The sequence below is a fragment of the Lycorma delicatula genome, chromosome 11, assembly GCF_047948215.1.
Source record: "Lycorma delicatula isolate Av1 chromosome 11, ASM4794821v1, whole genome shotgun sequence".
NCBI classification, from domain to species: Eukaryota; Metazoa; Arthropoda; class Insecta; order Hemiptera; family Fulgoridae; genus Lycorma; species Lycorma delicatula.
Window position 1 is genome coordinate 62368166 of NC_134465.1, and position 124223 is coordinate 62492388.

Below are 124223 nucleotides of genomic sequence, written 5' to 3' on the forward strand. Positions count from 1 at the left end.
TCCGTATTGAAATTTACGAAAGAAATCAATCAAATTTAGATATAGTAGACAAGGGATATAAAAAAACCACAACCAAGTTCGTTTTACCCGATCGATTAACTTTACAAAAACACACACATACACAAAGAATCGACTGGTTGTCTAGATTTCCGGCTGTCCTATACATATACATATACGTACTGATCGAACAATTTGTTGCCCGTAAAAGAGTTGGTATTGTAACCAACTGGCCGCACTGTTTTATAAACGTGCTACGCTGACCGCTTGCGGTCAACCGCAATTATTATCAGGGCTATAACTTCCGTACGCATTTTATTTTTAAGATTAACCGTTTAACACCACAGTTTATGAAGTTATACATCGTAGTAGATAATTAAATCAAATTTTACGAAATTAGACAATTCATTTCTAATAATAATAATAATAATAATAATAATAATAATAATAATAATAATAATAATAATAATAATAAATAATCATTTATTCTTTAATTATTAAATAATCTTCGTACAATTTTAAATGTATTTTAAAAACAATTTTTATAAAAATAAAAAAATAATATATATAAATACAGTGTTCAAAAAGTGATGCAACTGATGCAACCTTATGGAAGAATGTTTTCTTCTTTTGTTGTAAGTTTAATTGAAGAAAAATGGAAAGCAGAGAATATTCATTATCTCCCAATACATTAGATGTGCCAGTTATGGCCAGACCCAGAATGCCTTGACAGAAAAGTATGGTGAGGATGCACTAAACAAGTCCCCCAACTAGCGGATGCACGACAAGTTCAAAAAGATAGAGAATGTGGCAGATGCAGCCAAAAGTGGTCGACCGAAATTGCTACCACCAGAAAGATTGATCGACATGCAAGCTGCATATTCTGTAAATCCCAAGACGTCTCTATACGACGCCTACATAGCCAGTCCAGTCTACCTATATATTGAGTCTAGTCCAGCTATATTGAGTGCGCTTTAAAGAATGAATACAAGCGAGTACATAGTGACGCAAGTAGCCAGCTATCTATCCGAGAGACGGACTGAAATTAATACGGTGAATGGTGTGGTAAGTCATCAGATCGTCGGTGGAGTCCCGCAGGGGTCTGTACTCGGACCCCTACTTTGGAACATCTTCTATGATGAAATTTTTCGATTTCAATTCCCGCCGGGGGTGAATGTCGTAGGATACGTGGACGACATGTCGCTTCTAGTGGAGGCCAGTACCTTAGATGAAGTGGAGGATAAGGGGAATGTTACCTTAGAATTAGTGAATGAATGGCTCGTCAACAACAGTTTGGAAGTCTCTCCTTCCAAACGCAAGGGTATCCTCTTCACTGGTAGGAGGATACTCAGAAGATTAAATCTGCGCCTGAGAGGAGAGGCAATTTTCGAGGTGGAAAGTGCTAAATATCTAGGGGTGTTACTGGATAAACACCTCAAATACTCCAATCATGTGGCCATGATCTGCGACAGAGTGGAAACAACAATCCGTGCCTTGTGAGGTTTCTTTGCGGGACAAGGAATTCCACGTGCGTCGAAGAGACGACTTATCACCTCGGTGATAACGTCGTCTCTGTTGTACGCGGCCCCAGTATGGGCCGATGCGGATAATGTCCAGCGCAACAGAAGAAAATTAACTACCACTCATAGGAAGTCGCTTCTGGGCGTAGTTTTGGGGTACCGAACCTTATCGTATGATGCACTGTGCGTGCTTTCTTTGGTGCCCCCGATAGAATTGCAGATTAAAGGATGAAAACTAAGAGCGTCCGGTATACCCAAAAATGAGGCCAATTCTATTATACGAGAACAATGGAAGGTGGCATGGGCGGGTTCAGCAGTGGCCGCAGGGACCAGAAGAAGTATCCCGGACCTGAATGCTTGGCTAGATCGCTCTCATGGCGAATTAGATTAACACACAACGCAACTCATGTTGGGACATGGTGTGTTTCAACAATACCTGCATAGGTTTGGCGGAAGAGAGTCACCAATCTGTTGTTACTGCGATGCGGTTGACGATGCCGAGCACACTATTTTTGTGTGCAGACGATGGGAGGAACATCGTATAATTGCAGGACTGATGCATACCCGACCGAAGCAGCTCTCGGAGTGACTCTTGGCCGGAAACTGGCAAAATTTTGCAATATTTGCAAGAGCAGTTCTCAGAATAAAAGAAGATGAGGCAAGACGACTGGGATACTGAGGGTTGTAGTTTATAGCAGGGCTGGGCGGACAGCCCCGTTCCTGAGGGCTCACATGCCCTGGTGTGTGGGTTCCCGTGATGGAGCGGGGACTCCTGGGGTACGTTAGGAGTGAATGAATGATAAGACCGAGACCCGGCCGGCGGTGTGGGTTCCCGGATACGCCTTGACGGCTTCGGCTCCTACGCCGTCGGTTTGAAAGACTGAGACCCGGTCTCCGGCGGGAGGAGGGGCTGGGAACGGCATAGCCGGGCCTGGTTCTTCCGTTGGAGATTAGAAGCAGGCAATTAAAAGATCCGGAAAGGACACGTCCCCGAGTCGAGTATACTTAATTGGCTATCCGGCTCGGGGATGTAGGGGGAAAAAACGTAGAATTTGTGTTGTTCACTACTTGTTACCTGCAGACACTAGAAAACATGTAGCTTTTTTTTCAGCGGTTCATGTCATCAGTAATACCCAACGGGGAAGAACTCAATGATTGGTTTCGGTTCCACCGAAACCTGGTTCCACCTTGATGGATACCTGAACGCACAGAATTCACGCATTTTGTGTACGGAAATTCCACATCAGCTGCAGGAGTCTCCTCTATACTGACAAAAAGTATGTTTGGTATGTATGTCACATAAGCGAATCTTCATGACATTCTTTCATGGTACAGTGAGAGCTACACGTAAATGGTGTAAAAATTTGTAAACACTACCTGCAGACCGGCTAGAGCATATGTGGTTTCAGCAGGACGATGCTATGGTTCATACAGACAACAACACTATGATTTTCTTGGATCACTGATTTCATGGACAAGCGATTTCAAAGGGTTGGGGCCCCCTCGGTCTCTTGATTTATCTTCTCCTGATATCTTAAGGATGCCGCTTACAAAACTCATCCTCAAATCTTTCCCGAATTGCAGAGCGAAATTGAACGATATGCCGCTGCAATTCCTCAAAAAACGTTACATGTGTCTAAGAATGAGTAACGTCGTATTCAATTATGTGAATCGTATAATGGAGACTACTTTCAACAGCTACTGTAACTTACTCATTTTCTCATTAGGTTACGTCTCTTTTTGAACACTCGTAGAATAATAATAATAACAACATGCGATCCGTTTTCCCACATCCTATCATAAGCAACACCAGCCAGTAGACAGAATAAATAAGGCTGTTATTCATTTCAGATATTGAAACAAAACTTTTCATCCATAGAGAATAACCTGATGTGTCATATAAGTACTTCAGATCTCCTCTAAGAGTTTTTGTATAAAATTTTCATATTGTTGTTTAGATGGAATACATACTTGGTTAATACAGACGTCAAATACAGTATTAAAAATCGATTATTTCTCTCCTCTTAAATCGTTGATTTGTAATAAATGAACGAATCCGGATTTATTATATTTGTTTGCGTACCTCCAACACGATACAGTTTTGTTGCCAATCGACGAGCTTCTATTGAATTAATCGGCGAGTATAAGTGGGTGTGGAATTACAACAAAGGAAAATAAATTAAAAAAACTCAAAAAATACAGATTTTATTTTATTAATTTAACAATAAATTTGATACATTTTTGAGAGAATTAGAAAACACAGCAAAACTAATGAATCCATACTTATAAATTCAGGCGCATCTGTTGAAATGAATGGATGAAAATTAGCAAATTATATCATTTTAGTGAAAAATAGCATTTTATACATCGGGAACAATAAAATAAGTATTTATTTTTCGGAAACAACATGTTTCATTAGAATAGAATGTACTTAATAAATTAACAAGCAAATAAAGTAAGATGATCACTCACTCACCTGTAAGAATCCTGCCGCAAATGATAATGATAATGTTGATGTAAATTGTTGGTACTTTTAATGTAATTCGAATTATTTGATGAATCATCGTTTGCCCCTCCTCCTACGCCATCTAACTCTTCTCCATTTCCAACGGTATGTGACGTCACTCGAATAACTGGTACCTCTCGTGACGTCATTTTTCCTACCCGCATCCTATTAAAATTAAAAAAGTAAAATTAAGAAATGTCAAATAAATTTTTTTAAATGTTGACAAAGTATTGTATAACTTTCCTGGCTAATTATTTTTCTTTTTTTTTTAAATAATAATAATAATAAGAGTTACGAGCTAAAAAATAAAAGAAAAAATGTATTTATTTTTTTCATAAATGGGGAATAAATTTTAAGAGAGACTTTTCTAAAAGTATTAATAAGTAGTTTAAACTTAACAAATTTACTTAAGTAAAGTTTTCTCTAAATCTAGCATCCCCTTCAATAAAAGTTAAAATAAGAAAAACAAAATTTTCAAAACAAACTTTTCTGTATTTTAGGGCCGGGTCTATAATTTAAAAAAATTTAAATATCTATTGACAAAGTATAAACTTAAAAAATATATTTAAACCTAAACCAGACAGAACAAAAAACATAATTTCAATTTTTAAAGTTGTGGGATATTTTTCCTTGTACGAAGTAAAGAAAATATTATGATCGCAAAAAATTTAGGTTTCTAGATTTCAACGGAAATATCCATTTTGACCATCCCTGAATCCATTTTAACTAGTTTCGGCGTAACGTCTTTACGTACGTATATGTATCTTGTATAATTAAAAAACGATTAGCCGTAGGATGTTGAAATTTTTCGATTTAACACTATTGTAACATCTAATTGTGCAGCTTCCCTTTTCATTACAATCGACTGAACCAGAAGTGTCTAAAAAAAGCCCAAAATCCAAGAAAATTTTGATTTTGGACTTTTTCTTTACTCCCGTAATAAGCCCTCATTGAAAGCTTTTCAACGATATATCATAAGAGGTAATTACTTTCATTAGTTCTAGAGTTATAGCCAAATAAAATTTTAATTAATGAAATGTTTGGAACTTAAAAGGCACATCGGTTTGAATCCAGACTTCAACTCCATTTTTTTTAACTTGTTTTTTTATTTAAATATATTGATTTATTAATAATTATTAACCTCTGATTGTAAAAAAAGTTTTACGATAAATAATATTTCAATAATAACAATAAAAAAAGAAAAAGTATCATAAGATATTAATGAAATAAAATTTTATATACTTTTGATTTAAAAAAAAAAATGTGTATATGTAATTTAAAAGGCGTACAAGGAAGTTATGTGGAGTCCACATCAGATTTTTTAATAAAAACTTTGGTACTTTTTTATTTTCGCACTGCAACTTATTTTTATTTTATGCAGCTTCTTTGACAAAAAAAAACAACTTATTAATCTAATCGTATTTGAATAGTTATCGGTGAGTCAAACACAGTGTAGGAAATATGGGATTTTAAAATGTTTACTGGTGTTTTGTAATTGTTACTCTTCATTAAAAAATTTACTTTTTCCACCTTAAATAAACGTTGTTATTCATATTCTCAAGAATATCTAAAGAAGTTGCATAAAACAAGTAGCGGTCCGATAACAAACAAGTACCAAAATTCTTTTTTTGTTTGATAATTTAAATAAGCATTGAAAGTCACAAATTTTCTTTAAAAGATGTCTGAAAAAAATCGAAATTGGTTTTTTTTCGAAATATCCTCCTCACCCTTAACGAATTTTGAAAAAATCTAATATCAATGAAAATTATAAAAATATTAGAGCAAAATTTGAACAAAATCGGTTCGATAATACTGAAATATAAGGCCAAAAGCAGTGCGACATACCTGTTTTATTTTTGGTCTAGGTGAATTAGTAAGACGCAAAAACGTAAAGATTTGGAAAAAACCTGTTACCCTATTTTTAACATAACCACCATACTTTTTCCTTTACTTTAGATATTCTATTCGCCGAAAAAGTAAAAACAAAAGAAAAATATTAATGTACTGGTCGACAAAAATATAAAACAACTTCACCCTCTCAATATACAATTGAAATAAAGACATTTTAAAAACATTTCTTGAAATAGATATACTTAGATAATTTTCTTATCTGTTTACGCTAAAATATTTGAACAAATACGAAAACTTTACCATAATTTTTTTTTTTTAATAATTTAGATGACATAAAAGATATTTTATGAGAAAAAAATCCAGTCCCGTACCACACCCGAAAGGTCTTTGTTTAATCTTAAATAATATTTCTAAGAAGAAAACTTATTTCCACAATATTTCTAAATGAACACAATTGAGAGTTTGATAAAACATTAACAAAATGAACATTACGGAACTTCACAAAATTTAACCTTTCCCTTTTCCCATTTTCCCCATCATCTCTCACATGTTACCCCTTTCCTTCCTCCCTTTCTCTTTCGCTTATTTCCCTTTTCCCCCTTCATTTTTCTCCTTTTTCATTTCCATTTCCTTATACCCATTTTTCGATTTTTTAAATTTTTTCCCATTTTCCCCTTCTTCCCTTTAGTGATTTCTCCCTTTTTCCCTGCGCGTAAATCGGTCCAGTAGTTTTTTAGTCTATAGCAGGAACACATAACGGAAATATTGAAATGAAATCCTAAAATATTCTAAATATTTTACACGAATTCATTATTTCATAATAGTGTGTGTAGCTTTTACGTCCAACAGATAGCGCTGTTTTGAAAAAAAGCATGTTTTTACCTCTCACAGGTGTGGCATCTTAGATATATAAGTAGTAGGTATATAAAAACACGTATATAAAAACCTAAACCGACAACGATTGTTAACGTCTATATGCCTACAAGCGCCCATGATGATGATGAGGTAGAGTGTGTATACGAAGAGATTGATGAAGCAATTAAACACGTAAAAGGAGATGAAAATTTAATAATAGTTGGAGATTGGAATGCAAGCATTGGAAAAGGCAAGGAAGGAAATATAGTGGGTGAATACGGGCTGGGCAAAAGGAATGAAAGAGGGGACCGACTTATAGAGTTTTGCACGAAGTATAATTTAGTAATTGCCAACACCCGATTTAAAAATCATAATAGAAGAATATACACTTGGAAAAAGCCAGGCGATACTGCAAGGTATCAGATAGATTATATCATGGTTAAGCAAAGATTTAGAAATCAACTCGTTGACTGCAAAACTTACCCTGGAGCAGACATTGATAGCGACCATAATTTGGTGATAATGAAATGTAGATTGGGGTTTAAAAACCTGAAGAAAAGGTGTCAGATGAATCGGTGGAATTTAGAGAAGCTTGAGGAAGAGGAGGTAAAGAAGATTTTTGAGGAGGACATCGCCAGAGGTCTGAGTAAAAGATATAAGGTAGAAAATGTAGAAGAAGAATGGGAGAATGTTAAAAAGGAAATTCTTAAATCAGCAGAAGCAAACTTAGACGGAATAAAGAGAACTGGTAGAAAACCTTGGGTTTCAGACGATATATTGCAGCTGATGGATGAACGTAGAAAATATAAGAATGATAGTGATGAAGAAAGTAAAAGGAACTATCGGCAATTAAGAAATGCTATAAACAGGAAGTGCAAACTGGCGAAAGAAGAGTGGATTAAGGAAAAGTGTTCAGAAGTGGAAAGAGAAATGAACATTGGTAAAATAGACGAAGCATACAGGAAAGTTAAGGAAAATTTTGGGGTACATAAATTAAAATCTAATAATGTGTTAAACAAAGATGGTACACCAATATATAATACGAAAGGTAAAGTCGATAGATGGGTGGAATATATTGAAGAGTTATACGGAGGAAATGAATTACCAAATGGTGTTATAGAGGAAGAAGAGGAAGTTGAGGAGGATGAAATGGGAGAAACAATACTGAGATCTGAATTTAAGAGAGCATTAAAAGATTTAAATGACAGAAAGGCTCCTGGAATAGACGGAATACCTGTAGAATTACTGCGCAGTGCAGGTGAGGAAGCGATTGATAGATTATACAAACTGGTGTGTAATATTTATGAAAAAGGGGAATTTCCGTCAGACTTCAAAAAAAGTGTTATAGTCATGATACCAAAGAAAGCAGGGGCAGATAAATGTGAAGAATACAGAACAATTAGTTTAATTAGTCATGCATCAAAAATCGTAACTAGAATTCAATACAGAAGAATTGAGAGGAGAGTGGAAGAAGGGTTAGGAGAAGACCAATTTGGTTTCAGGAAAAGTATAGGGACAAGGGAAGCAATTTTAGGCCTCAGATTAATAGTAGAAGGAAGATTAAAGAAAAACAAATCAACATACTTGGCGTTTATAGACCTAGAAAAGGCATTCGATAACGTAGACTGGAATAAAATATTCAGCAATTTAAAAAAATTAGGGTTCAAATACAGAGACAATTGCTAACATGTACAGGAACCAAACAGCAACAGTAATAATAGAACATAAGAAAGAAGCCGTATTAAGAAAGGGAGTCCGACAAGGATGTTCCCTATCTCCGTTACTTTTTAATGTTTACATGGAACTAGCAGTTAATGATGTTAAAGAACAATTTAGATTCGGAGTAACAGTACAAGGTGAAAAGATAAAGATGCTACGATTTCCTGATGATATAGTAATTCTAGCCGAGAGTAAAAAGGATTTAGAAGAAACAATGAACGGCATAGATGAAGTCCTACGCAAGAACTATCGCATGAAAATAAACAAGAACAAAGTAAAAGTAAATGTAGCAGAAATAACAAAGATGGTCCACTGAATGTGAAAATAGGAGGAGAAAAGATTATGGAGGTAGAAGAATTTTGTTATTTGGAAAGTACAATTACTAAAGAGGACGAAGCAGGAGCGATATAAAATGCCGAATAGCACAAGCTAAACGAGCCTTCAGTAAGAAATATAATTTGTTTACATCAAAAATTAATTTAAATGTCAGGAAAAGATTTTAGAAAGTATATGTTTGGAGCGTCGCTTTATATGGAAGTGAAACTTGGACAATCGGAGTATCTGAGAAGAAAAGATTAGAAGCTTTTGAAATGCGGTGCTATAGGAGAATGTTAAAAATCAGATGGGTGGATAAAGTGACAAATGAAGAGGTATTGCGGCAAATAGATGAAGAAAGAAGCGTTTGGAAAAATATAGTTAACAGAAGAGACAGACTTATAGGCCACATACTAAGGCATCCTGGAATAGTCGCTTTAATATTGGAGGGACAGGTAGAGGGAAAAAATTGTGTAGGCAGCCCACGTTTGGAATATGTAAAACAAATTGTTAGGGATGTAGGATGTAGAGAGTATACTGAAATGAAACGACTAGCACTAGATAGGGAATCTTGGAGAGCTGCATCAAACCAGTCAAATGACTGAAGACAAAAAAAAAGAAATAAAAACACGCGCGTATTCGAATGCTACGTTGTCAAAATTTCAAAGTAACCGGTAAAGAACTTTCGGAAATTTAAGATTTTGAACAAACGAACATTTACATTTTTATTCATATAGATGAAACGCTGTAATAAAATTAAAACAATTTTTTAAATTAAATAATTATTTATACATGTGACGTAAATATATAAATATAATCAGCCAATTAGTTTTTTAGATCGAGATAATAAGATGAAAAATAAATAATAGAATATTATTATTTAAGTCATTTGTTTATTTTCTTCAATTAAAATAATATTATTGGCTATTAAATAGTTTAATAATTTGTACCAAAGCAGCAGTATATAATTATTTATAAATTATTAATTTTCCATTAATTATTAATTAAAAATTGTAATTGCCCTTACCGTCTACTTTTAGACTTTATGCATAAGATTCAGTCAAAATAATATAGTGCACAGTAAGAAAGACAAAAAACTGAAACGAATTTGTTTAAGAAAGTCCGGTAATTATAAAGATAATATAATAACAATAAAATATTTTGATAGTTTAAAAACTAAATTTCAAACATATATTGATTTATAAATTCAGCTAATAGAGCTTCAAACTGCATAATAAGCATAAAATATTATTAATATTAAAATGTAAATAGACGCGTTGAATGTGAAATTAATACAAAATATCTTAAAATAAACAGACGTTAAGAAGTTTTACCACCCAGTAAGCAAGCAATAAACAATATTCAAAATACTTAGAAACACACGCTATCTAACGGATACATACACTAACTAAATGAAAAAACTGTAATGTATAAAGCAGATTTTAAAATAAAAAACTTATTAACCGACAATATATTTAACTATAAACAGGTAACATTAATACAAATTTTAAAAAATCTGACGTGGACATCACATGACTTCCTTGTACGCCTATTAAATTATATATACCCATTTTTTTAAAATGAAACGTACATAAAATTTTATTTCATTAATAACCTCTGATATTTTTTCTTTTTTTTTGTTATTGAATTATTATTTCATCGTAAACGTTTTTTTTTTTTTTTTTTTTTTTTAAATCCGAGGTTAATAATTATTAATAAATAAATCAATATATTTAAATTAAAAAAAAAAAAAGGAGATGAAGTCTAATTCGAACCGATGTGCCTTACCTTATTTGAAGATTCAAATACTTCATTAATTAAATTTTATTTGGCTATAAATTTGGAACCAATGAAAATAAATACCATTATGATATATTGTTGAAAAGCTCTCAATGAGAGCTTATTACTGCAGTTAAGAAAAAGTCCAAAATCCAATTTTTTTTTTTTTTTATTTTTACCTTTTTTGGACACTTTTTGTTTAGTCGATTACAATCAAAAGGGAAGGTAAACAATTAGATGTTACAACAGTCCTAAATCCAAAATTTCAACATCGTAAGGCTAATCGTTTTTGAGTTATGCGAGATACATATGTCAGACGTTACGATGAAACTAGTCAAAATGGATTCAGGGATAGTTAAAATGGATATTTCCGTTGAAATCTGAAAACCGAAATTTTTCGCGATCACAATACTTCCTTTACTTGGTAAATGAAAGTAAAGAAAAAAAATTACGTAACATATATAACGTGACGTGTTAAAATTATAATACCAGCTAAAAAGAAACAAAATTACTGCTTAATACGTAAGGAACCTGTTTAATATTTTAGTACTGCCATAATCAACAATTATAAAACAGCTGTTTATAAAATGAGCTAAACGAAAGAACAAACAAGCAGCAGACATCTATCTCACATACACACACACACACACCCACACACGTACATAATACTCACAAAGTGTTGTAAATAGAGGGAACGACAGGTCATGAATCCGCTATGTATTGTTGATAGAAAGATTATGTTCACAAACCATAACAGTTCAATGTAACACCACTTAACGTTAATTAGAACGCATAAAACATTGTAATTTCTAGACAATAAATAATAGCAATAAGAAAAGCAAGAAGACATTGTTCGGTTTCGCCCGGGTGCTATAAAAAAAAACTCACTTTTTTATTTTTTATAAAAGATATAACTGTATAAAATTTACAATTTACATTATAATAATATTTAAAACAATAAATCAACCCTTTCCAGGTTTTTTACGGAGGCAACGCGCATAAAATAACTGAAATACAATAGGTATCATAGCAGTCAGTGTATTATCTCTGAACGTAATGATGTCGATTATTAAAACCAATCTTCTGTGTTGACCATGTAAAAGGAGTGAACTGAATATCTCCTGTATTTCACCGAGCTTGATATGCTAATATGGAACAGTATATTTGGCACAGCTAAAAAACACTTTTCATTTTCTCCAGATACTCTGGCATTGAGTACTTGTTTATTCCTACCAAGGTTATATTCTTGAAAAAAAAATGTATAAGCATAATAATTAAAGTTAGTAATATTTGTAATGATTTTTATCACTCTTCTGTTATGTATCAAGAAATGTTAATTATTAATATTTAATACTTTATACAGAGTGTTCAAAAAGTAACGCAATCTTATGGAAGTATATTTCCTTCTTTTGTTGCATGTTTGACTGAGGAAAATTGAAGAAAAATGAGTTATATACAATGCAGCAGAGAATATTCATTGTCTCCCAATACATTAAATGTGCCAGTTATGCCCAGACCCAGAATATCTTGACAAAAAAGTATAGTGTGCATGCACCAAACAAATCTTTCATCAAGCGGCCGTACGACAAGTTCCAAGAGACAGGGACTGTGGCGGTAGATGCGTCAAAGTGGTCGACCGAAAGTATGACACCAGAAAAGTTGATCGACGTTGCAAAGCTGCATATTCTTTATATCCCAAAACGTCTGTACGACACCCATTTAGCCAGTCTGATATCTCCGTCGGTAGTGCCCATACGACACTGTGAAAGTGTTTAAAAATGCATCCGGAGAGAAATCGTGTTGTTCACGAGTTGTTACGACACTGGGAAACGTGTGTGTTTCATGTCATCTGTAACGCCTGACGAGGAAGAACTTAATGATCGGTTTCGGTCAGACGAGGCATGGTTTCACCTTAATGGATACCTGAACGCACAGAATTCACGCACGGAAAATCCGCATCAATTGCACAAGTCTCCTATGCACGGACAAAAAGTGGACGTTTGGTGTGCAATTTCACGTAGGCGAATCTTCATGACATTCTTTCACGGCATAGTTAACAGTAAACGCTATATAGTGATAGTGCAACAATTAGTAAATACTATACCTACAGACCGGCTAGAGTAAACGTAGTTTCAACAGGACGACGTTACAGCTCATATAACCAACAACACTATGAATTACTTGGATCAGTCTTTTCATGGAAAAGTGGTTTCAAAGGGGTTGTGGCCCCCTTGGTTTCCTGATTTATCCCCTCCTGATGTTCTCTTGTGGGAATACCTTAAGGATACTGCTTACAAAACTCATCCTCACACCGTTCCCAAATTACAGAGCGAAATTGAACCATGTATCGCTGCAATTCCTCAACAAATGTTACAACATGTGTTTAAGAGCATGCAACGTCGTATTCAATTGTGTGAATTGCATACGGCAGCTAAAACTATAGTAACTTCCTCTTTTCCCATAAGGCAGCATCAGTTTTTGAACATTCTTTATTACTACTAATCCTTTAATAATGTTATCTATGAAAGTCAATCTCTTCGATACATTATTTCTGTTATTTCCTTAAATTTGGCATTTTGGATTTTGGAAACGTCACAGCGTTCCCGAAATACAGGCGCAATTGAAAAATGTGTCGCTGTAGTTCCTCAACAAACTTTACAACATGTGTTAAGAGCATGCAAGTAATATTTAATTATGTGAATCGCATAATGGAGTCCTCTTTCAACGACTATTGTAATTAACTCATTTTCTCAAAAGATTGTGTCATTTTTGAACATTCTGTATATCAACCTAGTGATTGAATGTACATACTATGGATGTTCAAACCACGCGCGTTCATACATGTCTGGATTTAGCCGGTTATTGATCATCAATTAAACGTCATCGTCCAGTTCTGTTTTTTTCTTTCCGTCATCTACCATGAATTTTATGCGTTTTGTTGAAAGCGTTACAATTGAAAATGATGCCGTTTTGTTTTTCCAAGAACACGCATTCTACACAATCCGCGTAATTGAGAATGGTGTAATTTTACGAATGGGTGGGCGGGACCGGTTGATGTGTCCCAATGAGGGTGTACAGAATTTAAACGGTAACGTCAAAATAGATTTCGCTCCCGTCTAAATTGCCATTTCGAAAAATAATATTCCTCATTTATACTAGACAAAGGGCCTAACATCAGTCAAATTTTGTGAGCACGAGTTAGAAATCGACCACAACATTTTTATGGACTTAAGTAACTATGTGAGCGAGGTTTGTGCTTAAAATATCATTAACAATCCATTGGTAATCGGCGGACCCGATATGATAGTTAAAATTGACGGAGTACGTTCACGCGACAAAATGTTTTCCGTATATTGACATTACACTTTCTTTTTCCTGTTCAGCCTCCGGTAATTACTTTTAGATAATACTTCAGAGGATGATATGTATCAGTGAAAATGAAGTGTAGTCTTATACAGTCTCAGTTCGACCATTCCTGAGATGTGTGATTAATTGAAAATCAGCCATCAAAAGAACACCGGTATCCACAACCAGGTATTCAAATCTGTATAAAAATAACTGATTTTACTAGGATTTGAACGCTGTAACTCTCGACTTCCAAATCAGCTGAATTGCGAAGACGCGTTCACCACTAGACCAACCCGGTGGACTATATTGCCATTACTGCCGAGAAAGTAAAGAACGTTTTTTTGAGCGCGGTACCAGACAGAAGCGCACATTCTTTAATACCTTTGATAACAAATATTACATAATCGATAATTACTTCGGACGAATAGAGGGCATATCGAGGAATTCAAAACCTACCGGTAAACTTTATTCACCAAACAATAATTATTAATCATTCACAAAATTTGTTTGACCCACAGACTCGAATCTGTACACAAATTATAGAAAATACATTGAAATTACCGAACCAACGTAAAAAAAAGCGGTTTGGTACAGATAGAGGAATAAAAGATTCATATCTTGTAAATTCATGTGATGTCATATAGATGCGATTTATTTCAGAAAATCCTCGCCGACTGGCCTTCTTAATAAACGAAAAATCAATATTTAAAATAATGCAATACTAAAAATAAAAGGATCAGTTAAAAAACCAAATTTAAAATACCGTAACACACAACGGTTAGTATACATAACGTAAAGTTAGCAATGTTCTATTTTAACTTAAAAAAAAAAATATAAATTTAATTCACGAAACCTTCAATTACTTACAGAACATTATTCTTTGAGCCATAATTTAACGTAGACAAGTTGGGAACTGAAATTAGTGTTTCATGATACGTAACGGAGGAGTGTCTGATGTTTTTCTAAAATCTAGTTTAAATTTTTCTCACTACTTATCTATAACGGGAATTTTTTTAAATATTTTCTCACATAAGATGCACTAAAATATGTACATATATGCACAAAAAAATAGAAGGACAATGATGTGAATATATTTTCCTCTTAATTTTAACCTAATTTTTTCCCTTCTTTATAAAACTTTAAATATAACAACATTGAAAATAGATTAAGATAGGAAAAATAATTTGTTTTCTTTGTATTTTTTTAATCAATAGAAATTTTTTAATATAATAATTTATAAATTTACTTCTAAATTACTGAAAATAAATTTATCAAAATATATTTAATCAGTTCAATTCTATTCGATTTCACATGTATATCAAATTTCACCCGACCTTTATATTCATAAGAAATAACGGAGAGAAATATAATTACCGGGAATTAATTTCTGATAATCATTCATCGATGCAAGATATGTACCATTAAAACCAATATGTTTCACACAGAATAATGTCCTGTACTGTATTAATACAGATAATTTAACGATATACGCTTGGTATAAACATAATTAACAACCAATATGTCATCTTATAAGTTATTACATTATATCGTTAATTATACACAGTGACAATTTCATACATATTACGTTTAATAAAATATAAATATCTTCCTTGTTTTATAATTTAAATAAAAAAGAATTAAAAACTAAATAAAATATATATCGTATAAATACTGTACAATCCTATTAATAAACCTGTATAGCTCTTTAAGACTGTTAAACGATGTGCGAAATTAACATCGAGAACAATTGTTACGATATGGTGTCGATACGCGCGAGTTGTAATAAAAACCAGATACCAAAACGGAAGTTTTTATCTCTATTCATAACAAACTGTACTGTATTCAAGAGTGAAGTTTTTAGCTCTTTTAAATTGTTATTATGTAACCTTTTTTTTTTAGTTTTATGTATGTTTTTATTATTCTCAGAATGCTATTTTTATTTGTTAAACCAGTAACAATTAAAACAAAAGAAAATAAAATAGAAACAATTAAAAGAAATAAAAAAATGTTATGTGGCACCACATGACTTCCTAGTACGCATATTAAATTACATATACACTTCTTTTTTTTTTTTAATGAAAAGTACACAAAATTTTATTTCATTATAATTTCTGATATATTTTTATATTATTTTTCTTTTTAAAAGCTTTTATTTAATTTGCTTTAGGAATAATCATATCTTGCAACTGCTATATCTTTTGATCAATCGTATGAAAATCAATGAAATTTGGTACACGTGTGTAACTTTGATGACAATAAAAGACTACGGTGTCGAAATTTGATATGACCCACCCCCACGCGCTATCCCTACGCTAAATTCATGCATTTAGTTGAAAATTTTCATTTCTCATGATCTATCGTATGAAAATGATTGAAATTTTGGTACACGTATATAACTTCGATGTGTATAAATAAATATTTTTACTTTTTAGTCTTAATAAACAAACTTGAACAAACAATAATATACAGATATAAGTATAAGAATTTTTTTTTTTGAATGTAAAAAGTTTATTGTTCATTAAGACTAAAAAATTTAAAAAAATATAAAAAAAGAAAAAAAATACAAAAATACATTTGATTACATATAAAAAATTATTTTTTAAAAAAGCTTTTATTTAACTAATATTAATATTAACATTAATAAAAAAAAGGAAACAAATTAGAAAAACCCTCTAAAAAGTAAAAATAAGAATTAATTCAAATTGAGAATTTTAAACAAAAAAATATAATATATTAACAAATATAAAAATGCACTGGAAAGTAAAAAATAAATTATATAAATATCTAATAAACAACCAATAAATAAATGTAATAATTATTCATTTTAAAATTAAAAGTAATGAAAATATTTAGTTAAATAAAACGTGGCGAAGTTTTTTTTAATAATTTATTTAAAACAACACAACATTTATTTTTACAACAATTAATCTTCATTTTCATTTTCAATTACGACGCGAGGAGGCGGAAAGGTCTGCTGGAACCTCTGCAGTTGAGACCGACTAGCTAAAAGTAACAATCTATAATGCACCTACTCGCTTTCTTTGTACGTTTTTTTTTTTTTTAATTACGTTTAAAATATGTACAATACTCTTATCCTTTTTACGAGGTGTTCTCTACGAAGGCATTTCTTCTTTTTTTTTTTGTTTTCTTAGGTGGAGGAAAAAGCTCTGCCAGCCGCCGTCAGGTCCGCACTGACGGCAATGCGGAGTACTCATCCATTAAAATCCTTCCCTCTTATTATGCATGGGCCGGATTTAAGCCATATGGTATGTACAGCCCCTGCATGATCACACAAGCACTCAACTATCCGAATCCGGATAACCGGAAGGCGTCTGCAGGGGGCGATCGACGAGCGTCGACTCCGAGGAACCCCGCCGCCCTCCCGTAGAAGCTGGCCCTTGATCACCCTTGAAGGCCCTCCCTTGATCACCCATCATCCATCTCCATGTCTTTATCGATCTGCTCAGCCTGTCGTCGCCTCTCTTCATTGGCCTTCTTTTTTATCATTGATGTGATCGTAGTCGAGATATATTCCCATTTGTAAGCATTCCCATATGTAGGCATTTAGGTATAGTGGTGATGATAAACCGTAAAAATAAATCGTTTTGAAATAGGAGCATCTCTTAAATTTTATTTCTCGATGTTCAACCGATAAAAAATTATTTATGAACATCCTATATATGATTTAATTAAAAACATATTTTAAAATATTAAAACTATAGAGAGATATATTTTTACCATTTCATACGCTGATAAAAAATTAAAAATAATCTAGTACCATTACAATCTGTCTGTAACATAAAATAATATAATAAAAAATATTATAAATATAATATTCAAGATCATAATTAGAAAAAAAATTATTTTCCCCACTGTAGCAATATATGTACCAACTGCAATAACGGGAAATTAAATACATCGGTAAGAAAAATTTATATTTTTTTAAGTTTTGTGCCTTCTTTTATCTTTTTCCTGTTTAGCCTCCGCTAATTATCTTTCAGATAATACTTCAATGGATGAAATGTATGAGTATAAATGAAGTGTGCAGTCTTGTACAGTCTCAGTTCGATCATTCCTGAGATGTGTAGTTAATTGAAACCCAACCACCAAAGAACATCGGTATCCACGATCTAGTATTCAAATCCGTTTAAAAATAACTAACTTTACTAGGACTTGAACGCTGGAACTCTCGACTTCCAAATCAGTTGATATGGAAAGACGGTGAATTCACCGCTAGACCAACCCGGTAGGTAAGTTTTGTACCTTAAGGAGACATTAAAAAAATTGTTCGACAAAAAAATAAATTGTAAATAATTATTTACAATGTATTATAATTATAATTCATAGATTATAATCTATGAAAAAAAATTTTCGATGATCCCATTGTATCCAGTGCTTCAATGAATGAAATTATCCGATGCTCGAACAGTTTAAATTGGGCGAAACAAGTGTCACACATTTTCATTGTAGACCTCTGGAAGTTTCCACTAACGCTTTGTAAAATAGCACGAATGACTTTATTCGCAAGGAGAGACGCATAAAAACTTGAGAAATTACTGAAATTTTTATGCGGTTATCAGCACTATCAAATCCATTATCCATCAGATGAATTACGGCAAAACTTGTAAAAAATGAATTCCCAGATTATTTCGAATAATATAAAAAATTTGAAAATTTTTATTTCAAATAATCAAATCATGGAAGATATAACGGGAGTTACATCGAAATAAAAATGTATTTAAAAAAAATGTAATCAAGAAGATTAAATTAATTCATACTGCAGCTACTACAATATTATCTAATGGTATCATATATATGTAGATAATTTCATATTGTATAGAGATAATAAAGAATAAATACTATTATTATTAGATAGAACAAAAAGAATACCTCATATATTATTCATAAACATGAATATCACGTGCGTAGCATGAATACACGCTATACAATCGAAAAGGTCAAACATTGATGAACAACTCTAAATACTGTAGACCACAGTAGGACCATGATTTTCAGAATATATTAGCATGAGAAATTCAAAAAATATGTTTTCGACTTTTTGAAAATTTATGGGTACATGCATCACAGTGTTTTTTAACGATTAAATTTTTACTTCCCGTACAAGGAGAAAGTATTGTAATCGCGAAAAATTTCGCGATTACATATTTGAACGGAAATACCCATTTTGACCATCCCTGAATCTATTTTGACTAATTTTCGGCGTGACGTCTGTATTTCGCATAACTCAAAAACGATTAGCCGTAGAATGTTGAAATTTTGGATTTAGGACTTTTGTGTACCTCCCCTTTTGATTGTAATCGACTGGACCAAAAGTGTCCAAAAAAGCCCAAAATCCAAAAAAACTGGATTTTTGACTTTTTCTTAATTGCAGTAATAAGTCCTCATTGAGAGCTTTTCAACGATATATGATAAATGGTACTTATTTTCATTGGTTCCAGAGTTACAGCCAAATAAAATTTTAATTAATGAAATGTTTGAATTTTAAAAGGCAAATCGGTTCGAAACCACCGGTTGGTCTAGTGGTGAACGCGTCTTCCCAATCAGATGATCTGGAAATCGAGAGTTCCAGCGTTCAAGCCTAGTAAAGGCAGTTATTTTTAATATACTATATATATTATATATGCTATATATATTATTATACTATATATATTTGATCTGGTATTCAATACCAGATCGTGGATATCAGTGTTCTTTGGTGGTTGGGTTTCAATTAACCACACATCTCAGGAATGGTTGAACTGAGAATGTACAAGACTACACTTCATTTACAATCATACATATCATCCTCTGAAGTATTATCTGAACGGTATTTACCGGAGGTTAAACAGGAAAAAAATAAATCGGTTGGAATCAGAATTCATCTCCTTTTTTTTAATTTTAATATATTCATTTATTAATAATTATTAACCTTTGTAAAAGTTTTACAATAAATAATTCGATATAAAAGAAAAAAATATGTATATACGTATAATAAAAAGTATATGTAATTTAATATGCGTACAAAGAAGTCACATAACATATGCGTACAAAGAATTGCATATTCTTTGTACATACTGTACAAAGAATTGTAATATGCGTACAAAGAAGTGTACATAACAATTTTTTTTTTTTTAAATTTAGATGCTATAATGTAGAAATATATACAAATTTAGATATTTTTTTTAATTAATTCATATAAAAAAGTAGTTTTTTTTAATTTTATAAAATGATAAATTTTATAAAATTAACTAAAAAAAAAAATGCGTTCGAAGAGAAAACTATAAAATTACAATTTATTGAAAACCTGTTAACACTATGTAAATCATACTACATTGAAAAAGGCATGATGTAGGAGGGAAAATGTAGAATTTAGCAGAGCCTCTGAGTAAGTAATAGGGTTAAAATTAAATAAAAAACGCGAAACAGTGAACCGCTGAAAAACACACTAGAAATAAAAGTGGACAATTGATCCACTTATAATGGTTGATGGAAATTGCTTCTATTCATAAACCACCGGTAGGTTTGTTAAGAGAAAACGTACGTTTTTTTTTCTTTCTCCCTCCGGTCGGATCCTGCAAAGTATTACACAGCCCAGGGGAGTGTCCTTTACTGTAATAGGTCTCCTCGTCTCGGCCCGCCGGTCGGATCTTACGTTGCGCCCGCCTCAAACCCCCAGAGTAGTATCCAACAGGCCCGGCTATACCGTCCCTGGTTCCCCACTCCGGGAGCCGGGACTCGATCTTTATGCCAATGCCTCTAACGGGGACACCCCCAGTGGAGCATCCCCGCCGGGACTCGGTCTTTTTCGCTATCTGGATCACAGCATGATAACCCAACGAGTTGGTCTAGTGATGAATTCATCATCGCAAACCAGCGGAAGTCGAGAGTTCTAACGTTCAAATCCTAGTAAAGACAGTTTTATACAGATTTGAACACTAAATCATGGATTCTAGTGTTCTTGGATTGTTGGGTTTCAATTAACCACACGTCTCAGGAACGGTCGACCTGACACTGTACAAGACTACACTTCATTTACATTCATATGTATCATCCTCATTCATCCTCTGAAGTAATACATTACAGTGGTTCCGGAGGCTAATGAGAAATGAAAGATCACAAAATGATAATTAAAAAAAAAACGTTACCGTCTCGGTTGTGGTGCGAACATTGAATATTTCCAATACTGCTCCAGGAAAAATTCGTGGTAGTCAACGTCCCAAATTTGAAATGGAAAATTTTATTTAAAAAAATGTTCAGATTGAGAAAATCCCCTTTCAGAGATCTGAAAAGCTGGAAGTAAAGGTGTCAGAAAAAAAAATTGAATAACCAATAATGAAGTCTCCGAAAGCGCAGAAGACTTTAAAGCAGTGTTTCTCAACCACCGGTCCGTAGGACCGGTGCCGGTCCGTGAGATAATGCTACCAAATTTGTTGGAAAGTAATTTATTTTCTTTTTTTTTTGGTAGTAATGTATTTTTTAGGTTAATCTTTTTTCTTATTTTTCTCAAATTTACTCATAATTACGTTTTAAGCTGATTAAAAACAAAACTAGTCAAAAAATAATCCATTAAACAATGAATGTTCCTAATTTTAACAAAAAAAAACCAATACTCATTGTTCAATGGATTATTTTTTATTATTACCCATCTACAAATTTAATATACATATATATTTGTACAGTGTGCCAAACAAGAATACAACCTCGGCTATGAAAAGCAGGCGCTTGTTTATGATACACATTTTACTATTCTTTCTATAACATTATACTTCTACATAAAGGTGTGTTTTTCATAAGAAAATGTTTTTATTAATAAATAAAAATATTTGAACAAATGAAGATAATTCTTTTTGTTAAGCTATTTATTATATAATCAGTAAAGAAGAAATGTTTTCTCAAGTTTACTGTAGATTTATTTTATTTATATATTTTTAAATATTTATTTTGAATACAGTAACCAAAAGAATTTATTTAAAAAGTTATCGGTGTAAATGCAATTTATATATTAGTGCGGTCTTATTATTTTCTTTAAATACTTTTCGGTTTACTGGTTTTTGTTTCTTGAAAGAAAATATAAATTAATATTATTCTGAGGGATACGTCCCACTCCTTCCTGCTACAACACACTTGGTATCTAATTCATTTGACAGGAAAGCCCCTACGTGTAAGTTCCAAATTGTGTAAATGCTACAGTATTTCATCGTATAAAGTATATAGGACACGCTCCCGTCTCGCTGCGCCTTGTGGTAATTTAGTGTAATCTTAAGGATTTATTAGTGAAATGTATTAATCTACGTGTACAAACCGGGCGAGGCGCGATCTTTCCTATCTTGTAGTATAAAGATATGAAGAGCATACCTTTTTTCCCTTCCCTCCCACCGTTTCCAAAGTGCACGCTTAAAATGATCAATTTCTGATCTAGATTAAAATCCCACCCGTCGACATGAATCTATATCGGTGTACATAGAAACGTGATTGATCTATCTACAGCAGAAATTTGAGTTAACGCGAGCCTATATACGTACACTTCATAAAAAGATAAGACATATAAAGCGTGAAAAATCCCCACCCGTCTTCACGAGACTAACTTGTTTGTGTTACGTTATTGACATAATAAAAGGATCTGAGGGGAGGTACCATCTGTAAAATCAATTTAAAATCCATTCCAAAGACAAAAATAGTTTAACATATGACATCTGTAACTCCTATTCGACAGATGAGAATTTATTAACGTTTCTATAGCAACAAATTTTTTTAATATTTTTTTTTACCTCCTGATCTACCGTTAAGCATTCTTCAGAGGATGAGATGAATGATTTGGTAGCGTGTGTGAAAATGCCATGCCTGACCGGGATTCGAACCCGGGACCTCCGGATAAAAGGCCGAAACGCTACCACTCGCGCCACAGAGGCCGGCAACAAAATTAATCTATTTTTATTTGATTTTTTTTATTGTTAAGAGATTATTTTATTTCGATTAGTTATATTAGAATTAGTCAGTACAGTATGTTCATCCAGCGGGTTGGTCTAGTGGTGAACGCGTCTTCCCAAATCAGCTGCTGATTTGGAAGTCGAAAGTTCCAGCGTTCAAGTCCTAGTAAAGCCAGCTATTTTTCCACGGACTTGAGTAACTAGATCGTGGATACCGGTGTTCTTTGGTGGTTGGGTTTCAATTAACCACACATCTCAGGAATAGTCGAACTGAGAATGTACAAGACTACACTTCATTTACACTCATACATATCATCCTCATTCATCCTCTGAAGTATTATCTAAACGGTAGTTACCGGAGGCTAAACAGGAAAAAGAAAGTACAGTATGTTCATTTCTCAAACCAAATCAGAATTAGCATTAACATTAATGATTTTTTAAATTTTATATATTTAAGTAAAAGTAAACAACCGCTATTCCCATAAATTTTAGAAGAGATGGCTTCTGTGAGTACGTGCATGCTCAGGTATATTTGTGTGTAAACACCTACATTCCTTCGCGCTCGCGCGCCCACACACACACACACACACACACACACACACACACACACACACACACACACACACACACACACACACACACATACATTAAGAATAACAAAATAATTTTTTTTTACTGCTTGGATTGCAAAAAAATTCACTCTTACCCAAACATATTTTCACATGGTTAATAGCATCGATAAAATTCTTTTTTTACGCTAAAAAATAACGAACAAATTTATCTGAAATCATTCTGAACAAGAAAATAAAAATGCAGTAGCACAATTCCATCAAAAATTATCGTGAATAAATAAATTTAGTTAATATTTAGTGTATTATAATAGTACTCGAACTGTTAGAAAGGCATAAAATAAATACTTACATATTCTTTCTTATGTTTCGTAGTTTTTATGAAATTTTATTTCTCATTTAATCGCTAAAGTGTATTTCAAAATGGTTGGGTTTTGCATTTATTATTATTAGAAATATTTTTGTTTTTCGCTTGTTATGGCAAAATTTGAATTCGTAATTAAGAATAAAATTTTGTAATCAAGCGCGTGAAATCGTCAATAATATTTATGAATTATAAAATTAAAGATACATAATTTATAAAGAATGGTAAAATGTAATTATAAACAATTCCAATAAGAAATATTCAGGTTATCTAAACTATTTTTTTTTTTAATCTAAAAATTTCCGACTTACCCGTGTGATTAAAACTGAAAATTATTATTACACTCAAAACTACTCGTCTATGTAGTAGGTTGTAAAACTAAAAATTAGAAAAACTTTATACCTTTTTTTTTTAGTTACGTTTCTATTTTCAAACTTTTACCATTATCCAACGGTATCTGTCATTATAAGTTACAAAACACGATTAAATAAATATTAATTTCTACTCTTTAAAAATGAAAGGCTCATTAAATAAATAAAAAATCATTTCCTCACGACCTTATCAGTTTTTATTTCATAAATTAACGATTTTCTCCCCCCTCCACTGAAATAAAAGCTAAGCAATATCGAATCTCGTAACAGTATTTTAACATTTCTTCACCAAATTAAAATAGTTTTTAATTATTTAATAATTTAGAAGGCAACGAATAACAAATAATTCGAATGGTATTTTATATATAGAGCAATAAAAAAATGTCCACAGTTTTTTTATTTATAGACCCTGGACCTAAAATGCAAGATAATTTTTTTTTAATTTTTATTCAAGTGGTATCAACTTAAGAAAAAAAATTACTTAAGCAAATTTTTTAAGCATAACCTGTATATGAATATTTAAACAATCTTTTTTGTTAAAATGTAATCCTCGCCGCTAAAAATTCTGTTTTTATTTTCTGCCCCTAACATTTTTAATTTTTATTTTTTATTTTGTAATGCTTTTATTTATAGTCGCATCAACAATTATAGTCATTAGCAACTACAGTAACACCATCATGTAGTACTACAGAGTGTCCCATATAAAACGCAACCCATCAATCATTCATCCATGAAATTTCAAAAGTCAAACTTACTCCCATACTCGTTACTGAAATGGACTCGTCCAACATCTGAACATCGCGGCGACGCAGTAGAACACTACCGATAGTAGCAACAATGCAATCATAACGTTCAGTGTACTGCTAGAGACAAGATGGTGTTTTCGCTAGATGACCGTGTTTTCATTGTTGAGTCGTACTTCAGTACGAAATCAGTGGTTGCAGTGCAAGATTTGTTTCGCTATAAGTACCCAGATAAACCGGCTCCTAACCAAACATCAGTATTAAGGTTTGTTACAAAATTTAGACAGACAGGTTCGGTTAATAACAAGGAACACAAAAGATCTGCGTCAGTGTTGAATACAGATACAGTCACTGAAATCAAAGACCGATTACTAGCCTCGTCAAATAAATCGATCAGACGTTTGTCTGCTGAAATTAATTTGTCTAAATCAACTGTTCATCGGGCGATCGAACAATTACAATTACGACCTTATCGCATTCAAACGGTTCATCAATTTCTTGAGCCCGACAAAGAAAAACGGCTACAATATTGTCAACGGTTCCGTCGATTTCTGCGTAAGGGAATTAATGTTACGGATTCGTTATTTTTCACAGATGAAGCACGGTTTCATTTGGATGGCTACGTAAACAGCCAAAACAATAGAATTTGGAGCGCTGAAAATCCCCACGTTTATCACGAAAAACAATTACACCCGCAGTAGTCGGGCGTGTGGTGGCGCGATATCGCGGAAGAAAATAATCGGTCCTATTTTTTTCGAGTACACCATTAATGCAGAACGATATCAGGATATTTTATATCAGTTCATCGCACTCTTGGGAAAGGAAGACAGACGGCTACAACGTGAAGGTGCGACATCGCACTACGCAGGTTCAACTTCTGATTTCGTCGAGGAATTCTTTGGTAATCGTATTATCGGTCGAGGCTTGTGGCCATCAAGATCTCCAGATTTGACTGCGGCGGATTTTTTTCTACGGGGTTACCTCAACGAAAAAGCCTACAGCAACAAACCACGAACACTTGAACGATTGAAAGTCAATATTGAATAAGCTGTATTAAATATCCAGCCACAAACTTTGAAAAAAGTTGCAAGAAACGCTGTAAAAAGAATTGAAGATTGTATTCAAGAAGATGGCGGCGGCCACTTCTAACATTTACTCTAAATGTAAGGTAATGGATGGTAATAATAAAAATTACATTTACATTTACACATGCCTTTTTATTATTTCAATACCTACCAATATAAGGATGGGTTGCGTTTTATATGGGACATACTGTATATAAAACAACAAAAATCATAAAGAAAAAATAAACAATAAATAACAAACATGGAAAAGTGACAACAATAAATTCAAAATAAAATACATAAATCAGACAAAAATCACTAAATCGTATTCTTCATTCCACTTTTTTCTTTTTCCTGTTTTTTAGCCTCCGGTAATTACCTTTCATATAATACTTCAGAGGATGAATGAGGATGATATTTATCAGTGTAAATGAAGTGCAGGTCTTGTACATGTTTAAAATTTTATTTGTTTTCTGTTGACATTATTTACATCAATCTTCTTATAATTAAATTCTCTACAATTTATGTTTAAAAAAATGTATGATTAATTGCCAATTTAACAACGTTATTGTACGTCAAACATAAAAAAATGTTTTTTTTTTGACCCTATTTTTGGCGTTTTACATAGGATATTATAGAAAATAAGAGATATACAGTTCTGGGACCTATTTTTTCGATTTCACAGCTCAAAAACCATAAGAAACAATTGAATTTGCCCCTTAATCGACCTTCCCAGAATTTCAGAAAGCCTTAATTTACCCGGAGGAACTGAAACTCGGGCGAAATCTTTCACTCTGTATAACTCGCTAACTAAGCGTTTTCGGACCTATGTTTATATGAACTTTTTTCTTATTTTTAGCCTCTAGAATGAGTTGTCAAAGTATTTCCCTATCCTCCTGAATCATCCTGTATATTTTTTCATTGTTATTATTGAATATTATTTATTGTAATTTTTTTTTTACAATCGGAGGTTAATAATTATTAATAAATCAATATATTTAAATTATAAAAAAAAAAGAAGAAGTCTGATTCGAATCGATGTACCTTCCCCTTGTAATAGTCAAATATTTCATTAATTAAAATTTCATTTGGCTATACCTCTGTAATTAATGAAAATAAGTCCAACATATGATATATCGTTTTAAGCTCTCAATGAGGCCTTATTAGTACAGTTAAAGAAAAATTTCAAAATCCAACCCTTTTGGGCTTTTTTGGTCCAGCAGATTGTAACAAAAGGGTAGGTTTACAACTAGATGTTACAAAAGTCCTAAATCTAAAATTTCAACATCCTACGGCTTCTCGTTTTAGAGTTATGCGAGATGCATACGTACAGACGTTATGCCGAAACTAGAAAAAATATTCAGGGATGGTCAAAATGGATATTTCCATTTAAATCTGAAAACCGAAATTTTTCACCATCGAAAAACTTCCTTAACTTTGTACAAGGAAGTAAAACTGATATTCTATTACGAATGATTTGTAGTCAAGTGAAAAACGTTTAATTATTAATTGATGTTAGAACAATTTGTCTAGCATTTAACATAATATAAGTTAAATAAAAAAACAATAAATAAATAACATCCGTTCCAATGTTTACAAACTAATAAACAACACGATAAGTGAAGGAAAAACAAACATAAAAATGCATTCAGTAAACACAGTCGTTAAAACAAATTGGTTATGTTAATTTGAGATTAATAGCCATAAAAGTTCAGTCACTCTAATTAATATTAATTAGGTACTAATTAAATTATTATATAACAAATTACGTTCATTTTAACTGTTCAATTATACTCAATTTTCAACATGACTGCTTCAGATAACAAAGAGCCATTGATTGATAACAAACTCCTACATTTGTATATATATGTTTGAGAAATACATATATAAAATTACAAAACGTAATTTATATAGTGAATAGATCACGTATTACACACACAGTCAATATACTACAAAAAATTATGCTAACAAGTTTTACTTTCAACATACTATTTAGAGTAAAGTGATAGTTGACTGGTTTTCCTCTTTTTTTTTTTTGCTGTTTAGCCTCCGGTAATTACCTTTCAGATAATACTCCAGAGGATGATATGTATGAGTGTAAATGAAGTTTAGTCTAATACAGTCTAAGATCGATCATTCCTGAGATGTGTGATTAATTGATACCCAACCACCAAAGAACACCGGTATCCACGATTTAGTATTCAAATCCGCGTAAAAATAACTAACTTTACTATGACTTGAACGCTGGAACTTTCGACTTCAAAATCAGTTGATTTGGGATAACGCGTTCACCATTAGACCAACCCGGTGGGTAAAGTCAATTCATCTGACTTGTTAGCAAGATAACGCTGCTGTTTTTTCTGAAGCAATTAAATTTATAGGTTTCACGCCTGTAATCAGCAAGACTGCCTCCCGTGTAATAGTACGGTAAGCTTCTGTTACCATTAATAATATAAGGCGTTGAGCTCTTAATAATGTATTCCGATGCTTTTAAATTTTACCCTACCCACCCAAACAGGCGCCGCATATAGCATAATTGCCTCGCACACGCCCTTATACATGATACTCATAGTCTTAAATTATTACCCCAATCAGGATTAACCATTCTACTTCAAAATGATAATTAATACTCTCGTACAGGAAAAGTTTACTTACGATCTATTTACCAGGATGCATTAAACGTAACATTAATGTGAAAAGTAAAATTTTATATATTATTTTATATATAAAAATATATAAATATATAATATATATATATTAATATATATATTATATTATATATATTAATATATATATAAAAAAAATATATATAAATATATATATATTTTATATAAACTCGTAATTTTAATTCCTATTTTATCTCATTTTTAGTTGTTTATTTATTTAATTTACTGATTTCAAATAATAAAAAAAAACAGTTAATTACATACAAAGAACACTTCGAATAAGAAAATTAAAAATATTTAATTGAGAGGAATAAAATTATAAAGTTTAAATTTAATTTATTTTAATTAATGATTAATTAATTAACAAAAAATAATTTCTTCAGGACTTAGAAGAATTTATTTCAAGGCCTTTATTATCGTAAAATTCCGTTATCCAATCAGATTACCAAACCAGTTTTCCGCGTTTAAAATAAACACTCAACGATACTATGAGAACTAGATACAACATAGCAATTTTTTTTTATCGTATCCAAATGATCATCTAAACCATTTATTTTCAAAGTGGGCGATAACGCCCCGTTGTGAGCGCTGGAGGCCTTCAGAGGAGCGGTATAAAGTCCACAGATATTGGGCTGCAGTAATTGGGAGCGTTCAGGCACTCTAGGAAGACGATAGCTTATTAAAAAAAAAAAAAAAAAAAAACAAGGCAAAAATTATGTTTTCCTGATATTTTAAACTAATATAATATCTACTACACTAGTACAAAAAAATTAAAGGGACATCTATTATTTTAAGATAAAAAAATGATTGTATTCAATCTATTTTAATTTTGCAACCAAGAGGCTTAGAGAGACAAATAAAAAAATAAAGCTTAATTAAATACTCTACATTTTGACAGTATACTTCATATTTCAAAAATCATCAAATTAAAAAAAAAAAATCAGCGAGAAGAAAAGTTTTAAAAAATGCGAAAGTTTTTCTTCGTGTTGACTTTAGCTTTCATTTTTTTATTTTTGTATGTCTCTCTAAGGTTTTTCTCAACCGAAATATTATTACACTTTAAAGAGAAAAGACCACTTTTGTCTTTAATGCTCCATTATCTCCCGATCTAAGCAACGTATTGATTTAAATAAATATGGAAATTAAAGGGTTTTGATCTAACTTTAATGACAAATTGTGAGGTTTTTAACGTAGAGTTGCAGTTTTTGACTTTTGTGCCGATTTATTGAAATCTTTAAAAATTGACACTGTAACTTGTATCACCCGCTCTCAGCTTAACCCAAGATCATGTTAGAGTCTCAATCATGAATTTATTCGTCTCTCCAAGCTATTTTTTATTTGTCTTTCTCAGCCTCTTGGTTGCAAAATTAAGGTAGTTTGAATACAATAATTTTTTTTATCATAAAATATATCGTGTCCCATATAAAACGCAACCCATCAATCACTCATCCATGAAATTTCAAAAGTCAAGCTTACTCCCCTACTCGTTACTGAAATGGACTCGTCCAACATCTGAACATCGCGGCGACGCAGTATAACACTACCGATAGTAACAACAATGCAATCGTAACGTTCAGTGTATTGCTAGAGACAAGATGGTGTTTTCGCTAGATGAACGTGTTTTCATTGTTGAGTCGTACTTCAGTACGAAATCAGCGGTTGCAGTGCAAGATTTGTTTCGCCATAAGTACCCAGATAAACCGGCTCCTAACAAAACATCAGTATTAAGGTTAGTCGCAAAATTTAGAGAGACCGGTTCTGTTAATAACAAGGAACACAAAAGATCTGCGTCAGTGTTGAATACAGATACAGTCACTGAAATTAAAGACCGATTACTCGCCTCGCCAAATAAATCGATCAGACGTTTGTCTGCTGAAATTAATTTGTCTAAATCAACTGTTCATCGGGCGATCGAACAATTACAATTACGACCTTATCGCATTCAAACGGTTCATCAACTTCTTGAGCCCGACAAAGAAAAACGGCTACAATATTATCAACGGTTCCGTCGATTTCTGCGCGAGGGAATTAATGTTATGGATTCGTTATTTTTCACAGATGAAGCACGGTTTCATTTGGATGGCTACGTAAACAGCCAAAACAGCAGAATTTGGAGCGCTGAAAATCCCCACGTTTATCACGAAAAACAATTACACCCGCAGTAGTCGGGCGTGTGGTGGCGCGATATCGCGGAAGAAAATAATCGGTCCTATTTTTTTCGAGTACACCATTAATGCAGAACGATATCAGGATATTTTATATCAGTTCATCGCACTCTTGGGAAAGGAAGACAGATACTGCCGGCTACAACGTGACGGTGCGACATCGCACTCCGCAGCAACAAACCACGAACACTTGAACGATTGAAAGTCAATATTGAATAAGCTGTATTAAATATCCAGGCACAAATTTTGAAAAAAAGTTGCAAGAAACGCTGTAAAAAGAATTGAAGCTTGCATTCAAGAAGATGGCGGCCACTTCCAACATTTACTCTAAATGTAAGGTAAAGGATGGATGGTAATAATAAAAATTACACTTAACATTTACACATGCCTTATTATTATTTCAATACCTACCAATATAAGGTTGGGTTGTGTTTTATATGGGACACTCTGTATAGGTGTCCCTTTAATTTTTTATACTAGTATAATAGGTGTTTAATTTCAGTTTGAAATATCAGGAAAACATAATTTTTGCCTTGTTTTTTTTAATCAGCCATCGCCTTCTTAGACCACCTGAACGCTTTCAAATTTTTGTGGGCCTTCTACCGCCTCCCTGAAGGATTCCAGCGCCCACAACGGGGCGTTATCGCCAACTTTGAGAGCGAATGATCTAAACGATTTGAACATGTTCGCGTGTCTGCGTGTGAGCAAGTGATTAATCTGAAAGTGAATAATAAAAGAATAATAAGTTATGATGAGTATTATCTATAAGTATTTGCAGTTATAGATATGACGTAAGTTAAAAGATGGGTGTAACTTGTTACGTCTGGTAAGTTTAGAAATGATAATCACGTATCAGCACTGCCTACCTAACGATTATTTCATTGTTCTAAAATTCTTTACATTCATATAATGATAAATAATATATATATAAAAGAAAATATCGTGAGTAATTCATTATCTTTAGTAGCAAGAACTGCTAAAGTTAATTGATTCAAATTTGTATATACTTTTAAAAATTCGAATTTAAGAGTTAAAATGGAGTAACAATTTTTTTTTAACAAATGAAGAAATCAGCAAAAGTTTTATTGAATGTAATATTTATGTGAATATCTGAAAATCAATTCATATATTTTTCGAAATTCGACCTTGAAAGAAGGTGAAAAAAGGTAAAAATATTTTGAACAATGATTGCGAATTTTCCCCATTTTCAACTACATTAAAAAAGATTTGTGTTTGAAAATACTCTTCGATGAATATTTAAAAGCCTTATCGGGTTTTTCGAATTGTGATTTTTTTTAAGGGTGCGATGGAAATCTAGGCTCGGTGGCTCAACTAACACAGGCGTACTATGTGTGTGCGACGCGACTCGCTACACCTGTCTCTGGTTACTTGACTAAAAACATCAAATAAAAAAAATAATAAAAAAACGCGACGGAAAACGCAATTAAACTGATACCGCGGGAGAAGCCGCGATGTGGATGCTAATATACATATATTTTAGAAAAAGGACGTCATCGCAGTATTTTTATACAATGAATACAACTAGTATCATTGTCCTATTTCCGCGTATTAATTACACTTTGTTTTCAGCAAAGGATATTTAATATATTAACTGATTCAATGAATTTGACCGACGAAATTTTATTAATAAAATAATAATTTTAAAAATGAACAGAAATAAAAAAAAAAAATTGTAAAAGATAATTGTTTAATAAAAAAGATAAATAAAAAAATAACGATTGAATATAAAAACCATCTACCGAAATATTAAAAAAGTTATTATTTAAATTATTATTATTATTTTTTCTGCCTCCGTGGCGCGACCTTTCATCCAGAGATCCCGGGATCGAATGCCGATCAGGCATACCATTTTCACAAACTAAAAAACTGTCAATTGATCTCATCCTCTGAAGCAATCCCTAACTGTGAACCCAGAGGCTTTCAAAAATAAAAAAAAATCATTAAGCAAATGAAACTAAAAGTTCATCCCTGTTTTTCAACAAAAACGAGACTTGGAAATTGGAAGTTCTTGTAACAACTTAAAAAATAACTTCTGTAAAAATAAATCTTATTCAGTTGTCTATTTTAAAACAAATTAAATAAAATTCTAAAATAATATTATAATTTTTTTTAATATATGTAAAGTTTATTTATCACATTTATAAAATCAGACGACCCAATTATCTTTGTATTAAACAGCACAATATTTCAACCTATGAGAAAGGACTTTATTATTACGAATCCTGTTATTTTTAATAATAAATTAATATTATCGAAATTATTTTTAGAACAATCTATTTAAAAAGTAAATTAATATATCTTTTTATAAAGAGTAATATAAGTCGATCTCCGTGACGGAGTGGTAATACCTCGGTCTTTCATCCAGAGGTCCCAGGTTCGAATACCTGGGATGGCATTTTTCATACGCTACAAATTTACATTAAAGGAACATTTTCATATTTCCACGTACAAGCTTCTTTGTAGGCTTCTGTTGTGAATTAATTCATCAGTTAAGAAAAAAAAAAAAATTGTCGTTACGTTTTAAGGCAAAAGCTTATTAGCTATTATTGTGAATACTTCGTTTATAATGTACTTACATATTTATCAATTACTTACTTCAAATTTTTTTCTACTAACGATTTTATTTCATTATTTACACATAATTGATATAACCTGGCTTAAGTACTTATTTTTAAAAATTCAAAATTCATAGACATTTGAAAAATAAGGTGCTTTCAGCATTCAACATATACGTCGTCAAATATTATAAATAAATATGTTAGAGAAAAACCAGAACTACGAAATTTTTATGAGATAAGTTAAAAAAGTAGTAAAATATTTATAAAAAAAAAATACTAGTTGCGCGCAAGAAGAGAGTAACTGGTTATCAGAAAATAAAATGCTTATAAGCTACAGAGATAATTTTCTAATCTTCTAATAGTTAACAACCAGTGGCAGCTCGCTTATAGGCACAGGGGAGCTGCAGCATCTCCTATTTCCATATTTCGATAAAATTTAATATAATGAGTCCTTTCTTCTTTAATTCTTTCTTCATAATTCTACAATATACAATCCTTAAGCTTACTGTTAGTAGCCATCCCCAGTTTATGAAAAAAATACAAAACTTTTGTATGGAACTGTGCGCTTCACAGTTCCAGCGACGTGGTGACTGGCTGCTGTGCGCATGCACACATAGAAAGCTACACGCGAGGCTGCGAGGGAGAAAGAGCACTGTCGCTCCAGCAGTGCCGACCCTGGCGTGCTGTTGGTAGGTAGTTTTTTTTTACTTCGCTCTCCGTTTTTTTAAGGAACGCTCCTTGTTCGTTCCCTGTTTTACTTTAGTCGGTGGAAGGAATATGAAAGCGGTTTAGTTGTTTTTTTAGTAGTGATCTGAAGATGGCGGAAAGCAAAGGCTGTTTGATTGCCAAATCTGTCCAAAAACACGCTGGAAGGGCGAAAGAGAAAGTAATTAGTAAAAATTAATCATATATTTGTTTCTGTGTACATAGAAATTTAAATTAAGCACCAGTGGACTGTAGTATTTTTAAGCGGACATTTTATTAAGTTATTTAATAATAATATTAAAATTTATTTATTTAACGTACGGCACCAAAACACAACACCAGTTACAATCAAAAATTACAAACAAAGATTTAACAAATTAATATATGCTACTGATTCTGGAGTCGCCATCAGGAAATCTTCAGGATTCCCTTCATAAGCTGTCCCAGGGCAAACTTTTGTGATGTGTTTAACAGTTTGATTTTCACCACACTCACAAAGTAAGTGTAATAATTTACCCGATAAATAAAGAACATAAAAAAACAAATAACTCCGTGGGAAGCTAGATCGATCATCACCATCAACTGGTAACAAACGAAATGCAGCTGGGGCACTGTTTTGGGAGGTGCAAACAATCGTCCGATTTTCAAAATTAAAACGGGCTATTTATTAGTAGTTGAAGGCTAACGTTTGCATGTAACAGTTACACTCTTGATCTAACAGATCACGGTTATTCGGAAGTGTTACCTAAAAATGAAAAATTATTTATTAAAACGTGTAAATAATAAATGATCCGTTACGGCGCTGCACATCACAATCGGGCGGCTAGGTGGTGAGCCGCTCCCAAGAAATTTTCAGTGGAAATATTTTCAATACCGGTCAATTGAAATTGAAGACAACATATCGTGATTGATTCATAATCAACGCCAAGCAAAATCTAATAAAGATAAATTGATAAAAATCTGTATACATGTTCAACTTACGGTGTAACTCCACAATAAGAAAGGAATTTTTGAAATTCCGAGTTTAAAAGTGGAAAATGAAATAACAATGAGATTTAGTATTTTTTTTTTATTTCTCGATAACAATTGAAGATATCAGCTGGATTTTTTTTGTGTAATCTTCATGTGAATATTTAAAAATCGATTTCTAACTTTTTTGAAATTCCGAGTTTCATGGGTAAAAATGGATTTTTGCATTTTTATTTTTTGAAACCCTGCTATATTTATTTTTAATTTCTCTATAACAAATAAAAATAATAACCTGATTTTTGTTGTGTAATCTTCATGTGAATAAACCAATTTGAGCATTGACCGCTACGGGAAACGTAAGTAACCAATAAAACCCGGACGAAGCTACGAAGGGGAACTGGTAAAGTAATAATTTTGTAAGTATATAGATCTTTACATGGAACTAGCAGTTAATGATGTTAAAGAACAATTTAGATTCGGAGTAACAATACAAGGTGAAAAGATAAAGATGCTACGATTTGCTGATGATATAGTAATTCTAGCCGAGAGTAAAAAGGATTTAGAAGAAACATTGAACGGCATAGATGAAGTCCTACGCAAGAACTATCGCATGAAAATAAACAAGAACAAAACAAAAGTAATAAAATGTAGAAATAACAAAGATGGACCACTGAATGTGAAAATAGGAAGAGAAAAGATTATGGAGGTAGAAGAATTTTGTTATTTGGGAAGTAGAATTACTAAAGATGGACGAAGCAGGAGCGATATAAAATGATGAATAGCACAAGCGAAACGAGCCTTCAGTAAGTAATATAATCTGTTTACATCAAAAATTAATTTAAATGCCAGGAAAAGATTTTTGAAAGTAAATGTTTGGAGTGTCGCTTTATATGGAAGTGAAACTTGGACAATCGAAGTATCTGAGAAGAAAAGATTAGAAGCTTTTGAAATGCGGTGCTATAGGAGAATGTTAAAAATCAGATGGGTGGATAAAGTGACAAATGAAGAGGTATTGCGGCAAATAGATGAAGAAAGAAGCATTTGGAAAAATATAGTTAAAAGAAGAGACAGACTTATAGGCCACATACTAAGGCATCCTGGAATAGTCGCTTTAATATTGGAAGGACAGGTAGAAGGAAAAAATCGTGTAGGCAGGCCACGTTTGGAATATTTAAAACAAATTGTTAGGGATGTAGGATGTAGAGGGTATACTGAAATGAAACGACTAGCACTAGATAGGGAATCTTGGAGAGCTGCATCAAACCAGTCAAATGACTGAAGACAAAAAAAAAAAATAGGTCTGATAAAAATAAGTATATAATTTCGGAAAAATACGAAACGTGTTCACCGTGTAGGGCCAGGGAAGCAGCCTCTATGACTAGAGTGTTCGGGCCTACTCACGCGCAAGAGTGGGTGGGTCGTAGCTTCCCGATGACGGCATAGCAGACTCTCAAAGTGTGCATGGGGGGACGCGTACTGTGAATGTCACGCTAGATACGTGTCTGGATCAGGTCGGATAGTGACGGGAAGGGTATCTCCCCTGCGGAGAAACATTCTAATAATCACCGGAAGAGGTGATTAGTATGTTTCCGAGGAGGCACGGGAGACCTCGATGGGATGTCCGAGTACGGACGAGCTAGGGAGGGCACACCATGAGCTGCCATGACACCCTGAGGCGACTGTGTTAGGCTTTTTAACGTGGGCTGGTCGTCTTGGGGGTGTTAAAAAAAAAGTATATAGATCCGAACCCACCGGGTTTGTCTAGTGGTGAAGGCGTCTTCCCAATTCAGCTGATTTGGAAGTCGAGAGTTCCAGCGTTCAAGTCCTAGTGAAGTCAGTTATTTTTACACGGATTTGAATGCTAGATCGTAGATAGTGGTGTTCTTTGGTGGTTGGGTTTCAATTAACCACACATCTCAGGAATGGGTCAAACTGAGACTGTACAAGATTACACTTCATTTTTACTCATACATATTATCTTCATTCATCCTCTGAAGTATTATCTGAACGGTAATTACCGGAGGCTAAACAGGAAAAAGAAAGAAATTATATAGATCCATCCTAGTTTCTACTTCCTAGTATCCCTTAGTTTTAAAATACGAAGCCGTTTCCGTACTTTAATATCACTCTGTATATGAAACAAACCTTTAAAACTACGGGAAATCATTCCACTATATAATCACAACCTACTAAAAACAATTTTTTATTATTATTATCTATAGATAAAAAGCTAAATTTATACAGTAATAATCATAACAATAAATTAATTAAATAATAATGATAATAATACAAAAAAATTGTATTATAATTATATTCTATTGTCAGCACGGCTGATCAAGAAAAACAATAACAGAAATATATATATATATATATATATATAGAATGAGTACATATAAATGTCCTTGTGTTTGTTTTTACGTTTGTGTAAATTTCAAGAACTGTTCAGCCAATCTAAATAATAATAATATTATTGTATTAACGGAGGTTTTTGAGAAATTTTATATATTAATTTAGCCAGATAAACTCACCATTCTACAAACACTTCGGTATAAAAATATATTAATTAGTATTACACAATAAGATTTTTCTTGTAATAATATTTTGAGCTGCTAACTAAATTAAATTATAAAATATAACAGTATAGTTCCTATGAATAAAATTAAGAAAATAAAACTGAATTTTATTTTAATAATCTATTTATTAATATTGAGAGAACTCCATTCACAAGATATAATAGAAAATTTTATTGTTTCAAATTTATATATAAATTAAAAAAAAAACATAAGTTTTCGTTATTAATTCGGTGCATAATTTAAGATCAATCGATTTTAACTTAATAGACAATTCATTTTTAATAAAATTTAAGGCAAAATATTTGTATTTTTTTCGTCATCGAATTCATTTTATCTTTACACAGTTTCTGCACGTCTGACATCTTAAACGTTGTGTTGCATCTCGCAACATGTCGTTTTACCTCTGACCAAACCATCTATATCGAATTTAAATCAGGATGGTAATGTGGAAACCGCAGAACTTCATGCCCATTTCTTTTTAACAATTCATCAAATCGGTATCGTTTTCTGTTACTTTTTTTTCAACTTAATTAGTTCAAACATTTGTGGTTTAAGCATTTGAGACAAAAATCGAATATTATTTTTTTGTAGCTAAACAGTTATGTCTTGTTTCTTGATTGATAACACTAGAAGTTTTTCAGAAAGGGTATTTTGATACAAAGCATTGTCAATATATACTACAGACTCAGGAGGAAGGAGGTTACGAATTAATTTTTCTACAACCCATATCAAATAACTTTTAGTATTCATGTTATCATGAATTATAACTAAATTATAATTAAACGTGAATTATAATTAAACGTTCACCTTTATCAATTGGTAAATAAAGTCCTGCACCGCTGTCATCAGCCCGTGATTTTGCCGTCAAATGATATTATAAAACATAGGATTCATCTAAGTATACGATCGCTCTGTTACATTTTCTAAAATCACAGATTGACTGCAAATATGAAATCGTCTTCTGTCTAATATCATGTTTTTCAACTAAAATAATCCTTTCGTTTTCTGTTTTGCGCCACTAAAAACCTAATTCTTTCAAATTCTTCTTATACTAGTTTCACTGCCGTGAGTGAAACGTTTGGTGTGAATTAACAAACTCTTTACAGAGTTTGTTAATTCACACCAAACCACACCTTTATAAAAATCATCTAATTCGGTAACCGGTTCAGAACGTTTCTTTTTTCTTTTTCAGAATGATAAAGGAACATTCTGACCTCTCGGATGGAAATAGTTCTACTACTTTTTTTCTTTTCTTAGGTATTGAACCAGATTCCTGAAAATGTCAGACGTAGCTGCAATTCTCTCTTTACAACTTCTGTATAGCGATTAAATGCTTGTCATTCTTTAATTTTCCAAGAGCTAAAGATTCTTTCTTCATGAAATCATATACGTTGTTTACAATTTTTTGCGCCTGTCTTCGAAGTTTTTTTACCTTTCACAATAGACATAAATTCCACCATAACTATTCGCACGTGAACGAACTGCTATAAAAAGTTGGAACAGTAAACCACGATAAAAAACTTTTACAAAATATCGTACGTTAAATGACTACGTAACAAAATACACGAAACACGCCAAAAGAATTGTACCGAAAGGCAGAACTGTAGAAATAAATTTTATAAACATGGAAAAGCAAAAAAAAAAAAAAAAAATGAAAATAATCGTTATTTTATACGAAACATTATGTCACTTTCTTAATATAGTAAACACATAAAAATACATTCCTTTGTAAACAACAGTTGCATCATGTTTATGCTACTAAGAAATAACTAATCGTGGTGTGCCAATTTTCGGAGAACAATAGTATAGCAGTGAGACGTGCAAGCTGATTATACAAGCTCTCCGTTACGTGACGGCTACTATACAGGGTTATCATAAAAGAATGGTGCGGTTTCAGTAATTCATAGGAAGATAGTAGGGAAATTTCTAGATGTTATATTGGTATCCCTGAAAGCCTCCAACCCAAAAGTTTGTTTATCAGCAGTTGTAACGACGTCAGTTCTTGTATTGTTGTTGCGATGAGTTTAGTGAGTTACTATGTTCTCGGATAAAGACAAAGCAAAGTGTGTTATATTGATGGTCGAATTAAAATCCGTAATTTTAGTTCAACGTGCGTTTCGATGTGAATTCGGACGAGATCCACCACACAAAAATAACATAACACGTCGGTTCAAACGATTCGAAGAAACCGGATCGGTTAAGAAACAGAAATCAACCGGCAGACCAAGTGTACCAGACGAAACTGTTGAATTAATTAGACAATCGGCAATTAGAACTCCTGGGAAGTCCATCCCCCGTCGAAGCGTTGAATTAGGTATTTGAAAATCAACAGTTCACAAAGTTTTACATAAAAAACTGAAATAAAATCCAGATACTGCAGGAATTGAAACCCGATGATGGTGTAAAACGTTACAATTTCGCTGTTGAAATGTCGACAGAATAATTGAAAACGAATCATTTTTAGACGATATAATTTTTACAGACGAAGCTACATTCCATGTGAATGGATGTGTTAACAGGCACAATTCACGAATACGGGGCTCTGAAAACCAACACGCAATTATTGAGAAACAACGCGATTCGCCTGAAGTTAATGTTTGGTGTGGTGTGATGAAAAATCGTGTAATAGGGCTGAAAAACAATTAATGGAGTTGTGTATCTTGACATGTTAACCAATTATTGCTTTCCTCAGCCGGATTAACTCGAAAACATTCATCAACTTCATTTCCAACAAGATGTCACGTCAATGCGTTGATCACGGACGCTTTGAACGAAAAATTTGGAGATCGATGAATAGGCCGGCAAGGACCCATACTTTGGCCTCCAAGGAGTCCAGACCTGACACCTTGCGATTTTTTCTTGTGGGGGTACATCAAAAGCGTTGTTTGTACAAAAAAATTCGCGACCTAAACCGCTTAAAAAACAGGATTAATGAAGCAATGACAACCATTAACGAAGAAATGTTAACTAATGTTTGGAGAGAAGTTGTGTATCGTTTGGAGATTTGTCGAGTGACTAAGAGCGCACGTATTGAAATTTATTAATTATGTAAAAAAATGTTTGAGACGACAAATTTGAAAAATAAAAAACATAAACTGTATGTAATTCTGTTTTAATTTAAACCATGTTCAAAACCGCACCATTCTTTTATAACCCTATACATATGTTTGTATATTGGCCTGTTTTTACGTTGATATCACCTCCAAACCACCGGGTTGGCCTAGTGGTGAACTCATCATTGCAAATCAGCTGATTTCGAAGTCGAGAATTCTAAAATTCAAATCCTAGTAAATGCAGTTATTTTTACACAGATTTGAATACTAGATCGTGGATACCGGTGTTCTTTGGTGGTTGGGTTTCAATTAACCACACATCTCAGGAATGGTCGACCTGAGACTGTAGAAACTACATTCCATTTACATTCATTCATCCTTTCATTCATTACATTCTCGTCATTCATCCTTTGAAGTAATACGGTGGTTCCGGAGGCTAAACAAAAAAATAAAAAGAAAACGTCGGGAGAAATATCTCCAGACGAGATGGACCCGAATGGATGAAATTTTTCACGATGATTTCTGCATATAGAACATTGATGCTATTTAATTTTGATCGCAACTGGCCAAGGGGGTTGGAATTAATCCCGTAACTCAATTTTTGTTTTCCCATATTATCTAAGCACATAGCTTTCTTTTTGAAGTGTTGTTTTGTACAGTTTCAGGAACGACCATTCCTGAGATGTGAGGTTAATTGAAACCCAACCACCAAAGAACACCAGTATCCATGATCTAGTACTCAAATCCGTATAAAAGTAACTGCCTTTACTAGGATTTGAACCTTAGAACTCTCGACTTCGAAATCAGCTGATTTGCGATGTTGAGTTTACCATAGGACCAAAAAAAAAAAAAAATAATATAATGTCACTTTTTGGAGAAGAGGTGAATATTAAATAAAAACTTTTGGTAATTTGGGATCTTGAAAAAAACTTCAATTTTGATAAGAAAATCCTTTTGCTATAGTTCCCCAATAAAGATTAGAAATCTTATTTTGGTCAAAATATCTCCATCCCTTTTTCTAAATTTAAAAAAAATTTAGTAAATTCTTTCCCATCGAAGGTAGTACATGTCTACCAAATTTAAAGAAAATCGATCAAAGGGGGTCCAGAGTTATAAGACCAAATATAAGCCAAAATATGTAAAAACGTCGAAAACAGACAAAAATAGAATTTTTGAACTTAGGAGCATTGGAATTAATTTTTTTCAAATATTATTACAACTTATTTAAATATACTTTTTTCGCTAATTTTTTTTTTTTTTTAATGTCTGCTTACGGCACAAAACTTAAGCCAAAACCAATTTTTTTAGATTTTTGTGACCGATCTACGTAATTTTCCGTTATAGGTATAGTTGCTATAGCAATATATATCGACACAGCCGGAAAAGAAAAAATAAATATAGATTTTTTGCTTAAAAAACTTTTACTTATTTGGGAAAAAGCTTAAATTAGAACCACTCGGCTCATGTCTCATTTTATGAATAGTACGCCGATCCCGACGGTAAAAAAATCCCTAATCGAAAGTCTACCACCTTCAATTTTTGGGGCTAGTAAAAATGTAATAAAATATTGTTTACGTAATAAAATATTGAAATAACATTTATAGGATTTTTTAAATATTAAAGATAGCTCCAAGAACACCAATTAATATCATTTACTTATTTGTATGTTTTTATTTTGAAATTTTTTTTTTTAATTGTGGCCTATATAATAAATTTAAGTGAGATATTTTTATTATTTACATACTTAAGGCTATTTATTTATTTGCTTTATTTATATAAATGACGTAAAACACGTCTTAACATCGCTAACTAACAACAAGAGCCAGGACGACCAGTACTATATAACAGTTTTATAATTACATTACACACACAAACGAATATGTGTTTACTGAGATGGTATTTAAACAGTACAGGAAAAATAAAAGAGAGTTAAAAATGTATTTGGAGACCGCTCTAAAGAAGACAAAGATGAAAATAGTTTATACAAAAATGTACTATCGCTGTGAGAGAGAGAGACAGAATGACAACAGCCGTTGTAATCCTCTCTTTCTAACAACGGCTGTTGGTCGCTAATGATGAGAATGATGGTGCTGAAGTACGGGGTAAGAGAGCGTAACAGTTATTTTGAGAATTTCGTCTCTCCTTGACAAAACAAAACTAAACTAACACGACTGCCCCGCACCACGACGCGTCTCATACGGCTAACTGTCGTATCACTTTTACTGTGGTATACAGTAATACGTACGAACACATAAACATTTTTTCTTTACACTTCTTTTCTTATAAAACACAAACATACACACGAATACAATGATTAAATATTCAGTAAAAAAAAGGGACAAATACTCCTCTACATTACTGTTTACTTAAGTACAAAATACAAACATTGATGTTATGTAATCCTTCTGTACATAATATACACATAAAAGTTTTAATTCTCTCAAGAGAAAATAAAAAAATTGTAAAAAGAAAAAACAAAGATATAAGAATACAACAGGATAAAAAATTTATTAATGAAATCTAAACAATATAAAAAAGAGAAGAAATATTTATTAATAAGATAACCGGAAAATATCTCTAATAAAATAATTACAAAATTAAATTTATCAAAAATAAAAAATTTCGTATTGTTTCATATTTTTTGAAAATTCTTTAATTACATAAAATTATGGCGACTGAAAAATATAGTAGGCATTAACAATAATAAAACGCAATTTTTATAGGTTTATACTGCATATCTGAAAGGAAATTTGGAAGCAGAGAAAAATGGGGTTCTAGACAGTTTAAAAAAATCTACATAATGATGGGTTTTAAATTCCTGTCCGCTATCTTAGATCCGCCATATTGAATAAAATGTAATCTTTTAGGTAGACTTCATAAGAAAGTTACCTATTGTAATGGGTATCATGATTCGGCTTACGAAAAATTACGATATATCTTCGGGTTTCACATCCCCCAGGCTCCAAAACCACCGTGAGTTCAAAAGTTTATTTATATATTTTTTTTTTCGAAAAAACTGAACTCTTGGCCATAGATCCTCTGGTAATAGAGTACATTACGGTAAACAATCAGAAAATTAAAATAGTAAAACAATTTAAAAATCTAGGGGAAATAATAACTTATAATTTAAATGAAAAAGTGACATGACAAAACAGGACAAATAAAATATTTAAATCCCAAAAATTAACTTGATCAACATATAACAAAAAATGCCTTTCGAATAAAACGAAACTTAAAGATTATAAAACTGTAGTTCAGCCAGAAGTTACCTACGGAAGCGAGACCCTTTTCAAAATCACTCAGAAAAACCGAATTGTTAATAGAGAGGAGAATTGTCAGAACGTGTATCAATAAAAAAACACCAAAAAAGGCCAATGGTGGATTGTGCCAAATGAGGTGGTGTATCGAGAAATAGAGCCTTTGGTCATCTCATAAGGACACCGGAAACAAGACTGGTCAAGAAATATCGCTGAAAAGCTCTGGTTCCAGAACCTAGAAGTAGGATGGATCAAAGAAATTAGAGAAGATATGAAAGAATTGGGAATTTCCCTGACCGACTTACAGAATAAAACTGGAAAAATTACAAAGCTAAAAGACAAAAACATTAGATTTAAGCAAAAGACAGACAAATGACAAAATACAACGAAGAGGGTGTTTACAGATGAAGAAAAGAAAGCAAGATCTGAACGGATTAAGAAATACTGGACAGCTCGGAAGAGTAAAATAACACGCTTTTCTCAGAAAAGATCTAACTAAAGTTGACTGAAGTGCTCCCATGTTGGCCGTAAAAGCATAATAATAATAATAATAATAATATATATATTTCACTTTCTTGTGGACACGATAACTGCCGTAATTTTGCGTCAATCCCTTTCAAATTGATGCATAAAATATAACGACCCAAAATCTCGGTCAAGCTCTTTAATGGGAAAAACCGGTCCATGGGGGGGGGGGTGAAAATAGGGGGGGGCTTTTTCGAAAAAAAAATATATCGCTGTAACTTTCTTAATAAGTAAAATATCGAATTCGTTTAAATTTCCTACTATTCTTTGGATAAGGGCCTAAAAATTATCTAAGTAAAGTTATTTACATCACCAACTATTGGCCCACGGGGTGGAAAAAATGAGGTTTCGAAGACAAAAAAAAAATCATACTTCCCTTTATAGGCACAGTATCGAATCGATTTAAAGTGGTCGTTAATCCTCAAAACATCGTCTGAAACAATTTTTGATATCCCTTACGGCAAGGGATGGTAAAAATGTTGCTGGAATTGTATGAAGATGGGACTTATATGCTAAACATGTGAAACATTTTTTCACATGCAACCACTGTCGTATTGAGTAAATTTGAAGTTTTTCTTAACTTTAAGGTGGAAATCTTTTTTATCCTCTACTCAGCACCGGTGAAATATACCTCCGCCTTCAGTCGTGCCAAAAGGGATTTTTTTTTTATAAGAACCATAAATTAACAGTAAAAAATTAAAAAAGATAAGCAAAGATTCTTGAAAATGGTGGGAAGGGATTTAAAAGAAAAAATGTTTTTTACGAAGTGATAAAATCAATGTGAAAGGGAAATTTATGCAGCCAAAAAGACAAAAGGGTGATCTATTATCTCCAAGATATTTGTATATTGATATATGTTAAACGGCAGAACACTCATTATTATTTAGATACTAAAACCATAGTTTCCATAGAAACAAATACTCATCACTATTTTAATAAATTTTATATTACAACTAACTAGAAGAATCCGTCACAAAAATATCAGTACGGATAGGCTCATAAGTTTTTATCATGCGTTGTACAAAATTCACGAATTTTTATTTTTTTAAAAGATGTTTATTATAACAACTTATTAAATTTCTTTTTTTTTGTGATTAGGAGCAATTTGGTACGACATGTAAAATGGGAAAACCAAGATAAATGAATCCACAAATTGAAATCCAAGATTAATTGGATAATATAATCTAAGGACAGGTTAGATATCACCAAATCCGATTGCTATCTTGGAATGGGCTATCAATATCGAATTTGACAAAAATACCAAATTAATGCCAAAGTGATCGAACTGAGCACGAACGCAAACCACACATTTCTTAGCAGTGCTCACTTTGAAGATACCAAGAGCAGGCTGAAAGATGTCCTACTGGTGTATCCTACTGCAGATGTTATTATTAATAACAGGGTTAAATTGGTTGAAGGTTGGACAGCACTTGAGATGCCTCAACCTAAATTAAATCATCAAAAAACTATTATAAAATTAGAAGAAAGAGAGAGAGAGAGAGCGAGAGAGAAACAAAATGTCGAAAGATGGTACAAATCTATTAAAAAATGGAAAAGATATATATTGAGTTCTTAAAATAGTATTTATCAGTATCTAATAACTATCTAACAATGGAAATGACCATGTAGTTTTAGAATTTTTCTTATAAACGGTTCAAAAGAGTTCTTTAACAATAGAACCGTTAATTAAAACTAAAATGAATAATTAAGGAATTTTTGCTTTCCCGGAGCTATAAAAAAGGGAAAAGTATGGTGATCAATGGTAATTATGATCAAAAATGGAGTATCTGGTTTTTTTTTGAAAATATTTATGTTTTAGGGTACAAGTTCTAAACAAAAAAAAAAAAAAAAACATAAGTACGAGGTTTCTTCAAAAAAAGACAGAATTTTTTAATTACGCGCCAACAGAGACATTTAGAGACGTGCCGTTGGCAGCATTTTGTTCCACATAACCTCCTTTGTAACTACATGTTCTTAGATTGTTGATATCTCGTTTAGTTTTCGTGTTACTGTTATTTGAGTGCAACATGTTTGTGTTAGTAGCGATTTTTGTAAGTGCAATTTTTTAATGATTGAACTTTTGTCCCAATGTCGTAAACTCAGCTTTCGTTTCCGATCATGATCGATTGCATGAATATTTCATCGTCATCATCTTGATCAAGCAGTCGCCGACAAACGTTCACTCGATGTTCTTTCTGCAGTTTGGTTATCAACCGAGGAACAAACTTTACTGCAACTCGATGCATATTCAATCTTTCAGTCAAAATGTCATGGTATGATCCAATCGAGATGCTACCTCTTTCTGTAAGTTCTTTGACAGTCAATGGGGGATGATTTGCATGCACCATTGATTTTCTGATCGTGTGTTTCATCAGTTGAAGTCGAAGGCTTTCTTAGTCGAGGTTTACCTTCAATCGACTGACGACCACTTTTAAATTGATGAAAACCATTCTCAGCAATGGGTACGACCCAGAGCATCATCTCCTTAAAACAACTTGAAGATTTCTGTGAAAGTTTTCCCTAGTTTCACGGAAAAATTTTACTTTGTATCTTTGCTACCGAAAAACGCACATTACAAAAATTATCATTTAAACATGTTACACTCAAATAATAATAATACGAGAACTAAACGAGATATTAACAATCCGAGAATACGTTGTTATAGAGGAGATTATACTGGACACAATGCTGTCAACTGCACGTCACTAAATATTTCCGTTAGCGCGAAATTGAAAAAGTTTGATCTTTTTTTTTTAATAAACCTCGTAATTATATACATATATGTGTCGCTCGGCTTTTGGCCTTTTATCCAGAGATTGATCGAACCGATTTTCTTCAAATTTGATTCAAACATTTCTATATACAGGTTATCATAAAAGAATGGTGCGGTTTCAGTAATTCATAGGAAGATTGTAGGTAAATTTCTAGATGTTATATTGGTATCCCTGAAAGCCACCAACCCAAAAGTTTGTTTATCAGTAGTTGTAACCATAACGTCAGTTCTTGTATTGGTGTTGCGGTGAGTTTAGTGAGTTACTATGTTCTCGGATAAAGACAAAGGAAAGATTGTTTTATTGATGGCCGAATTAAAATCCGTAATTTTAGTTCAACGTGCGTTTCGATGTGAATTCGGCAGAGATCCACCACACAAAAATAACATAACACGTTGGTTCAAACGATTCGAAGAAACCGGATCGGTTAAGAAACAGAAATCAACCGGCAGACCAGTGTACCAGACGAAACGGTTGAACTAATTAGACAATCGGCAATTAGAAGTCCTGGGAAGTCCATCCCCCGTCGAAGCGTCGAATTAGGTATTCCAAAATCAATAGTTCACATAGTTTTACATAAAAAACTGAAATTACACGCTTATAAAATCCAGATACTGCAGGAATTGAAACCCGACGATGATGGTGTAAAACGTTACAATTTCGCTGTTGAAATGTCGGACAGAATAAGTGAAAACGAATAATTTTTAACCGATATAATTTTTACAGGCGAAGCTACATTCCATGTGAATGGATGTGTTAACAGACACAATTCACGAATATGGGGCTCTGAAAACCCACATGCAATTATTGAGAAACAACGCGATTCGCCTAAATTTAATGTTTGGTGTGGTGTGATGAAAAATCGTGTAATAGGGCCTTTCTTCTTTGCTGAAAAAACAAATAATGGAGTCGTGTATCTTAACGTGTTAAACGATTATTGCTTTCCTCAGCCGGATGAACTCGAAAACATTCATCGACTTCATTTCCAACAAGATGGTGCTCCCCCGCACTTTTATGCATTGGTCACGGACGCTTTGAACGAAAAATTTGGAGATCGATGGATAGGCCGGCAAGGACCCGTACTTTGGCCTCTAAAGAGTCCAGACCTGACACCTTGCGATTTTTTCTTGTGGGGGAACATCAAAAGCGTTGTTTGTACAAAAAAATTCGCGACCTAAACCGCTTAAAAAACAGGATTAATGAAGCAATGACAACCATTAACAAAGAAATGTTAACTAATGTTTGGAGAGAAGTTGAGCATCGTTTGGACATTTGTCGAACGACTAAGGGCGTACATATTGAAATTTATTAATTATGTAAAAAAATGTTCGAGACGACAAATTTGAAAAATAAAAAAAATAAACTGTAAGTAATTCTGTTTTAATTTAAACCATGTTCAAAACCGCACCATTCTTTTATGATAACCCTGTATAAGGCATTGCTCATATTAATTTTTTTTTTCAAAATTCGTTCAGTAGGTGGAATATCGCAATAAAACCATATTTCGATTATCATCAGAGGCATTTTAGAGAAAATTTTATTAAACGAATTTGTTACCTACAATGCATATATAAATATTACAAAAAAAAATCAATTCTCCACCTGCTAAAAATAAAATATGTTTTTTATTATTTTGTTTTATCTCCCTTCGGATTAATATTTTTTCAAAAAAAATAAAGAATTGAAAATTTATACTTCTTATATAAAGCTCAAGATATGTTTACAATTTTTTTTGAATTACAGGTCCCGGATCTAAAATACAGAAAACGTTTTTGAAATATTCCTTTTTCTTATTTTAACTTTTATTGAAGGGAGTGTTAGATTTAGAAAAAAACTTTACTTAAGCAAATTTGTTAAATTTAACCAAGTTACAAAATGAAAACGTTTAGAAAAATCTTTTCTAAAATATATTTCCCCACCTCTGAAAACTATATATTCTACGTTTTTTCGTTTTGTTTTTTTGGTTCTATCTCAGTTAATTTTCATTATTAATAGCCGGGGAAGTAATACAATAGCTTTTCCATCTTTATAAATACATTTTTAATTTTTTCATAACAAAAGCAAAGTTGAAACCATTTATAGTTATAAAAAAAAAGGTAATGGGTACTAAAGAAAATAAATTTTATCTAAATAATAAATAAATATATTTGCAGTTCATTCTTTGTTACTGGATATAATTGGAGCCCTTATAAGTAATAGGCTACAATGTTATTTTTCTACGAAGTTATTAGTAGGAGTTTATGAAATACAGTATTGTCAGATCGAACAAAGTAGTTGTATAACAATTGTCCCATTAATAAGGAGTTAACCGTTACACCCACTTATCTTTTTATCTACCTACACATATAAGTATCCTGAGTGATTGACTCATCAACGCACAGCTCAAAACGCTTAACCTAAGTAGGTGAATATTGAAGGATACATTACTTATAAACACAAGCACCCACTAAAGAAGTATTTTGGAAAAATTCAATCTATAAGGGGGTTGAAAACGGGGTAAAAGTTTTTCGTGAAACTATATAAAACCGACATTATAGTCGTGTAAATTTATATTTAGACTTTTCTTTGAAAACCAAAATTCAAAAGTTTTACCATTTTTCGAAAATTAAATTTGGGTGTGAAAGAGGGTGGATTAAAATTTTGTATGAAAATAATAAATCTCCACAATAAGTAAAGTTCTTGGACGAACTTTCCGACCCTTTTGAAATCAAAACAAGAGCGAGACAGGAGATGGACTGTCTCCGGTCTTGTTCAATGGAATGCAAAGTTTGCGGGAGTTTCAGAAATCTTCCCTACAAATCGCAGAACCTGGACAGTGTCCCTTGCTGCTGGATGATTCTAGAATCGGGAAGTGTTTTTAAGGGTTTATTTTAAATGACGGGTCTAAATTTTAAGTTTTTATATTTTTAATTTTAAGGACGGATTTAATAGCATTCCAATCCGTTTTTACCAGAGTTCTCGAACCCATTTTATGGTCCGACCGCGGGAGGCTAGACTTTTGAAACCTGTTCTCCCGACGTGATTCCCCTTCAGACCGTCCACTGAAGTCCTTTCGGTGCTAACGCTTCATAAGCTAGCAGGAATACGCCACAACGGGGCACTAACTGTTTGGAGGGAGCAATGCACCCCCTTCTCCGGAGGGAGTCGCAATTGCTGGTATAATTTAATTGTTCAATTGTGCACTGGAAAAAGTGATCGGAAAATGAACCAAACAATTTGAGAAATAAACATCGCAAATATTCATTTATTACAAACAAAGTACACACTACTGCTAGCATTTGCAGTTGATATTCCTATCTCGTTAAAAACAATCAAGAAGCACAAACTAAAATTAAAAATTAGACGAATACGTAAATAAAATATGATTACATATATACTTTGAAAAAAACTCAACGGTTCACAAACGATAAAGAAAATCAAGATAGATGAAAATCAAGAAATCCAAAGAGTTCCAACATTTAAATGCCTATGTGAAATCATAAGCTCTAATGATTTAGAAAAAGAAGCAATAAGAGAAGGGATCACGAAAATGAATCTCGCCTTTAAAAACAAGAAACATCTACAATAAAAAATCACTACCTTATAGCACTAAACTAAAACACAGTCGTTTTACCCGAAGCCCTTTTCTTTTTCCTGTTTAGCCTCCGGTAACTACGGTTTAGATAATACTTCAGAGGATGAATGAGGATGATATGTATGAGGGTAAATGAAGTGTAGTCTTGTACATTCTCAGTTCGACCATTCATGAGGTGTGGGGTTAATTGCAACCCAACCATCAAAGAACACCGGTATCCACGATCTAGTATTCAAATCCGTGTAAAAATAGCTGGCTTTACTAGGACTTGAACGCTGGAACTTTCGACTTCCAAATCAGCTGATTTGGGAAGACGCGTTCACCACTAGTCCAATCCGGTTTTAACCGAAGCCCTATATGCAGCCGAATGCTTCCTAATCACAAAAAAAGATTTTCAAAGTGGAAAAAAGAATCCTAAGAAATATTTATTGCATAAATTTTAAATTCTGTTTGACTTTATGTATACATGGTCTCTAGAAGCGTAATCGAAAAAAGCTACAACCTTTCCGGAACAATTATTTTTATAATTGTTATGTTAATTTTACAAAAAATAAATAAAAATAAAAATGTTGATAATGTAGTAAATATTATCAATAGAAGCACAATTTTTTAAATTGGGATTTTATACGAAAATTTGACAATAGTGTAACAGGATAACTGCTTAAAAATAAAATTACATAGCAAATCAGCATATGACGCAACACTATAATTTAAAGATGGGAGAAGCTTCAATAAGAATAAAATGATCACAAGAGTCAATTTACGTAAACGGCAATTTTTTTTGAACCGTTGTCATGGTTACCCGGACAATTTAATTGGACAAAAGAAACATTGTACCCCCAACATTTTATTTTATATCTTGTAAATCAATGATTATCAAGACACGTAAAAAATATTATAGTAAATTCTAATAAATTACTAATATATATATATATTGTATACAGCAGATGATTTAATATTTCCTTATATTTTGTCACGATTTACTTTCTGTTTTTTCTTCTTTTTTTTTTTATGGGCACTTTAATAAAAATACGATGAGCTTATATTTTTACGTAATCAATTTTGAAAACCATTGACATCGTGATTAAATTGTTTAATATAACATCAAATATTTACCGCCATAAAAAAAAAAGTATATAAAAACACGATAGGAAGTAAAAACTTCAATTTTCATGTTAAATTTATATAGTGAATGAGACACAATATAATAAATAATAATTTTATTAAAAGATGCTTTCCATAATCACATTACATAATCGAATCTGTTCATCGTGATTTCCTTTTTATTTTTATTTTTTATTTTTTTATTCATCTATTTCTCATTTCTAGCTGTTTTTTAATGTAAAAAATATAAAGGAGTATGGGTGATAACATGAACTCCCTCTTTTTACACACACACACACACACACACACACCACACACAGAGAGAGAGAGAGAGAGAGAGACTGAGAGAGATGTATAAAAAAAAATTTGCCATTCAGACGTGTTTCATCCTTGGCCAATTTCTTCCTGGCAGGTTTTACAGGTGGTTAGCCATTGCCTTCCTATTGTGGTTAATTGAAATCCGACCACCAAAGAATACCGGTATCCACAATCTAGTATTCAAATCAATATAAAAGCATATAATCCATATAATAGACTCGAACCTTAGAACTTTCGACTTTGAAAATCTGTTGATTTTCCGATGATGAGTTTAATCACAAGACTAAACCGGCGGGTTAGTCTCTATAAATACATATCTATATATATAAAAATAAATGTTTGTCTGTCTGTATGTTTCTTACGCCTTCCTAAACCGTTCATCCGATAGCGATTAAACTTTGGGAAATGGTTGGACGCATGCCAGGGAAGGTTTCTGAATTAGTTTGGACCCGCTAGGTGGCGCTGGTATTGAGATATTTAGAAAAATTATATTTATGGACCGATTTGGTTCATATTCGGAATATGAATATTAGGTACGTGAAAAGAAATATTTTTTTTGCAAAAACTATACCCGCTAGGTAGCGCCGGTGTCGAGATATTTACGAAACAAACAATCAGACTTTTTTATTCTATATATATATTTATATATATATATATATATATATATATATATATATAAAAGGCATGTTCGTTGTGTCCGCTAAAGACCAAAAAAACTAATGGACCGATTTACGCGCGGGCAAAACGGAAAAGGGGGAAAATGGAAAACGGAGAAAAGGTGGAAAGAGAAAAAGGGAAAGGGTAAAAAGGAAACTGGGAGAGGGAGAAGTTGGAAAGGGAAAAGGGGAAGGAGAATAAGTGAAAGGTAAAATTTGTGAAGTGAAGTTTTTTAATTTTATCAAATTTTCAATTGTGTTCAACTGTCTCTCTCCCACTGTCTCTCTCACTCTCTCTCTCTCTCTCTCTCTCTATATATATATATATATATATATATACACACATACAGCAATAGCGAAGCATTGCCGGGTCTGCTAGTATATATATATCTCTGTGTCCTACAACTGTGGGTTGTATCTGATCCACGGCTTACAAACACAAAACTTAATTTACAATTTTATTTAAATATAATATTTCTTCGTTTTTTAATTCAATAATTCTAGCTAAAGCGCGCGCTCACGCATATCGCATTTAATTCCCGCGGTTGTGGCAATACTAGCAGCTACGGTCACCAATAACTAAACTAATTTAATTTCATAAATTACGTACCACAAATTTCGCTTGTACGTTCGACAACTGGTGTAGCCACAAGGCTTAACGCACCAGATACGAGTCAACCGGGCGATCGAGTTCAAGACCTAGCCAGATCGAGTTAATTTTTTACACTTTAAATATTATTAATTTATTTAATTCTACCGCTCACCAGTGACGCGTCACAACATAACAGACGACTATAACAGCATTTTTTGGGGTAGGGGTGCGATTTTGAAAAAAAAATTTTTTGCTTTTTATTATAAAGCAAAATTAATTGTTAAAAAATGCGCCTAAGAAAAATATGACCTTAATTAGGTGAAATCTCGAGATACTGAGCGTGACCTTGCTTTATAGCCTCATTCCGTTGACCTTTTAAGTTGAAAATTTAATGGCATCAATGCTCCATATATAGAAGTAACGATTTTGACCAAGTTTGGTCAAAATCGGTCCAGTAGTGCTGAAGAAGTAAGGTGATTTATAGGAAAAATCCGAACAAATACACACACATATCTCATCACAAACAAACATTAAAATCCGGAAAATTTCTATCCGTTTTTTTTTTCGTTCTTTAGGTCAAGATCCGGTGAAAACTGCAAATGCACAAACTGGGTCGATTACAATACTTTCCCTACTAGAGCTTATTTTATTTTTAATATTTAAAAACCCCTAAATCTTCTACGAACTTAAAAAACTTATTTTATTTCTCTTGATGCGTATCGCTTCACCTTCTTCTAGAACATTGATTCCCAAAGTGGTCCAGGTGGACCCCCAGGGGTCCACGGGAGACTCGACGGGGGTCTACGTTGGCGTGACAAAAAAAATGGGGGTTCATAATTCGTAAGCGGGGGTCCACGAAAATTCATCTGGTTTCGATAGTGAAGAACTAAAATGTTGGCTTGACTTTGCGTATCAATCTAGGCAGATAATGTTTTGAGAAGCTCAGCGACTGTTACTTATAAAAACTTGCATATTCCATATTCAGAATGCGATATTACAAGAGGAGCTATTCGAGCTTAGCACTAATGAGGAGCTGAAGGTGAAATTTAAAAGAGGGTATCAAACATTTTGGCTGCAGGCAGAAATACCAGCAAAATATCCTGGACTGTGGGGAATTCCGAGAAAGCTTTTGATAGCGTTTCCCTCGTCATATCTTGTCGAAAAAAATTTTAGTGTCGTTACAAACTTGTTATCAAAAAAAAGGAGCAGATTCAATATCACAGAACGGGGAGATTTGCGCTTATTCCTAACAAAACTGAATCCAAATATTGATAATTTGCTGTCAATCCATCAAGTACATCCCTCCCATTAAAATTGTAACTATTTTGTGATTGTCATTGTAGAAGTTACATTACGTTATTAATGTTTAATTTTAATTATATTACGACAATTTTATTATATTACATTGCAATATGATAACGATAATAATTAATAGTGTAATGATTACATATTTGAATAAATGCAACACAAAAAAATATACTATTTTTCTTTTGCTTTTTACCACTCTGAATGGGAAGTTTTCTAAATAAAATAAGTGAGAATTGATTGCTTTCTTGTGCTGCGAGTAGATGTCAAAAATGTAAAGTTGGATGGAAGCATTTTTTTTTTTGGCCAACTTTACTTTTTTGACATCCACTCACAGCACAGTCGATCAAAAATTAACCAATCAATTCTCACTTTTTTCGGAAGCTGTTAGTTCGTGGAACTCATCCGTAACGCAAATTTTCATAGTTAGATCTAATCTTCACATTTTCCGTCGACTGGAAATATGTTAGAAATGTAGCTGCATGGGGTCCACCGGAACCAGCAAAATTTTGAAAGTGGTCTATGAGAAAAATAAGTTTGGGAACCTCTGTTCTAGAGTGTTTTTAATAATACTTTCAAGATATATATTAAAAAAAGTAGGAAACAAACAGATAGCGGCCTTTGTCCTACTTTAGTAACTCAAACCGTTTATTTTGGACATCTTTTATTTTTGTAACTGTTTCTGAATCAAATGATAGTATAACCGAAATTTAGTTATAATATAACAAAGACGGATTACAGAACATGATTAATGCAATATTAATTTACTATTGTAAAATAATATATGATTTAGATTCATTAAATAATCTTATTTTATAAATAAAATAATTCTACGAGGGCTGATTTAAAACTAATACACTGCGCAAAAAAAAGGCAAGGAACGACTCAAGGTAATCAGCAATTTATAACCTGAAGTGTCACAAAACTGATTATATAAGTTATTCGGGGTTTATTAAATGCGTAATGATATTATTGCAGCCCAAAGACGAGGTACAAATAAACTCTGGTCACGCAACAAAATTCGAGTAACGCGCATACATAACAACCGAAAGTTTATGAGGCTACACTGTGCCAATATTTATCAATCGTTACGGGAAGTATATGATGATGATATTGTAGATCGCAATACCATAAAAAATTTAGAAAGTTAGAAGGAGTAAAATAACAGATCAGCCATGCTCTGGCCGACCATTTACTGCAAAAGACAACATAAGCATCGCTTCGTTGCCATGGTGATCGATGAAAACCGACTCATGAGAGTGAGAGAAATCGAATATGAATTCCAAATACACTACACCGCATTTAACGGAACATTTACATAAAAAAAAAAAAGGTTGCAGCCCAGTGAGGTATTACACCGTACACCGACTGAATGAACATAAAAACGTTACGCGTCTCGAAATTTCACGAGAACTTCTGATGCATAATAAAATAGAAGGCGACCAATTGTTGAATCAAATAATTGCTATTGATGACTGACACGTGGATACATGATTTTGAACCTGAACTGAACTCAGGTAATTTTTCTGTTTGAAAAATTCATAACTATTTAATGTTAATCGATTTTTTCATTCTCTTCTTACACTTTACAAAGGAAATCGGTGAAATTATTGATTGAAAGATAAATGTTTGCTCGACTAACGAAAATCATACAATTTATTTTGAACAACAAACAATAATACAGATTTAACGAACTTATTGCATCCATTTCAATATAGAGAATTCACCCTCCACTCGCATGATTAGGCACTTGGAGGAACGTTTCCGACAGCAGGATTCAGTAAGGGTTATACCAAAATTCAAATGACCACGTACAGCCCGAAGTGAAGAGAATACGAAGGTGGTCTTTTAAGTTTTTACAAACGACCACTAGATGTCACTACTGAGAGGTGGCATTATTATTGTAAAATTTGACGTTTTTTTATTGTTACAACAGTGGCATCTCAGAAATAGGTCGAGTAGTTTGTTTACAGTGAACGTTAAAAAAAAACCCGTTTTGTGAAAAAAATGGAAATTTCACATGAAGGGTGGATCATTTTTTACGATTTCAATAAGGGCCTAACTCAGTAATAATCTCTCGAATCGCTTGGTTTAACTTTTGGTAATGAATCACCATCAGAGAAGGCTATTTCAATTGGTTTGCAGAATTTCGTCGCGGTCGTGTTTCCACGAAATTCCAATTGGATTCGACGACGAAATTCATTCAATAGGATGAATTTCGCGAAGGTCGACAAAAAATCAGTTGTTCCAAAAAAACATCGATGCTGTTCTCAACATGATTTAAAAGGATCGTCCTGTGAGTTACCGTGAGATAAAGGCATCCTTAAGTGTATCGAAGACTACAGTACATTCGATTTTGTATGAACAATTAGCAGGGAAAAAGATCTTTTACTAATGAATTCCGCAATAGAATGAATTTCGTAAAAGTCGACAAAAATCGGTTGTTATTCCAAAAAACATCGATGCTGTTCGCAACATGATTTAAAAGGATCGGCCTGTGACTTACCATGAGAGAAAGGAACCCTTAGGCATATCGAAGATTACAGTACATTCGATTTTTCATGAACATTTAGCAAGGAAAAAGATCTGTTACCGATGGATTCCGCACATTTTGACCGAAGCACAAAAAAAGGCTCGTGTCCATCGGTGTAAAGAAACGCTCAAAAATTTCAACCGAATAAATGCAAAATCCGTAAACAACAATGTAACAGAAGACGAAACTTGGAGGAATTCGTACGAGCCGAATAAAAAGCAACAATCAGCTGTTCGGGTGTTCCAAGATGAACCAAATCCAACAAAAGTGGTTCGTTCGTGAAACACTTCCAAGAAAATTATCGCTTGTTTTTTCGGTTATACTGAACATATAGCAATCAATGGTTTAGAAAATGGAAGATTAACACTGGACTAAGGTTAACACTGAACGGTATACAACAATTTCTTTGCCAGAAGTTATCAATGAAATCAGGAAAAACAACCAAAAACGCCGCATCATTCTTCATCAAGACAATACCAGCTCTCAAACAACAATTTGACGGAGAAAAACATTGAATTGATGTCTCGTTGCCCGTATCCACTTCATTCATCGCCTAATGACTTCTTTTTGTTCCTGAATGTCAAACAAAAAATGCGTGGACAGCGATTTTCATCACTTCAAGAAACTGTTGGTTGAATCCATCCAAAACCATGTTTTTGAGATACCAACTTCAGATTGGAAAAAATGTTTCGAAAATTGATTCGAACGCATGCAAAAATGTATATATCTTAAAGGCGAATTTGGATAAACAATAAAAACTATTTATACCGAAAAAACATTTTCTTTAATTGTTTTTGTAAAAACTTAAAAGGAGGCCCTCGAATTTAACGAGTGTTGAGGAGAACCCAGTTTAATAAATTATAATTTATAATTCCTTATAAAAATAAATTAAAAAATTGTAAATTTGCTTTGTGTAAATTTCTAAAAAAAGGTTGCTTCTTTTGCTCATGTATATTCTATTATTTTATTTTTTTATTTTTACTTGAATATAAATGAAGACAACAATAATGCTTAGTTTTAAAAAAAATCATCCGCTTTAAAAATAATTAAATCAACTTAAAGGGAGATTCCCAGATAAATTTTAGAAAATAATTTAAGAAACAAGAGGAAGAAAAATTGTTTAATATAATTGATAAAAATATGGAAAATGTTGGCATTAATGAACTACAAAAACAGAGGAGTGAATCTACGAGATACTTCAGATCAATTTTTTCAATCAACTGCCTTCATTTGTCATCATTCAATTCTCTGTTTAATCAAGTCAATTACCAATCTATTATTTGCTTTTTAAATATTATATTTCAGCAAGGATTAGTAATAAAATGCTTTACTTACTTAATATTTAAACAGACGATTTATGTTAGAGATCATTAAGCAAAAGAGATTGATTTCACATAATTCTTTGTTTATTCAATTCAACTCTTATACAATTGGAGTAATTGACTTATCAAAAATTATTTAATCGAGATAAAAATACATTAAAACTCTAAATTTAAACAATAATTTTAATCATGAAAATGTAGTACAATTTATTTTAGAGGACGTAGTATTATTAAACTAATAACTAGGGCAACGTGAAGTTAAAAATTTATATTTTAATAAATGTTAACTCAAACTTTACAGAATTATTCTGTAGAAGTTATAAAGCTTGAAAATAATAAATAACAAGCAAACAAAAAAAAACTTATCCAATTCTTCTTTAAATTTAAATTTTACTCGTTGGAAACAACCTAAAAACAATTACCTAACTTTTAATTTGAAATCGATTTAAAAATATATATATAAAACTGTATCGAAACCTTATTACTGTTGACTTTAAAATACAGAGTGTACCACGAAATTTTCCACGGACTTTCATAACCTATCCTACTTGGGAAAATAACGGAAAAAATTCACGTAAATATACAATCTAGAATGCTTCGTTTGCGAGTTACACCTAGTGAAAGATTTCGTTCAGATTTCAGCTATCCTGGTGAAATGAAATCGTACTGAAATTTTTAGGTCATTTAAGGAACAGAAATAGTGATTTGTTATGGTTTTTGACACTGAAAAATGGAAAAAAATAGGTCCCAGAACCGTATCTGAAGTAGTTTTGAAGAAATTTGGGGTGAAAACTAATACATCGGGGTAAAAAAAACCCGTTTTTTATAACTCGCATATTCAGAATTTAATTCTGAGAAGAATGGCTGGAGTGACAACAATCGAAAGAGAGAAGGCTTTACGCTGCACAGCAGGTCGGTCGTACGAATTTGGCGCATGCGCAGTTCTTCTGTAGCAGCATTAGTCTCGTATTTAATAGCCAGCCATACCTCGTATGTACGTGAATGTATCGCACTGCTTTTGGACTTACCTCAGGATTTATCGAACCGATTTTTTTCAAATTTTGCTCAAAAGTTTTTATATATGGTTCACTCACTGATCATATTAATTTTTTTCAAAACTCGTTAAGGTGGTGGTGGGGATATCCCCTCCACCTCCTAAAAAGTTGGTAAAAAAACCAACTTCGATTTTCTTCGGTTCACAAGAAAATAGTATACTTTAGCAAATTTGTTACCTAACTTGCATATATAAATAATCCAAAAAAAGTTTTTTTTTTTTTAATTAACCACTCATTATCTCTTAAAAATTAAATACATGTTTCTTTTTTTTGTCCCTTTGATTTCAATATTTAAAAATATATTTTATACATCATGTATAGGGCAATTAAAAACTGTCTACAATTTTCAATATTATAAACGCGGACCTAAATCACAGAAAATTTTATACATACTTATAATAGACTTTATTGAACGGGATGTTAGACTTAGAAAAAAATCTTCTTCAGCAAATTTGTTAAGCTTAATCTATAAATGAATACTTTTAGAATTATTATATAAAATTATATATATAATTTAAAATTTTGTCATCAAGACGCTTACAAAATTTTAATGTGATTCGTCTATCCGAACTTGAGATATAAATTAGTATATAAAAATAACAAAATGGCGGACAGGAAGAGAACGAAGGAGAAATTGCCATTTTTTCTAAGGATATTTTTTGCTTAGTTTTACAAGTAGAATCCGAAAACGTATAGCCAGCCCACCATTTTAGAAACACTCTGTATATAACTGTTACATATATATATAAAATATGATAAATGAATACTTTAACAAATAAACAATACAAGGTTAAATTCAGGGGAGAAATATCTGATCCATTCGACATCAAAACAGGACTGAGACAAGGAGATGGACTGTCACCGCTTTTATTCAACTGTGCCCTTGAATTTATAATACGGGATTGGAAAAAATTAAATAAAGAGATATGACAATAGGAAAAGGTATCTCAGTAAATCGCCTAGGCTTTGCGGACGATTTAGCCCTACTAGCCCAAAATATATAAGAGGCCAGATACCAACTGTCAACACTGGAAGAGATTGCAAGAAAAATTGGTCTAAAAATTTCATACGAAAGAACCAAAATTATGGTGAGAGACCCACTATGCATAAGCAAAGTAAAAATAAACAATAATGACATAGAACTCGTAGAAAACGTTAAATATTTGGGGGAAAACATCACACACAACCTCCAAGAAAATCCAAACTGGAATGAAAGAATAAATAAACTCAGCAAAGCCACAATAAAAACACAAAACTTCTATAACAAAAAATGCATGTCCATAAACACAAAAATAAGACATTATAACTCAGTTATCCAACCGGAAATACTTTACGGATGCGAAACCATATTTGGACCGTACCAGACAAGGTTTACCGACAAACTGGAAACGATTGAAAGACAGATTCTACGACGATGCATCGGGAAAAACATTAAAAAAGACGGGATTTGAAGAATTATTCCAAACGAAGAGATTTACAAAACTATCATTCCGATAACTAATAAATTTAGAAAGAAGAGAATTTCCTTTCTAGGACATATTTTCAGAACGGAAGAGACCAGACTTATCAGACGGATAATCGAACTTTTCTGGAACAAGAAAAGCAGACCGAACTGGTTATACGAAGTACAGAAAGACATGGAGGAATTAGACGTAACCCGTGAAAACGTAAAAACGAAAACCGGAAACTATGAGAAATTAAAAAATAAAGAAACAAGATTCCTATCAAAACCCAAGAAAACAATAAGCCGGGTGTACTCTGAACAAGAAAGGGCAAGAAGATCTGAAACGCTTAGAAATTACTGGCAAAAAAAGAAAAGCTGAAAAACAACAAATCAGCAAGAAAATAAAGAACTTGGCAAAAAAAAAATGGACTAAAGTGATCAATTATGGTCTTAAAAGTAAACAAAAAAAAAAATAAGATAAACTGTTTAAATTATAACAGCCGAATCTGAAATGTCCTTTTGTGTGTGTGTGTGAACAAACATAAAAAATTATGTGTTATTTTTTCAATATTTTAAAACAATTCTTTATTAGATGTAATTTTTTTTTGTTGTTAAAAAAAACATCTTTATAAAAAAAAAGAATTTTACTAAATTGTCTCCACAGAATAAGGAAGCTCCCAAAAATCACAATTTTTTATTTATTTGAAATTTGGAAATTTTGATTCTCAAATATTATTTTGGTAATCATTGCAACCAATAAAAAAAGCCTCATTGATACGGAGCCCCAGAATTTTTAAAAATTCGGAAAATTTCTGTTACTTATATTTAAACGTCTATTATGAAATTAAAAATGGACCTTTCCAGCTTCATCGGAAAGGTTTTGTAATGAAAAAGCTGTGCAAACTATTATTGTATGACTTGACCAGCGTAGCCGAGAAAGTCATGCAATACTTTGCTAGCTTTTTTTTTATAAAATAGTTACTTACGAAATTTATAACAGTTGAATCTGAAGCATCTTCTTTCGTTTCTCAGACCTTAATGATTATTTTAACTTGAAGAAAAACAACGTACGTCGTGCAATAAAAAGAACATATTATATGGCTGTCTGTGTGTGTGTGTGTGTGTGTGTGTGTGTGTGTGTGTGTGTGTGTGTGTGTGTGTGTGTGTGTGTGTGTGTGTGTGTGTGTGTGTGTGTGTGTGTGTGTGTGTGTGTGTGTGTGTGTGTGTGTGTGTGTGTGTGTGTGTGTGTGTGTGTGTGTGTGTGTGTGTGTGTGTGTGTGTGTGTGTGTGTGTGTGTGTGTGTGTGTGTGTGTGTGTGTGTGTGTGTGTGTGTGTGTGTGTGTGTGTGTGTGTGTGTGTGTGTGTGTGTGTGTGTGTGTGTGTGTGTGTGTGTGTGTGTGTGTGTGTGTGTGAGTGAGTGAGAACACACATCGACAAAATACTGCAAAATAAAAAGGAAATCCTGTTTAGTAATTCGCCAGCTATTACACTGAAAGTCTGCATCAATTCATTGCAATAATACAAGAAAAAACAATAATGTTTAATCATCCTTAACAAACAATGCATAATGCATACACATTGATATGTTTATAACCTACTTAACAATATATGTTCGTATAAAAATTGTTCATAATTGAAAAAGTAATCTACTAATGTAACTCAAATACAACAGCTCGTTGCTTTTTAACATTATTGACACAACTATTTTTTCAATACAGTATATTAAATAAATTTATTTATTTTTATATATAAGATATATTTTTAAAATATTACAAATATAATCGATTTCTAATAATGTGAACTGATATTTAAAATAAGTTGGCAAATATTGCACAACTTTCCCGCTACGCCGATCAAAAAGTAGTATTGTAAAATAATAAAACATTTTTTCTTAAAATTTATTGCACAACTCTAAAAAATATTATGATTTTATGTTTGTTGGCTCTAAATCTTTTAATTTTCTATTAAAAATTTTTTTTTTATTCCTCATCCCTAAAAGGATTATTATAAGTAACTCTGACACCTATTATACTCAGGATCCAAAAAGAGAAACAATTTTTATTTCATTATTTTCATAAAAATCTTATTTTATTAAAATTATTTTTAAACAATCCTCTTCAACTTTTTTTTATTTTTGTTAGAGATCACATTTTTATAAATAAATTTTTCCTCGATTTTACCTACAGAATAAAAGGTAGGCCATAAAATAAAAAGAATAATTTTATCTGAATATGGGAATCTTGATGTTTAAATCTTATTTTGGAGCTGATAATGAATAATAAAATAATAAGTTTTAAAAATTCGGAAATTTGTTTTAGTTTTTTCGATCTAAACTTTTTTTTCTTTATTGTCTTCAGTCATTTGACTGGTTTGATGCAGCTCTCCAAGATTCCCTATCTACTGCTAGACGTTTCATTTCGGTATACCCCCAACATCCTACATCTGTAACAATTTGTTTTATAATTTCTAAACGTTGTTTGTCTGCACAACTTTTTCCTTCTATCTATCCCTCCAATATTAAAGCGACTATTCCAGGATACCTTAATATGTGGCCTAGGAGTCTGTCTCTTTTTTTAACTATATTTTTCCAAATGCTTCTTTCTTCATCTATTTGCCGCAATACCTCTTCATTTGTCACTTTATCTACCCATTTGATTTTTAACATTCTCCTATAGCATCACATTTCAAAAGCTTCTAATCTTTTCTTCTGAGATACTACGATTGTCCAAGTTTCACTTCCATATAAAGCGACACTCCAAACATACACTTTCAAAAATCTTTTCCTGACATTTAAATTAATTTTTGATGTAAACAAATTATATTTCTTACTGAAGGCTCGTTTCGCTTGTGCTATTCGGTATTTTATACCGCTCCTGCTTCGTCCATCTTTAGTAATTCTACTTCCCAAATAACAAAATTCTTCTACCTCCGTAATCTTTTCTCTTCCATTTTTACATTCAGTGGTCCATCTTCGTTATTTCTACTACATTTCATTACTTTCGTTTTGTTCTTGTTTATTTTCATGCGGTTGTTCTTGCGTAGGACTTCATCCATGCCGTTCATTGTTTCTTCTAAATCGGTTTTACTCTCAGCTAGAATTACTATATCATCAGCAAATCGTGGCATCTTTATCTTTTCACCTTGTACTGTTACTCCGGATCTAAATTGTTCTAAAAATCATTAACTGCTAGTTTTAGATTGAAAAGGAACGGTGATAAGGAACATTCTTATCTGACTCACTTCCTAAACGTAACTAATATTGGTGAATACTTTTGTTATTAAAGGAGCCTTTATAAACCGAAATATTGTGCAATATATGATTTTTTAAGGCTATTTTTTTTTTTGTAGAATTTTTTAAGATTTCTTTTTACAACTTTGTTTTACTATTTTTTTTTAAATTTGCAGAATATTTTACTTTAGATTTTTGAACCGATTTTACAATACTACTTCTTGAACTCCGTAGCTGCAGAAAGTCATGCCGTACTTTGTAAGTTTTTTTACACTGAATTTTTATTTCCTTGGGTTTCAAGTTGACATTCACATAAAAATAATATTATATGTCGGCCTCATTAAAAAAAATTAATAAATTGTACTGCAAAATGATATGGTGAAGCATTAATTGATTAGTAATTAAATATTAATAAATAAAATAAATTGAAACAAACCTTATTAAAACAAAATAATGAATAATACAATTTCAAACCAATGCACTAAATAATACTATGATCGCACACAACACAAGCAAAGAAAAAATGTATCATGAATTTTAAATCTATCAAAAATTCATGAATTCCCATTCAAACAACACGTAAGGGAAAACTAGAAACTCCAGAATATTAAATTAAAACACAAAGAAATAAATCTGTACACATAAGAAAAACAAAACTAATCCAATCAGAAAACTGCACTGAGACTAATTTCATGATAAAACTACCGTCTTGAACAGCGAGTAAAAAAAAAAGAAGGAAGAGGAGGGGTAATAGAAAGAGAGAAATAGATGGTGAAGATGAAATCCAGAGAGAGCTCATGCAAACAACTGAATTCAAGGTAGAAGGTGGTTGTAGAGCAACAAAAATGACCTTGAGTAAATCACTGCACTATATAAATATGACATCAACACAACCGGTTGCTAATAAAATGAGAGTGTGCGTATGCGCGCACACGTACACACACAAGTATTTTTCATAATGATGACCAATATACCTATTTATTTTATAACAAATAAAAAAGAAGTTGGCAAAGTGTTGCATGACTTGTTCGGCAACGATAACCAAAATAAGATTTAATCATTAAAATACCCAAATTTTGAAGGAAAAAAAATGTTTTCTTTAGGGAGATCTTACTCTGTAGGAAAAATTTAGGAAAAGTTTATTTATAAAGAAATGATCAATAATTTTTAAAAAAAAATTGTTTTAAAATACTGAAATAATAAAGTACATGGTCCGGAATATAAACCTGACGATTTTTGAGGGATAATAATTAAACTGTGTTTCGTACTATTAAAACATTTAATATATCAAATTAAAGATCAATTTTTGCAATTTATAGTGAATAACTTACATAAATTTTTTTTTATTTCAATATTATGTCGTCCAAATATTTTCCATTACGCCTCATACACTCACTTAACCTAATTCTAAAATTTGACATTGCTCGCTCAATCATCATTTGTGGAACCGTTTAAATTTCTCGTTGAATGACCTCCTTGAGTTCTGCGATTGACTGTGGTCGACTACTGAAGACTTTATGTTTGAGATACCCCCATAGAAAAAAATCACAAACAGCCAGATCAGCTGAACGCGCTGGCCAAGGAATGTCGCCAAATCGGGAAAATTAAACGTCCAGGAAAGGTTTCTCGCAGAACATCCATTGCGATTCTCGTCGTATGGGCGGTGACACCATCCTGTTGAAACCAAATTTCATGTCCTTGAAAGTCATTCGGTTTCGGTCGCAGAAATTCATTCGACATGTTTATGTATCGATGAGATGTTACTGTTATTCTGCGATTTAACTCCTCAAAAAAATACGGGCCAATTATACCGAACTTTGAAACCGCACACCACACTGTAACATATTGACTGTGAAGTGGTTTTTCAAGAATTTTCCGAAGATTATGCGAAGCCCAATAACGGTAATTTTGTTTATTCAAAAATCCTGACAGATGAAAATGCGCCTCGTCACTTAAAAAAAAAATAATGGCATCCTGGTGGACATTTTCGAGGATGACCTCGAAGGTGCTTTGCGAGACGCCCAATCATTTGCATTAAGTTGCTGCACTAACATCATCTTATACGGATGGAATTTCTGGTCGGCATGAAGAATTCGTCGTACACTTCGATCAGAAATGGCTAGCGCAGCAGCGTGTCTCGCTGCTGAACGTCGTAGAGATCGCGTAACAGCTAACCTTACAGCGTTAATGTTTTCAGGCGTTCTCACAGTCCGTTTTCGTCCTGTCGGTTTCGTTTTTAAAGCAGACGATGTGTTCCTAAAATTCTTCACCCGTAACAATATCATATTCCTACTGGGAACAGACGGGGGTCGATTTAAATTGAAATGTCTGCGAAATAAACGCTGTGTTACAAAAACCGAGTCATTATTTTTAAAATAGGCTTCATTCACAAACGCTCGTTGTTCACCCGACCACGACATACTGGCTACTGAAATAGCATGAATAGACCTGTCGACGTACATTGACAGTGTCGACCCGCCTCTCATTGACAGTGGTGCCAACATAACAATTACTACAAAATCGTCAGATTTATATGCCGGACCCTAATAATTGTTATAAAAATTAACGAAAAAAATTATTTCTCATTTTAGAACCGGATTGTAAAATAGCTAACGAACCTACTTTAATGACGAATAAAAATACAAAAAAAAGTAATAAAAATTAAAAATGTTAGCCAAAAAAAAGCGAAAAAAATAACAACGTATATTATTATTATTATATGATAGGAAATATTTTTCAGGAAATTTTTCTAAAAATATTCGTATATAAATGAAGCTTATCAAATCTTATGTAAATTAAACTCCCCCTTCAAAAAAAGGAATTTTTTTTTGTCTTCAGTCATTTGACTGGTTTGATGCAGCTCTCCAAGATTCCCTATCTAGTGCTAGTCGTTTCATTTCGGTATACCCCCAACATCCTACATCCCTAACAATTTGTTTTATAATTTCCAAACGTTGCTTGTCTGCACAATTTTTTCCTTCTACCTATCCCTCCTATATTAAAGCGACTATTCCAGGATACCTTAGTATGTGGCCTAGAAGTCTGTCTCTTTTTTTAATTATATTTTTCCAAATGCTTCTTTCTTCATCTATTTGCCGCAATACCTATTCATTTGTCACTTTATCTACCCATCTGATTTTTAACATTCTCCTATAGCATCACATTTCAAAAGCTTCTAATCTTTTCTTCTCTGATACTCCGATTGTCCAAGCTTCACTTCCATATAAAGCGATACTCCAAACATACACTTTCAAACATTTTTTCCTGACATTTAAATTAATTTTTGAAGTAAACAAATTATGTTTCTGACTGAAGGCTCGTTTCGCTTGTGCGATTCGGCATTTTATGTCGCACCTGCTTCGTCCATCTTTAGTAATTCTACTTCCCAAATAACAAAATTCTTCTACCTCCATAATCTTTTCTCCTCCTATTTTCACATTCAGTGGTCCATCTTCGTTATTTCTACTACATTTCATTACTTTTGTTTTGTACTTGTTTATTTTTATGCGATAGTTCTTGCGTAGGACTTCATGTAGGCCGTTCATTGTTTCTTCTAAATCCTTTTTACTCTCGGCTAGAATTACTATACCATCACCAAATCGTAGCATCTTTATCTTTTCACCTTGTACTGTTACTCCGAATCTAAATTGTTCTTTAACATCATTAACTGCTAGTTCCATGTAAAGATTAAAAAGTAACGGAGGTAGGGAACATCCTTGTCGGACTCCCTTTCTTATTACGGCTTCTTTCTTATGTTCTTCAATTGTTACTGTTCCTGTTTGGTTCCTGTACATGTTAGCAATTGTTCTTCTATCTCTGTATTTGAACCCTAATTTTTTTTTAAATGCTGAACATCTTACTCCAGTCTACGTTATCGAATGCCTTTTCTAGGTCTATAAACGCCAAGTATGTTGATTTGTTTTTCTTTAATCTTCCTTCTACTATTAATCTGAGGCCTAAAATTGCTTCCCTTGTCCCTATACGTTTCCTGAAACCAAATTGGTCTTCTCCTAACACTTCTTCCACTCTCCTTTCAATTCTTCTGTACAGAATTCTAGTTCAAAAAAAGTTAAAATAAAATTATTTTAATTAAATTATTTTTTTGAAATTTTCAAAAGCATTTTTGCATTTCAGCCCAGAATACAATTAAAATAATTCTAAAAATTTCTCGACAGCTCTATGCATGGAGTATAAACTTTTAAAAAATGTTTCAAAAATATTAAAACCGAAGGGAGAGAAATATAACAAAAAAAATATATATATATTTATATTTTAAAAGGTGGGGGGGGGTCGATTTATTTGGGTTACTAATATATACATTACTAGTATATGATTGTAGGTAAGAAATTTGCTTTAATAAAGTACCTTTAACAAAGCTTCTGAAGAAAATCGAAATTGGTATTTTCCCAATATAAAATTCCCACTCCCTTAACGAATTTTGGAATTAAAATAAATATGATCAATACCCCATATATAAAAATATTTGAGCTGAATCTGAAGAAAATCGGTTTGGTCAATCCTGAGATATAATTCCAAAAGCAGTGCTACGTAAGTACATACATGTATTTTTTGTTGTTTTTTTTTTGGGTCCTGGGGGGCTAGATGAACTAGTTAGAGTTTAAAACGTAAAGATTTTTAAAAACGCCGATACCCCATTATTGACATGATCACCGTACTTTCCTCTTTATTACAGCTATATTTGCTGGGAAAATAAAATTACTTTTAATTGAAAATACACTTTATTTTTCAACATGTAACTAAAATTGATAATTAATTGTCAAAATATTGAAAGAAATAATACTCTTTCTTTAAGAGTAAGGATGTTCACTACACAGCCAGTCCCAGTGAATATAACAATGGTGTGTTTTGTAGCTGATTATCACTGCATTTTAGTGATTTTGTCTTGCTTATCGCAATGTATCCAGTTTATAAAAGAAAACCACTTCACTTCTTGCATTATCCTATCAAGCCTGACATGGGATGTTTATTACTATTCAGAATGGTTATTAATGTTCGGAAGTGACTTAAGACGCATATATGTACGATCCTAGAACCGTTACGGTACGTATTCATTGATAAAATATTCAATTTTATTAAATTGATCAATTTGAACAAGTTAAATTAAAATCGTAAAATACGAGTACTGTATAAAAAAAAAATCGCATTCAAACGGTTCATCAACTTCTTGAGCCCGACAAAGAAAAACGGCTACAATATTGTCAACGGTTCGTCGATTTCTGCGTGAGGGAATTAATGTTATGGATTCGTTATTTTTCACAGATGAAGCACGGTTTCATTTGGATGGCTACGTAAACAGCCAAAACAGTAGAATTTGGAGCGCTGAAAATCCCCACGCTTATCACGAAAAACAATTACACCCGCAGAATTTGGGCGTGTGGTGCGCGATATCGCGGAAGAAAATAATCGGTCCTATTTTTGTCGAGTACACCATTAATGCAGAACGATATCAGGATATTTTATTTCAGTTCATTGCACTCTTTGAAGAGGAAGACAGAAACTGCTGGCTACAACATGACGGTGCGACATCGCACTACGAAAGTTCAACTTCTGATTTCGTCGAGGAATTCTTTGGTAATCGTGTTATCGGTTGAGACTTGTGGCCACCAAGATCTCCAGATTTGACTGCGGCGGATTTTTTTCTACGGGGTTACCTCAAAGAAAAAGCCTACAGCAACAAACCACGAACACTTGAACGATTAAAAGTCAATGTTGAACAAGCTGTATTAAATATCCAGTCACAAACTTTGAAAAAAGTTGCAAGAAACGCTGTAAAAAGAAGCTTGTATTCAAGAAGATGGCGGCCACGTCCAACATTTACTCTAAATGTAAGGTAATGTATGGTAATAATAAAAATTACATTTGCATTTACACAAGCCTTTTTATTATTTCAATACCTACCAATATAAGGTTGGGTTGCGTTTTATATGGGACACTCTGTATAATTTGACCTGGGAAATAGGAAAAACAGATCTCACAACTGTAACTTCAGTAGTTTTTAAGATATACGACGTAAAACACAAAAGTCGGTATCGAAAAATAAGTTTTTTTTAGGTTTGCAGCACATAGATTTGTAGAATTAATAATAAATGAGAAGAATTTAATTCTGAGAAAATTAATGTAAATACAGCCAATAAAAAGTAAATAAAATCCTTTAAAAACAGTTTTTTTAATTTTCTCAGAATTAAATTCTCTACAATTTTTATTACTAAATCTTCCGCATTACTTAATCATTTGACAAAGCTATTGTACTACAAATCTAAAAAAAATAAGGAAAAATTGTTTTCGACACTACATCGGATATCATAAAAACTACTGAAGTTACAGTTGTGAGATTTCTTTTATCCTCTTTCTCAGGTCAAATTATATAAGAAACCACCAACTATACTCCTTAATTTGATTCCAAAAAATTTAAATAGGGCTCTTCTATTTATTATAAAAATTGAAATCCGGGCGAAACTTTCGGTAACCGTAAGTCGAAAGCAAAGCGTTTCCAGACCTAACTTTATATATACTTTTTTATTACTTTCACCAGAACATGTACTAAAAATTTCTCGGTTTTTTTCGTGGACACCCTACATAACACTTAAAATAGAATTGGATTAGTTTTTAATTGATTACAACCTTCAAATTTTATCATTCACTTTTAATTTCTGCATTGTCCACAATACAGAAATTAATTATATAAAATAATGATTTTTTCTCTTTTGTTACAATAAGCAGTATAAATGTTATTAGCAACAAAAACCATTATATTAAAGTAGTTTAATATACATTTATCACTTTCTAAACGTGATTTTTAGCAAAACAGTTTCCTGCCACTAAACAGAAATAGGCTTCAATCACAAACGCTCGTTGTTCACCCGACCACAACGTACTGGATACTGAAATAGCATGAATAGACCTGTCGACGTACAACACTCCCGCCTTCTCATTGACAGTGATGCCAACATAACAATTACTACAAAATCGTCAGATTTATATGCCGGACCCAAATAATTGTTATAAAAATTAACGAAAAAAATTATTTCTCATTTTAGAACCGGATTATAAAATAGCTAACGAACCTACTTTAATGACGAATAAAAATACAAAAAAAAGTAATAAAAATTAAAAATGTTAGCCAAAAAAAAGCGAAAAAAATAACAACGTATATTATTATTATTATATGATAGGAAATATTTTTCAGGAAATTTTTCTAAAAATATTCGTATATAAATGAAGCTTATCAAATCTTATGTAAATTAAACTCCCCCTTCAAAAAAAGGAATTTTTTTTTGTCTTCAGTCATTTGACTGGTTTGATGCAGCTCTCCAAGATTCCCTATCTAGTGCTAGTCGTTTCATTTCGGTATACCCCCAACATCCTACATCCCTAACAATTTGTTTTATAATTTCCAAACGTTGCTTGTCTGCACAATTTTTTCCTTCTACCTATCCCTCCTATATTAAAGCGACTATTCCAGGATACCTTAGTATGTGGCCTAGAAGTCTGTCTCTTTTTTTAATTATATTTTTCCAAATGCTTCTTTCTTCATCTATTTGCCGCAATACCTATTCATTTGTCACTTTATCTACCCATCTGATTTTTAACATTCTCCTATAGCATCACATTTCAAAAGCTTCTAATCTTTTCTTCTCAGATACTCCGATTGTCCAAGCTTCACTTCCATATATAATCTGCCACTTTGTTGCCTGCTGGATCTCTTTTCCATGTTCGAGACAGGATTTTTTTTTGTATCGAACTAAAAATCTCGTTTCAAATTGAGTTAGTTGGTTGGCAAGGTTAATTAATATCTATACTGTAAAAAAACAGTGTAAAGTTATGAGGAGAGACCGGCAAAAATCGTCGAAGTTAAATTGCAGTGCAATATTAATAAGTGTTTTTATTACACTTTTGTACTCATAATCGGAAAATAAAGAAGATTATCAAATAAAAAATTTCACCAAGTAGCATCTCTTCAGGTTTATTACATTTAGAGGGACTTCACGATACGTGAAAATTTTATTCATTCTATTGTACCTCTATGAATAGATCATCCTTTCTCAAAATTCACCCCTTTTTCTAATCAATAATCCTTTTTGCCATTTTTTATAAGCCAAACGTTGATTAATGTTGACGATATTTAGTGACCACTAGATTAAGAAAATTTCTAATATAATTTGTCGGAACTGAAGTTCTTTTGGTTCGACCCAGAAAATCTTTCCTGTTTGACGATTGTAAAAATACGCCTAAAAATGCTTGAGTAACGAACCGATTAAAGGCTTCTTATTAGCCTTACTAGCCCTATAAGGATTAGAGTCTTCTTATTCCTCAAAAAAAAAGTCCAAAACTAGAAATGGTAAACGAAATATGAGGGAGAAGATACCAAAACCATAAATGACCTGATAATGAACATGTCGATAAGATTAAGGTAAAAATACGAAAGTCGGTTCAATACGTAGATTACTCATTTGTTAAATAAAGAAGCTACATTAGGTAATATTTCAACATATTTTAAAAGAAAATATATATATATATATATATATATATATATATATATATATATAGTGTAGAAAGAGAACAAGGCGCTAAACCATTAATCAATGAGTACATATGTAAATACCAAATGTATTCATTTCATTTTGTTCAGCGTTCCAAGGAGAACAGGTTAACCGCCGCACGTTTTGTTTTATCATACGATACGAAAACATCCACTTATGTTATGTTTGTGCGGTGCGTATGTGTGTAGGTAAGAATGTGTAGCAAGCCGGTCAAGAAAATCATTGTGGATACATATTAGAGAAGTCAATAACAAGCAAAATAGTATTTATATTTGTGGTAACACACACACACATAAATAAAACAACTCATTATAAAGAATATTTTTATAATACTGAATATACGTTTCTCGGTCTTTGTGTCAAGTTGAACAAGTAATCAATTTCATTATCAGATCTCCACAAATGCGTTTAATTAATTTGTTTATAAATAACAAATTAAAGTAAAAGAATGTAACGTAATAATTTAAATGTTTAATAAGCAATTAACGATGTTTCTACATGAACATTCCTGAAATAGTGTAAAAAAAAATTTTTATTTAACACCGTATCCACTTTTACTAACCAAATTCAAAATTATATATGCTTACTACGAAAATAATAATTTATTTTTTTTAAATTATAAATTAAAATCATCGCGTCTAAAAGCGATAATGGTGAAACTGTTGGTCTATATTACTGCGAGTAATTGGAGAATAAAAGTTCACCCATCAGAAGAAACAGATAGAAGCCGAGGATGAAATTCACAATGGTTCTGATGAAAAGCACCACAAGGTGGATATATAAAACGACCGTCATTTTACCACCACAACGCATCGCTACTCAGATACGAAACATATAAAAAAAAAATAATAAGTAGGATATAGCATTACAGTAAAATCTATTGCGGTGGATGGCTCAATATAGATCGTTCGAAATAACTCATTTAGAGAGGAAAAAAGATTGTTACCTGGACTTTTATAGGTAGAAATGGTAAAGAAGCTAAATAAACATAAAAAAAAATAAATGCGTGAGCGGGAGGGGTAGAGGATTGATTTGGGAGATTGTAAAGGGGTGAAAAATGGTATTATTGCGATTTACGGCGAAAGTTGACGTCAAAAAATTTGTGGTTACTTAAGGCAGAGAAAGCTATATCAGGTTGGTCAAAATTAAATTTTTTTTGCAGAAATCAAAAATAAAAAAGGAAAAAAAAATTATTTTTCTCGGAAATTTTGATCAAGTTTTGTCAAAATTAAATTATTTTTGCGGAAATGAAAAACAAAAAAACAAAAAAAAGAAGGTTTTTCGCATAAATTTTTAGGTTATGTTAAAAAGTGACCTCTACAAAAGTTGTAGATTTTTTCATGATTACAACTTTTGTATTGGAATTTTTTTTCAACCCCCCCATCATCCCTCCTCAACCTCCGCTTACGGATTTTTTTTTTTTTTTTTTACGTTTATTATAAGCCCCTTTACCATTTCCACTTATAAAAGTCCAGGTAACATTTTTTTTTTTTTTTTTTTTTTTTACATATAATTTGGTTGGACTAATATTTTTAAAGCGAAACATAACTACAATAGGAATTAATCAATAATTTTGTAAAGACTATACTGTCACAAATGGATATTAGGCTAACATTTTTAAATACCTTTGTATAATATTTCCTACAGTGCAAAAGTAAATTTAAAACGTACTTAAGAGCTAAAACATTCACTTTCCTTTGATTAAACTTTTCTCTACAAACAATTAATATATTTATCATCTGCTACAAATACTTGTAATAGCATTACATAAATAAAAAATCAAATAAACCGTATTTTAATTTGTAATATTAAAAGATCGAAGACACATAATTATAAAAAAAAAATTATTTTAATATTTGTGAATTCCTCCTGTCTTAACTGTTTAAAAATAAATTATATTGAATGGAACTAATTACTATAGTTATGAGAAATTAACAAAAAAGAAAAGCTGACACAGTTGTAGGATTTTCCCGTCACGCAGCTTTTTTCTGATACACGGCTTACACATACAACTTAATTTAAAATACTTACTACTTTATTTAAATATAATTTTTTTTTTTTAAATTTAATACAATCATTCTAACTAAAGCGCGCGCGCATACCGTATTCCATTCGTACGGGAGTGGCGGTAACTTTAAATACTTTTTTATACTATAAATATTATTCATTTATTTAATACTACCGCTTACGTGTAACGTCACAACTTAGCAGTAAACTACAGCAGCTGTACGTTAGTGCTACACTAGCGCTCCTTTTAGTGAGAGAATTAACTCAGTATACCCGTTATTTTATTTACAACATTTTTGAGGAGTAGGGGTGGAATTTTGGAAAAAAAATTTGAAAATATTATTTTTTAATTATTAACAAATGAGCCTAAGAAAAATATGACCTTAATTAGGCGAAATCTCGAAATACTGAAAGTGACCTTGCTCTACAGCCTAGCTCTCTAGACCTTTTAAATTGAAAATTGAATGGCATCAATGCCGTATATATATATATATATATATATATATATATACCACATATTATAATTATATATATTACACATATTATAAGTAATCTGATCAAGTTTGGTCAAAATAGGTCCAGTAGTTCTAGAGATATAAGGTGATTTCGAGTGCGACACCAAACACACAGACACACGTATATACGAACATCCGGAAAATTTCATCCGGGTTTTGGATTTTTTGGGTTCCTTAGGTGTCAAAACTGCATATCCGGTGAAAACTGCATATCCACAAATTGGATCGATTGCAATACTTTCTTCTAAAGCTATAGTTCTGCTATAGCACTAGACGGGAAAGTAAAAATGTACTTTGTATAATTGAAAAACAAAATCATTGTCGATATACAGCTTTTTTCTCCTTTTTGTTATAAAAAGAATAATAATTAAAAATCAATTTCTAATTGTATTATTTATTTACTTACAGAAATAAATAAAAAATAATCAATTAAAATCCTCCCCCTTGCCGACTGGTTCATTTTGGAACACGTTAGATCATTTATTTGCGGTTGTTTCTTTATTTCTGTTTTTCTATCTGCCCAGTATTTCATCCGTTCTGATATCTCTTTCCTTCGTTCTTCAGAAAGTTTATCTCGTTGTTCTTGCGTTTTAGCGGTTCTTGGAACCATTAATTTTCATCTTTTAATATTCTCTTTAAAATTTCTCTTTCTTTTATAATTTCTTCGGTTCTTTTGAACTTCTTTGACTTCTGTGTACTAATTACCTTTAGTTTTTTTTTTTATTTTACAAGAAATCAAAAATTTGCTAGTCAATTTACTGTTATTAATCTATATAAATAAAAATGTAAATATTCGTTTGTTCAAAATCTTAAAACTCCGAAAGTTCTTCACCGATTGCTTTGAAATTTTGACACAACGTTACATTCGAATACGCGTGTGTTTTTATATACTTACTATTTATATACATACTTATGATACTTAAAAAACATGCTAGTTTAGAAAAACAGCGCTATCTGTTGAACGTAAAAGCAACACACGCTATAAATATTTTACGATTCCATTTCAATATTTCCAATATGTGTGTCCGCTATAGAATAAAAAAACTACTGGACCGATTTACAAGCGGGGAAAAAAGGGAAAAATCGAAAAAGCTAAAAGGGAAGAAGGAGAAGATTGAAAAAAGAAAAAATGGCAAAACGGGGAAAAGCAAAAATTGGAAAAAGAAATGTAAAGGGGAAATTTGGGTAAGAGGAAGGGGAAGGGTAAATCAGGGAAGGAAATGGGGGAAGAAAATACGGTAAAACGAAAATGGTGGAAGGGGAAAAGGGAAAAGTTAAATTTTGCGAAGTTCCGTAATGTTCATTTTGTTGTTTTATCAAACTTTCAATTGTGTTCATTTAACCTATATATATATATATATATACTCAAATCTAGCTATAGCGAAGCATTGCCGGGTCTGCTAGTTCTAAATAAATGGGAGTAAAATGCAATACGTCTTCTTCTTATCGTGACTGACAATTTTTCAATTTAGTATAAAATATGTTTTTTGGAATTAATTTTACCTATTATTTTGAAATTTAGGGCCTAAAATTTTTTTATAATTTCCTTTCTTTATTTTCTAGTAGACCTTTGTTGCATAGTATTAGGATTTCTATGGCACAGAGTTCTTCCAACTATCACAATATAATTTTCTTTTTAATTAATAAAAATTTTATTAATAAAAAAATAAGACATTTATCTACCGGGTATTACATAACAATAATATGTTGCTATCTGAACAGCTATGATTCATGTAATAATACCTTAAAAACAAATAAATAATCAATGTTGTTTATTCTGAAATTAATGATGTTTATTATAAATTAATCCGTTTTGTGAACAAATTAAGGATGTAACTAGTAGATTGAAATTGAATAACGTCTGTACTTCGATACAAATGTTTGGTTGAGTGAAGAGGCCAACCTAGAAAACTACATTAATCCTCATTTTCCCTAATAAACCTGGCATGAGATGTATTATTTTTTTAAATGTTGTAATATCGAAAAAGATGATTTATCTTATCTTGTGTAAGGGTGCTTACAAACATAGCACTTTAATCAATACTTCAAAGAAATATTTCATTAAATCGTAACTTATTGTTTACTACGTCAATCGATAACAGCTTTCTAATGTTGATCAGTAATATAATAAATATTTGTTTTATTTTACATTATTCAGCACAAATAATCTCTGCTATTAAAACTAATTGAGATTGTGAAAAAAACTCAAGTGTTAATAGTAAAAAAAAAAGTGTTTTTTTTTTTTTTAAATTGTTCAATGTCAAGAGCTAATTCTACAGAAATAATAAAAAAAAGAATTTAAAAAAATTATGCTTGTTAAGTCCTACCATATATTTTTAAAAACCATTTATAAATTTCAAGATTTTCCAGAAGTCTCATTATTTATCTGTCGTCTTATGTGCTGAGCCTAATTCTTAATATTAAAAAAAAAAACAAACAAAATATTTCGGTTCTTTAATTTAAACACCACCTAGTAATGACTAAAGGAAGAGCAAAGTATTAAGTATTCGTTAATAGCTAAAACGTTCCGTAATTAAATTACATCAGATAAATCATCGTATAACTGAATAGGAAAATAATAGGCGACAAATAGGCAGAATGACGAAAGGATGGATCCACATTCATACCTTACCGAATTGATATTACGGCCGTATTTCTGTTGAATAATATACGCAATATCTTTGCCGATAATTTTGAGGTTTAATAACTAGCTCCAAAATAACATTAAACAATTAATATCATTCTAATAAAAAATTTTAAAAAACCGAAAGAAAAAAACCATTTTTACTTCCTCGTCCGAAGTAAAGAAATTATTATGATCGCGAAAAATTTCGGTTTTCAGATTTCAACGGAAATATCCATTTTGATTAGTTTCGGCGTGACGTCTGTACGAACGTATGTATCTCGCGTATCTCAAACACGATTACCCGTAGGATATTGAAATTTTAGAATTAGGACTGTTGTAATGTCTAGTTGTGCACCTAACCTTTTAATTGCAATCGACTGGACCAAAAATGTTCAAAAAAGCCCAAAATATAAAAACATGTTGACTTTGGACTTTTTCTTAAATGCCGTAATAAGCTCTCATTGAGAGCTTTTCAACAATATATCATAAGTGGTACTTATTTTCATTCTTTCCATAGTTGTAGCCAAATAAAATTTAATTAATGAAATATTTGAATCTTACAACGGGAATGCACATCGGTTCGAATCAGACTTCATCTACTTTTTTTTTAATTTAAATATACTGATTTATTAATAATTATTAACCTATGATTGTAAAAATGTTATAACGATGAATAATAATTCAATAACAAATAAAAAGTTATTAATGAAATAAGATTTTATGTACTTTCCATTTAAAAAAAAAAAAGGTACAAGCAATTTAATAGGCGTACAAGGAAGTCATGTGGTGTCCACATCAGAATTTTTACCTAACCCGAATTTATTTCCCTCCCTCGTAAAATTCGCTAAAATAAAAAAAATATATCTTTCGGCACGGCGGAAGGCGGAGATAGATTTCACCGATGCTAAGTAGGGGATAAAAAAGATTTCCACCTTAAATTAAAGTTAAGAAAAACTTCAAATTTAATCAATGGTTGCATGTGAAAAAAAATTTCATATGTTTACCATACGATAAGCCCCATCTTCTTACAATTCCAGAAATATTTTGGTCATCCCTTGCCGTAAGGGTTGGTCACATCAAAAACTATTTCAGACAAAAGTTTTAGGTAATGTTTAGAGGATTTTAACCGATTCGATACTGTGCCTATTAAGGAAAATATGATTTTTTTTCTTCGAACCCCTATTTTTTTCACTCTTTGGGGCTTATCCAAAGAGTAGGAACTTTAAACGAATTCGATATTTTACTTAATAAAAAGTTTAAAACTTTAAACTAATTCGATATTTTACTTAACAAAAAGTTATAGCGATATTTTGTTTTTTCGAAAAAGACCCCCCATTTCCACTCCCGTGGTCCGATTTCGCACATTAACGAACTCGACCGAGAATTTGGGTTATTATATTTTATATATCAATTTGAAAGTGATTGGCGTAAAATTATGACAGTTATCGTGTCCACAACAAAGTGAAATATATATGTGTGTGTAAATGTATATATAAACATTTCAACTGACGGTGGTTTTGGGGTCTGGGGAATGTGAAACGGGAAGATATGTCGAAATTTTCCAAAAGTCGAATCGTGGTACACATTGCAATAGGTAGCTTTCTTATGAAACTACCTAATATATAATTTATCTTCTTTTTATTACTCTTGAAAACTGAATATTAGAAAATATATAGAAAAATAAATATTGTTACGTACTGAATGAACTAATAATTTTTAATGCATTAACGTGATTAAATTATTCTACATCGTTTAAGCGACATACGCAATCAATTTTCTCAAGAAAATACAAGACAATTATTCATAATTAATCATTTTTAATGATAATTACTACATATCGCCCGCACTTGCGTAATATAATTATCATTATTATCCTTCATGAGCTACACTTTTCCCGGGTACGGTTAATGTATGCCTCCACAATCATGGAGGGGCAACGAATCACATCATAATATGCTTCTTTATTAATATACCACAGTTACTTTCTGTTCACACATTTTCCAATACCAGTTTTGATTTAATTAATTCCGTGGTCTGCCTATAAATCTTTTTTCTTCGATGTTTTTCTCCATCAAAAATTTTAATGGAAGTTTTATTATATATCATTTGTTTTTACATGACCGCATTATAATATGATACTAGATTTTAATTAACATCGTACATAATGTTTGTTAATCTTAAATTTAATTTTTTTATACGACATACCGAACCGTATTGGATAAAAACTGTTTTACTTTTAATCATTTATAGCCGCTTTTGCGACTATCCTCACAGAATGCTGCTGTTATTTCTTTTTACACTTTCAGCATAAGCTGATGTTACTGATGATTTTATTTTAATTAAGCAGACAAATATTAAGTTTCTGATCAAAATATATGTTATTTTACATTTTTGTTTTTTTTCTTTTTTTACATTTAATTTACCTTTGTTAGTTGTTAAAATTATTTCATAAAGCTCAAGCATTCTATGACGTGGTCCTTATTTGGACTTAGGTTTCATTAATACTCTTTACATATTTATATTTTATTATTATCAATTAAATGTTGGAGCTTTAATGTTATTTAATAGAATTTTTAAATTTAAATATCTTCGGCTTCGATCGGATATTTACAGTACTCTCGGCTCCTTTCGTACTCACTCGGCTGCTGACGATTCAGCGCCTGTTTTTTTATTATTTCTACATTTAGTTTACCTTTGTTATTTGAAAAAATATTTTGTAAAGCTCAAGTATTCTATGATATAGTCCTTTTGGGCAGTTTTCGGAACTTCCCCCAAATTTTTTCTATTTTTTTTTTAACGATATATATTTTATCATAATTCATTAAAAATTCATGTATTTTAACGATCAGAAAAAATTATTTTGGAGAAATACTATATTTTTAAAAATAAAATTAATTATAAATCATAATTACAATTATTTTTATAAACACGATACAATATTTATTTTACTAAAGATAATTATACTAAAGGATGAAACTTACTAATATGTTGAAGCACCAAATTGAACAAATCTTCCTCATCCTTTAGTCGATGACGCCATAGAAATTCACATAAATAAGAATCCAACAAAATTAATTAGCCATCATTAAAGACTCCATAATTTTTATATATATAATTTTTACATTTAACGTTAATTAGGCAAAGTCAGCGAGCTTAGGATAAATTTGGTTAGGTTATGTGGATATAAGTCATATATATTTGAGGGGGAGTATGCGTAGGCTGCATACCCGGACCACAAGTAGGTTAGGAACGGGAAGAGTAGTCTTCGTGAGGAGGGGTACCTCGGCCGTCCAGAAAAGAAATGCTCTCATGATTCAGGGGGGACCTCGATGGGAGGTCCAGATGGGATTGGAGACAGGGTGTTTTTGGTGCAGTCTACGCCGTTACACACGGGTGCGATCGAGGCAATGTCTTCTATGCGGTTACCGGTCGCCTCTTTCTGTGTTTAAAAAATGGCCCGAAAAAAATTCATATATATTGTTTAAAAAATAAAATAGAACAAATTTTTTTTTTTTGGGGGGTGGGAATTCCGAAAAAGCACCTCCTTTTGTTATGTTTGTGTAGAATAACATTGTTCTCAAATGCTGGCAGATATGTTTATATTACTAACAATAATAATATTGACAACAAAATAAACAAAAACATATATATATATATATATATATATATATATATATATATATATATATATTTATATGTACATCTTCAATCTGTTCAACTAGTGAACAATAAGCAACCCCCTCCTCTAACAGCCCAATACATGATAACTAGTGTGACGAGTAGTATTGTACAGATTCAGGCCGACTATTCCTGAGATGTGTAATTAATTGAACCCCAACCACCAAAATTGGTAGCCACTATCTAGTATTCAAATCTGAATAAAAGCAACTAACGTATACTAGTATTCAACCTTGAACCTTCAACTTTGAAAATCAGCTGTTAACTGATTTTGCGAGAACTAAATATCATATCTCGCTTCATTTTCCATATGTCCGCCATTTTATTTTTATCTTTTTCAATAAAACTTTCTTCTACCTAAAGAACAGATTGATATATTTTCATGAAATCTGTTCGTGTACTCATCAGCAACTTCTACAAAATAAATAAATTTGACAATTTTCTGACAGTTTCTATAATTAATAACATTATATATTTATTTATATTTAATAATATTAAATATAAATTATTAATTCAATTAGTGAAGTGAAAAAAGCCACAAAATTGCAAAAAACTATAAATTTTTTGTGACCTAGTCCAACAATTTTAACCAAATCTCGGCTGTTTATCAAGCGATTCAAATAAATGACGTCTAATTTGTTCATAATATAACGCTTAACATTTATTTGATAAAAGTTACATTTGCAGATATATTATTAATTTAAAAAAATTTAATGACTATCAATTTGAACCGTTCAAATGTAAAAATTTCAAACTTATTTATTTTGAAAAATGTGATTGGGTACACGTACACCGACCAAATTTTATAAAAAAAAAAAATTATCGACGAATACGCGGAAAGAGCAGAGCAGCAACATTTTGATATCCAAAATATATACCAACATACGAATTTAAAAAGTTTACAACATAACACTACTCTTTCAAAGAGATTTTTATTAGGGGTAAGGCGCAACCTAGTAGTGTATCCTGTTAGCAAGACATTACATTCCCGTCCACTTCCAAAAATAAATAACACAACAACAAAAAATAACATACCTATAACATCCTCGACGTCTTGACAGAAGACAATCCATAATACGCATAAATATTTAATAAATTAAAATAAAAACAAACAAGAAAAACACAAAACACCAATTTTTTTAATAAAAATAAAATAATAAATAAACACAGAAGTTTTGGACACAAAAATTAAAATGAATTAGATAAAAATAAAAATGTTTAAAAACAATTACACTTCATGAAAGCACTTCAATACGCAAGATAATACAAACATAGACTATTTATTTTAACACAAATATAAATCCATATCACAAATTAATAAAAGCAATAATTAATAAACGATGATAATCTATCACAAATTTAATAACTGATAATATATTTTAAAAGATTTCATAATAATTAAACAAAAAATTTTATAATTTAAAAATTCGTAGCACGGAATGTAAGAAAAGTGTGTATATGTAAGATTAAATTATAAGAACTTCCAGTAATACGGAAAGGTAAGTAACTAAAACAAAAGTCATTCCGCGGAAACTAACAAAACTAAATAAATTTTATTTATATATATATATATATATATATATATATACATAAAGCAGTCAAACGTCTTTTTATACCACTACCACTTAAATGAGAATTATTACATTGAATCTGACCTTGAAGACATAGAGTATTCAATTAAATAAAAGAAATAAACAAAAAAAGAAAAGGAAAAACCACACGATATAAAAATAAAGAATAAATATGAGCGAGCAGGACAACATGCGATATACCAATTTTTCTCACACCCTTAATAACCAGTATTAATCATAACTAATAAAATAGTAAATTATTTTATAATTTATTAATTAATAAATAATAACCAACAATTTAATTAATAGTTGTAAAATATATATATATATATATACAGAGTGTATCACGAAAGTAATGGAAAAAAGTTCATATAAACATATATCCTAAAATATATCGTTTGCGAGTTAGGGTCGGTGAAAAATTTCCCTCGGATTTCAGTTCCCCCTGTGAAATAAGGCCGTACTGAAATTTTGAGGAGTTAATTAATTAACAGAATTAGTCATTTGTTACGGGTTTGATCTGAAAATTCGAATAAAATAAATCCCAGAACAATCTGTGCAGTAGTTTTTGAGAAATCTGACATGAAAACCGATAAATTAGGGTAAAAAATCCTGTCACTTATGTTCGACAGACAATAACTTGGTTAAACGGGCAATAAACTCGTAAAACCTTTACACAAAACTTGTAGAGAATTTAATTCTTAACAAAATGGTGTAAGATAAGTTGAATAAAAAAAAAATCTGATGTAGACAACACATGACTTTCCTGCACGCCTATTAAATTATTTTTTTTTTTTTTTAATGAAAAGTACATAAAATTTTATTTCATTAAAAACTTCTGATATTTTTTCATACATTTTTTTTTTATTATTGAATTATTCATCGTAAATATTTATTTTACAATTAGAAGTTAATAATTATTAATAAATCAATATATTTAATTTAAAAAAAAAAAATGTTAAAAAAAAGGAGATGAAGTCTGATTCGAACCGATGTGCCTTCCATAAGATCCAAATATTTCATTAATTAAAATTTGATTTGGCTATAACTCTGGAACCGATGAAAATAAGTAACATTTATGATATATGAAAAGCACTCAATGCGGACTTATTAATGCAGTTAAGAAACAGTACAAAATCCAGATTTTTTGGATTTTGGACTTTTTTGGACACTTTTGTTTCAGTCAATTGCAATCAAAAGCGGAGGTGCACAACTAGATTTTACAACAGTCCTAAATCCAAAATTTCAACATCCTACAGCCAATCGTTTTTTGAGGTATGCTAGATACATACGTACAAGCCCACCGGGTTGGTCTAGTGGTGAACGCGCCTTCCCAAATCAATTGATTTGGAAGTCGAGAGTTCGAGCGTTCAAGTCCTAGTAAAGTCAGTTATTTTTACACAGATTTCAATACTAGATCGTGGATACCGGTGTTTCTTTGGTGGTTGGGTTTCAATTAACAACACATCTCAGGAATGGTCGAACTGAGAATGTACAAGACTACACTTCATTTACACTCACACATATCATTCTCATTCATCCTCTGAAGAATTATCTAAACGGTAGTTACCGGAGGCTAAACAGAAATATGCCCATTTTAAAACAGATAGTACAGGGTGATTCAAAGAAACGGGAAAGTTTGAAAGTTTTGTTGGTAGCCGTGGGCGATTGGTACCACTTGATAAGTGGCGCCAGCCTCTCTAACCTAACCTGCCATTTAGTAGTCATGGATTCTTGGAGTGGGGCGTTATCAAAGCGTTTTACAAAAACAATGACAGTGTGGAGGGAGCGCGTAGAGAATTTCGCCGTCATTTTAATCTGGGACGGCATGACCGTGTTCCATCAGCACGTGCAATTAAAACATGAATATCTAATTTTGAGGAAACCGGTTCGGCAATGAAAAAGAAACCTGCAGGCCATGAGCGAACCGTCCGTACACCACAGAATGGTCAAGCTTTACAAGATGCTGTCACACGAAGTCCACATCGGTCAATCCGTCGTCTCTCAGCATCTTTACAATTGCATAGTTCAAGTGTTCGAAGAATGTTAGTGAAGAACTTGCAATACCATCCATACAAGTTGCAGATCGTCCAGGAACTGAAACCGAACGATGCAGTTGTGCGAGCACAATTCTGTAATGTAATGCTTCAGAAGATAAATGATAACGAAGAGTTTGTTCACGAACTGTGGATATCAGACGAAGCGCACTTCCACCTCAGTGGATTTGTTAACAAGCAAAATTTGACATACTGGGCACAAGAAAATCCTACGCAGCTACACCAGCGTCCGTTGCACTGCCAGAAAGTGACCGTGTGGTGTGCTATGTCATCTTACGGTGTTATAGGCCCTTATTTTTTTGAGGATGACAACGGTCTTGCGATTACAGTGACGTCAGCTCGTTACGTAGCCGTGCTTGAAACCTTTGTTGTGGAACAACAAAAGAGATTTCCACCGATTCCTAACACATCCTGGTTTCAACAAGACGGAGCAAAGTCACATACTGCACGAATATCGATAGCAGCTGTACGGCGATTATTTGGACAACGTGTCATTTCACGAAATGGTGACATTAGATGGCCTCCCAGATCGCCTGATCTCTCAGCTTGCGATTACTTTTTGTGGGGTCACCTTAAAAGCAAAGCGTTCCACAGTAGACCTGCTACAACGGAAGAACTGAAGGCAAAGATCCGAGAAGCGATTGCGGAAATTCCAGTCGAGATGTTACGTCAAACCACGAACAATTTAACGAAGAGACTTCGTGAGTGTTTACGTAGAAGAGGAGGTCACCTGCAAGATGTCATCTTTAAAAAATAAACTAAAATGTATGTATCCTAAAATGGCAACATTTGTACAATTATATGAAATAAAATTCATTTTCTTAAATAAAATGTTCATTAACGTTATTTAATTTTTAAAATGTCCCGTTTCTTTGAATCACCCGTTATTTTAAGAATATGTTAGGTCACGAATCAGCTATTCATTATCCCCCTGAAATTGACTATCTGAATTTGAAAGATATTTAAATAGATAGAATTATTACACTATGTAACATTTGAACGGTAAAAAATGAAATTCCTGGTTTTTAATGTGCCGGGAGCAAAGCAGTCCTTGAATAACTCAAATATCGACCTGTTTATTAAAAATTTGATTTTCCGAACACACTTTTTATACGGTAAGTTGTGAATGGCAGTAACTCTGAGAAAAACAACCCACACATAATTACTAAAAATAATTATTTACAATTTCTGAAGTTCTCAAAGCACATAACGCGACCGAATCCGCAACGGGGAATGCTAGTAAAATATAAATAAGCTTAATAAAAAAATATATGCTTTAAATTTTAAATAAATTGTAACATAAAAGTTTTGCAAAATTTAACTTATAACAAAAAACAAACGTATATTTTATATAATTCCTTGATAATTTACTCGTATTCAAATAATCAGAAATCGAATTACGCTTCTAATTTCCTTATAACAATATTGGTCACATATATAAATAAAAATCATTCAAAAATTAAGGCAAATTATTGAAGAAAGATTATTATTTATTAAATGATAATGAAACTAATAGTACTTTTCAAAATTATACCCAGTTATAATTTGATACTTGTCTCATCTTTATTATTCCAATAATAAGGAATTTTTCGCTTACGTGTATAAGGCATTCGTGTACCGCACAAGACCTGCTCATAGTTTCCGAACTAACAGCAACATAAAAACTCAGACGACAAACGAAAAAAAAAAATTGATATTACAAAATCAGGACTGTAAATTGGATGGGACAAACAAATTTTGATTAACTTCTCGTATGTTTTTTTTTGGGGGGCGAAAAACGTTTTTACGTTATCATCGCCCGGAAAACAAAATATAATTTCTAATAAAACAACACAAAATAAAAACTTAAACTAGAAATTTAAGAATAAAAACAAATTAAAAAACTTAACTAAATACTAAACACAAAAACATACAACTACTACTATCACAGACAATAACACGTCTAAAGAAGAAATAAAAAACCCAGTCCAAAACTTCTTTGTCATTGCCCAGGATTCGACTAATGTTCCTGGGCAATTTAGATTTGCGACGCAAGGCCGCATAACACATGCAATCCACAAGGATGTGACGCAGCCTCAGACGGCAGTTGTATCGTATGCATACTGTCGGGTTTACTGCTCACATCAGATACCCGGGAGTAGCTCTCGTATGTCCAATCCGAAATCGGCAGAGGACCACTCCACGACGAATTTTCTGTATGAAGAATCAATACCAAGGCAACAAGAGTCTGTTATCTACTGTAGCCGTCCAGTCATCTTGCCACTTTGCGCGAAGAGTGAATTTTACATAGTTAATAGAGTCGGAAGTAGTAACACGAGTGGTGAAGGACATGCGTCTTTAGCAGCGGAATCTGCACGTTCATTACCCGGAATCCCCACGAGACTAGGGATGCAGCAAAAACTCAGTTGTGTGTTGCGATGGTTTAACTCGGTGATTGAATTGTAGATTTCAGTGACGATAGGATGTCTGGAATAAAATTTTTCTACGGCTTGTAGAGCACTAATAAGGATACGACGGTACTTACACGGAACTTCTCGTTCAATTGAGGGATATGTGGGAGGGCGTTATCATCGAGAAGAATTATCCTTTGAGAGAACCAGGACGTTATCTCCTTACTGCGAATTTCACTTGATTTTCTAGCACGTCATTACAATAATAATAATTATTGATTGTCGATTACTCTTCCAAATAATCAGAATGTTTTCATCACATATTGCTATATATAGCTTCCGCTAAAATCCTTTCTTTAATTCTTTAAGTTCCGTTTAAAGTAACTTTCGGTATCCGTGATATTGAGTCAACCATCACGGAGCCCACTATGAATATACTAGTTGCAGGGCGTGCCCGCAGCTAGGCCCTCCGGGCGGGTTGCCCTGGCGGGCAGCGTCTCGGAATGGGATTATTAGATGTCCAAAATTGATTACCTCTTGTGTAAAAATATTTTTTTTGAATGATGAAAATTGATATAACGAAACTTAAATTTGAAATTTAACCCTAGAAATTGATAATAACGAATCGGAAATTTCCGTTAGAATGTTCCGAACCGGAACATTCCGGTGCCTACTTTCTGGTTATAATTCATTATTTTACGAAGAAAAACAATCACATAAATAAATAAAAAATATATAACTTTTTTTTTTAAATACTTTTTTTCTTAAATTAAACACACTGAACGATAAAAAATAATTTTAGGGCGATATCTCAGAATGGATTTGACAACAAGCTTTCATGGTGATATGTAAGATTATGTGAAAATTATAAGTTCAAATTAAAAATTTGATGTTTTTGCCAATTTTTTCATATGCGTGATGAATGGTCTAAATACTTTATAATTTTCACATAATCTTACATATCACCATCAAATCGTGTTGTCAAATCCATTCTGACATGCCGTCCTAAAATTATTTTGTGCCTTTCAGTGGTTTAATTTAAGAGTGGTGTTTTAAAAATTTTGTTAATTTCTTTATTTTCTATTTTTTTACTACATTTAATATAAGAACGGTTTGTAAAAAGTTTTTTTTATATATTTTCTACTTTTTAGTCTTCATAAATTTATACTTTACAGCTGTGCTAGCGCACAGGTTTGAGCATATTTAGCGAAAGATCGGATCGGTACGTTTTACGGTGGATGAGTGCAATCAAAACACAGGACTAAACGATTTAATTTCCGGATAACCAAGATCTGGTCGATCATGAAAGTATCGATAGGTTAAACAGTTAGCGCTCGACCTGCTGATACATACGCCGTTTAAATCGTGAAAATCGGACAAGCCTTATTTTTACACGGATTTGAATACTAGATCGTGGATACCGGTGTTTTTTAGTGGTTGGGTTTCAATTAACCACACATCTCAGGAATGGTCGAACTGAGAATGTACAAGACTACACTTCATTTACATTCATACATATCATCCACTGAAGAATTATCTAAACGGTAGTTACCGGAGGCTAAACAGGAAAAAGAAAGGGCGAGCGGTTGCACCTGCACCTATGGTGGCACCCCATCGCACCCCCTCACCAATTTTCGAACGACGCCCCGGGGGCACTTGAAAATATTATTATCCGACGTGTACCAACTGGGAGCGGATTGAATTAACATGTAGGAGGGTCGAAAAATTTTTTTAAGCGCTAGGACTGACCGTTTTTGAGATATTTGCAATTTTCGTCCAAAAATTCTGATCCGGTTAAAAAGTACTAAATTTCCCCAAAAACTTCGACATACTGCCCGTATATACATATAGATATATAATAATATAACAAGTATAAACCTGACCACCATGAGACATGTACTAACGAATCGTGATTTTCCGCTAGTGATCGGTACATTCCGGTGCTAAGCTAAACGGGACGTACTCATAGACACACACACAAATGCCGTTTAGTAGGGTAGGATTTTACGATAACTCAACTTATCATGAATAGTGGAATGGACAGTACCGATACGAAATTCGCACTAAAATTTCAACAATTTTCCAAATATTAAAGCGTTTATTCTTGCAAATAAGACCGTTAATGCGATTTTGCAAAGCATCATTTGAAACTTCCAGTAATCTTCTACTACGATGAAAATCGGTGACAGTTGTTCTGTTCGATTTAAATTGCTTAATCCACTTATAAAAATTTGCACCATTAATATACTTTTTACCACGTTGTTTTAACATCGGGTGAATGAATTTCTTCCGATTTTACATTTACAAAATATAAAAATATTTATCGTACCGTAATGTTCTTTCACTATACCAGGAGCCGAAGTTTTAAAATAAATAAAATAAGTTATAATAATGAAAATTCTTTTCGAATATCTGATATTTTATATATTAAAAGTACCAATTTGAACGTCAGACAGTTTCAGTTTATTCTATTAAATATCTAATAAAAGAAAAAAAATCAATAGGTAACATGGTCGTATACATCTAATAAAAAAAAAAAAATCAGTAATATACTTTCATAAATATTTTTATTTTTTGACACAGATTCCATCAAAGTTGAAACAATTATCATATGATTTATCAATACCAGGAGTGAAAAGGTGCTGGAACGCCATTCCAGTACTACTTTTTGGAAGAAATACAAAAAAAATTTCTTTCCACATAAAATTTATTTAATTTAAAGATCTGGCTTATGTTTTATTTTAAAATTAAGTAAAAAGATATTATAAAATAAAGACAATAGATATTATATCACTTCCTTAAATGTTGTGTGACGAAGGACACAGCCGTTGTCTAAACATATATAGACAAACAGTGACAAAATAAGTGGCTAAAAATCTAATTCATGAAAAATATTTCAATATTTGACATGAAAAATTAAGTTTTTCCTTCTTATCAATATAAACATCGAAATAAATGTGTAATCTTTTTAATACTATTATGTAACAAACTAATAGTCTGTGGCAGTGAACCATATTCTTGCGGTCTGCAATAATATAAAATCAAACATATCGGTACTAAAAAATTTACGAATTCACACCTGCATACAAAAAAAAAAAAATAACAACAAACTAGTTAACTGATGAAAAAAAAAATCTTCAAACGAATAATTATTAAGCATATATCTTGTTATTTGGATTGAAACTAATCTATATAAATAAAAATGTAAATGTTAGTTTGTTCAAAATCTTTAATCTCCGAAAGTTCTTCACCGATTTTTTGAAATTTTTACACAATGTTGCATTCGAATACGCGCGCGTTTTTATATACGAACTATTTATATACCTATGAGATGTTAAAACATGCTTTTTAAAAAAAAAAAAAACAGCGCTATCTGTTAGACGTAAAAACAACACACGCTATACTAAATATTTTACGATTCCATTTCAATGTTTCCGATATAGACTAAAAAACTACTGGACCAATTTACGCGCGGGGAAAAAGGGGGAAACGAAAAAAGAAAAAGGGAAAAATCTAAAAAGGTAAAATAGAAAAAGGGGAAAATTGGGAAAAGGAAATGAAAAGGGAAGAGAAGTAGGAGAATGAAAGGAAACGGAAAATGCGGGAATTGGGGAAAGAGAATATGGGAAAAATCAAAATGGAAACAAGTAAGATGGGAAATGAAAATGGGGGAAAAGACAGGAGGTGGAACGGGCGAAACAAAAGAGAGAAAATGGAAGATTACATTTTGTGAAGTTCCGTAATGCTCATTTTGTTGTTAATGTTTCATCAATTCTTCAATTGTGTTCATTTAATCTATATATATATACATATAGAAAATCTAGCAGCAGCGAACATAAATTAAAAAAATCATTTATAAATTAACCATATAATTAATAGAGAATTATAATTAAAATATAAATGTTTTCTTAAATATTCAGCTTAGCGTATAAAAAAATATATGTCAAGGTATTTTTTAAAAAGTATAATTTGTTTTTAAATTACTATAAAAAAAAGTAATTTCCTTTTTAATATTTACACTCAATAAAATTATAGCTTAAAAAAATAGTAAATTACTAAAAGAAAAAAAAAACATAATTATAAAATTCAATAAATTTATCTTTAAGTTTTGGTTTTAAGACAGCGACACAAAATTAAAAAAGAAAGCTACCACAAAATTAACTAATCCTTGTTTTTGGCCAATTTAATAAAATAAAAATTAAAACAATATAACTTTATTTTTAAATTTTTAGAGTGATTTTTTAATTTTTTTACATTTATATTAACTGTTTCGTTTTATTTTCTATTAATATTAGAACAATATTTTCAAAAATACCATCTTTTATGGGCAAATAACCGTATTTTTTTTTAAAAATCCGATTTATTTTTCAACCCTTTACATCTCCGTAAATATTAGTTTTATAAAAAGTTATGTTAATTGCTAAAATATTAAGCCATTTAGTTTGAACTGAATGACATTTTATTTTTTTAAATCAGTCAACAAATAGCCAAGTTATGGCCGAAAATGGATGTTGTAATTTTGTGTCTGTTTTCATGTCTACTTTACGTTCAATTCGATTAAATATTAATTGTTAATTCTAGTATTGTAAATTAGTATCAAATTAAGTAATAATTTTCTCACAATAAGATTTAATATTAAATAATAATAAAACAATTGATATTAATTTTTCACTTCTGAATAATTTTACACAGCGACTGTTACACTGTTGATAATGTTAGTAATGTAAAAATAAAACTTCCTTCAACAGGAATGGTGTTCAAAAGTATCACAACCAGCGTAACTGGAGCGACAAGAGTCCTCATTGTACCTTCCAAAGTAGCCATCAACAAAGATTTTCCCTGAGCATATGGGCAAGTATATTTAATTACTATCTTTTGGGTCCTGTCATTCAACCACAACGTTTAAATAGAGAAAATTATGTTGTTCATTTAACCGTAAATCTTCCACATTTTTTGGAAGACCTACCTATACAATTAAGAGGAAATATGTGGTTTCACTACGATGGAGCTCCAGCAAATTTCAGTCAGTTGGTATCAGATTTCCTACAAGAAATGTTCCGTGAAAAATGGATAGGCCACGGAGGACCAGTGCCCTGGTCTGCCCGATCACCTGACTTAAATCCTTTTGACTTCTACCTATGGGGCCGTTTGAAACATATGATTGTTTATTCAATTCAACATTGAGGATCTTTAACAAAGGATCCAAAATGGATTTACAAGAAATTAGGAATACTCCCGGAATTTTTTAACGGTTAAGACAATGTTTCAGAAAAAGACTGGAGACTAGTGCAATTTCTAATGGTGAACACTTTGAACATCTCTTGATAACTTTTAACAATTTTTAACTGTTTAATTACAACTAATGTTCTACAATAATTAAACTAAGATTATCACAGATAGTTGTTTTATTTTTTTTAATTATTAGGTCTATTACTGTGAAAAAATTATTACGTAATTTGATACTAATTTACAATACTAAAATTAACGATAAATAAAAACAATATTTAATCGAATTGAACGTAAAATGGAGGATATGAAAACAAACACAAAATTACATCATCATTTTTCGGCCATAACTCGGCTATTTGTTAACCGATTTAAAAAAATAAAATGTAGTTTTGTTCAAAATAAAAGGCTTAATATTTAAAAAAAACATAAATTTTGATAAAACCAATATTTATGGAGATATAACGGATTAAAAAATAAACATGGCCGCCATTTTGTAATTTTCGAAGGTATTTTAGTTCTGATTTTTTGCTAATTTTAAAACTTTATACCAAGACGCTTATTAAATATTAATGTGATTCGTTTATCCAAACTTGAGATATAAATTTTTATATAAAAATAACAAAATGGTGAACAGTGGAAGAACGACGGAGAAATGCTATTTTTCCTAAGGATATTTTTGTTTAATTTTACAAGCAGAATCCGAAAAAGTATAGCAATTTTAAAAAAACCCTGTATATTTTCCCGTATGTTTTGACTAGTATTATGGAATTTGAACTAATTAAATGATAAATTATTAATTGAAAATTTTACAAAAGTAATTTTGTGTAATGTGTACAATCTAAGAAAAATTAAACTACGTTATATATGTTTGGGTAAATTTTATGGTGTAATGTATTAAAAAAGTACGTGCTATATTTTTTAACTCCATGTGTTTTATACACTTTTTTCAGTTTCATTTAAAATATGGGTATGCCTACAAAAAAAATATCGTAAATACGGAAAAACAGTTTGCAAATAAATCAAATTGCAAGAAACTAAGGTCTTAGAATAATAATAATAAAACAATTAAAAAAATATATATATGTGTGTGTGTGTGTGTGTGTGTGTGTGTGTGTGTATACAAAAATGGCGTTAATTAACTGCCACAGAATGTCAAGTAAAGCTGTTTGAAATACGTAACATATTTTTTTTTACCTTAAATTTCTCAAATATTTTTTCTTAAAGATTATGCGTGAAAAGTACTGGTTAGACATAAAACTGATTTCAAAACTATACATCGTTACACCGTAACAAATGAGTTAATATTACTACTAATACTGCATAAATCATACGACTATACACAAATGAAATAAATGTATCTTCAAATCATACTAGAAGGTTGAGTAATTTTTGTTTAAAAAAAAATCGTATATATATATATATATATACACAGGTGAAACTAACACTTCTCCTTTCCTTTAAGTAGGTTAAAAGTATAATAATCAATTATTGCGAAATACACTTAAAACCACTTCCGGGCTACAGCATCCCGACACCAGATATCATGTGGTTTTATTTTTCCTTTTCTTCTGAGATATCATTCATTTATTCTTTCAACAGATATTTACTTTATACAATTTACGAATAAAATAGATTAAAAAATAAATAAATAACCATTAAAATAAAACTTGTTTCATTTATTGCTTTTGTTTTTTTTTTGTGATTTTCGTTTAGCACTTTCGCACAGACCTCTACTTCAGAACAGATTTTTAAAAAAATAATAATTAATTAATTATGAAAAACTAATCAACATTTTTTTTATTTGAGAAACACATATCAGTTATCTCATTCATTTAAATACAATTATTATTTCTATTATAGTAATATTATAAGATAATAAAATAATATAATTCTGAATTATTTAAATTAAATTTATTTCTTCTCAAAATTTCAATTATATTTATTCATCATAATCCGGTATGGGAACACACCCACCATGCGACAGTTGCGGTCACCACTCCACTTCCTCCGTACCTAGTCCTTATAGGCTTTACCGGAGTTTCTTCAAAACCTCGGCAAAAGGCATCTCTCAGCCGGAAGGATTACGGGCTGTCGGGCCGTCAAATGTACTTGGTGTACCGAGGTGTCTTCGAGAGCATGATCGCATACGCGGCGCCAATTTGGGCGCATAGGTTGGATAGAAATAGAGCACTGCTTCAAAATTTAAGGAGTGCCCGGCGCAGAGCGTTGATAGTATGCACTGGTGTTTTTAAAACAACCTCCTACGAGGCTACCACCGTATTGGGAAAGACTCTCCCGATCGATTTAGTGGTGAAAGTTCGGGCAGCCATGAGGAAGTTGCGAAGAGGTCGGGAAGCCGAGGCATTTGGGATGCGATTTCGAGCCGGGCTAGAACCGGAGCGGAACGGCGATCACAATGGATCGGATCTAAATTTCGTTCGGTTGCCAATTTCCCGCCTGCGGAAGAGGCTATGGAGCCTCGCGATGGAGGCATGGCAGCTTGAATGGCACACCACGACTAAGGGAAGATCCTTGTATAAGTTTATACAGCATCTGGGGGAATGGTGTTAAAAAAAAACTGTATGCCTCGAATTCATTTTTAAGGGCGGCGGGTGCCCAAGTGCTCACCAACCATGTGGATTTGAAGCAATATCTGTTTCAGTTTCGCCTACCGGCTGATGAGTTGTGTGTCTGCGAGAAGGTCCAGTCGAACGAGCATATGATGTTCAACTGCCCTGCTCTTGGGGGGGGGGGGCCAGAGACCGGGCCACCCTGTAACTTAGAGGTCAGGGGGAAAACTGGCCGCTGATAAACGGCGAGTCAGTGTGGCGAAAGCCGCATTGTCGGACCGTGTGGAAGTTCCTCGATGAGGTTGCGAAGTTCAACCGTCATCGCTAGAGTTTTTTAATTAATCTGGATTATACTGATTCCTGTAGCGCCGCTGTAGGAAATTTTTCCTGAGATAATGGCTGCCCCAGCCAGATACAAGCTCCAAGCGCTTTAAATGGTGGACAGGCACTAGCTGGCATACAGCGACCGAGGCGTGACAGCCTAAATTGCTGTCTTTTATTTTATTAACTTTAATGACTTTTAGTAATTAGTAACAAGGGATGCGCCTCCCCGATCTAGATTTAGTTTGACAGGTGAGCGGTTAGGACACATAAGCGGGTGGTGAATAGCACCCTGCTTAATCCGCTCACGCTGATAGGTAGCTCACTAAGAGCTTTTAGGTAACGAGATCGCTAAACTGTTTTAGAGGCACTAGCCGTATCTTGGCACTGACATTTGGTCTATGCTCTAGGGCGACCGAATTGGGCGGTGGCGGAAGAAATGCCAGTTAACCAATCTCTCAGCCTTGATCTTGCCTCAATCAGGATGCGAATGCCACATATGACATTCCCATCGGTGTACTACTGTCCCTAAAAAACAACAATACTAAAAAAAAAAAATCTCACGTTAATTTCAAACAAGACTGAGTAGGCAAAATAATGAAAGGAACTGAAATCCACCACATACCCGAAGGTAAAAGAAGCGAGTTCAACACGCAATTACAATAAAACAAACGAACAACAAAAATTTAGCTACTCAAGACAACCAAACAGAAGAAGGACGCGGGAAAGCCCAGGCGGCACCCTAAATGCCCTCGGCAATCCTTTCTTTTAACAAAAACTGCATGAAATTCTCAATTATTATCCATTCGGCCTGGTTTTGCCAATTGACACGGAGATCCAGCGCCGACCCGATAATACCGAACCGACAGATAGTCTCCGTGCGTATCAACTCATACTTTGAACAAACGTACAGAACATGATGCACATCGTCCAGTTGTCCGCATCGCGGACATATTCCTGACTCTACCAGGCGGAACCTCTGCAGACATGACCAGAAAGATACTGCGTCACGTACTTATTCGAGTGTACCCAAGAGGCGCCCTGCAAACTAACCACATCAGGAAAGAGACCAATGCGTGTAACGTCCGCCCTCTACCTCATCCCATCTGGTCTGCCACAAAGCATTACCATGTTGTTCAATTTCCCGAACTTTGTTAGAAGTTAATTCACCTTCTTGGTAACATAACGCTGATGCCGCTTTAACGCAATCTTAACCGTGTTTTTATATTTGTTTTTGTATGTTTTTTTTTTTCAAGGGTAAAAAAATTTATTCGGCGCTTTCATCGGATATCGGCGCCACCAACAGTTCCCTTCAATTCGGTGGTGTTTTCAAATAAATCACTTTATTCTTTGTTAATTTACGTACCGCTGCAATATTTCAACTTAACTTATAAGGGCAACCAGGTGTCCCTTATTAGATCGAATATTTTCTGAAACCGGTTCTCGTTCCCTAACACGCGTAGCCATTTGAATTCGGCGAAGAAAGATTTGTTTTCGCTATTTCAAGGATCCTCACAAGCGATTAATGATTTCAGTATGAACACTGCTGTGAGAATCAACGAAACGGTACCGTTGATTCACAGTATAATGGTGAAACCCTTCCGTTTCCGGTGCATCGGTTTCCAGGAATTCGAGGTAAAATATTTTACGGTCATTAAAATTGTCTTTGATAGCAATCACCTGGATTTGAATCGATCTTTCACAACTTACACAAAAAAAAAAAAACACGCATCGTTTTCAACAAATGTTGCCGAAAATATACTGTCGTTGAAAAAAGCGAAAAGCATGATTTCTGCGCCTCCAGAACAGCGTCTCATCGATTCTGACGACTATATCGCTTCTCTCCATTTTACCTTGTCTGTGCTGTTCAATTTAGTCGACACATACTTCTCTAATGAAATTATTCCAGTCGACTACTGTAATCGGACCCAAACCTGATTCACAGTGAAACTGATAAACTTTCGACTATTCGAACGCCTTATTAGACAGAAGATGTATGACGGGTTCACGAAACTGAGGTTCGAATTTTTCAACCACCCATATTAATTTTCGACCGACAAGTACGTTTCTTACAACGCCGTTTGTTTCGTATAGCGTATCCGTTGCGACATGTCCTGGTTGCCAGTAGAATGCCATACAGTTGCAGGGACTCAATAACACCTTGTCGTTGGTCGGAAAATTCCAAACATTCATTTTAAACGACATTAGCGAAATTAGACTGCTTTCACGATAAACGCACAGACCTTTTTTTTTCCTGTTTAGCCTCAGAGAATTACCGTTCAGTTATTACTTCAGAGGATGATATGTATGAGTGTAAATGAAATGTAGTCTTGTACAGTCTCAGTTCGACCATACCTGAGATATGTGGTTAATTAAAACCCAACCACCAAAGAACACCGGTATCCACGATCTAATATTCAAATCCGTGTAAAAATAACTGACTTTACTATGACTTGAATTCTGGAACCATCGACTTCCAAATCAGCTGATTTGGGAAGACGTGTTCACCATTAGACCAACCTGGTAGTTCAAATTTTAAAAACCTACATTATCTTTATTTCACTAAATCAGTACGACCTCGTTATAACGCGGTTCAAAATAGCGCGGCGACTGTTATAATACAAAAACAAGAACGTATCACTTTTTAGTAGATATATAGAACATTTTAACAACGTGTATTTGAAAATAAATTAAATAGAATAAATAAATCGAGGGGCATCGCTAACGCCCCGTCTGGCAAGTATGACAACTTGTCAGACAGACGGCGACGCTACCTGTACAATTTTTAAAATAGGGTTTTTTGACACCTTACGTACCCTCAAATTTATTTTATTAAATAAAAAATAATGATTTTGGATAAATGAACTGTGTTTAAGAATCCTGAATTAAAATGTAATATTATGCGCAAAACACTTTTTCGATAAGCATTCTTGTTTTTTTTTGTTTTTTTTATTATTGGAGCGCATCAAAGTCTTGCAGCAACTACTATAAAAATATTTAGACTTCAGAAGTGATCCGAACGAGATCAGATTATCCTGATCGGAATATTTAACTCGATCAATTCACAAAAAATTTTAACATGCACATCTAAATTTTTATGAAACTGTAGTAGTTTGGAAATTTTTGAACCTCAATATTTTATACATAGGCATATGTATGAGTATATAAAACACACCCGTCAAGTATTTTTCATGAGTTATTTAATATTTACGAGTATACTGAACACCGTTCACGCGTACAATCACGTTTTCAGAATAGAAATTTGCCTCTGAATTTATTTTCAAAATTAATTAACATGCTTTTTTTACAAAAAAATGATATTTAGGAGCAAGTATGACTTTATCTACGTGAAACTGTACGGGCAATTACATCTTCAACTTTATGCAAAAAATGAATTCAAAACCCATTCAGTTAACCTTTCATTCGATCGTTTTCCTACCACAAGAAGTTTTTTTTATATTTCAATATAAGACTTTTTTTTTCTACATACAACTCTATGTCCAAACATATTTATGATGAGCTAATGTTTTTTGCAAACCATTTATATAACAGATCTCAACGAAAGAGATGAGATAAAAAAAATGTATCATAACTTATTTTTAAATAGTTTTCTTACTAGTGTATCGTATCTTACTGAATTCATTCTGTACAATTCGTTGTAGGATAAAAACAATGTGTCTTGTATTAAAATGGCATTGACCAAGTAACCCACATCGTTACTATACACAGCTGTAAAAAAAAATTATAAACTCCAAGCAAACAAAAATAACTTCGTGATTACCAAGTAATGTGATTACGAAAAATTTCGGTTTTCAAATTTCAACAGAAATATCCATTTTGACCATCACTGAATCCATTTTGACTAGTTTCGGTGTGACATCTGTATCTCGCATAACTCAAAAACGATTAGCCGTAGGATATTGAAATTTTGGACTTAGGACTGTTGTAACATCTAGTTCTGCAGCTACCCTTTTGATTGCAATCGACTGCATCAAAAGTATCTAAAAAAACCCTAAAGCCAAAAAAACATTTGGATTATGGACTTTTTCTTAACTACAATAATAAGCTCTCATTAAGAGCTTTTCAACGATATATCATAAAAGGTACTTATTTTCATTGGTTCCAGAGTTATAACCAAATAAAGGTTTAATTAATGAAAGTTTTTGATCTTACAAGGGGTAGACATATCGGTTTGAATCAGACCTCATCTCCTTTTTTTTTAATTTAAATATTTTACTTATTAATAATTATTATTAACCTATAATTGTAAAACATTTTTACGATGAATAATAATTCAATAATAAAAATTAAAAAAAGTATAAAAAAAAATATCAGAAGTTATTAATGAAATAAAATGTTAAGTACTTTTAAAAATATGTATATGTAATTTTATACCCGTATAAGGAAGTCATGTGGTGTCCACATCAGATTTTTTACCTAACACAAATTTACTCTCCTCCATCGTAAAATGGGCTAAAATAAAAAAAATCCCTGTCGGCACGCCGGAAGGCGGAGGTAGATTCACTGGTGCCGAGTAAGGGATAGAAAATATTTCCACCTTAAAGGTAAGATAAACTTCAAATTTACTTAATACGACAATGGATGCATTAGAAAAAAAGTTTCACATGTTCAGTATACGTCAAGTCCCATCTTCTTACATTCCAGCAATATTTTGGTCATCCCTTGCCGTAAGGGATATCAAAAATTGTTTCAGGCAAAAGTTTTAGGTAATGTTTAGAGAAATAATGCCCACTTTAAACCTATTCGATACTGTACCTATTAAGAGAGATATGATTTCTTTTGTCTTCGAAACCCCACTTTTCCATCCCTTCGACCAATGGTTGGTGATATCAAAAAATTTTACTTAGATTAGTTTTAGGCCCCTACTCAAAGAATAGTAGGAATTTTAAACAAATCCGATATTTTACTTAATAAGAAAATTAAACCGATATTTTGTTTTTTTCGAAAAAGACAACCCCCCCCCCCTCATTGCCATCACCATGGTCCGATTTTACTCATTAACGAACTCAAACATTTTTACAATAAATAATAATTCAATAAAAACAATTAAAAAAAACATGAAAAAATATCAGAAGTTATTAATGAAATAAAATGTTAAGTACTTATAAAAATATGTATATGTAATTTAATAAGCGTACAAGTAAGTCATGTGGTGTCCACATCAGATTTCTTTTCAGATAACTGTCATAAAGCAAGATGTGAAGTTACAGATATTCAGATGTGTTCTATTATCTACCAGGTTTGTTCTAGTGGTGAACTCGTCATCGTAAATCAGCAGTTTTTTTCTTATTTTTTCTGTTTAGCCTCCGGAACCAGCGTCAGGATTACTTCAGAGGATGAATGAGGACGTTATGTATGAAAGTAAATGAAGTGTAGTCTTGTACAGTCTCAGGTCGACCACTCCTTAAGATGTGTGGTTAATTGAAATCCAACCACCAAAGAACACCGGTATCCACGATCTAGTATTCAAATCCGTATAACAGTAACTGCTAAGATTACTAAGATTTGAACCTAGAACTCTTGAATTCGAAATTAGTTGATTTGCGAAGACGTATTCACCACTAGACCAAACCGGTGGGTTTCTTTGGTGAGGTTTTTTTTAACCTCCAGGTCCGCAGTTAAGCATTTCTTTTCCGCTGAGGATTAGTTGAACGCTTTGTAGCGTGTGTTAAAAATGCCATGCCTGACCGGGATTCAAACCCAGAACCTCCGGATGAAAGGCCGAGATGCTACCATTTTCTTTGGCGGTTTGGTTTCAATTAACCACACATCTCAGGAATGGTCAACCTGAGACTGTACAAGAGTACACTTCATTTTCACTCATAAATATCATCCTCTGAAGTATTATCTGAACGGTCATTACCGGAGGCTAAACAGAAAAAAAAATAGAAAGAGATCTGTTGTATTAATACAGTAATGTGTTCTTTTAGTACTGTATATTACTTTACATTATTTTGAATTCAAATCATTTACTACAGTACTGTATTTTCAATTACGCTGTAAAAGAAAATTAAATTCAGCTGCAAAAATGTAAGTACTGAACGATACATATTCAATACTGTACTTTTATTTTTCTACATTTTCTTTTTATCCCATAATATTCTTATTTTTAACTGTAATAATCAGTAATATTTTAATTGAGTCAGAATATTAACTGACTTTTTTTGTTCGTTTATCACTTTATCTTCGAAATAAGGCGGGTACATCAGTTATTTTTAGGTGAGCGCATTATAGCAGGATCGTACTGTACTTGAAATATAGATAAGAGGTTAAAAAAAATACTCACAACAAATCTTTTTCTATAAATTTTCGTTGATGGAGTTCTTAGCTTTAAAACAGTGATTTAACTTTCATCGTAACAATACAGTCACCGTATTTCGTGTCGATCCTCACCTTTACAAAATTAATCAGTTTGTTCATGGAACACCCCTGCTTATTTTTAGATCATTAAAAGTAAAATAAATAGAAAAAAATTAACATAACAGAAATATTTTGTCGGATATATCCCACGACCTTTTAATCAATAATTACGTAAATCTATTACAAAATGTAACTAAATATAAATAAAAAGAACCGATAATTAAGAAATATATAATGAAACCGGAGCAAAATAATTGCTTTGAATTATTCAAACTCGTGGCAGAAAGTTTCGTAAGAGCGCCTTATTTTGGAAACACTTCAAACGCTAAAAGTAAAGGTTTTAGAACTTCTACGTGGCAGTTAAAATAATTTATGTTTAACCTAATTAATCGGTAACTACATTTCTACCTTTACTTCGCTAGGGTTTAAACAAAAATAAAGTTCCAACAGATGAAAACTTTTATTACAGATTGAATAAATAAAAATAACTACGTGTAATTAATAATATTTCGTAATTTATTGGATATACTTCTCCTTAATTCTCTATTTATGAGAATTGTTTAAATTAAATGCATAATACATTATAATCTTAATCTTTATATATATATATATATATATATATATATTAAATAAGGGCAATTCAAAACTATACGGCAATCTCTCGGGAGGCGATTCTATAGGTAAAAATAGTTCATTTGAACATACGCCCGAAAACGCTTCGTTAGCTAATTACGGCTAGCGAAAAATTTCTTCCGGATTTCAGTTCCCCCAGTAAAATGAAGACTTCATTAAATTCTGGGAAGGTAAATTAAGGAGCGAATTTAGTTGTTTCTTATGATTTTTGACTTGAAAATAAAGTAGTTAAATAAACTAAGTAATTTGAGCTGGGAAATAAGATGAAATAGGTCCCAGAACTTTAAATCCAGTAGTTTTTTTAGATATCTGATGTAAAACACAAATTTTGTGTCGAAAAACAAGTGTTTTTAGGTTTGCAGTACAACAGCACTGTTAAATGAATGATAAATGCGGAAGAATTAAACTTGTAGAGAATTTAATTCTAAGAAAACTAACATAAATACAGCGAATAAAAAATAAATAAAAACTTTTAAATATCGGTGTTTTATTGAACCAATAAAGAAGAAAAATAAACAGAAAATCGTATTTTTCTTTCTTTACCTAATAAACATTCTTTTTAAACACTCTTCCGTGTATCAGCATATACAAACCTAAGGGTAATTTCCAACGTGTTCGTTTTCTGTTGAACGCCAAGTAAATTATCGTGCTAGTGATGAACATTGTGTGATTCAGCATAGCCCAGGCACTAGTACAAAGCGAATTTCATGTCGCATTGGTTTGACAATAAACAAAGTGTGACGCACCCTACGGAAAGAAAACCTTTATCCTCTCCCGTTGCAGGGGTTACAAATTTACATCGGACAGACTGGACGAACATTCACCCACAAATAAACAAAAAATCAACACTTATAGGCACTACATAAATAAATAACTAAACGAGTAATAAGAAGACACCGAATGTAAACGATTATTATATTGTATGATGGAGTTACGCTTGAGAAAGCATCTTTTAAAATGTTACATTTGAAGTGTACTTTTATAATGAAATCATGATAAAAATTTGATATTAAACCTAGTGTGACGTAAAAAAAAATTCTTACCTCTGATTTTCACACGAAACTAAATTATGATTACGAAAACAACACTGAAATAAAACAAACATTTTCATATTTGTGTCGCAGAAATGAATAAACCGTTAAAAATATAAATAAAATTAAACAATTTTTTTAAGTATCCGCGAGTAACAAGAAAATTAGAAGACACAACACTATTATATGCACAATAAACATAACGATCGCGTTACAAACAGAATAGAAAAAAAATTACTAAGAGAAATGATTCATGACAAAGAATACATTACTAAACATAAATAAACATGTAATACAATTAACATAAACATAACTAATAATTATAACAAAAGAGAGGAGAGGGAATACGATATTACTAATTCATAATGTAAAATAAATTTTTTAAATACAAAAGATAAATAAAAATAATTACATAAATAAACAATAGAATTATAAATAATTCAAAGTTACTTAAAATAATTATTTAAGAAACAATTACGACCTACAAAATTTCTCATTACAGAATAATATAACACTACGTAAGAGATAGAAGTTAAAAAATTAAACTATGATATATATATATATATATACATATATATAGGCCTATTTAATTAAATACTTCGTCATACGTAACTATTAAATAACAGAAATGCAATTCCTTCTAATAATATAGAACGCATTTTTTAATAAAGATAGATTAATACATACTTTAATAAATATATTAACAAAAATCATAATTTATTTTTTAAATTACAACAATTTTATTCAACATCAAGTACATAAATATGCCTTCAACCAACCTTTATCCGTAAAAATAATAATGAACAATAAATTAACTTTCAAACTGACGTCAAAACTGTTCAATTATTACATCGGACAGACAGGATGAACAATCACCACAAATAAAAAATCAACACATACAGGCACTACATAAAAATATAAATAAATATTGCATTTATATTACAATATAAATATACATTATATATTTCAAGAATAATTTTAAGTGTATTATTCAAACCGATAATAGAAACTAATTGCTCCAGTTTTTTACTGGAAAGTTCACGAGAAACATCCTAACCTTGACCAATGCAGTACTGAAATAAAGGCATAAAACTACCAGGCTTAATTTCCATATCTATCGGTTACCGCACCAAATTATAGTTAAGACCAGTAATTACAATAAGTTTAATAGAGTCCACTGTAATAAAGTAATTAGGTGCATCCTAACTACAAAACGAAGGAAATAATGGATAAAAAGTTACTGATGATAAAAGATGACCATTTTTAACAACGAGAAGGAAATACAAATTAAAAATGAGACCAAAAAATGGTTCCGTTTAAAGGGGGGAAAAGTATATGATCTGAGATATTTTCATAAAATTTTAAATATTTAATTAAAACATTTTATTTGTTTTAATCATATCTCCTTTTATAATAATCACATGTTTAATAAAAAACTAACAAATATTTCTGACCTTAATTATGGTTTACTTTCAAATTGTATGACATTTTAATTTATTTCTTGTACATTAATTTGTTGTTTTAAACTATCCGTTCAAGTTTCTCACAGCTTTGACACACGTAAAGCATCAAAGTTACAAAGGTTCAGTGAAAATTACGTTGAGTGTAATGATGTTCAATATCCAGCCAAATCCACAGCGGGAAATGTAGTGAAGATCTTACTTGCATGATAGAATAACATTTATATTTTGGAAGGATTTACATGTTGACATATTATAATATATTCAAAAATTAGTAAAAAAAGCTTGATTAAAGGACAAAATAATAATTCATAATATTCTGCCGTGATTAAAACACCCATTTTCACCATTCACGTTCTTTTTCCTTGAGCCTTCTTCCCTATTACTGGATCTGTGGGTGCAAGAAAATCATGTTACATTTTCTACGCTGGGGGGGGGGGGGGGGGGGTACCAGAACCAGAGCCAGTACATCCATTGTATCTGGTAAGGAATTTCTGCGTATAGTCTGACTCAAAGGATACTGTTTCCTAACCAATGTGTACACATTAGGCCTAACAGTTGTTGTATTTGCTAATGCTGGTCCTCCTAATCCCAAAAAAAAAACATTTAGGCTTATCTTGCCTAGCTAAAATGTACTTAAAAGGACCATCTTACATTAATTTTTATTTTCCTAATGCGTACACTGCAATATGTTCCAACTAGTGAACAATAAACAACACCCCCCCCCCTCAAAGACCCAATGAAATTAGCATAAGTATAAATGAGATGTAGTCTAGTACAGACTTAAGCTGACCATTCTACAAACAGGTGGTTAATCGAATTCCAATCACCAAAGACACTGATATCTACTGTCTAGTATCCAAATCCACCGACCGGGTTGGTGTAGTGGTGTCATCACAAATCAGATGATTTTGAAGTTGAGAGTCCAAATGTTCAAATCCTAGTAAAGGCTGTTAGTTACTTTTATATGGATTTGAATACTAGATCGTGGAGAAAAGTATTCTTTTGTGGTTGGATTTCAATTAACCACACATCTCAGGAACGACCGACCTGAGGCCGTCCAAGACTACACTTCATTTACATTCATACATATCATTCTTTGAAGTAGTACCTTACAGTAGTTCCAGAGACTAAACAGAAAAAGAAAATAAGTATTCAAATTTGTATAAAAGCAACTTTGTGATGCAAAATATAAAATCTTACATTGTAATGCTTCTTTTTTTATTCTTTTTTTTGTATTCAGTCATTTGACTGGTTTGATGCAGCTCTCCAAGATTCCTTATCTAGTGCTAGTCGTTTCATTTCGGTATACCCCCTACATCCTATATCTCTCTAACAATTTGTTTTACATATTCCAAACACTGCCTGCCTACACAATTTTTTCCTTCTACCTGTCCATCCAATATTAAAGCAACTATTCCACGATGCCTTAATATGTGCCCTATAAGTCTGTCTCTTCTTTTAGCTATATTTTTCCAAACGCTTCTTTCTTCATCTATGCCACAACACCTCTTCATTTGTCACTTTATCCACCCATCTGATTTTTAACATTCTCCTATAGCACCGCATTTCAAAAGCTTCTAATCTTTTCTTCTCAGTTACTTCTATCGTCCAAGTTTCACTTTCATATAAAGCGACGCTCCAAACATATACTTTCAAAAATCTTTTCCTGATGTTTAAATTAATTTTTGATGTAAACAAATTATGTTTCTGACAAGGCTCATTTCTGTGCTATTCGGCATTATATATCGCTCCTGCTTCATCCATCTTTAGTAATTCTACTTCCCAAATAACAAAATTCTTCTACCTCCATAATCTTTTCTCCTCCTATTTTCGCATTCAGTGGTCCATCTTTGTTATTTCTACTAAATTTCATTACTTTCGTTTTGTTCTTGTTTATTTTCATGCGATAGTTCTTGCGTAGGACTTCATCCATGCCGTTCATTGTTTCTTCTAAATCCTTTTTACTCTCAGCTAGAATTACTATATCATCAGCAAATCGTAGCATCTTTATCTTTTCACCTTGTACTGTTACTCCGAATCTATATTATTCTACAAATATTATTAAAAACACTAAGCTAGTTAGTTCTAAGTCCCAAAACCATATTCATTTTTTTATTTGCTGCTGTGATAGGCTGCGATTCAATAGTATCATGTGATGCCTAACTTTAATTCTTATTATTCATTTAGAATACTTAACTGAGCTATATTATACCATAACCCACTCACTAAGGCTTAATGTTTCAGATGTAGTCTATCCATGAAGCAATCGCATAAAAAAAAAAAAAACATATAAGAAAGATGTAATGAATAACATGTCATAGTAATTTGGCTCATTACTGAAAAAATAACTTTAAATAAAAAACATATTACACTTCATTAAGCTTAAAAAAATACATTATATAACAATGATGTATATTACACATAATGTATAGTAGTATACATTATATATAATATACATACGTCAATTAGTAATATCTACTATTGGTAATACAACACAGAAAGTTAATTTGTTAACTAAATTTTATTAGCTACAGCTTTTACTATAGAAAGCAGAAGCAATTAAAATAATGTAATATGAATCATTCAGAAGAAATTCTGTTTTTAATGTTGAACTATTCAAGAACACCTTTCAAATTATAAACAACTCTTTATTTACACTTTACAATAGGATCAAAAGTCTAAACAGATCAAAATAAATAGTGCATAAATTGAAAAAGAAAAATAGAACAAAACTACTCCCTAAACTTCAGAGTAAATTTTTAATGTAATACGAACTAGCCTGGAGGATAAAATAATAAGGTATTGAGGATTAGTTAATTTAGGAATGAAGGAAGAGTAAAAAATATGAGGGAGTTAAAAATATAAACAGGAATATTTATGCTCCACTTTTGTAAATACAAGTGAAATAAAACAAAATTTATATGCCTGAACTTGTCATTAGTAATGTTGGCTGCTATTTTTGTCCTTCTTCTTGTCAGTTGAAGTAAAAAAAGTTGAAAATAAACTGCAAACTCAATGACCTAGAACTTCAGTCAATTAAGATACACTTCACTGACTTTAGTTATTGGATAAAACCTGCAAATTGCCATTAGGAAAATCTCTGAAAAACTTAAAATAAACATTGAGAATATAACAAACAACAATAATAATATCATCTCAAATTTATTAAAGCATTATTCAAGATCTAGGTTCTGTCTTTTGCAGCCTGAAATTTGTTCAACCAAAACAATTTTTTTATAAACTTGTTTTTGTTTTTACAAAGAAAGAAGGATGTTTGACATCAAATGACTTCAATCATTAATATAAACAAGTCTACAATTTCATAAACATATTATGAAAGATAAGTGTTAGTTAGACTTTACCTTTATGAAAGATAAGTGTTAGTGTTATATTACCTTTAATTAAAATTAGAGGTGACATTCAAATTCACTTCAACCATGGAAAGAAAAGAAAATAATAAAAATAATAATAATAAAAATTTTCTTTTAATTATTATAGGGAATATTCTATCTCGACTTTCTTATAGAAGAAAAAATTGTCACTATGATTTTTAACGATATAATGAAACCTGAAAACTGCTCTGACAGGAGAGTCACACAGTCATCAGTTGTTTCCTCAAGAACAATGTTCACACTAACTCTAACACTTATGGAAAGGCTATGAGAACTCAAATGAAATATACTACATCATGCTTTAAACAACCCAGATTTGTATAATTTAGACGAACCAATAGTTTGGCTCAATAATCAAAATTTTAGGAAAAAAGATATTCTACTCAAATGAGGAGATCATTGTTACTATGAAAGGAAAGGAGTCAGCGAACGAACCAAACACTTGATCTTTCTGAGGTAAAAAGCTTCTTGAGTGCTGCAACAATTTTTTTTTAGTAACTCATCATGTAAGCTGGAAGCTTTTGTTTTGGAATATGTAACGGAAATTTCTTATTGTATGATAAATTCCATGCCCCACTGGGATTTTTACCCAGGACTTCCAGATGGAAGGCAGAAACCACAATACCGCTACTTAGGTCAGTAAATTGGATAGCAGTAGCAGGAAATTTCACTGAAAAATAATCCAGAAGTCGGCTTATTGTATGTACTTCCAAATTAATAATAGACATAAATCCCTTTTTATATTTGAACCCTCCTTGTCTCTAAAAAATGTAATTTTAAGCTGTAGTCCTACTTAAATTGTTTAAGGGTTCTTGTTTTGGAGATATGAGGACTGATAACCCTGGAGAGGAGGTCACAAGGTTGAAAACTATCTTCTAAAATACTGCGTATAACATACCTGCAAAAATACATACATGTATAGGCATAGGCCTTGTTATACAACATTCACGTGTCAATTTAATTCTGTCATTTAAATTTTATTTAGGGCAATAATAAAATTCAATTTTTACCTTACATTAATAGACATTTCGGAAATACAACTTCCAAAATTAAGTTTAAAAGTTTAAATTAAGTGCTAAAGAAGGTAGAACTTCTCTTTATCACTTCTTTAAGATCTAAATTAAGATGAAAAACTAAGATAGAATAGGATCTGAAAGAGAAGCGTTGAAGAAAAGAGGAAGTCCAGAAAAAGAAAAGAACAGAAAAGAAGAATTAAAGATGGCAACACCAATTCCCTATGATATGGCATTACGTGAACATACAGAAAAAAATTAAATAAAAATATAATTAATTAAAATAATTGTAAGCACAAACTTAAAAAATTTTATACATAAATAATTACATCTAGAAACTGATTCTATTATGAACTGTAATCTTACAAATGAACTTAAAAATACTAATAATGAAAAATAACATTATAAGTATTAACTAATTATAGTACATTAATGGACATCATAAACTCACTTGTAATTTCAACAACACATTTATCAACTGATAACAAAAGATACATTTATAGAGACAAATAACACTATAAAGTATAATCTAATAATACTGTACTACTTTGTAAGATAAAATAATTTTCAACATAAAGTAAAACAATTATGAAGCAGAAATGGATATATAAATATCATTTATTTAATAAAAAAAAGACAATCACAAAATATTATTGTAAAAGTCGCAAATATTAAACCATTTACTAATAAAAATAACTGAATATTATAAAAGTGACTTACGCAATCTTTATATACAATTCAATTATAGAAATTAGAGAACACAATAGATTAATTCTAATCGATCGGTTGATATGATATAAACTCATAAAAATCTACAGCAGTTTTTTAGATTTGAAAAACTACATACCATGCTCTGTAATGAGTATACCTGTTGCATAATTCTAAAGATTTCAAGACCCAGATATGAAGTAAGGATATTAATTTTAGGCTTGAAGTATACTAAATTACAATAAAATCAATGCAAAATTAAATAAATTGGTTTTCCCATGCATTAAACAGAAGTGTGAACAGTTCATTTCAATGCGATCATTATTATTTATGTTGTTCAGACTAATTAATGGACAACGGCAATTGATTCCACTTAAATTTATCTAAAAATAAATAAATAAATAAAAATAATAATATTGATCCTGGATAACTGGCATCCCTAGTCTGAAATATCTTATGATACAAACATCATAAAAAAAAAAATACAAAACAGAACAATGTGAAAAATGGATAAGATTCTGTAATTTACATCAAAACTATTTTTTAATGACCTTTATGCAAAATACTCTAAAAAGTAAAAAAAAGATCTTCATCCATTAAAATAATGTTGTATTATATGAAATAGATTCATCAGTTGCACATTATTTGGAACAAACATTTTTATCTTTTTAACATCATGATAAAGAAAGCCTATATTTCAACAAATGAAAAATTTCATAAAAATCAAAGCTTTATTCAAAATTTTAATGAAAATCTCCTGTTTTATTTTTAGGTATAAAAAACAAACAATACTTTTATACCTGGAAAAATGATTTTTTTTAATTTTTACATGTTTATTAATTTTTTTTTTCTGTTAACATATTATTGTTGAAAATCTTCCAATCAATTCAAAACTTGTTTGATTCAATACTTGATTAAAGTAAAGAGAAACATTTTCAAAATACACAATTAAGAATTCCTTATTTCTAAGAGAAAAAAAAATCTAAAATTAATCTCATGGTGGAGTGAAACCAACTCTACCTTTCAATTGAAAGATTTCATATTCCAACCAGGCTTGACATATTTTCACGGGCAATAAAATTCATTTCTAAGTATAAAAAAAATGAAGTTAGCTGAAATTGAACATATTTCTACACATACCAGAGAATAGATAAATAAACAAAGAATGTTTTAAAAAACACACTTGTTGAATAAACTATCGCTTATTTTAATCATAACAAACATATGACGTCTTATATGATATACAATAATTTGTATGTCATCATAATTTCAGGTGTAATAAATAGATTTTCATTTTTTTTCTCATTTTTGTAAAATGGAAATTAAAACTTGGAATTTAATTTGGAAACTTCAGTTTAGCACAATGTAATTGATCTACCAACCAAAAAGGTATTTAAACAGGTAAGTGGATGTTGTTGTCATCTGTTAGTAACATAATAATCATACTGTACGGTAGATACCAGTAAAACCCAAATTGACTGATTATATAATATTCTGGAAATATCTAGGGCAACTTCCTTTAATCTGAATCTGTAGATACTTGCATTTTTTCAGGTAATAAGTGTACTGCAGCTTAATACAAATATACATGATATGCAGCTTAATCCTCTACTACATCCAGTTTATCCACTACATATCATGCATTATACCCAGCATATAGTGTAAACTGGAATAAAAAACAGAACCGGATGGCTGTGAACAGTACCAAAGAACCATTAGCATTAAAATACAAGCAGTCAACTGAACTTCAAACAATAAACCTTCCAGTAACACAAGTTTTAATATAACATAAGGTAACATATGAAAAATCAAACAATTTTGATTTTAAATTACACTTTTATAACTCACTGTGTTTTCAGAAGTAAGTAGAAATTATTGTGAATGAGACAAATACAGCATACTACATAAATAATATTACATCATTTAAGCTAAAAAAATGATTACACAATAATTTAATAATTTCACAACGTAGGCTTATACAAACGGATTTTGTACATTAAAAGTTCTACTCATGTAACATTTTTTGTGAGTAGGAATCAACTAAAATAGCATAACATACTGTAAATTGTCCATGTATGGTGTGCTACCTTCCATGTATACTTAACTTGTCTTACACCTACAACAAAAAGTTTTACAAAAACCACAGAAAAAACTGGAAAAAGAATGAAATGTTAAAACTACCTAAGATCGCTGCCAAAGTTTTCATCCTAATAAGCAAGAAAAGTGTTAAAAATCTATATCATGAATGGACATCACCTTACGAACTCAGGCAATGCTTAGTGTGGTCAATGACCAGAAATAGATTGAGGATTGATTTTAAGAAACGTTAGGCTTATCTGAATTAAAATATTTTTATATTAAAAATTAACTTGCCTTTCCATGTGAGAATTTGAAGCCTGTCCAAAACACTGTCAAATTTAGATATATAATAATTCCTTAACAGAACCAATCTTTTGTTGAGTAGTAATTAAAAATATACCCCAACTAGGCAATCCGTGTTTGTAATCAGCTACAGCAACACTCATTACATGAACAAGTGATGCAGCTACCCTAAATATGTAGCGACAACTGGATTACCATGTTGATCAATTACTGGTGTTGATTTGGTTGCGTATTATCCTTTATTATATGAAATAGCATGTACTTATAAATTTAAAGACATTCTTGAGATCTAAATCAATAACATCACTAAGAGCAAAAAAATTAAAAGTTTCCAGCAATTTCTTAAATCCTGTAACAGAATAATTGATCATGAACTTCTAGAGACATACAAACTCTTTGGAATGGAACATAAGGAGAGCGGGAGTTTATTATTTCCCTACTAGTCGCAAAGCCTGAATGAATGTCCCTTTCTGCTGTGTATTTCGTTTATTAAGCAGGTCATATTTATACAAACTCTTTCAAAGAAAATCAAGCACTTAAAAAAAAATCTATCTAATGTTATTTAGCTTCAGTGATCTGTACATCTCTTTTTTAATGGCTATTTGCACCTTATGCTTTTCTTATGTCACTTTATTTTCCTGACAATTACAAACAAATTTACAAACAATTTTACAAATTTTGTGGAATTATCAGGTTGCAAAGATTTCAGCTACTCAAATTTAACATTATTATTTTACTTCTTTTTTTTATATAAATTTTATTTACCAACTGCTACCATCACTAACCATTAACAAATGTCAATAACACAAACAGGACTAGAAAAGTTTTGCCATACGACAGAACGAATGATTGCAGAGGTAATCACAACTTAGCATACGTTTATACAGGTACCAACTTCCACTGTAAGCCGCTCTAGTCACTCTCTCGGTTACTAAAAACTGATTACCGGGCAATTTTGCACGTAGAATAAGTATTTAGAAGAAACGATTCCCGTGCTTGGAAAGGATTATCCAAATTACTGGGATTAAAAGATTGGCACAAATTATTAATTTGTACCCAAACTTAAGAATGAACACATGATTTCTTCACCATGACAATGTTCCAGCGCACTACTCAACAGTTTGCTCCAAGCATTTCGCCAGCACTGGAATAAAACTGTTACAGTAATCTCCCTACATGTTAAGTACCTCGCTCCATGTGAATTCGTACTGTTCTTCCAGGTGAATAACAGACTTAAAGGGAGGTATTTTATGAGCAATAATGACCTCCTAAGAGTTTGGGATAATGAATGTGCCCAGATCTCTGATGACACATGGCAGGAATTATTTGAAGACTAGTCTTAATGGATGGAAAAGTGTATAATGCGTGGTGAAAATTATTCTGAAAAATTATAAAAAATAAAACAGTACAGCAAAAATTTCCTAGTATCCTTTGTACTATCTTTCTCAGCCATATTCTATTGTTAGACTACAGTTAGCACATTTTGGCCTAGTGATCTTTGGATGAAACGAGCTGTTTCATTACGAAAACACCAGTTATTAATCAATTTGACATTTAATAAGTTATATTTACAAAAGAGAAGAAAGTAATAAATGGCAGTATTCCATTTTTTCTTAACAAAGTATTCTAAAATACTTTATATGTATTAAAAAATAAACCTATAAAATGTTCCGCAAATATAAATAAATTGTATTTATTACATTTTTTATTTTACATATGTAATAAATTATGTATTACTCCTAAGTTGTCCTTGTTTATAACAAGTACCATAGTATACCATATACTATGGCTAGTATAGTACCATATATTAATGTAAATAAATCCTAAACTGAAGGTTCTGTGTCCAGTTTCTAGCATAGGTCTGAATTTTGACAGTGAGATAGATAAACAATCCTTTGTGGTTTCCAATCAATAAAACTTATAAACTAAAAACACATTTGTTTTCATTTTAGTTTCATTATATAACCAGAAAGTAACACCCTATCTTTTTTTCTAAATCCATAGACTCTTCCTAAAATATTGACTTTTTTTAATGAGCATTAGTAAATGGTATATTTCTTCTTTTTTTTTTTAAATTAAAGCTTAATTTATATAACAACTTATTGTTCTTTATGACCTTAAAATAGTACTTTTACAAGTAATAAATTTAAGAGGTTTAAATAAACTATAACAAAGGATAGAATGTTTTATACGGATTTGAATACTAGATCGTGGATACCGGTGTTCTTTGGTAGTTGGGTTTCAATTAACCACACATCTCAGAAATGGTCGACCTGAGACGGTACAAGATTACACTTCACTTACACTCACTCATACATATCCTCTGAAGTAATCCCTGATGGCAATTCCCAGAGGCTAAACAGGAAAAAAAGGATATAATGTATGAGAAAATCTACATAAGCTGTCCTTTAATGTAAATATGTAAAACAAATTTTGTTGTTTACATTATTGTATTTATGATATATTTCTAACTGAAAATTAGTAAAAACTGTCTATATGTCAACCTTGAAGTATTTTCATACACTCATTGTATCTTAGCTAAAGGTCCATCCTGTTTCTCCTATGGAAAACTTTGTCATAAGTACAATTAATAAATAATTTTTATATGTAATGAATGGTATATTAAAAATGACAAAAAAATGAATATGTTGTCTAACTTAATTTAAAAAATTTTTTTTTTTTTAATTAGACAAAATTTAAAATAATCTTCTATATTAACTTTCTTGATAAAGCGGTGATCATTATGAGAGTATTCACATGAAAAAAGAAAACCAAGCAGTTAAATGATAAAGAAATTTTATAATAGAATGTTTTTATAAAAACCCAATATATCCATTTTTTAAATCTACACAACCACTTTAATGTAATATTGAAGTGTAAAAAGTGTTTAAATTATCAAATTTAACTTAAAATAATATTTTTGTATACTTTTACTACAAACAATCATAAAAAAATTCATATTATCATTAATTATTATTGGGCCAATTATTATAAATTTAACATTTAATGGAATATTTAACTTGTATAATTTGTCAAATTAATTTCTCAACAATTATTAAAACTCTTATCTTTAATAAATTCTAATTTGATAACCATAGAAATTGTTAAAATATTAAATAAAAATAGACTACCTATATTTCCAGTAAAATAAATAAATAAACTTACCATGAAGGATTAATCCCACCGATACAGAACAGCTCTGTTGATGCGTTTCAAAAGTAACACTGATTTTTCTACTAACATAATATTCAAGGCACACAAATTTAACAACACATTAAGATATCACAATTCAATTTTTATCTGAAATGATAACATATTATAAATTACACAAAAATACTATATTTTAAAACTAATTATTTTAAAAAATTAAAATAAAACTTCATAATTCTATTCACAAAAATCACTCAACAGAATTAAAACTTTGATACAACCGGTTAATTATAATAGATAAAAGTGATTTAAACATTCCCTAATTACTAATAATCATTTCTAATATACAAAACTGATAGATGTGAACCTGCTCTTAAATTTATAAAATTTTATTTTTTGTCGAGATGAAACTTAAAAGATTTATGAATGTGCTGAAAAATAATACAAAATAACTACATTTTTGGCAACATTAATTTTACCAGAAATTGTAATTAAAAAAAGGTCAACTAAAATAAATTTTTTCCACCCGATAAAAATAACATTTACATTAGTCCATAAAAGGAAATTAGATTTAAAAAGAAATTTAGGAATAAGAAATTTTTACTTTACAATACATTGAAATCAATAGATGAAGTCTTTTCCTCATAATTTAAAAATAAAATAATACCGGGATATTGATTGTTAGTAAAAAATTAATATTTATTTCCACAATTAAAGCAAGTGAGAAGAAAATTGATTACTTAGGGTTGAAAGAACTTTATAAAATTAATTAACACAGAGATTGAAAAGAACTGATAACAAAGGAAAATGAAAAAACATCACATTTAACTTTTTAATAACAGAAAAATACTAATATATCCAAACAAATCAAATTATTCATAAAAATATTTTTATCTATAGAAATGAGTGTTCATAAAATATATATATAATAAAAATGCTATTAGATAATGCTTTTTAAGAAAAGTTTGAAAATTTTTTCATCAGAATACATAATTTCAAATGAGAAAAATAATAAAACCAGTAAAATATTAAAGTAAAACAAAATACATTAGTAGTACATTTCGAGCGTAGTTTTCAAGTACGGTAAGGTAATTCATTATAACATTATGTAATAAAAAATTAGACTTATCTATACCTTCAACAAAGATGTGCAAAATTTTAAATACATGGTTTGTATGTTGTAATTATTTCAGTTTAACGATAAATGAATGGGTACATTTGATTAATAATCGAGAAAATAGGTAGTGGTAAAAAAATCAAATATTATCGAATGAACAGAAATATTTTGCAACTATTAAAGTAATTAACAAAGTTTACAAACTTATAGGTTAGAAATAACCGGTTTCAAAGATCTCTCCAGAATATATTAAGAAAACTAATGAATGAAATAATACAGTTAACATATTAACAGGGGCAATTTATCCTTATTGTTCTAGTGCAGAGCAAAACTTCCAAAAATTTTATTTGAGAAAAACTATTAAATTAACACTTACTACTGGTAAAATTATTAGCAAGTATACGTAAAAAGATATATTAAGGCACATTTTAAAAACTTATCACAAAATTTAATATAAAAAAACCATTGACATTCACACTCACGACACTATAAACTTAAATTAAAATATCCGGCATTGCAAGATAACCACTGCTCAGTCGCGAAATATTGTCATACTACATACAACACAGTCGCGTTTAGAACACGAGACACGACATCGGTAGTTACAGCAGACCAAACTATCATAACTTACTCGACAACCTTCACGCTATCTATGAACAATAACGTGTACTATTTATTATAATGCCATTTCCCTGTAATGAATGTCGCATAGACCAAAAATAGCACAACTAAATTATCTCGGTTATGGTCTATTATTAAAATAACATTATAATTTCTATAGCTAGATGTTAACTTCTAATTTGGAAAATTGTGTTCTGTACATAAACGCAAATTCTCGTAGTTGTGTTACAATACGTAAATAAATTATCTTTTACGATTAAATCTTCTGAATATTTTTCAAGTTAGTTTTGTAATTAAACTGATTATTCCTTAGTGTATTATTTTAAAAAGTAAAACAGAATATTCTTACTAGCATAATCCATAAATAAGACAAGAAATTTCGAAAGTCTTCCTTATTCTAAAACATGGAATTGTTATAAAGAAAGCCATTATTGCTTTTTATCATCATTTCAGTAGAATAAAATTAAACATTATTAAATTATATAAAAACTATTGGAAGCAAACGTCTTTCTTTTATTTAACATATTGAAGTCACTTCCTAAAAATGCTGTAAATAAATGAATAAAATTTACTAATTTTTAATTATTTTATTTTTTGTTATCTAATCAGATATGAATATAAAATATTTTCTTTTCAAAACACTCAATTTCTATTTACAAAAATTTGCTTTTCTATTAAAACTCAATGTAATAAAATAAGGCCACATTAATAACATAAAGTTTAATAATGTAAAATATCTGTGTTTAATAAACACTAAATTACAATGGGTATTAAACTTAATTCAACCAAATCCTTAAATTGTATAATTACGTAAAAAAAAAAAATGCAATTATTTTTTTAAAAATGTTAATACAAATAGGAATCTGAACAATATGTTTTTCAAATGTAGTAAACTAAAATTCATAATAAAAATTCTTATTTATATGAATCAAAGTTTTTTAAAAATAATATAAAATTGCAAAAGAAAATGGATACTATTTTAACTCTGATTTTCATCAACATCTGGTTGAACTGTTTATGTTCAAGTAGATAATTAAACTTGTAAGAAATTTCAACGATAAGTAAAGCTATAACTTTATATTTTTTTAGAAAAACAACTCTGATACAGCAGTTATTTAATCTTGATCAAGGAAAAAATGTTGATCGGCAATATGCTGCTTAAATTTGAAATTTTCTGAGGAATTTTAGATAGAATACTTGCTACCTGAAGGAATCCTTAACTTTTTCTTATAGTGGACCACGTTCTCTACGTCTGTCCCCGATACGAGGTTGAACGTTCACGAGCTGTTAGGGAACTTAAAGAATACATTCCTTTTTGGATCTCCGTATTAACTGGATGGTCCGCGAGGAGTGGTCTATAGTGGCTGGTTTTCTTCGCGCCCTTACGGTGTGTAGGTCTGCAAATCGAGGTACTCGATCGTGGTAGGATCCTGGTTGGCTATGGCATTGAATTGGTTTGAGGTAGGCCATCGTGCCACGGTTATATTGGTGTTGTTTTTGATTCGATTTGGGGCTCCCGCTGGAGGGGGTGGTCGCGCCGCCGGGGTATGTTAACCCGTGTGACCGAATGCGTGAATTCCCTCCGCTGGTGGCGGTCCTTTTCGTGACTTGGTAATGCCACGCGAGACACCATGATGGAACCGGGTGGGTTTGCGGGGTTTGTTCCCGGCTCTTGCGCGGACCGGAATAAGGTTTTTTCGCCTTGTTAGGTCACCTAAATTGGTCGACTTATTTGGGTGTACGTCTGAATTTCTATGTTGCGTAAAATATAATTTTGATTGGTATGAGTGTAGCACTGATTTAACTTTAAACTCGTTCGTTTTCTGAGGCATTCACAGTCACGAACGGTGCTGTCAAATCTGGACTAGGCGCGGGGTTCGCGCTTCCGCGGTTTTGGTCAGTATTTTGAGCGAATCATATTAGGTTGGATATGAAGATGTCCGTCTGAGACCTACGTGAAAGCGAAATTTGATATGTACTTTACTGATGCAAATGTCTGCCGAGGCATTTACATCGGTGGCATCCTAAGGCTTTTGCATCGGTGACATCAAGGCCTGGCTGATGACTGTAAGATGTAATCAGTTAGAGGGTCTAAAGACGACCTCCGGTAAAGCCCCTTAGGGCTCGGAACGAAGGAGCTAGTGTGGCGACCGGTAATATCACAAGGTGGGTGTCTTCCTCCCATGGGGTTGGTATGGTGTTTCACTCTCTTACTGCGGTACTTGCATTGCAATTACCTCACCAATCACCCCTTTTCCTTTTCCTTGATTTCCCATTTTTAATTCTAAGGCTTATCTGTGCTAGATCCGCGCTAAAGATTTCAGGACTTATAAGTCCTCCCATCTTTGGCATAACATGATGTAGAATGGCCCAAAAAGATTCTTTTCATTGTAAGACAAATCTAATAACTGAAATTCTTATAGGGTAAGCTAAGAAATCTTAAATACAAATATTATCTTTTGTATCCTTACTTCTGTCCTTCTGGCAAAAACAATGACTATGGTCACGTAAAATAAAGCAAAAAGAGCTCTGTCAAAAATGACAGAATTATCCTCAAGCATCCACAAGGCAGTATGAAAAGAATTTCCAATAACTCAGAACTTTAGTACTGGAATTTTAAGAACGTTATTTGTAAATTCTCTCCAAGCTAATTTCCTCCAGTTGTCTTAATAAGGATTGCAAGCTACTTTAAAAAATAAATAAATAAAAGATATGAAACTTTTCATATAATGGAAAAAGTGTATCAAAAGAATAACTGAATAATAATTCTATTGAGTACTATTTGTGTGCTGTAATCTAAAACAGGTGTTTGATACATAAAAATATAAAAATGAAGGCATCTACTTTTTTTCTAATCAATCTTTCAACATACATTTATTTATTATACTGTTAATTATAAAGAGTTCTGACTGAATTTTTTTACTTCAGTTAAAAAAAAGTATTATATGGCTTTTGTAATAGAATATAAAATAACATGAAAAAGCATACAAATTACATTATTTATTTTTACAAATTGAATTCAAAAAATTATTAACGAATACAAAAGTTTTTTGCCAAATTAACAAATATTTAACATGCTAATGATCTGTCTGAATGGATATAATTCAATTGGATGCTTCCATTCCTCAAAAAATTTTGAAGATGGATGAGGTTTTCTTTATGAAACCTAAGCACATCGCCTTAGACGGCCGTTTAGTATTTTGAAGAAAATCCATTTGTTATACTATGCTTATGCTAGTAAATGGAAAAATCATTTAACTAATGTGCCGTTCCCATGCACCTAAATATTAAATATATAATCAAAGCTTAAGGGGTGGAGGAAGCCAAGATACTCTTTTGGATCAGGATTGTTTCATAGAACTCTTGATTCAAGGTCACCCCTAAAGGTTACATTAATTCACAATTACTTGTTATGTTATTGTAAAATGATTTATCAATAAACTAGCCTTTAGAAAATAATCACAAATGCTGACTTTGAATATCTCTTGTATGGTGCCCACTTTTCTTTTCCTACTTTCCTGCTCCTGGATATCTTGGGTTTTTCTCGATGAAATCACTTCTCAAACTTCCTTTCAAGATCACATCTTTTACCTTCTACCTCCTTCACTTCATACATACATCTTTTCTATGGTTTAATCCATTTTCATTTGTTCCCACCATACTTTTCAGTACTATTTGTTGCTTATTTATTTAATGTAGGTACCCATAAGATATTAAATCTATTTTAGTTATTTCTTCCATCAAACTATAAATACACAAATTTTTGCATAATTTTTAATTTATCCCTTTTAGTTATTCCAATTGCAAATGTCAAAAATTTCATTTCTGCTCTTTGTATTTCTAGCTCTCTTCTATCTCTTATTTATTTTTTCTTCTTATCCTTCTTCTTCCATTGAAAAACTGCTTTCAAAGTTACAGATTTTCTAAGATTTGATTTATTTTGTCCATTTATTTATTTCTTATTAACCTTTTAATCTTGCTTATTCTCAAAGTTGTTTTTATTCTTGGTTTAGAAGTTTTATTCATCGATATATTTGTTGCTTTGTTTTTTATTACGTAAATTTAATTTAAATATAAATTAGTGGATAATTTAGGACTAATAAAGTAGTTGATTGAATTTTTGTGTCCTTAATATCCATTTGTTTTGATGAGGGAAGCTCTGGCTCAGATTTGTCAGAGACCTAAAAACAAAATACGCAAGTAAGACTGAGGTGCTTATCAGAAACAGCCAGACCTCCTAATCCATCCTAATGGAACAAAATAAAAATATTTATATACAGTTTTTTATCTCTGTGGATTACACAGTTAAAAAGACTGTTAAAGAAATTCTTAGATCAATCATTATGTACAACTAATTACATCAGGAAAACATTGTAACAAGGACTTGTACGATTCTTTAACTGGCTAACAATAATTTTCTAAAAACATACAAATTTATTCATGAGTGTTTGTGTAATAATTAAAATTATATAAATCATATCTAATGTAATTACATCTTTTTATATGAATCATAAATTGCTAACACATGCAGACGATCTGACAGTGCTAGCTAAAACCAAAGGGATGATAGAGTCCCTTGACAAAATTGCAAAGAAAATGGGACTAAACACCAATCAAGAAAATACAGATTATCTCTTAATTTCAAGAACAGCAGCAAAAAATAAAAATAAAATTAACTCCTTAATTTCAAATTTAAGAACATTCAAAAGGATAAACAAATTTAGATATTTAGGATCTATCTTTATAGAAACAGGAGTACTGAAACCAGAAATTACAGACAGAATCGCAGCGGCAAATATAATAAATTTGCTTTAAATAAAGGGGTTAAAGGCACAGCCTTATTATGAGGTTCAAAGTTGGAGCTGTATAAGAAAATAGTTTGTCCAATATTGCTCTACGGCTGTGAAACATGGAGATTCAGAAAATGTGACTAGACAACCAAGAACTGAGAAAGATTTAAGGACCAATAAAACATACTGCAACAGTTGAATGGAAACAAAGAAAAATCAAGAGCTTGGCATAGAACAAGCAGCAATTAGTAGTTTCAAACAGAACCATTTACAACAGTTACGGCATTTGCACTGAATTGATGATGATAGACCGATTAAGAATATAACCTCAGCTAATCCATCTAGAAAAAGAACCCTAGGCAGATCAAAATCTGACTTCAAAGTTCTGCAAGTGGCAAATTGGAAAGAAAAGTCCTGGACAGAAAGAACTGGAGGGAAGTGCAGTACAATTCAGTCTTTTAGCCTGTCTAAAAAGAAGAAAAAGATTAATGTTATGATTTAATTATGTGAAATTTGAAATAAGTCAATGGAAACAAGCACACAATACCAGTGGAATATGTAACTTTACAGAGACCCAAAGTTCTGAGGAAGTCAAATTCATTGGTTTATTTGTAAGTAGAATCATTGAAAAAAATAACTACTATTGTCCAACTAAACAGATTGTCTAGCAATCAATAAAAAATTCCTGTAACAATTTCAGCAGTTTTAAAATCGACATCTTGTATTTAGACAGTTTAATTTGCTTAAAAATAACCTATGAAATAATTGATGGAAATTTATACTTGTGCTGCTGATAGGATATCAGAAACATGAATGAGGGAGAAGCACTTTTTCATATGTTAATTAATTTGGTCACAATGACAGTATAAATGAGTGTCAGAATTTCATAACTTTGCTTTCATTGAATTTACCCTCACATCTGAAAACAAAGACAAACCTGAATCAAAAATAATTATAATCAAGTTTCAAATTTCTTTTACTGCATCTATTACATATATATATATATATATATATATATTATGTAACTGGAAAAAGAACCCTAGGCAGATAAAAATCTGACTAGATATATGTCATATGTAGTAGTTTCTGCAAGTTTGTTACTCTTTCATGCAAAAACTGCTCAATCAGCCAATATAAAATTTTGCATGGAATTTCCTTTATTTAATGATTAGGTTACGACTGAATGTTTTGTGTTTGCTTAGCTTTTATTTATAGATTTCGTTTTATTATTTATTTTAAAAATAGTTTTTGTACAAAGAATGAATACATTACTGCTGTTATGAAACGAAGGTTTCAAAATGGTGGTGGCCATTTTAATGGCTTGTGGTAACAACTGCATAATATGTTCCTTACCAATATTCAACTTTACTATTGCTAAACTAGTTGCAGTATTTAAAATTAAATTCTCTATAAAAATTCTCTGTTTTTTTGACATCTTTTTCACTTATTGAGAAAAACAGCTTTAAAGGTGTGACAGACAGTGTACAATGTGCATTCCTTTAGAATTACCCTTCACTTTCAACTTAAAGTTACTTTTTCAGTGATAATAAATAAATCACAAGGGCAGATGCTTCAAGTGACTGGTCTCCACATGGGTCAATAATTTTCGCATGGGCAGCTGTACATCGCTTGCTCCATAATCTCTTGCGGGAACAGTCGTTATCTAAACGCGCATGAGAGAAAAGATGTAAATA

At 31.6% G+C, this 124223-nt stretch overlaps 1 long non-coding RNA gene across 1 annotated transcript; it reads right to left on the reverse strand.

Annotated features, from left to right (window-relative positions):
• Positions 1-3819: 3819 nt before the first annotated feature.
• LOC142332548 (uncharacterized) lies at positions 3820-117686 on the reverse strand. Its single transcript, XR_012758323.1, has 3 exons — positions 117495-117686; positions 116017-116151; positions 3820-4188 (listed from the first exon to the last, which is right to left on the reverse strand). It is a non-coding gene; the product is annotated as an uncharacterized LOC142332548 (long non-coding RNA).
• Positions 117687-124223: the final 6537 nt, after the last annotated feature.